Source organism: Oenanthe melanoleuca, chromosome 6, assembly GCF_029582105.1.
Source record: "Oenanthe melanoleuca isolate GR-GAL-2019-014 chromosome 6, OMel1.0, whole genome shotgun sequence".
NCBI lineage: Eukaryota > Metazoa > Chordata > Aves > Passeriformes > Muscicapidae > Oenanthe > Oenanthe melanoleuca.
The window spans coordinates 20,312,130-20,456,308 of record NC_079340.1 but is presented as its reverse complement, the minus strand read 5'-3'; the positions used below and the strand labels follow the sequence as shown (position 1 = coordinate 20,456,308).

The following is a 144,179-nucleotide window of genomic DNA, read 5'->3' as shown; positions in this document are numbered from 1 at the left end:
GAAATTCCTTTTTTTTGGTAAGGTGGTGTTTTTTTCTGAGTGTTTTGGCCAGCTATGGAATAAAACATCTATAACAAAGATAAAGACTAAAATTTTAGTAAAAAACATAAAATGAAGGAATCTATTCTCAAATTAGTGAATGAATTTAAAGTATTTCTTACATGAAGAACTGGAAGAAGATGTTTCTGTCAGAGTACTGGACTAACCATCACCTGTTTAATTGTTCTGCATGTGAAGAACATTGCTGGGTGAGCTTGGTCTGAGTACAAAGCAGATTATACTACACTTCAGCAATTCACCACCATGCAAACTGTCTTGTTAACTATTCTGAGTTCTGTGGGCTGCTTCAGACCCTGGATAATCTGTAGGCAAACTGGAAAGCAGTTGACTTTCAAAATTCATTTTTTGCTCCTTCTTTTCTTTTTTTTTGCCTTCCAGTTTGAACCATGAAGAGTCTGAGAAGATATAATCTATGGTTCATATATGTTTTGAGGCTGTCTCATCATACAGGACATAAAATCTCATGTTTATCAGAAGAAAAAGCACAAGCTTTTTTTAAAAGGTTGGAAAACACTATTTTTACTCTTAAAAATTTAGGTCAGATGTCACCTACATCTTTCCAGGTAATTAGCAATGAGAAATAGCATTGAAAAAATAAGTAGGTAGGAGGTATTTCAGAGCATGCCTCTGAGGGATAGCAATAATTTAATAAGGGATAACTAGCATAGTACAGCACAGGGAAAATTCTACCCAACTAGCTTTGTGGATATTATAGTGGAACTTGCAATTTTTAACAGCAGATGACATTACTGATTTATATTTTTAGAAAGCCTTTGATGAAGTTCCTAATGACAAACTTCTACTAACTATAGAATTCTACAGTCAGATAGTGAGACTCAGTTAATATCTAATTAGAACAAATTAAAAAACCCAACTAGGTGATCCAGCTGACTGGACACAGTTCTTGTTCCATTGAAGTCAATCTTCAAGGTTTTTTTACTTTTCTTATTTTAAACAAACACAGATTAACAAAGGAAGGGCATTTATTTCACCTAAATTCAATCTCCTTGAAACAGGTTGACTGAGCTTGTTGTCTATAATTCCTCTTTGGGTATTTAAGAACTGAATGCTCTGGCAGCTCTTCTTTTGCTCTGATAGTTACAAGGGAATTCTGGTGACTAACAGAGGGAAAAAAAACTTTTGCATGTCTAAATTAAATCTGCTAATGAATGCAGGATTGAAAGCCCTTTAGCAGTCACTGAGTCCAATGAGTATCAATAATAAGGATTCCTTCTGATTTTGGATTAAATTTACCTGTATAACTGTCTTCAAAGTGGAAGATGCAGATAATACAGTCATACAAAGGAGCTGGTGTGCTGCAGAATGCAATTTAATTTGTGTTATTTAGGTCACCAAACAGTATATTCTCCATCTATTGTAGGAGAACATATTCCACTAGTATTGGGGTATATCTGAATATAAAGGAAGCAAGTGCACTAACTCTATTGTTACACAAACAATTAAATTTGCATTTTAAAGATGGATGCTCCTAGAAAGAAAATGTACCATTTGTAGGTGAGAGTAAATTGCTTGCAAAAAAAGCTAAAGGCTGTGGCTTATTTATTTCAAATTTTTGAAAATCCAGAATTACAGAATCTGTAGGGAAATACCAGAAAAGGCGATTTCCAAATATATGAACCAGTCTAATGTCAAACAATCAGAACTTCATCATGCTGATTACTTCTAACTGAAGAAGTTCTCCCATATACAGCTAAGTAAATAAATAATCAGAACTTTGAGAGAAATTTTCTATCACTGGGTGTACTTTCAGAATATATTGAATGAAAAGCACCTAATAACAGGATGTTATTGACTAGTTTACACTTTTTCCATCCATCATTTAATATTCAAATCCAGTCTATTCAATGTGTGATCATATACTTCACAATTTCAATGTAATAAAAAATATGACAAAGGCCCCCAAAATACTTGTTTTCCATGAGGTCACTAAATGAGGAAAGAAAAACCACAACTACCTGTTTTGAGGACAGGTATAATATCCACTATTACTCAGTCTTAATATCCAGATACTCAGTGATTTGGGCAGTTAAATTTCTGCTGCTACCTGCCATCATGTGCTGAGCACCTTTCAACTCTCAGTGAAGCCAGTGAGAGATGAAGAAACCCTGTAGCACACGAGGTCAATTCCCACTGAGCCATCAGCTGAGGCCTGACACTTTACAAACATTCATGGACTTACAGGCTGTAGCTGCTCTGACTTCACCATAAGTTTTGCCTGAGTTAAGCATAAACAGGCTGAACTTCTGTGTCTGATTCCTGTGTTTCTTTTTAAGCATAAGTCACACTGAAATACAAAAAATAAATAAATACTGTCCAGTTATACCCTGAAACTATCTTGTTTTAACAAATCTGCAGGACTGAGTTCTAACAAAGAAGCATTTGCATGAAAGTCCATGGCAGTGCACACAGATTTACACAGAAAGAGGATTTTTACATACTTAGTTAGCAAACTAATCACATGCTGCTACTTGTATCAAAATGCATCTGCAAGTTAATGAGATCCAGCATATGATTATACAGCACCCCAAGACTGCTGGCAGTCTGCAAATTGAATCAAGACAGAGGTTTTGCCCCAAGGGAGTCTACAGTGTGACTTTAGGTAGGACACAGGATAGCAAAAAGACAGGCAAGAAAACTGGGAAGAAGAATGATAAGTGTTCCATAGTGCCATGGTGTGCATGTCATAATGATTGATCCAGATATTTTAAATATAATTATTTCCTTTGTCCTCTGTCACTGTAATTTTACCCATCTTCTTTGACACTTGGTGTGCAGACACTCATGAATTGGAAGGGTATTTTCTGTACATGCTCAAGCATGTGGAGCCAATTGTCTTCAGGCTCACTGTTTTTTGATGCACAGTTGTTTTTCCTCCAGAATTGGAGCTTTTTTCAGTTTTTTCAGTTTTTTTCTGTTACTGTTATTACAATCCCATTCAACTTATCATGTACAGAAAATGGAAAGCCACACACAAACTATACCTGCACTTAATTAAGTGCAAAACATGGAATTGATCCAGGAAAAATGACCATGAAAATGTTCATAACATGACATCTGCTTAATTTGAAATACTAGACATTTCTATTTTCCTTTTACATATTTCCCTCCTTTAAAATATCTGTAACTTTTTCCTTACAAACTTGCTCTTTCTTTGCATAAGATTATGCATTTTTCTTTTAAACTTTTTAATATTCCAAATCTGCCTTTTTTTTTGTTCAGTTGCTAAATCACGCACAAAACCATTGTGTTTAAAGTGCATTATTCAAGGATATGACAAAAGTTAGTCAGAAATCTCTTTGTATTTGTAGCCTTGTGTAGAAGGCTAAAAAGTACTCACCCTCATTCTATTTTTCTCAAGTCCAACTTTTATTTCTGTGTTTGAAATTGGTGGGATGACTGACAGATCAAATAAGCAATTACAAGCAAAAAATGGCATCAATTGTGCTTATTTTGGAGAACAATTTTCTCATTGTTGTCTAACCAGGAAAAGAAAGGGATAGATATTCTTTGAGATAGCTTAAAAATGAAAGGCAGACAAAAAAGATAGTAGATCAATAGAGAAATCAGAGACATTAACCAACAGATAATACGAGACCTTTGAGTGCTGAAAAGCTTCCAAAAATCCATTTTCAGGCAATGTACATAAAGACATAGATAAGGCAAAAATAAAAGATTGAAAAATATAAAATTGGAGATATTGTTAATTGTGAATGTATTTTGCAAAACAAAGGGAAAGACCCAGAAAATATTTCAAGCAAAATTCATAAAAAAACTTATCTAAGAAAGGGAAAAGGGAAGGAATGCTTATTAATGAACTGGATGTTACTGTCTTCAGACTTCAGTCAGGAAGATCACAAAATCATAGTTCTTAAGAATTAAATTTCTGACTGTGACTGACCTGCAATCCATCTGGAGTCCAGAACAAACAGGACAATGACACAATGACTTTTTCATTGCTCTGCTTTCCTCACATTTTTTTCTCCCTGAATACATATTCTGGATGAGCATGAACCCATTCCTCAAACTGAGGAATAAAAAGGGAGTGCACAGTGGAAGCAGGGACATATGACTTGGGAATAGTGCTGGAATATGGTTTGTATGTGTAGGGATAGAATAAGGAAAGATAAGGCAAAGACATAATGGGACTGGGAAAGGGATGTGAAGAATAACAAGGGAATCTGTAAGAACCTAGGTCAGAAAAGAACAGAGCTAACCTGCCAACCATTCCAGGAAAACTGCCTGGAGAGTACCACAGCTGCTTCCTGGCCCTTTTGTGCAGGGGAGGTTCCCACAGACAGTAGTGGGAGCACAGACAGTGTGCCCTGAACTTACCTGAACAAGCAGGTGAGCTGTCGTGGGTGTCTGCACTGGCAGTGAAGTGCTGCTGAAACCAGCAGTTTCATCATTAACCTGGATGTAACACATATTATACATTCTGTTATGAAAAAAATATGTAGCCACAATGAATAATCCATTTTGGAGAATACTTTCATGTGAATTTAAAATTGTGGCTATGACTAACTTGTCTCTTCAATTGTTGAATAGAGGCAATGGAGTTTAGCCAAAATTACTGGGTGAAGAAGTGATGACAAAGTAATAACAATTGCTTACAGATTACTTTTAAAAGAGTGAAAGCCTCTATTTTTATGGCAAAAGTTCTTCCTCCAAAATGTTGATCCAGCTCAACAACAAAAGTCTACTTAGGCATTGAACTATGAATAACAGGTAGGTAATTTGCAGTAATTTGACTGAAAATACAAAGTACACCACACAAAAATAGGTCTTTGCTGTATTATTTTTGTCAGACTACCATTTTGAAATGCCTGGTTTAATTCACAGATGAAATTGGGTTATTTGCAGAAAATAGACAATTTATGCATATCTGTATATTCATGGACAAATACATGCTAAAGATGTGCAGCATCTTATAGCATAAATTTATAAATTATGGAATCAAGTCTGGTTGCCACACAGCAGGAAATACAGGTAATTTCACAGTCTCCAACTTCTACTAAATCAAATGTTTCTTTTAAATTCTGTATTGGTACATATTTGCATCATGAGTGGCAAAACTTGTCAGTTCTGAGGCTTTTCTTTGCAGTCATACTTTGGATCCTCAGTTAACAAACTAATTTTTCTAAAGTTGTTGGGTTTTCCTGAAGACATGGAACATACAGCCACAAAATATTTGAATCCTTCAGGACTTTGAAGTGGGGGGAGGGCAGGAAAATAACAGCTCTGTTGAGCTTTGCCAATGAGACCTTGACTTGATTGTACAAAGGGATAATGAGGGAAGTCCAGAATAGCACATGCCATTCCTTCCAATTTATTAGAATAATTTCTCCTGCTGTAAAATGAAATACCATTCCATAAGTATTACATACAATATAGCATAGAATTAATTTAATACAGAAGTAATACCTGAATTATTTAATTATCAATACAGTAGTCAGTGGAGCAGCAATACAGTCTATATGCTAAAACTCTATCAATAAAATTAAAAATTAGAGGTGGGTGAGCTGGGAATATACCTCACCTACAGCTCTCCTAACACTTCCTGTCATTTCAAGTTGAAAATAACCAAATGAATTTTCACAGGCAATTAGTTGCTAGAAATACCTGTGGAAGCAAGTATACTCCCAGTGTCTCCAAGTAATTTAGACCAGCAGGTGTTGAGGAAGTAATACATCAACAGCACACAAAAAAATTTCCATGGTACAGCTAGTAAGGCTAAAAGAAGTTAATTTCAGGAGGATAAAACAGCCTAATTTTTCTGTCTCATATTTAGCAAAGAAGCAGCCAAGTACAAAACCTACCCACACAAAAGCCATGCCACTCCTCAGACACAAACTCTTCTCAACCAAAATTCATTTCATGATGCAGCACCCAGTGTGGTTACACCACAGGAGTAACCCATTAACATGCTTTATTGCAAGGCATGTAAGTCATTCAACTATTCAGTTAATGATTCTGAATTCTGACTGATTCTTCTCTTCCTTAAATGAAAAATAAGTAAAAAACATAGAAATTTTATCTGAAAATAATAAGGTAGTGTGATATATGTAGGTTTGCCTACAGGAAACTTAGATAAGGACTGTTGTGATCTTGTGGCAGGTGCAATATCAGATTCATGAAAACAAGTCAAGTTGCTTTCTTTTATACTAAATATTTTTAAAATATACAAAGGAAGTATTTCATAGTGCATCTACAAGATATCTGTAATTTGGGGTGACTGAAGCCAATTGAAGTTCAGAACTTTGCCCAGACATCTTTTCATATCTCATATTAAAGCATAGAGATTTTTTACAATCTAGATTACCTCCAGGTATTTTAACCTTGAATTTTTATCCTTAATTTATTAAACTGATTTTTACTTTACAAGCTAAAAAAAAAAAAAAAAAAAAAAAAAGCAAACAAAGTCTCATATTTCCATCCCTTCATCCCCAAAGAAAACATGAAGGCAAACTTTGCTGTGTTGTTTCATTATGTCATCAAGAACAGTAACCTGAGAATTTGTTTACCAAATACTTTTTCCTTTTAGCATTTATACAAACTAAAATGCATCAGAATGGAGGAAATTAGCTCTAAAGAGAGAAATACAACAGGAAAGTACAAGAGTTTTATTCTGTGGAGAATGGATTGCTATGGCAACAGGATTTAACTGTGCTTAATAAAGCATGGTACATATACAAAATTAAACAAGAATCCCATTCAATCTTTAAATGAGGAATAGCTTCTGATACTTTCTTCTAAACTTACTCCATTTACAGTTTTAAGCAATTTTTCTCCAAACAGAAATTTATGATTGGCTTCTGCAGAATAAATCTAACACATAACAAATATCACTTGATCTTTGCTTAGACTATACATTAAAACTCTGTTTCAAGAACCATAGAATATGTATGAGATTTATTCTTACTTAGAACTGCTAAACATCTTCTGAAGTACAATCAGAAAGTTCATATCAACATACTGCTGAGGATTTGCCTCTGCCCTGTAAGCACAGTTAAGTATTTGATTTCTTGGGCCACAGATATATAAATCCAAAATAATATGATTTAGGGGGGGAAAAGCAGGAGAATGGACCCTCTTAGGATTTAGTAATCCTGCTCTTTTCCTCTCTGTGTTTCTGATGGTGAAACTTTTGTCAGCTCAAACACACTGGAAGAACAGGCTTTATAGAAGATAAAAATATTTCAACCAAATAAGGAACATTTTTGAGAAGTGCCTGGATGGGATCCTGTGCCTTGTGCCCTAGGATGAGCCTGCCTGAGCAGGAGGGTTGGACCAGATCACCCACAGTGGTCCCTTCCAACCTGACCCATTCTGTGATTCCATGAACAGCTCAAGAATTTCATCAGCTTCAATAACTGTTAAAAAGATTTCTGAAAATTTTTTGCCATTGTGGGACTCATTTAGGGATGCATTTTACATAGAAATTATTTCTTTAAATTCTGTATTTTGTTATATGAAACATCTCTTATTTAGCAGTGTTACAGAACTCACTGGGTTTGGTAGAAATTTCTTGATATCTGATATCTGTGGTTGTTGGATTGGACCCCTAAAAATGCATCTTCAAAGGGACAAGATTAGTCAGGTTCTGGCATTGCTGTGAAGACAAATACAATTTTAAATTAAATTTAAATATATTTAAAAAAATTTAAATATACCATGACACACAAATAATAGCAAATTAGAGGTGACCAAACATCATTAAATTGGCTGTAACAAGATTACTTTTCTGTCAGAATCTGTCAGGCTCATCTTTTTTTTCAAGTACAAACATGCTCTGAACTGATAGCATCCTAAAAACCAACACAGATTCCTCACAATGCAATGACGGGAATTCTAGAACAGGCTAAGAATGAAAAGGTGAAAAGAACAAAGTTTTGAAGTTCACCCTTCTCAAACTTACAGCTGAAATTTTAGTAATAAGGCTCTAAGATATCTTTAGGAACCTCAGTTACAAAAGTACAAAGTCATAAGGTTTTGTTGCTTGGGGTTTCTTTTATAATTATAGAATCCACAAAGCTATGAATATCAGAAAATTATTTTAGGGGACCTGGAGACATAGGCTGAGAATTTGATATTTAAACATTAGAATCCTATTTCTATATAATTTAATATAATCACTTATCAGCCTCAAAAACATTCCCACATCAAAGTATGATAGACACAATTAATTCATTTAATTCAAGCATTAAACTATTATGAATAATTAAAATGATTAATTTCAATAAATATCTCATCACTCAATCTGTATTATTTCCGCTATTACCCTTAATACCAAAAAGATGTGCTGATAGACTACTTGATTTGTAAGTCTTAGATTTAATCACAATTTATAATCTGTTTGAATTTTTATATGTGCACTATTCTAAGTGTATTGCTAAAAAGTTTCTAAAAACTTATTTAGCACATAAATTTTCTGTAATTCTTGAGGGAAACCTCCCATTGTTTAGAGTGCAATGTAAATAAATCCAGGAATGCTGAGCTAGTTTTGGTTGAGAACAGAACATGGGATAGGAAACCATTTTTCCTGAATATTACTGAGTTTTACTAAAGTAATAAATGTGGTTTTAAGCAATTATTTCTTAAAATTAGAGGATTTTCTTCCCCACCATTGTAGTCAGATTTATCCTGTACCACTGAAATAGAAAAGTAACAGTGTAAGTTTTATCCAAGCTGGTAAAATTGAAAAAATCCCTTGAATTTGTTTAGTGATCTTTATTTTCAAGAACTTGTAGCAGTATATAGGAATGTGTGGAATGCTAAAACTTAAAATTGGAAGTTTAAGGGAGTAATGAAATGTATTTGGAAATAGAGCAAAAATTTTAAGATTCTTCCAGATCTTCCTCTCTGTTTAGTATTCAATTTGAGCATTACATAAGCCTTGTCAACCTTTCTGCCTTAACTTTCTGTCTATTCTGGACACAATGCTTTGAATATTTTCTGAATATCAAGCAAGAGAACACTTTCTTTATAGCTGTGTTGTAAAACTAATTGTTCCCACAGGTTATCCCATTCATCAAAATAAGATAAACTGTCTAGATATACTTTATCAGGAGAGTCTAGGGACCAGTCAGTCAAATTAGAAAACCACTCTGGTTTTAAATTACAATAATCTAGAAGAATTGCTGTTTTGGCATAATTACATTTTCTATTCTTTATCAAGTTCCTCTAAACTATAGAAGAATGTGGATGAAATGGAAGAACTGACTAACTAAACTGTTTTTAAAAACTCTCCTAAAATATTTTTACAAATATTAATTGAATAACATTCCTACAGATTTAATATTATTATGTGACATTGGTATATATAGAGGTCCTAGCCAAGTGTGTAGGTCAGTGCACTGAAAACCATCTGAAAGACTACTGTGAGTGTTCCATCAGACTATTTTCCTTACTAAACCTCTTGGGATTAAGAAATGTATGCAGTGAAATCTCAGAGTTACAATTTTATGCTACATGATTCATAGTAAAACGACACTGCAATTCCCTAAAAAGACAGATCAATACTCCAATGCACTGAAAGAGTAAGTTAATGTTAATAAGCAACACAGCATTGTTTAATAACATCAGGCCTGCAGGTCAGGCTTGTGCAAAAATATTGGCCATTACATGTCAGCTACTGAGCAACTGTGTTCATCATAAAGAATTGAATTCCATCTGAAATACTACTTTAGTGCTTTACCTTCTTTCCCTTGAGAAAGATAGAGTAAACTAATTACAATATGCTGCATTTGAGTATGAAGTTATATCCCTCTTAATTCATTTTTATGTGAAAGGAAACTGTTCCTGACGATTTATTTTCTAAGCTATTCCAAGCATTTGGTTTTACTGTAATTTAGAAAATTAGCTATCTGTACCAGTAAATTCCATGGAATTATTTCAAGGAAATGAAGTTTTCAGTAGTTACTACTACTAGTACTTATTTTACTGAATTATCTGGCAGTTGACCAAAGGGCAGTAGAGGGTGATTAAAAGTGGAAAATAAATAACCACATAATGTATATGGTTAAACAATTACCTGGTAAATCTTAAATATCTCCAAGGATAGTGTATTTGCAGTCTCTCTTGACAACACTCCAGATCTTAAACATTGTGATTTTATTATTTTTTAATATTCAAGTGGAATTTCCCTTGTAGTTTGCAATTGCTGCCTCTGGTCCTTTCAATTCCTAGAAGTGATATAGGGTGGACAGTGAGCTCAGCACCTTTCAGTTTTTAGGGGTTTTTTTTTCTGCCTTCATGGTCCTGTGAATTTGTAGGTGTTTATTTTTCATTCTTTTTCTTCTTTGAACAGCAAAATGCTTTTGTGAGACAAAGAGTAACTTTCATCCAGTTGAGTGGATTTGACTTTCTACTATGCAAATATGCAGTGGTAAGCCCTGGCACTGAGTGATGAACCAGGGGAATACCCACATTGCTAGAAATTATTTCAGTCACCCATTGCTTTAGAATTCAAATGCCTATTTCACATGCCAAAATTTCCCTCAGGTTCTCTGTTACTTCAGACTTAAACCAAAAATACTCTCCCCTCCTTCCTTGTGATTGCATCAGAAAGGGAACAGGAACTTCAGCTTTATCTCTGAGAATAATGATGAAATTCAGGTAGACACAAGTGTGCAGGTATTAAAGAATGAGAAGATTCTCAATCTCCTTGTCAAGTTCTATTGTAGTTTCTGGAACTTTGCCAGACAACATTTTGTTGCAGAAAAGCAATTCAAAATGTATGAAAAACTGTTCTGTCCATGCCTACCTTCACACTCAATCTCTGTTTAAGTGCAAAAAGACATCTAAAAGAAATCTAAATCTATTGCAAATCAAAGCAGCAAAGTTGCCAAAACAAGTCTAAAAATAAATCAGCTTTCAAGGTGAGTCTGTAATAAAGTTCTTTATAAAAAAGTATGTATACAGACAGATGTAAAAACAGCAGATATTTATAAATCACTTTTCCTGGTATTTATTCTTATTTTGATCTTTCATGGTTTATTGATGCTTCATAGAAATCCATTGTTATAAATGAAATTAGAATATATTATAACTGTTTTCAACTACATAATGTAAATGTATCCCAAATCCAGATGTAATATCCAGATGTGACTGCCAAACAAATTTGACTTTTACAAAAACAGTGGGGAAAAAAAGAAGGTATTTCAAGAGAACAAGAAAAACCTGCAAAGCCTGTAAGCATCTTCAACTAATCTGAGAATAATTACACAAGATTTACTCAAACAAAATCAAAATTGCTTCAGTCTTTCATAAATGAGTCAAAATAGGGCAAAACTTTACCAAGTCTCTTCCTTATGTGTCATAGAATTACACTTCAATTCCAAAAAAGAAATTTGAGCAAAAGGAGATGCAAAGAATTCTATTCCATTCTTTTCTTTTCATCTTCTGGCATTTCATTACCTTGGAAGTCAAATGAATTTTATGGCTGATATTGTCAGAACTCTTTAAGGGTCTGTTAGTCCCTTGTTATCATCTTAAACATTGTTGGATTTTTCTGTCCAAGGAGTTATGAAACCCCAGAGGGCTGGGCTGAAATGATTACCAGGCATTTATGTATCTCTCTAAAGACAAACAAAATGTGCCTGAGGATGTGGTTGAATGGAAACCTCTTGCAGTGACAGGAAAATGGCAACCTAAAAGCAACCTAATTGCAACCTAATAAACTCTACTTTACCCAAATTATCAGGATCCTATTCTTCCATTTTTTGATTATCTGAAATAAAATTAATTGCAAAACTACTTCTATACTAAATTGATAGCATTTTCTGTCATTACCACTCAAATGCATTCAGAACTGTAAAAGGAAAAATGGAATAGTTACAACGGCTGTAAAAGGAACCATGGATCAAAGTTTTCCTCTCTTTTTAAATCAGACACCTTTTATTTATTTTAGAGCCATATACCTCTTACTGTGCCCTAAAAAAATAAGAATGAGTGTTCAGCTAAGGAACTGGACTGTGAAACCAATATATATAACTGTTCTGTCAGAAGAGTTTCAAAAAAAGGCTGGGAAAAAAAAAGCTATTTTCTTTTTAACAGGAATACCTGCAGATTTGATGATTTTGCACAAACTCAGTTTAGTGGAAAAAACCATCAAAACCAAACATTTCTTTTATAAGAGCAAAACATCAACCATTTTTTGATTAGGACTTCTCATCCCTTTGGGATTTTTTTTGTACAAAACAAATTCAAAAACTCTAGCTCAAGGAAAATACTTCAACAAATCATTATGCTTTTGTCCACATAGAAATTTGTAATAAATTTTAATAAGAATTCTCAATTCCTTTTGTTCTATATTCCACAAAGAAAATTTTAAATTAATAAAATAAAAATTTGATTTTCTTTTGGCTCTAGTTAGTGACTATCTCAGTAGTAACTTTGAGAATGACCTTGAGAAACTCTTTAATCTTACTCAGCTCTGCCTGGGAAAATAATTTTTCCTCGTGAGTGCTACAGATTGTAAATTAATTGAATTTCTGAGATGTTCTGATGTAACAGTGGTATCAGCACAGCATACAAGAAATCATTGGAGAATAATTCTTCAAGAATCCTGGTCCCACCATTTTTTCAATAGAGCCATGTCATCATAGGTCTCAAGCACAATACAACTGGAGCACATTCTCCTTTCTGGCTTTCTGCCAGCAGTGGATTTCACCCTTGGTGAATTTTACTGCTTTTTTCATGCTAATAAATCCATAAGAGAGCAGCACTCTAAAAGAAAGGAAAAGCCCACAATTTCTGCACCTTAATAGTGTATTCACTTGCAAATTACTGAGATGATGTTTGAGGAAGGTAAGAAAGGAGGATTATTGTCATCAGTCATCACCTGACACCTGCATCCTGTGACACAGTTTCACATAAACATCCCCATAATCAATCCTGTAACTTTTAGAACTTCAAAAAAACTCAAACCAAAACATAAAAACATCCCTCCAGGTTTAAATACTTGGAATGAAAATGCACCACGTTAGCTTTCCCAAAGTTCCCAGGTAAAATCTGAGTATTTCCACTTTCAGATTCTTATATATTTATCAGACAGATTAAAGAGTTATTTGCCATCAGAAATTCACTCTCCATGAAAATATCAACAAATACATTAAATTGCTTCTCAGGATTTTGTAGGGATTTTTAAAATAAAATAACTAGATAGAGCTTCTTATCTTTCATTCCCTGTCAGGTTTTTTAACATTAAATCATTATTGTGTCTCTTACAGGAACATTTTAAAATTTTTGAATATCTGTTTTAAAGCATAGAGAGCATAGATATAATGGTCTCATTAATGCAGTGTAATACAGCATCACTTATTTCACATATTTGCCTACAATGAAATAAAGAACTGTGTTTGCTTCAGCATTATTTTGGCAGATCTTATATTTCTGGCTGTGTTCTACAGTGCCTAAATTGTTTTGGCTTCAGTACTTTCTCAGGAATAGATCACAATCAGTAAGTAATTTACATTATTCCTCATGTTAAAAAAAATGGTGGGGGGCACACTGAGGTGTGAGCAAACACATCCTGGTGGGAAGAACATCAACCTGGAGATTCCCATTTCTGCTCCCATGTAACCTTGGCAATCCATCTTTAGGCTGAGATCCTTAACATTACTTAGATGCTTTATCCAAGAAAAGACATGTTAATGGGATTTTGTTACTTAAATACTTCTGAGATGAGGGTTCTGAATTTTAGGGTTGCAATTCAAATTCAGTTATGGGAGACTCCATCCCTTGGACCCAGCCCAGCCACACACAGCCTGATTCATCCTCTGAAAAAGTTTGTTCTTCCACTGCCTACAAGATTTCCACATTCCTAACACCACCACAACACACACAAACCTTCACACACTGCTAAATTAAATTCATAGAATGTATCAGTTTTTCAGATGTTGTATCAGAGATTTATTGCTCCACTTCTGCACATTATCAAAGGATGGTTACAGTGATAAGAGATTGTATTAATAAATCAGAGTGATGCCATCAAGAATTTACTAGAGAAAGGCATTTTATATTTTATTTAGTCTAAATTAGAGTATTTTTTAAAAGTTGCTCTATGAAAACTTTTTAGATATTTTCAATACAATAACACAGTAAAAAGGGGTTTAAAAATTTTGATCTCAAAGAATATCTCATTGCTTAGGAATTTTCCAGAGTAAAATTTTTTGTTATAAAAACATTCCATCATTTATACTTATTTAGCAGGAATCTTATTTAAATTTGGCAGTATTTATTTCAATCAGATATTTTATTCCTTTGCATCACACAGACAGGAGAGTTTCCTTGAATTGATTCCAGATAGAGCTTCAAAGTCCTTAATTTCCAATCTTACCACCACATTTGTGGTTTTTCTTGGAAGCTTTCTAATATTATAATGTGTAATATTCTAATATTATAATATTTTTCTCAAAGTAGGAGTTCCAGAAGGGATCCTAGTATTCCAAGAACTCTGTTGTCCTGTCTGTACAGAAGCAGTAACCATCTTTCCACTGCATTTTGTTATTATTCTGCTTCTAGGCCTTAAGTGACATTGGCCCTTTTCATTTCCCATCAGTACAATGGTCAACTAGTTTTTTGCCCTGGCTCCAAAGAATTTTCAAAATCACAGATTTCCAGCAGGCCATCTCCCATGTCATAGGTGGAGCCAACATTCCTGGTTTGCAGATGGTTTAACATTTGGACATAAGAAAGTCATGCTATTTCTTTTCATGATTGACTAAGAAATATCACAGTTGGGGTTTTTGTACTACAGTAAAGATACCTATTATAATTATTAAGCAGACACTCTTGATTTAAATCTAAGACCTATAAGGAAACGAAAAATTACCTTGCTTACTTGTTTTGTTTTCTGAAGCAATATAAAATATGCAATTAAACAGAATCAAAGATTTTGCCACAAAGGGAGGATTTTGTGCATATTATACAGTGGTTGAATTAATGTCAAAACTATCTGCTGAGCAATTCCCTTTTTTTTTTTTTTTTTTGTAATTTATAATAAAGCCCAGTGACATTACATCCTTCAAAAGCCTGAGCAGTTTTAACAAATTGTAATAGGAACACTAAATCAATTCAATTCAATTTATTTAAACAAGATGAAAACCCTGAGGAGACTTTCATGCATTCATTCAAATGACAACCTCCAATACTAGGACCTGAAAATAAACAGTAGAATAAAACCCACACCCAAAACCAACAACAAGTGAAATTAGTTTAAAAAATATATCCAATATGTGTTTTATGTCCATTGTTTTTTATGTCCATTGTGGTATATCTAAGACTTTATAGAAATGATAAATCAAATGCACTGATACCACTAAGTTACTAGTTAAATAAATTATAATTAGGATATCTCAGAAACTTGCAGTCTTACCTGCAAGTGTGCAAACATGCATGTTTCTATAAATGAGTCTATGAGTAAATGCAAAGTAACACAGGTAAAATCCTCAGAGCAGCATAATCAGTTCAGTCTATTCACGAGTCCTTGTGGAAATCACAAAGGTAAAAACCAGAATAAATCAAACAGAAATGTGGAACATTGTTTGAATCTTAAGTAAAATGACAAAAATTACACTGTACATGATCACTGAAATGAATTTGTGGCAATGAAAAACAGGAAACTAACCCTATATATCTTTCACATGAACATCACCTCTTACTAATGTAGAGAAATAATCATTTCTTGTTCAACAGTAATTGATAAAGTAATTAAATAAGTGCATTAAAAGCTGAAAAATATGTCTATTACAAAAAAAAACAAAAAAAAAACGAGAAAAATCCCTAAACCCTTTAAAATAATCCTAACATGTAAATGGCATATTTTGCAAAAAATATTTCAGAATTCAAACTCAAGATGGAATTAGAACAACTTGTTAAAATCCATTTTTTAAGGCAATCAATTGCACAAGGTTCAAAGTACATTTTACTTCAACTGGAAGGTCTGTGACAGATGGTCCACTATGATTGCAAAGTCATCTGCATAAAAGCAACTCTGGAATCTACAAGGAATCACAAGGGCCACTAATGTGTCTGAAGAGAAAAGAGTATCACAGTACATCCTCTGGGGCACCTTGTTAATTATTACAGGGTCACATTTCTGTGTAATATTTTGTTCTTTACTCTAGAGTTAATTTACAGTCAGTTTGGTGTATGGTTCTGAAAGCCCAAGGCCAAAAAAGAAATTACACTAAAAACTTGTGAAGGACGATTTGAGAGTTGTCATTAGTGGAAATTAGTTTGCTGTAATTGGTGGATAACTAGAGACCAAGAGCTAGTTCCAATCAACAGCAGATCATGTGAACCTGAGGGCTACAGGCTGCAGAAAAAGGGGAAAAAAATCCCATTCATTTTAAAGGCAGTTGTGCCATTCATTCCTGGGCTAAATTTGGTCTGTGCTTTGAAATATGAAATTTAAACCATTTTACATCATTCACACCTTTAATTTTAGGTCCTGTGTTCCATGCTTTCAATCTACAACTTTATTTTTTTAATATAAAACACATAGCAGTTGGATCACTTGGAGAATGGTTGCAGTTTTCCACTTGGAGAGCAGGCAGTATCTGCTCATATCCTAATGACAAGAGGATGAGCAGGAATAACAAGCTCCAAATATACTCCAAACTCTTTGGGAACATCAGAGCTGACTGATTTCACATTGTGTTGTAACCATGGAAAACAGTGTGTCTCTCCAAATAATGTGCACCTTCGTGCCTTCAAGCTGTACCATACAAAAGGATGGACATCCTATTTATGGTGTTTACTACATCAGAAAAAGGAAAAACATGTACAGGATGAAAGAAGGGAAAAGTTTAGAATTTTTAGGGAGTGACCTAAAAGGAAAATAGGCATTAAAAACAAACACCAACTGCATCATTATCCTAGGAGTTAGCAATAAAAGAAGTGTTTGTTTTCTCTTCCTGAAGTCATGGGGAGTTGTAGACTTTGCCCCTGTACACGAGAGAATTACATTTTTAGCACTCAGCTGGGACCTTGACTGAAACTCTTTCTTTTCCAGCCTCCTCAAGACAGGCAATAATTTTATTGTGAAAGTTCAGAGAAGCCATATCAGGACAGAATATAACCACAATTTGCAAATAAAATCTTTCTGAATATCAAATAGGAGACTAAACCTTCCTTATTGAACTGAAATGAATGGAACCTCATCACTTACTTCACTAGGAGGAGTATCAGTCATGCAAATCTCTTTCTACTAACAAGTAACTTAATTTTTCATCCAATTAGGTCACACAATCCAATTTGTAAGACATCAAAAGATACATATGGTCCTCTTTTAACCCCCTCTTACTCAATTTTCTGACTTTCAGCCATAAATGATTTTTCAAAAACAAGGTTGCTGCACACAAGAGACAATACCCAACAGAGAGTTATTCTTGATTCACTGTTGCCTTTCACCAAAACTTAATTCATTTAGCCTACTTCTTTTATTACCATATTGTCCAAATCAAATTGCACAAACATGGATTTTTGTAAAATAGAAAAAAGAGAACCTGAATTTAGTTGTAAAATGATGAATATCACTCATGCTCTTCACTGATATTCACTGCACTTTCTTTCTCAGTTATTATTTCTGGGTTACTGTCTGCAAGACAGCACTGAACTAATAACCAGACTAGAATCATTCACACAGATCCAAATGCAAAAGGCAGACCTTGAAATATTTTTCTTTTCATACATAAACTGAGTTAGAAGTGATATTGTGTCAAGTTGCTTTGAACCAGTTGAATCTGACCCCCTCTGTTGTCAAGATGACATTTGAATTGATGAAAGTGCACTTTAGAGTGGAATGGAGAGCCAAATTGGAAGGTTGTCAACTGAAAAGTATGAAGAATATTAGCTACTCATATTAAAGTTTAAATTAACTCTAAGTAATAAAGTGAGCTGGACTGTTCTTTTTATCATGATCAAGAACATTTAAGAGTATTCCTCTAGTCTATTATTGTATTTCAGAAAACACTATAAAAATAGAAAGAAAAAAGGAACAATTTATTCTTTACTGCTCTTCTCTGACAAAAATAAAGAGCTGGTGCCTTTTAGAAGCAACTTATTCTGTGCAAGTTCTCCTGGATTTTGAGAGCTATTAATACCAGTTATTTCCTTCATTTTTCTCAAAGGTTTTGGCAAAACCTGGAGTTCCTGCATAGCAATACCATTTGCAGCTTATGGCTTGACAGGTTAAGAGCTTTGAAAAAGGCCAAAGTTATCTTTTATGTTATTTATAATATTATTAGGTGTATTTTTAGCCAGACATTTTTTGCTTAGTGTTTTTTTTTTTCTGCAGGATTAGAAGCAGTGACTAAAATGTACTATGATGAGAACACTTAAAGGTCATTGCTAAACACAATCTACCACATCTAAAAGAAAATTGTAACTGTCATGTTATGGATAATTTAAAAAGAACATCTAGTAAACTAAAATGAAAGACATTCTCCCTTATTATTTCTTTAAAAAGTGACTATGTGAATAGTTTTTAGAGTTATCAAGTGTACTGCCTGATAAATGTTTTAATGAGGAAGATGAATACAGAAAATACTACATGATGCTTAAATGTGGCCAAAGCCATAGACATATATGAAGCAGTTTATTGTTTATACTGGAAAAAGAAAATTTCATTTGATCCCTCTTGTACTTGTTGAATAATATGCATTGTGCATGTGCTATGGAGGTGGAAAATACCAGGGAACTTCCCTTGACAGAAGTTTCCATTGGAAGACTGTATATGGTTTAGAAATTGAGATGCTGTCTATATGAAAAAGTTATGCAAGGACTTCCAGGCAATAATAGCAATCACTGTTAAAATATAGAAGATGGCTGCTAATAATGAAGAAATACACAATTCTCACTGGTAGCTGAGGGCAAAAATAAGTGCTTTTAAAGAGTTAATCCTATTTTTAAAATAAATTAGCTGTCCCTTAAGAAATTGCTGAAAACAAAGTTTGAAAAGCTCATAGATACATTCAGAAATCTCAGAATAAACTTAGGATGTGGCTGACTTGCATTGGAAAGCTTTCATGCCTACAAATTCTTGCTTATTAAAATAGTAGCAGACATGAAGGGTTAAGCAGAAGGAAAATGATCTACTGAAATACAGCAGGGATCTAACCTAGATGGAAAATGTGTGCATTCCCTCTGGGCTCCTTCCATGCCCTAGGGAAGCCAAGCTAATACTATCCCAAGACCAAAGATGCCATTCCCCAGAGGTGGAGCACAGTACAAAAGCATATTCCTGCAGACTCAAATCTCAAAAACCTCTCTTCTTCCTTCTCTTTGATCCACGAACATTGAAAAGCCTATATTGCACAGCCTGTGACCCCAAAACTTGTAAGGACTACTTCCTGGTACCCATCAGTGTTACCTCAACATTATTCTGCTGTATTGGCAGATTCAGTCTTTGCACAGCACTTACTCTTACTAAGCAAATTTTCTGCCCTTGTGAATACTGAGGGAATCTCAGACATTAACACAGCCATCAACTCCTTGCTATAAATCAGAAACTTCAGCAGCAAAGGTACCCAGACCAGAGAGGTGAGAGCACTGCCCCAGGGCTCCTGTCCCCAGCCTGGCTTGCTGTCCCCAGCAGGCTCCTGAGTGCTGGGCACAGCCAGGCAGCCCAAACGAGCCTGGTGGCCACACCAAGGCAGGGACACCTGCCCTCCCTTCCCCTGCAGTGGAAGCAGAGGATCCTGCTCTGCACAGCTACAGGTACCTGCCTGCCCCCACCTCTTCACAGCCCAGGAAGACCTGCTGCAAAAACACCTTTGGCACCGGATTTTTGCAGCAACTCTGCTGCAAAGAGCTCCTCTCTACACAGCTCCTCCATTCTCAACAAAACCTTTCATTTCAATCTCCCTCTGTGAATCACAGCTACATGAAATAACACTCCTTTCATCCTGGTCCAGAAGCAGGGTCCCCAAACAGAGCAGTGAAAATGGTATTTCAGCTGAGAAAAGGATTGATAGAGGACAGGTCTCAACAAACATCATTAAGTATATTAGTAAGTATACCCTCTGCTTAAGTAACTGAAGGAAAACTAAGTGAAACTAGTTTATTGAGATACAGTTAGGAATCTCCATTTACACAAAAATTTTGCTGTGCTATATAACAAAGCAAGCATCTGCCAAAGTATAACTTTTATTAATAATGTATTAAAAATTTAATGCTAAGGAAGCACATCTACCAATTTCTTTAAGTCAACTGATATAAGTTACAAATGGGATATAAGACATGACAAGCCTATCAGATAGGGCAGATTAATTTTGTAGCATCTCAGAAACTTGGAGTTATGTTTGAAATGTTTTTGAGTGTGACTGTTGACAGATGTGATCCAGGGGATGAAGTATAATTTTAAAAAAGTGTGCAGAGCTCCTTCAACCATACTGAGGTTTTGCTGAAGTGCTTCAAATAATTTTTCATAGTTTATAAAAAAGAGAAGTAGATGAACGACTGGATTGAGAATCTGTTGTTTACAAAGGTGTAGTGCATTACCTTTCTGCTTCTCTCTGAAAGGTGTCCATGAAATGGTTATAACAGAGGTAGATTTTAATGTTAAAATAATGAAGATGAACTTTTGTAGGTTTTGAAAAACTTAGTGTATTTCAACACAGTCTAAATTTTTTCATCTCAGTTCCTGATCTATATTGTCTTCATGTCTCTATGACCAGAGATGTGTAGCCCTTCAAAGCTCTGTCTCTAAAAGTGAGTGGAGAGCTTGTAGGACCACCTTGCAACCTCAAGTATGTGCCTTCAAGTCACCAAAAGAAATTACAGCAGGAGTGATAACATCTTTTCTCTTCATGATAACCATTCCTTTGTTTCCTGCCACTGCAGATCACATGGATTTTTCTACTAGCACTAAAGGCATGCTACAGCCATTCCTACAGACACCACACCCACTGCATACACAAAGTATTTGCATCCCAGTGATTCCCAGCATCACTTTTAATGATTGCATTAAGATCAAACCTTGCCTTGTCAAGCCCCTGACTGATTCCTGTCTTTGTCTGAAAGGCCAGGGCTGGGGCAGGAATGTGGCCAGACAAAGGCCACGTGAACCTTGGCAGCTGAAGGTCTCTGTTCCTGACTGACATTTATCCCCACCAAACCCTTATTGGCTCATACAGCAAAGGTCACTCATTTCTGATCTTTTCATTAATTTTTACTTTTTTTTCTTCATAATCCCTACCCTTCTTTTTCTAGCAGGACAAATTTGTGACAGGTAAAGCATATTGAGCTCTGGCCTCACAGCAAGTTTGTCTAAACAGCACTAGATCTAATCAAGACCCAAAGGAGATCTCCTGAAAGAAATTCTGCACCTTGCAAGAAAAGCTGATGTCTGTCCAAAAGATGCCAGAGACCATAACAAAGTATTAACCAATTAAAATTAGGCCAGTGGGTTACTCGGATTGTTATATAAAAGCAAAACAAAAATCAATTCAAAACATTAACGGGTTATTCTGTGCCATTTGAATATTATAAATTGTGATAAAAGTAATTAAACTTACATCCTAGTTTCAGGTAGATACCTACTTAGTTCTTTCTATTCAATCTGCTTTAAAGGATTGCTGAGATTCATTAAAATTTTGTTAAAAGGCTACAGATTTCTAATGCAGAGAATGTGAGAAAAGCTTATAAGCAGTCTGAAATGCAGTGAGCTTGCACATTGCAGAACAAGGGTGTTGATCTAGGTTGTTAAATTCATTAACAACCTGAATGTTTTGGGAGTTTACTGAATATTTTTCTTCAAGCTCATTGTACAAGCTCTGCATTTCCTTCTGTTCTGTGCTTACTATAAATTTTTAATAGTTCCAGTAAAATGCCCAGAACACAATTAGGCACCCTTCTGCTTTGCCATCTAATCTGACAATTTTGAGAGCAGCTCTTAACCCAGGTATTACATTGACATGCCTGAAGTTATACAGTGTGAACACACACTTCAGTATTTGCTTTTTGTGATGTACATTGGAAGCAAGGGCTGTAAACAGGCACACAGAATGTGCTATTTGTTCTTAGTTGCCAGTTAAAATAAAAAAATTTAAAAATCATGCAGCAAAAACCCAGCATGTGAGCTAGATTACACTATAAACATAAAAGTTACCACCCAACCAGTGTCCAAACCTGTCCAGCCCTACTGCTCCTGTTTGCTGAACAGATATTCTACCAGACCGCAGCCAATCACACAAATTACAAAAAAATACTTAATAGAGAAAGAGGAATACTTGTACAAGATTCATTACATTCATAAATACATTTTATTTGCCTCAGTTACTCAGACTGGGCAATCAGTATCTGGAGACAGTTCATGTTAACTAGGAAATAAAGTTATTTTGCAACAGGATTGTGCATTGCCTAATTTCACGTGAAGTATGAAATTAATTTTTTTATGGTATATGGAAATTATTATTTAGTACCAGTGCAATGTGATATATAAAAAAAAAATCCTCAAACACCATATAATGGTATGGTATACCTACATTTACAGATGTAAAATGCCTTTAAAATGTAGTAGCACACAGAATATAATAAAATATGAAGAGAAAGAAATACAAATGAATCTGCCATACCAATCACACCTCTAGCAAAATGTATTACTCATGGAGGATGTTAAAATTATGAATTATTAAAAGCTACCCAAAATACATTCACAAAATGCCCAGTATGATTGAGGTGATTACTCAAGGTACAAAAAAAATCTTAGAAATAAATACATTCAGACACTACACTTGAAGAAACCTACCTGACCTATGCAGATTGCTGGCATGAGTGAACCATGCAACAACATTTTAAAGAATTAAAAATAGCATTAAATTTATTCTATCCAAACATGTTGTTGAAAGTATTATTGAATGAGCGAGTAGAACATCAGAGTGTAAAATCTAGAAACAGATTAGTTGGGACATTTGATGAATTACATATTGCTTTTAGTCACATAAGACTCCTGCACCATTGTCAAAAGTGATTTTCACCCAAGCAGTCTGTGTCCCAGTCAAATAAAAGAGAAGACAGGAGTATCTGCTAAAGAAGGAAAGCACTATTAAAAAAAGAAACCATACACCACAAAAAACACTTTGACATTGTGGTGGAAGAGGAAAGAAAACACTCAGTAAGCTCAGGAAAATCTAATGTAACCATGAACAGACCAACAGGAAAAAACAGATGCCAACTGCTCTGTCAAGCTGGGACTGTTTTTCTAGAGTAGTCAAAGAGGTATCTTTAAATAAATGAATGAAAAAATAAATAAATAGTGAAAGCTCATCCAGTTCACATCCCTTTGGATGGCTATTGTTTCTGTCAGGAAAATTCAGCAAAGCATCATTAACAATATCATCTGAACACTTTAAGTGAGAAAAGGTGTTTCTTAATTAAAAAAGAAAAAAAAATATTAGAAAATTGTTGTGGTGTTGGAGGTTTGTTCTGATTTTCTAGGATCCCAAGCAGACCTCTAGAAATTTAGAACTGTCTGCACCAGATGGAACAATTTGCACAATACATCAGGTAAATGCAGTGCTTTTAAAAATCTTTTTATTATTTAAATGTGTACTACCTTCCCTTATCGCCTCCCCTTGAATAATTTTCCTATTTATAGATAATTTCCTGGATAGATTGAAATTAGTCTTTTTTAAGATAATTTTTCTTACTTCTCTGAAAATGCAGGACTTTCCAATACATAAAATTACTGTCAGAGAAACACACATCGTTATGAGCACAGGCTCATTCTCAAAAAATATTGTATTATCAATTTACAGATTATTAAGAGTTAGGCATTGGATATAATTTGACTAACTACACCCTTAAATGTGTTTTTTGCTCCTGAATGTGTACTGAGTTGCTGTGAAGGGAAATAACCTCACCAGGATTCAGCCCAGTCTGCAGGTGCTGGCTCTGAACTGGAAACCAATAGTGTCAAACTTTGCAGCAATGCAAAGTGGAAAATCACAGGAGAAAGGCATTATATTCTCCACCTTACAAACATCAAGGTTGTTAGAGCTATATAGAGTTCAGGTTTTCAGAAATAATACAAGATTTTATGCTAGAGCAAAGAAGATAAACAGTTCGTTATTTTAGAAGATACAAAATAGCTTCAGAATATATTTCATATACCCACAAGATGAGAAATGCACCATTTGTGTCCTAATAATAATGGGTTTATTTAGTATATTTCTACTGTGATGTTTTTTTCTCATATAACTAACTTAAAGTCATTTCAGAGCAAATGTTTCTAGCCTAGAATGATAATATTCTGTAAATATTTTTTAAATGTTTGGCCTTTGTTTGTTTTGTTTGTTTGCTGGTGCTCTTATTTCTTGCAGATTACAAGAAAAAAGTTAATAGCTGTTGAAAAAAAATGACTACAGCTCCTTCTGAAAGGTACATGGTGCATTATCCACTTTCATCTTAGGGTATTGACCATTTATCTGCTATTTAGTGCTTTGTTGAACTGAATTTAAGTGTAATTTAGTCATTTTGATTTCTGATTGGCACTGGTGGAGAAAATGATAGGTTTCAAAACATAAGTAGAACAGTTACCCACACAGTTTTCTGCAAATTACTGCAGGAAAGATTAGTGTTTCATTTTCCTACTTTTCATAGAGGTTTCATGAAAAAAAACAACCTCCTAACACTTTTTTTTTTTTTTTTTATGTTGTTATATTTATACACATTTAATTGCATCAGTTCTTGGCTTTTGTAAATGAATGCTAATGAAGTAGTGTAGGAAAAATAAATTATATTAAACCACAAGATGGTGAGAAAGCAATTTATAGAGCTGCACAAATGTACCTAAATCTGTGCTTCAGCCAGAGAGAACTTGCAAAGATTCCTGCTGAGTAGCAGAATAAATTTTACAAGATAGAAAGTTTGTTGTGTCTGAAAAAATCATAGAATCATTGCCATTTTAGGAAAGAAAGTGCCATAAGGTGATAGAGGAGCAGCAGCAGACTGTGAAATACTGTTTAGCTGAGACATTCATCCACACCTTCTCCAAATTCCTGCACATTAATGACTCACAACTACAGGCTGGGAAATTAGGACCAATATGTTTCATTATGATTAAAAATGAACATGAGAAGTAGAATTAACATCAAAAATGGTGGGACAGTACCTGATAGGTACTGATAAGGTTTTTTTAGGCAACCTTAGTTCTCCTGTCACTCTTACCAGTGAAAATCTCCCTCCCCAAAACCCAGCACCACATCATAAAAGCCCCCAATATTGGAAAAACCAAATGATAGCAATGAACCAAACAAAATCACCCAAGGAAAAAACAAACAAACAAAACCAAACAAAACACCCAAACCCTTAAACTCCTTGTGACTGAAATAATACATTTGCTCAAAAGCAAATATACTGACACATTTTGTTTTACAATATTTGTTCAAATCCTTTCAAAAACCTTTAACAGTTGTTAGCTTTATTATTTGCAAAATCCTGCCAGAGCTGAAACATTAACTTGAGCAAAGTCATCTCAGAAATACATGGAAATTTGGGGAGAAGAGGTTAAATTCGTATAAGTTTCAGAAATCTATTTATTTCTGAGAAAATAAAGGTCATCAGAAATGAAGACCAAGATGCCTAAACAAAGCTTGCAGTTTGCTAAAATGACCATTTCTCTAGAATAAGATCCATGCACACAAACAAGTAAAAAGCAACCAGGTGTGTCTCAGGTGGCATCTCTGTGTCTTGCAGACAATTAAGCATGCAGATCATGGAATCAACCTGCTACACACTCAAGAATGTTTACATGAACAAATCTCCTTATTCATTACTCTTAAGCCAAAGAAATGCTTTTGACCCATGAAAACAATCTGGGAAATGCCTTTTAATAACAAAACAGTGACTGCCAAAGCTTTACCATGGCAAAAAGCAGAAAATAAACTTAAGAAGAGAGGAATTTTAAAGAGCTGGCCTCAAACATACAACATCAAGCAGCCTGAGAAGAGAAAGTGTCACTGCTCCAGTGGAATTTCCTCTTTAGTCTCTGCCAGCTGCACAGGCACAGGCTTTGCAGGGGAAGTGGGAAATGCACAAAACTGTGAAGGCATCAAGAACCTCACAGTGACATTCTGCACAGTTGGACAGGCAATTATCATACCTGACCTTCCTCATCCAGGGCAGGGCAAGGGGACAACATCAAGATTGATTTGTGTAACACTCTGCTCTCATTAACTTTAAGGGACTAGTGAAGATATGGGTGCCTGAATATCTTGTAGGAGCTGGGCATAGGCCAAGCTACAGTTTGAGCATTGAAATAAGTAAAGTAACACATTAGCACTTGCTAGTACAGTTCTCCTTGCTAATGCTAAGTTTCTTCTGCTCTACTTTTTCCCTTCTGGTTTTTCTTAAAGTTTCATTTTGGGTAGAACCAATTATGGAATAAGAAGGTAAGCACATCCTGAAAAGATAATAAAGTATGACTGAAGTCAGCTCTGAAGTGAATGCTTCAAATCAACATCACCAGGTGAGCTAACAGGTAACAGTAACCAGTGCAAAAGAACAAAATGTTCTGAGTGGCTTATGAATTTTGGGTTGTTCTTGGTTAGTGCAATTTTACAAGACCGAGGATCAAAGCAACTCATGGAAAGTAGCAAATAGCATGAAATAGGTCATAGCAGTCTAACACTATTATGCAGTAACAGGTGTAGGGACTGCCTAACTGTAACTTGAATTTCAAATGTTATCAGCTTCCAAGGTTTTGCTATGGCAACCTAGCTCCTCTCTTTCCTGAGTACATTCCATCCTCTGTTTCCAACCTTTCACCTTCACTTGAATTGTCCTTCTTCAAAAACTCACTTTTCCCATGAAACTCAGGTGTTTTAAAATAGATTTCTTCCAGGTCAAGAATAGATCTTCCATTTCACCACATCCTTTCCATAATAGTTGTCAAATGCTCAGCCACTTAGGGCTCTGTATCTGTCATGTAGTGCAAGAGACAGATGGTATGAAAATGAAAGCACAGCAGAGGTGAACAGCCATACTAACACCAATTAGCCATGGCATAGCATAGCAAGTAGTTGAATTTTAACATTTATTCCACTTCTGACCTCTGCTAAACCTTCTTCAGGAATTATAAATAGGGCTATGTGTTGTACACCATCTTCTGTACAAGAAATCAAGGCTTTTCTTGATCCTTGCTTCACCCTAGTAGGAAACACACTCTCTATTACAATAGCATTTGGCACAAAGTAAATGACACAATGTAATTTCATCTATAAATGTACTCTCTATAAGGCCTTTACTTTTTTAACCCTCTTTCCACCAACATGTTTATGCTTATTTTGTTTATATTACACTGCCCTTTGTTTTCTTCAAAAGCAGAAACTTGCTGCTATGGCAACAGTACTTTTGGTCATAACCTGAAAAGAGAAAATTTGCAATCAGGAACTGAAGGAAAAAGAGCCCTCAAATGTAAAAGATTTCACCCACATTCCACTAGCAGTTTTTAGCATTAAGATTAGATTGCATTTTTCAGCTACAGGGCTCTGCACAGGTGTGTGTGCAGCTCTCCTTAGCAGTGGGCCAGTGGCACGTTTGCAGTGAGCTGAGCAGAGGGAAGGAATCCAGCAGAAGTGAAACACTGACTGACTCCCTTTACACTCAGAGTGAAACAGGCACCTCTAAACACATTTTAGCTGAAAAGTAGCTGGGATGAGTTACTCCTGAGCTGCCTATCTTTTCCTCTGGTGAAGAAACATTGAGTATGTAACTTATAAAAACCTACGGTAAGGCAACCCAAGCATCCCTCAGAATCCATTCCTCAGTAATCACCATAATTCACAAAGAATTTCTGATGCTGTCAGAAATAACATATTTTTAAAGTTAAATAATTATTCTGATCTCTCAGTGTGCACAGTAGGTTTCACCCTCATATTTCTAGTTAACTCTCCCTATGCTATTTTTACCAAATATTTTTAAAGCAGTTTTGTATCTGCTTAGAGCAAGTGAATTGGAATGCCAACTAAAAACTTTTGTTTTGTAGATCACAATTTGTCTTACTCCAAAAGAATCAAAATCCACATTAAACTGATTATCTTCATGCATTCTTCTGGTGAATGATTAACATACATTTTAGACATTATTAAGCTGGAATCCATTAAGATTGACTTTACAGAAATTTGTATTTCAATGAAATATAATTTTTTTCCCTCAGTATTCACAGCCTATGACTTTTCATGGTCATGGTCTTTTGAATGTCAAGAAAAAAGACTGCAAGAAATTACAGAGATAAGAATTAAAACAATGGTTCAACAGAAAACTTTCTGGTGAGCAAGCTACTGTGTACACACAAGAGTCTGAGGGTAAGTGAGGGAGACAGGGCAAGGTCATCTGAGTTAACATAAAGTAGAATCTGATTTTGAAGTACCCATCATTCTTACAAAATAGCAATGAATATAGGGCACCTGCTGGGTACACAAAAAAAAAATTGTATGTAAAGACTGAAAAGTGTTTTAAACAGTTAAATTGGTACTTTAACTAAAAGAGACAAGATGATGTCTAATAATGAAAAATTAGTATCAAATTGCTGTAGACTTTAAAGTAAAACAGAAATTTTAATACTTAATGACTTTTCTGAGTAACACTGCATATGATGTCTATGATGATGCTTGTGTCAATTCATCTCCCCTCACTCAAGGACAGTCTTGGCACATACAGTGTGTGTAAGAATAAGACATTGTGTGTCTGTGTGTACACACATATACGTGCTTATAAAGAGAAATAAGGAAGCAAACAACCTCTTTCCTCTACACTGACGCCTTATAAATTGTAGAAATATTCACTTATAGGGCATTGTTCTTCTACACACTCTGTACTATATACATTTAACCACTACTGGCTAGTGAGAGAGTGAAAAACACCCCATATTAAACCACAAAGGTTCAAAAATGAAATTAAATTGGCCAAGTATTTTAGTGCTTGGATAAAAGTGCAAGGGTGAGAGTGGAAGCTTGCATGCAAGAATAAATCTGTGAACAGTGAGTCCTTTAAGGCAGAAACCATTGCATAGTGAAACTACTACGAGACACTAAAGTAAGCACAATGAAGGAAAGGGCTCACATACACCACTTATCTGAAATTAAGATCTGATAGAGGTGAGGTATCCTGTCAGTCAAACAGCTAATACCAACCCAAATGTATGAAAATGTGGAAAAACATTCAGAAGGAAACCTCAAGGGAGCATTTCGTGTCTAATACAATGGCACCTGGGTCCTACATAATTTTTAGGTCCTATGAAGACCAATGATGCCCAGCAATCATAATCATGTTTGCATTGCAGACAGGGAATCATTCAGAATCTTCCTCAAGACAGAACTGGAGAACCATGCAAAATAAGACTAAGTCAGCAATAGTAAAAGGACTTGCTTACAGTTTGAAGAGCAACTATGAGAAAGTCTCACACTTACTGTCTTTTTCTTCTAAACAAATTATGCCCCTTTCTTTCCTAAAGGCAGAAACACAGAGTACTTTGGCTACCCCACGGCTAGCAGGGTAGAAGATGAGAGGTTTGTCACTTTACAGTTCTGAGACTCTTCAGTCCTGATAGTCAAAGGGAAGAATGACATCCTAGTTGCTCAATTTTAAAGATAAATCCCTGCTGCAAAATTTAAAAAAATTAAAAATCCACCAAATGGGTAACCTGGCATTAAAACTTGACATTAAAACCGAGACTCATAGCTCATCTGTCAGAAAACTTCAGTCTGTAGCCAGAAGACTTGAGTTTGTCCCCAGGTAGGTCATGAGTCATTTGAGAGCTTTCTACCTCACATACACTCAGGATCAGAAAAAAACACCAACAGAGCAGAGTTGCATAACTCTCATACTAAATGAAGCAAATACAGACTGATTCTGTTTCATTTTTCTGACTTCTCTTGATATGAGTGAATGTAGAGAAGGAATCAAACAGGGCTAGTGAGGAGAGCTTTGGAGAACTGAGGTTTTCCATTCTGAAGAAGAAAAGGCTAAAGGAGAATACAGATGTTGCTTTCCAGTATGTTAAGGAGAGGTGCAGGTAGAAGTGCAACAAACTCCCCTCAGAGATGCACAGTGAAAGGACAGGAGGCAATATCTATCTATCTATCTATCTATCTATCTATCTATCTATCTATCTATCATCTATCTATCTATCTATCTATCTATCTATCTATCTATCTATCTATCTATCTATCTATCTATCTTTAAGCATTCTAAGGTTTCCAAGAAAAGTTGCAGAATTCCCAGTTCCTGGAGATATTCTAAATTCAACCAGACAAGTGGCTGTGCAATGTAACCTGATCTATAATTCAGCCCTGCTTTGTTCTGGGGTGGGTCTAGGTGACCTTCAGTATATGACACAACCCAAGTTTTTGCATAATTCTAAGTTATAGCAGATTTAGACTTCACTACTAATATCATCAAGTGTAAAAATACCCACTAGGAGCTGAAGAGGTGCATGGAAACTGTTTCCTGACTGAAAAATGCATTTTGAATATTTCTGCCAATTCACACTCTCTTACACCAAGTACCTTACTTATCAACTGTGTAATATGTGGAATCTCTATCCAGATGATTGTCTTTAAAATGCAGTCTATTTAATGACTAATACAGGGAGAACATTGTAGCTGTACTGTCTCCCAAGAGGGACAATATGATTTCTGGAAACTTCCCAGGAGTGCATTTTCTGAGAGAAGGTGTGGACTGCTTCCATTTGATATTTATAGCAGTGCAGGCTTTAGATCAGTGGGTGATAGCACCATTTATAATATCTGAAAAATTCCAGCTAGCCCTGATCAGATGCTTTTTATGTTTTCTTCCCTACTATTTTTGATATAGGTAGTGAAAGTACCAGTACTACATAAGAGGAGAAAAATAATAACTGCAAAATAAGAAGAGATTATGAGCCTGCTCCTATTACCACAAGCACAGAGTGGGAAAATAAATGAGCTGAATTTAGCCCTGGGAAATGTGGGAAATGTGGTGGACAATTGGCCCTAAAATTCTACAGAAAATGCAAGACAACACTTACTACCATGAGCTTGTAGGCCAAATTCAGCAGGTCAGTGGTCAGCAGAAATTTGCTGTACAGCTCCTGGCAGTACTCTTGATTAAATATCATTAGATGTATTAGTCATTATGTGAACAGGTAGCAGTGTCACTTAACTTCTGGAAGTAATAGTAAATACAATAGAAGATGGAAAACAGAAAAAAAAGAAAAATAAAGAACACTGGCAGAGATGCATGACATGGATGAAGCCACTGCATAAAACAAATTGGCAGCAGTTCTTTTTTGAATTTTGGAGAGTTGTAAGAAAGTCCAGACTTCTGAAAAGGTTGAGGCACAGCTAAGCAGAGCACTCAGAACTAAATATAAAATATTACAAAATCCAGACCTCTTTAAAAACAATAAAAATTGGGTCTATCATCTTTAAAGGGACATAAGGAGCTTCAGAGCCTCATTCACAACAGCAGGAGGCAAGTCTATCATCATGGCCCAAGCAGCCACTGCACCAGAGCAAGCAAGAAAGGCAGTTCCCACAAAGTGAGCTAGTGCTGCTGAGTTAACATAGTATTTGTTTGGAAAATGAGTTATCAACCCTGCACAGCATCCCTGCAAATCTTTGTGAAAAAGTTTATTCGGATGCAGATAATTTTCTATAATTTTGGCAAATTAAAGAAAAGTCTGACTTAATAATAATTCATAACTACTCAGGCTATTTTTTCTCATGTTCTTGAGTACCATGGATGTAAATTTTTATTTAAATGGGCCTCTTAATTTATAAATTTGCATGCAAAGCAGTAGAATTCCAATAATTGGGCTGAACTTCTCAGCAGCATGCAATCCAATGCTCCTTTAAACTTATTACTAGTCTCTTTAAAGTTGAAATCTCTGTAAGCAGAAATAAAATGTGAGATATTAAAGGAGCATTTTCCCTCTATTTATAATTATAGCCAATAAGATTTAAATTCTTAATATTGCAAATGCTTATTTATGTATTTCAAAATAACTTAGAAGCAGTTCTCACATCTTGTAAGAGCTGGATGGAGAGATGGAGACTTTAGACAGCTTTTAAGATGCTGTTTGTTGCATAGAGGAGGTTACAGTAGTTGTGGGTCATGGGTGGGGCTATAGCTGATGGCTATAGGCAAGACATGCATTTTGAAGCTCTGTTTTATTTATGTTATAAAGCATTATAATTTTTTTTGCTGTGCTACTACATGCATCACAAGATAACAGCTCTAGAAATGGTCTCAATTTCCTTCAGAAAAGAGACCAGACCAGCCTGGAACCCCCAACACATCGAGCAAAGGCAACCTGCACTGTAGCAGGGATTCTAAGAAAATATTTATTTTGTACTTTGGTTTTGGAGCCATCCACTTGGTGTTCTGGCATTCAGAGCAACCTGTAAAATTGAAATTATCATTTTATTTCAGACAATGTGATTATCTGACTCGTCCTTCCTATTTACAAATAAGTTTAAAAAGTCACATTGTGGCCAGTAGCACTAAGAACTCTAGAATTACTCTACTGTAGACTGACTCTAACGATGTCAGCAAGTGATCTTCAGGAAATTTTGGCTACATCGTTGCCCCTTCTGTTTTTTCTCTACTGTGGTAATATTCTAGGGTTTTTATTAAAAATAATCACATTTTTAAGGTTAATCATTTGGCTTTCTTCCCAATTTAAGTATGTGAAATATAAACACCATATTTTTCTTAGATTTTCTTTCTCAAGGCTGAACGTACATTTGGTACCTTAGACAGGGGGACAACACAGTTAAATAGGGATTCAAGTCCATTGTTTTCCCTACTATTATTTGAGGACATTCATTATAAAGGTATGTCACATTAATGAACAGTGTGGTTCACACCACCTGCATAGAAACATTATCAGCAACAGCAGCCCTGCAGGTCTCAAAATTTCTTGTCACTTTGGAATGTAGAATCAAATTAGCAAAGCTGTGCTCAAAGGATGAGATTCTGTAAGCTTTTAAACATCTCAGACAGAAATTCGATTAAGATTAATTCAAGCCAAGCAAGCAATTTTAGAGGCGTTGGAAGCAATTTCCTTTCACATCATGGTTGTGTGCTGCTGACATGAATGCCTGGAGAAAAATGTGCTAAGTTACCAGAAACAAGATCTTACCATGGAGCAGTAACTATGTATGTCCTTGTAAGTTTAGCTTTAAAATATTAATACTATGGTAACAAAACTTGCAAAGAAACACACAAAATATTCTTCATAAATCATAAATAAATTTACTCTAGTGTCAGGGCATTTCAAATACCACAATCAAATTTTCAAGCTGGTTTGTGTCATCAGCTTCTAAAGGTGAGACTCTTCAAAAGCATTTGCTGGATGAATACGATTTAATCTAATGCCATTTAAGAAAAATGATAGCAGTGCTCATCAAATTATTAGTGCACTGGTAAAGCATTTTGAATCTAAATCCTTCACCACTTCCATTTATTTTATGATGTTGAAAAGGTTATCCTTCAAAAATTGTCAACCAATTCATATAAAAGATTTAATGTTTGAAGGATAGATAAGACGAAAACATGTCATTATATCTTTGAAAGAAGATTGATTCTAACAATGGTAAAATTATCATTTTTCAGAAGATGGAAAAAGAATACATGCTTTTCACTTCAGTCTCAATTCAACATAGGCAGCCTAAAGCTGTGTAATTATTTCTAAGACATTAAAAAATTCAAGGAAAAAGAGACTGAATTTTTTTCCTGTTAAAATAATCTTGTGAATTTAAACCTAAGAATACTTTTTAGCCATTTTCCTTTTGTACATACACCCCCATCTCTTTGGATTTTGTTTGGTTTTGGCTTTTTTCAATAGAGAGGCAGAATTCCACATGTCTAACTTAAAGTTGTTCCATTTCCTTAGTCACCATTCAAAGAGTTTTTTAAAGTGGTGGGTGGAACAAAATAAAAGATGAATAATAAAAACCCAGCTTAACAGCCTGACAGTCATTCCCATATAGACATTTCCATTCTTATGCAAAAGAGATCCTGCTTTCAAGCAAGGATAAGTGACCATGCAAAGAAGAAATATATTGTTATAACTACCCTAGGCAGAAAACTAACTGTTCAGACAGAGCCTGGAACGTCAGAGATTTACCCCCACACAAAATCAAACAGTTTCCTTCTATCAGAAGAGAAAAATTGAGAAGATGAGAGTAACAAGCTTTGGATGTGAGCATAGCTGAAACAGGAGGATGTGAGTTACTGATTCATTTGAAAGACAAGTCCAGGCAGCAGCTAAAATGGGCAGCCTTATATACTGGTGACCAACAAATTTATGGGCACAAGGAAAGCAGAAGCAGAGGGATTGAGTCCCAGGAAAACTTGAATGAGTCAATTTATTGTTTGTATTCCCCTGAATTCTCCTCCATCTTTATTTGATAAATGCTGTTTGGTTGAATCCGATTTTCTTTCTAATTTATGGGGTTTTTTACACTGATTCAATATCCCACAATGTTACATCTTCTTAAGCACTGTTAGGAGTGATTGCCAACTCACCTGTTCCAGGCTCTCTCCTGTGAGAGTTTTTTTCTTTCATTACTACAGAACAAAGTAAAATAATAAGGAAAAATATAAGCAGGAGAAACAGAAAAGTAAAACCATTAAGTAGAAAAGTTTTTATTTATAATATACCACATTAAACTTATCATATCTTATTAAACTTTGTGAATCATAAGATGCCATAACAGTGCTTTGTAAGGAAGTAAAGACATAAAAATAGATCAGATTGCCTCAACCTATTTCCTTTCAGTAAAAGTGTCTAAGACCAGAAGCATCCCTAGAACTTGCATGGATTCAAAATAAAGGCTTTGAAATTAGACAGGCATCCAAATAAATGCACGTTTAGTTTAACTTGAATATCCTCTCTAAGGAGTCTATTTTTGCATAAATGTCAGATTTGATGTAACCAAAACCTTAAAATTTTAATATTATTTTCTGGTTTAATTTTTCCAAAGCTTTCATATAGACTCAGTGGTGTGGAAAAGGGACTAATACAAGATTTTGATGTGTCTTTGCCTGTCAAAACAACAGAACAACTCCATGTATGTTCCATGTATGGAACAGTTGAAACTGTTGATCGAGATGCAAAGTCATCTATGAGAAAAATGATCTGTGATATGTGGCAGAAATCTGTTTCTATTTGGAAACATGATGAGAAATCAACATGAACATCACTTTCCTAATCACACAAAATTGCCAGGTTGATTTTCAAGTCATTATCCCTGTAATCAGATAAAAAGTTTTCGACACCAAATTGTTTCTATTTGTGGTCCCTTGATCATGGGATGTCCAAACAATTCTAACAATATATTCTGTTTAGAATAAATGCTTGTGCCATCTGCACTGTAAATGAATGGGAAAAATGGTTTAGAGCACTACCCATCTCAAGCTTCCACTGACTGACTGTATTCCTCCAAGAACTTGGCTTTGCTATAAACACAGGGAAGAATTCCTCAGAAGTCCGTTCACTAACTCATTTGTATTTGAGGCACAGACTTTGCTCACCACTGAGATAAGCAGTTTCTACTTTAATACAGGGAAAATATGCTCTCCAGCATAAAATGATGCAGACAAAGTGTACAAAGAGGATTGCTTCATATATTTTGAAATTGAAAATAAAATCTCCCAATTGCTCATGTTCCTGAACACTTCTGTTAAACAATGCCACCAGTAGATTCTAATCCTAGCTTGGATGACCCAAATATTTCTTCAGTAGTCTGTGTAAATTCTTTGCTTTTATGTGAAAAGTTATAGAAGAGGTAGTAAGAAAAATTCTTGGAAAGATCAGGTTTGTTTATAAACCATATTTGACTTCGTCAGTGAATGTATTACTAATTACAGAGGGAAAAAAAACAAAGGAAAAACATCACAAAACCCAATTCTCATTCTGCTCTTGTCTCAGAGGCAGGAAGAAATGGCTATTTAACACATACAACTAAATTTAAGCCCTGTGTAAGCATAAACTTCTCTATCCATAGTGGCTTTCATTGTACTAACTGCTCTGAGTGAATAACACAGATAAAAGGGCTCATTGAATACATGAAAAAAAAATGAATCCACCTAAATATATAAAAATCAGATAAAATTTATTAAATTATAAATATGAGTTTAAAAGTAGTTTCAGTATGTCAAGTGTATTTATAGACATTGCAGACTTACACTATCAGCTGCTCCTCTCAGCTGCAAGAACAAGCTAGAGATGTGGTAGTGGTGGTACCTGGTGATCAAGTAGCAAAGACACAGACCAGCCTGAGGAGCAAGCAGCTGAAAAACTGTTTCAAATACCTTTTTTCCTGACTTTGGTCAGCCAGAAAGAAATGGGTTTGGCTAACATGCCATTTTTATCTCAGCCTCTTTCCTGGGTACCAATAGTCTCTTATCCCTGGCCTTTTAGAATTTTCCAGGTCTGTTTAGTACTATGAACTTCCTCCTGTAGATGTGTTCTAGAAACCACACTTGTTAGCCTCTCTGGTTGTGGTCACTCAAATAAAAACCCACTCTTGCAGCAAATAAACAGTTCCCTGCCACATCAAAGCAGCAGAAGCCCCAATGCATATGTCAGAACTGCTCTTGCTTTCTTCCTTCATAACAGTCTATAGACACAGATAAACTTAAAAAGAGTATGTGTAGGTGAGAGAACTGTATTGTGAATTGCAGAGATCATGAAAGAGACATGCAAGAATTCCATTCTGCAGATCAAAGCTTGCTCCTATTGATTGTTCTTTACAAGTCAGAAATAAAAATCTAACATTCAGCTTTATTTTGAGCATAGCCTAAAATCAGATGACAACTGATTTCTGCCATTAGAAATGAAACTTCATGAAAGCAAGAGGTCTCCCAGCAGTTAGGATGCTCAAATATAGTTCTGAGTTCAAATATGTTTTAACCCATTAGATATTAGGTTGATGGGGAACTGTGAAGTATTATAACATTGTCAAACTTACTGTTCTAACTTTTTTAGAAGAGCCATGGGAATATACAGAAAAAAGTCAAGAATCACATTTTGCAGATAATTTAATATACTGTGGTACAGAATGATAAGTATATAGAGAATATTCAGTGATAGGCAGAACATGAAACATTCTGTGGAGCTGTGTTCTTATATGTCAGACAAAACCACAACTGTTTAGGATCATCCTGCTTATGTTAAGCTTAGAATATGGAACACTAACAAAAATGTTAGAGGCACATGTGAAGCACTTACAAAAACTGCAATGTGAGAAAATCTCCAGCCACATACAAACCATAAATGTGTTACTGAAAATTGCAGCATTTGTCTTTCCAGCTTTCATTATCAAAGCTGTGATTTTCTCAGCATGTTCCCTGGCAAACTGCACTGCTTTGAAACTAATAAAGTCAGTAACACTCTGCTATCCCTGGTATTACAGGAAGAATACTAAAAATACTAACAGAGTAAACTCAGACACATCCATCCATGGACAAGGGATTTCTGCCATTACATTTGCCATTTCTAGGGAGAAGGCTTAATCTTTAGTAGCTATGAACAATACAGATTTTATACCTGCAAATTTCAAAAAATCAAAATATCTCTAATAAAACATGTTTAGAAATGTTCCCATCTACTTCAGCTGCCAGTAGAAGTATTTACAGATTTTTAGTACAAAATATTTACCAAGGATATGGAATTTGTCATGTGTTGAGAAAATAAATTGTCTTCACTGTACCACATACCAACTTATTTAACTGCAAAGGGGATAATTTGTAACTGCTTTTTATATACAATATTTCCAAATGTTGAGAGTATCTGCTGATATAATTTGTGTGCTATTACTTTTAGAATAAAATTTCTGTTTATGAATAAAGCATTATTTGAGTATTCAAAGTTACAGACAAATACATTATATTTATTATTGCCCAAGCATTTCAGGAACAAGCATTCATAAATCATGTCATACAATGTCCAAGTTGCAACAAGTCTCTCCTAGCTGCTCTTGAAAGGAATAATAATATGAGCATGCCATATTAAATATTCTCTTTACAAGGACAATGGATTTCTCTTCCCCTGTAAAACAGTACTTTTATTAGTAACAGAACATGCAAGTTGTACCAGTGCACATATTTACTAATTCATCCAGCCTCTGCAAAATCCAGCTTAATCTCCAAACAGGAAACAGAGTTGGACTAAAAAATTTCCAAGAAAATATTAAAACACTTCCAGAACTTGACAAACTCCATTATTTAAATTAGTGTTTTGTACAAACTTGCCTATCTCATTTTCTATCTGACAAACAGATTTTATAATGCTTCCAAATACAGTGGTCTAATAATAAAATCAATTCTAATAGAATGATTATTTTAATTTTAATATGATACTTACAGTGTATTACAGAAAAGTGACCAAAGAAATTGATCCATTAGACCATAAATCTTTGTTGAAACCTTTGTTGAATCTCTGTATAAACACCTACAGAAACATTTCCTGAAATATTTTTTTGATTGCTTGAAACTAGAGGAACATCCTAGGCAAATGTATAGGAGTGGCTGAGTGAGTGATGAGGGGTTTTTATGGAGAACTAAATTCACTCAGAGCGGTACAGCTGGGAAGTTCATCTCCTTACCCAAGAAGTGATCACAGCTCTGCTTTGTCCAGAAGCTTCCAGTGGAGTGGGTCTTCAGCCCCACAGCTGTAGTTTGTCACTGCTGCCACATGCCACATTTCCCATACCCATATTTCCTTGCCCAGAACCTGGCAGAGGCTCAGCCCTTCTGGCAGCACTCAGAGGTGCATTGAACATTTATTTACCTGAGCACTCAATGTTCCTGTCCCCTCCCCTCATTCTGGCCTCAGTGGAATTTCTTCACTCAGGACACCATGGCACTGAGAGCTGTGACCTCTGGTGCTGTGCATATATTCTCAGCATGAATACAAATGTATAAATCACCTTTAAAATTGCTGGTTTTTGTAAGCCTTCAACCCACCAGGTTTGCCTAAGATTTGTGCTCTTCATACACAATTCACTGCACTGGGCCATGTACTCATGATTGTAACAATATAATTGAAAACTGGTTAGTTAAATTGAAAAACTAAACATCCTCCCTTCTCTTTGTTAAGCAAAGTACAGATAAAAGAATGAATTCTCCTATGGATAAAGTAAAGTATATTCTACAACAATTTCAAATTATGTTTGGTAGGGTGATCATCAGCCCCTAAACCAGAAAGATTTTCTAAATATTTCTAGAGTCTTAAACTGAGGAACAGATGAAAATAAAGCCCCTGTTTCTTTTAAGTTGTGAAAGCCAACCTTAAATGTATTTTAATGGAGGTGTATTTTTACAAAATATCTTCCTTTGTTCTTTTTTGTGACAATTTTATTGATGTTTTATTCAATCTGCATTTATGAATAAGGGTTATGATTCTTTTAAATGGTATTTGACTAACACTTTTACATTGTCATGATAAGAAATAGTTATTATTCTTTTTTATAGAAGAATTACAATGTACTGCTAATTAGCATTATAATTCTCCTTAAAAAGGAACCTTACAATGGAAATTAACCTCTGAAAATACAGGAAAGGACAATCTTCAAGGCTGCATGTCAGAACAAACTTTTCTAAATCTAAATTTTTCTTTGAAAAAAGCAACAATGGCTTAATAATAATTGCAAAAAGAAAAATAACAAAATAGTACCTAAATAGGTGCAGAAAAGCCACCTTTTCTGAGCATCCTAACAACTCAAGCCAGAACATTTTTGAAATTTTAAAAGAAAGCAGATCTTCCAGATTCATGTTTCTGATCTAGTTGGAGTTTGATGAGCTGATAGGAAACAAAGTGCTGAAAGCTTTAATGCCATCAATTTGTCTAGAAGAAAAATTTTAAAAGCTAAATGAAATAACTGTTCTTACTAATGTATTTGCTAAATCTTTTAGACTCATAACAGTTGAATACTGTGATTATTTATCTTTTTTCATTATTCCAATTTCTGCTGTAGTTATTTTCACTGTAGGAATTGCTGCACACTCAGGTTTGCATATTTCTATAAGTGTTTTTCTCTTTGAGTGTTTATGTGAACTTTCTTCTTTTAATTCAAGTACAGACACTGACAAAATGTATCTACTTACATGCTAAAAATCAAAATACTCATCACATAATTTCTATTCTGTTCTAAAGCTTAGTATTTTTCATACACCAAATTTCGAACAGTGGTATGTGAGCCAGACCTGCCTGCAGAAGGCAGGAAAACAGCTGCATGACTGAAAACAATTGCAAAAAAAAAAAAAAAAAAAAAAAAAAAAAAAAGACCAAGTACTGTTAGCTTGCCAAATTCATTGTTTTTGTTAACCTGAATGCTTCAGCAGAAGGCTGTGGGAAAATCTGTAGCCAGTCTCAAATGTAAAAAGAAATGACCATCTATTTTGTAATTTGTCTCCTGCATGCAACTTGAACTAAAAAAGAACTGTTCTGCAATCATAACTATTCACTGCAACAACTTAATTTCCTTCCTATTTACATGGGAGCAAAAGCAATCCTCTGAACACTGTCCTCTCTCCAGTATGACTCCACAGACCCCAAGTGTAAAGGACTCCAAACCCTCTCCTCAGGGAGTTGGTAAATATCATCTCTATGAGAAGAGAATATTTCTTCATTTCTTTTGTTCATTCTAAACATTCAGTGGTGATATTCAGCTCTCCTGCAATGATTATCATCTCCCACATCATCAGAAATATGCTTCAGGACCCCTCAAACTGAAAAACCTTCATTTTTTGAGCTTCAAATAGAAGAGAAAATGACAGCACACCTAAAGGTCTTGAACTTCTTTCAAACTAGTTTTTGGAGAGGTTACAGGCAGGAAATCAGACATCTGCACTACCCTAAAGGTTTTCTCCATTTGATTCTCCGGAATTACTTTAAATCAGCTTTTCAAAAGAAACTTTGCCCAGAAAATAATACTTTTGTCAGTTCAAACTGGTATGACATGATTCCTTGTCAAATTTTCAGTACAAAATAATTGGGTTTACAGCTTCTCTCTGCTGCCTCTACTTTAACAATGATTCATTTTTCATTTCCAGCCATGGAAGAACAGTTTAAAAATTCTGTGTGTTTTTTTTTTTTTTTTTTTTTAATAGAGTATGTTGCTTTATACTGAATTTTCTTTATCTGCACAACAGTGATAACAATTTCTACTCAAATGTTCCTCACTCACCAAGAAGCTTTCAAGGCAATGAAGTTGTGCTGGCCATGGGTGTTGTGGGTTCTACCACTCTCAGCAAGGAAATGTCACTACTCCCAATTTAGAGAACCAGCAACAGCTGGAAATAGTAATTATGGTGAAAGCAAGATGAGTTTTCCATTATAAACTGTTTCCTTCTCATGGTTAACCAGCACTAATAAAGAAATAAACACGTACAAGAATGAAGTTTGGCCTGTCTGTGACAGAATGAGAAAACACCCACTGAATTCATTGAAGTTGACATTTCAGCTAGGACATGATTAGACACTGATGACCAAGAAATCACAGTAGTGTTAATTTATACAAGATAAATGTACAATGCACCTTAAAAGTTACCCAAAGTCCAGGTTTTAACCTGCCCAGTCATTTCAGCTATGCAAAATAAAACCATCAGCATAATTTTTACCACCAAAACATAAGGTTTTTTTTCTTCTACCTTACTTTGACCATCAGGTTTCCCTCATGCTAATTTTCTTTTTGTTTCCCTACCCCATAAATATTCCAAACTATTTTTCTGCTCTTTATTATGTTTCACATGTTCCAGATATTATTTTTTTTAGAGAATATGATATATAAGTACACACAAGTAACAAAATTCCACAAGAAGTTACAATTCTGAATTGCTAAAACCTTTCTCTTCACACATGAACTCTTTACACATAAGACTCATCAAAGCTGATTGACCTCAGCTCTTTGACACAAATAACTCTAGGTGCCCAAAAAGAGGAGGAAGTATAACCCCAACCAGTGACATGGGGGAGAAGGAAACAACAATTCCTCGAACAGATGAAAAGTAACTTGGGCAAAGAATGAAGAAATAATTTCTTGATAAGGTCCCAATTATGTCTTTAATTTCAAAAGCTTTTGTGTAACAATTTTTAAAATAATTTCTATTTCACCCAACACCTCTGTGAATAAATTTTTTCATAAAGGAAGTCAGAAACAAAAGAGACAATGTTTTACAAACGCCTTAAAATAATGAAAAAGTTTTCATAAAGTCTGCATTAAAAACCAGATCTAACTTCAGTAAGTTCTAGGTTATTGTGTGGCATCACATGCAGTTCCTTCTTCCATTTGTTGGGTGCAACTGGCAATTCACATCTCTTCTGGTAATTATATGCCACATAAATATTTAATGCCACAATAATTATGCAAACCCTATTTGTCTGATAGAGGCTGTCATGTACATTTTCCTGCTCTCTGGGGTAATTTGAACAACCCAGCATGCCTTGATCAGCAGAGGAAATACATGCATTTTGTATGTGTCCATGATATAATTCCTCTCAAAAATTACAGATTTAAATTATCACATCTAGTCAGGGTTCTAAACAAAGCAGAAATTCATGCCAGTATTTTTTTATATATAAATGTACTCTCTGAGCAGTCAAACACTGCTCTTGGAAGTATATATTTGAATATTTTACAAGTTTTGCAGTTGGTACATCATATGTGAAGTAAATGAATTCCCATGGAAGGACTTCATTATTTCCTTAATTTCTACTGGGAGTCACAGAGGTGCCCTTTTCTTTGTCTTTCACAAACAATTAACCTTTTGCCATGTATGCAATTGGCTGAGAGCAATCCTAAGTGGCTCAGAAAATAATTTACAGCAGAAACTGTACAAAGTTAATTAGTATTAGTCTAAGGTTATTCATATATTATCAACCCAAGAAAATGGTCATCATGACCCTCATGGAACTTTAAGCAATAGCTTAAAAAAAAATTTAAGCAATAACTGAGTCTTCTCAACATCAGCTGCAGAGCACAAATGCTAATCAGCCTCAAGTATAGACACATGGTCTTTTAACCATGGCCATTTTAAATCTGGATGTTAAAACTTCTGAAACTATGCTATTACTCACTTCTTACGTTAAACAAAACAGAAACAAACAAATGACCAAAACCGGAAATACTTTATTTTCATTTTATCTGAGAATGATTTTCCTAACTTCTTTCAGAGATCACTTCATTCAGATTTTACAGATTGATTCTGCCTAAAGATTAAGCCCCTTTAGAATTATGAGCATTTACTTTTAAAGAGAGAATCAAGGCATAAAGAATGCAGTCTCAGTTTTAATTTTGGTAAACCAGAAAGGGTGCTCTTTGTGTGTTTCTTATACTACCTGAAGTGCACATTATTTGATTTCCAAGTATCTGCACTGCTAGCCATGTATGTGAGAGACTGGAGTGTTATAGGTGAGTGACTCAAAGCATTCCCCTGTTGTGAAGGTACCAGTGGGCTTTCTTGGAGATGGGTTCAGACTGAGGAGTTGAGTTTTGGGTATTTGTGTTAACAGCTAGTCCACACTTCCTTTTGGCACTATGGCAAGTGTGTCCACCAGCAGCCAGTCTATTACATGGAATCACTTTCAACCATTGTATGCCTTAGGCACTCAGTTAAATTTAACTGACAGTCTCACTGACTTACATTCCCTTTTTGGGGACATTGACAGTGGTCAGACTAGGAATGGCAAATATGGCAACACACACACACACACAACTTCTTCCAAGGCACAAGAAGAAGCAGTTTATTGAAAGGCCACCACACTTATATAGGATAGATTGTGCAATGCAGAATAGAAAAGTCTCGTTGGTCCAAGGCAACACCTCTTTGAAAACATGCTTTCTGCAAAACATCACGTAGCACAAACATGGCTCTGTCATCAACAACAGGTGTTAATCTATGTTATTCATTCTTCCTTTTCTTGCTTGACTGTGAGAAAGTCTCCAGCCTGGAAAAAATCCAATTTTCCCTGAGCCTTCAGCAGTGTCCACAGGGACATACCTTTGTAAGTTTCTAATTAAAGGTCACTCAGACATCCTAAAATACAGTTCAATGGCCAACAATCTTCCTGGGCTCCACAGTGTCCCCACATGGGTATTTACTGCCAGCTCCATTTCGTTGGCTCCTGCACATGGCACAGCTTTGCTGCTGAGTACAGACAACAGATGGTCTCCAAAGAGCCATGGGCAGGCCAGGTCCAGACAGGGATTCCATCATCCTACACCACCCACACTGCTGAATGCTGTAAATGAATGCCCTGGCACTGCAGGGCAGGAAGGACAACACTACAATCCTTGCATCTAAGGGCAGGGAGGAGCAGGGGAAGAAAAAAAACACCTTCTGCATAGACTGCTCCTGCCATGGCATGTGTGGCAGCAGAGTGTGAGGAGCACAGAGAGCCATTTCCTCTTGGTGCCAAACACCAGGGACCCATCTGGCTCCTGCACTGCTCAGCCAGCAGTGCCTGCCATTGCCATTGCCATTGCCATGGGCCAGCACAGCCCACAGAGACATGGCCACCTCACAGGGCTGAACCCTGGGAGCAGAAGAAGTTTAGGGACTGGTTTTAGCTGGTATAAGGTTCCAGATAAGGAAAACATTTGAACTAGCTACAGAACACTGAGTCAATGGCGCCTTGGGTGCAAGTCATTACCAGAGTTTAACAGCAACATTGGATACCAGACTGAAAAGAGTTTTGTCCTTGGAATAGTGAATTACTCAGCAAAGGTCTCCAGCCCATTCTGGACATCAGTGGGAATGAGCCAAATAGTCCCTTTTGGCTTTATAATCCATCAGTCTGCAAAGTCTAGTTGAATTTTAGCATGTGAAGAAGTGAATTGGGTAGCTGGTCAAAAGAGCTCCACTTTGCAGATGACTTAAAGTTATCTTGTGGAAAATTTCTCATTGCTGATCTGAGAGCCTCTTAGATTCTTTCTGCAACTCACTTCATATCTCAAAACCATATTACAGCTTAAATAATCTCTACTATAAACATTGTCAAGCTGAGTCAGTATCTCTGTGGTTGCTGGAAAGTAAAAAAGCCTGATCCCTGATTAAAGAAAAACTCAAAAGATCTGCCATATTAAATCATTGCTTCAGAGAAGAATCTCTTTTTAAAAACAGTGAACCCTCAGAGATATCCTTCTTGATTCTCCTCAGTTTTTAAAGACTGAGTATAATAAGGTTTTTTTGTACTTTTTCCAGTTTTAAACTTAAGAGGAAAATGTGATTTTGAAAGTTAAACTTGGATTCTAGTATAAAGACTTACATTTCACTCAAGTTCAAAAACTAAATTAACAAAAAAGACAATATAAAGGAATGAAAATCAAATATAAAATAAATCCTTAAAAAATTGAGAAACACAGAAGATCAGCAGAATACAGATCACATGAAATGAGAATGGTGGTTTGGAAAGTTGAAAAAAGAAGATGAAATTAAATCTTTCTTATACTTGGGGAGACTGGAGATATTTGCATCTGGAATAATTAGGGTTTTTTTCTTCTTTTTCTTTTTTTTTTTTTTTTTTTTCCTAGAAAACTTCTAATTTGTTCTTGACTTCTAGAAGAATATGAACATTGTAGCAACAAATGTCAATGGTTTAACAATTTGACTCAGTTTAATGAAACTGCAATGTAGCAACCTGCTCTTAACTTGGTAAAATTAGTTATTTTTCCAGTTTCAGACAGTAGTTTCTTTTGTGAAGCTAAATAAAAATGTGAAAATGTGCTGGTATACCAATGGCAGAGGACTGGCCAGTTGCAAAAGTTCTATTCATAAGCAACAGGATGAACTAAAGAATATCTATTCAGATTTCAGAAAACTTAATTCAGGGAACAGTTAACAATCCACTGTGAGCATAAGAAGCCCCACAGCTGAGGGTGGTTTTGGCTCCAGTCCTGCAGCTTTAATCCCACCAATTACAGTCTGTGCTTGGGCCACCAATCTCCTTGCATGTGTTGTAGCTCAGCTCTGTGAAAGAAATGGGATATGCCCATACATTCTAAGATGAAGTATCATCCATAGTTTCTGGGGTTTATTGATTTATATAGATGCCAAGTTTGATACCTACCTGGTTTTTTCTTCTGTTCTTCTGAGCAATTCATCAGTGCAGATCATATGTAGCTGTGCTATTATCCACCTAGAAATTTAGGGGAAGTTAAGCTTCCTTAAGTTTTCATGTTTGCTTTTAACACCCCATCAAAAATTTATTTTACCTCCAAGCAAACATATGTTAAGCATAAATGTCTATTTTACATAGTAGTACAAGGGGAAAGTATTATTTATTGATAGTAAAAAAAAATCTCTTGAGGAAATAACCACATATTATTTCCTGGCAAAATCATGGTGGTAGTGGTCTGTCTGGATTACACTGCTAATACTCAGGAAATCCTTGTGAAGCTAATATAAATATTTTAAAATATTTATTAAAAAACTCAAGCACACTGCAGATTGCTTTGTTCCACCACATTCCATCTTTCAATCCATTCACATCCAGTTGAATCAGATGGAAGGAAGATATGTGGCAGGCTTCCTAAATTACCTGTCAGAATGAGGGAAGAAGACATTAGAGAAAGAGCAGGAGACATGACAAGACATGGCTGGGGGTGCACTATAGTCCTTGGAAAAGGATTGAGGCCAAACTACTGAAGTAACAAACTGGATTAAACATCTCTTTATGTCACAGAAACTCAACCTCCTTATTTGCTTAAGTCAGGGGACAAAAATAACAACAGAGAGGAGTTTTTTGAGAGGAAGTCAGCTACAACATAGTGGGAATCACAGAATTTACAGCATAAATGGAGATACTGCTAAATTGATAAAATGTTAAGGGTAATGTAAGAATAAAATTTTCTTCTGCTTAATTTTAGGCATCTTTCAGAACAGATTTCATAATTTGTGTTTTCTTTCATCAAAGCAATGTGCAATGTGGTTTATGCATGCACATAGGGAACACCATGTTCAGCAAAATGCAGAGAAAGTAGATGACTGAAGAAAAGTTAGTGCAAAAAAATGAAATGGAAGTGTAGGTTGTACTAAGTATATCTTCAGATAGTCGACTCTGAAAGGAATCTATAGTTTTGCTAGAGTTTTGTAGAAGGAACTTGAAATTTCTACTTCAGCATGCCTAAGGAAACTTTCATTAAAATTGACCTTCTGCTGGGTTATAAGTTCCCAACCACAGTTTTCTGTGGATTCATTAAAATTTGCTAGTTTTACAAATTCTACAATGTTAACTAAATTAAGTATTGTAAAGACTACACTATTATTAAGGTTTTACTACTATTTGAAATCTGTGAACTCACAAATTTCCTATTTGTGGCAAAAAATTGCAACTAATTTTTCTTTCTTTTGTTGTAGTTCTTTCTTTTTTTTCTAGCTGCTCTAACATACAAGCATTTTTTTTACTCCCTAAGGCCCTAGGCTCATAACTTAAATTTAGCATGTAATAGAAATGGAATGCATTACAACATTTTTTAAAGTAATATAAATATCTGAATGACTAAGCAAAACAAAGCTCCAAGGTTTTCATTCATAACAATGCACACATCTAGGAACATCATGCAGAAAGTTATATACAGCATGTCAGGAGCCATTTAAGCAAGCAAATTCTTCCTGGCTCTCTATTTAATGTAAGACAGTTGCCAAGCAGGTCCCATTTTCTGAATTACTGTGAGAGAGCAAACACCTTGGTCCAACTCCTTCAAAGAACTGGAGCATGAATACTTGATGCCTGACAGTATTTGTACCTCTCTGGTATTCTCTTTCCATCCATCATTATCATCAGTTCATTGCCTCCCCTCAAATGTGAGAGTACATCCTTGTCTATCTGCCAAGAAAAAGTCACTCTACAATGTATTCAAAGTGATTTATGAGCTGAAAGCAAAACAGAGGCACTGAATAACCAAACACAGATACATGCAGCAGTATCATTTAATCAATTACATTACCCACTCTTATGATACACTTGTGAATTATGTTCTTTTTGCATGTATAATTAGAAGGCAGAACAGATGGTGAAAGCTTAGTTTAAAGGCCTTAGATAAAGGTTTAAAATAACCATTGCTGCCAAGTGATCATTCACTGTAACAGGATATATTTTTTGTTAAGCTATGTTTTTGCCATGGTCTAATACACTAGATGGTAATGAGACTGTAAAAACATTACTCTCCAGGGTCTTACTCTAGCAGAGCTCATTGTAATGGAATGTGAACATGGAGTGGAAGATTGGGGGTGGCTCTAAGGTACATTGCCATCCCTCATTTAAGTGTACTCTAAGGAATGATGACTGAACAATCATGAGGATCATCTCTGAGAAGCCAGTGCTACTGTGAGAGGAAGGAAAATTATATTCTACTATGTAAGTATTAATGCTTTAGGCATGTTCTCATATATGGGCATTTATATATGGATTAAATGCTCCATCAGCATGGAGCAAAGGAAAGTACTGAAAAAGAGAATTATGCCCAATTCACTAAAGACTCATCAACCCATGCTCATATAACCCTGCTTTTTTTTTTTTTTTCCTCTCAGCACTGTACAGCACAACCTACATTATGTATTGCATTCATGCTCCCTGAAGGTCTTAGTTTTCTTATTTGTTTGTATCCAAAAGCATGTGTAAAAGAGGTTTGGTGGTAGCTTAAAATATAACAGCTCTTTCTCCCTGGCTTCATTTGGAAGCAAACCTGTGCTTCTGTGTGTTTGCCTTTTTGTGTTTGTGTGTAGTCCACTCAAAGCAGGTTAAAGAAAGATACTTTCTTTCTGGGGAATAAGTAGGGCCAAGAACCCATGTAAAATAGCTGTAGAATAGGCATTTTCTCATGTAAAGAATGCCTAGGGCAGCTCCTGACAGCTTGACACAGTCTAGCAGCATCACAGAGAGACAGTCTTTGCACAACTTTTAGATTCCCACAGCAGTGCAGCACTGAAGAACACACACCAGACCTTGCTGGAGCAGGAAATACGAAAAGGTAGTAAATTAGGCAGTGATTCAGCCACTGCCTTGCTTCTAGGTCAGCCTGGTGATATGTGACCCTGTAAAAGATGCAACCACACCCTTGGAAAGTTCAGTCATCATTGCAGATGTTGAGTATTTGATCAATGTGTTGGTCAAAGAGAAAGGTGGATGTGAAATGTGCTGATTTTCAGGAAGTATTAGCTACCAAGTCAAAAAATAAACAGAGGTTTTTCTATGCTTACTTAAATCCCCATGGTATATCTGCAAAAATAATACTTTTTCTTTCAAGTCTTTTTTAAAGTCTTACAAAACAATGAAAACCAACACAACACGCCCGAGTGAATCCTCTTTTAAAATAAAGCCCATTACATCTTTGCCTCAATTATAGAACTGAGAAAGCTGAATATTTGAAATCATACTTGCCATTTTTACTATTGTACAAATCAAGAAAGTTTATTTTACTAGTTATTTAAATATTTACAAAGAGATGTTCTCATCTATTTATACACTTGGCAGTGATTTGCTTTTTGCTATTTTGTACTGTACCAAAGAAAAAGCAAACAACAAAACAACCAAAGCAAAAACCAGCAGATGCTGATCCTTTCATTTTGTTATTTTTAGGATTATACTGATGACACACATACTCATTTAAACGATCTTCAGTATATCTAAGCACAGTATATGAAATTACCAATAAATAACCAGTCCTACTAATTATTTGCTTCGCTGAAAGGACAGTGTGGTGGTTGATCATTAATGGCCCAGAAGCTTTATAGGTTATAAAGAAGCAGGATCTTTCCAGCTGGTAACCTCTCCTGTCCCCCTAAAAAACCCACCTAGTGTTCAAAGTCTAGGACGTATCTTTGTGCTATACTCCCAACATGCTTCTCACAGTATTTCTCATTTCATAGCTATGCTGAAATTACAGATGTACCAGGTGTTCTTGAAAAATAATATTCTTTTTATAAAGGTTTTTAACAATAACAAACATTAGGTAGAAGGAAACAGAGAGAGTTGACATGTAGAATTCCTCTGATAGCTGTTGAGTCCATGGTTACATTACACTACTGTTGCAGTCCAGCTCTGGAGTGACTTTTTGGAGCAAACTTCCTGATTATTCCTACTCTCCATATTTCCACTTGCAGGGGTGCACTCCAGAAAGCTGGCTAATAAATCCCACTTATTAATGCATATTGAGTCTGAGGGACCCAAGCAGGCATAGGAATAATTTTCAAGTGTATCAAGTATGGAAGAAAAGAAACAGAAAACAACTGGAAGGCACTTGTGAACTCCAACTGAAAACACTGTTTTACCATACTGAGACATCTCTCTATGTTAGAACAACAACCTACTTCATTCTTAAAGCCAGAAGCCATGGTATTTCATGTGACAACTAGAATGCCAAATAGCTCATAATCATTTAAATTTAACTACTTGCTGTAATAACACACAGTTTGTATATGTATGTATACTCTCACCACAATAGCACAGTCTCCCCAGAATATCTTGGTAAACAGGAATTCATGTTCTGAAGTAACTGCTGTTCTGTTTCTTTTTTTTTAGCTGAAAATTATATACCTCTAGTAATATTTATGCTACATTCTTAGCTTTAAAAGTTTTAGAAACAAAAAGTAATCAACCTGCCATCCTTCACATTTAAAATATCCAACACTTTATTAGTAACATGATCTTCTGAAAAAAAAATTTATAAATTTTAAATAAAAATCAAGCGAGGTAGCCAGCACTCTTGACTTTACTGTTTGCTGTTGGTATGGTACCAAGAAACAGAAACTGCTGTACTCCTTTTTAATAAAATGTCCCTTTGTCAACCTTAGAGAATCAGGTTTTATGCATACAATAAATAATGCAGCATTTTCAAGTGCAGAATGTAACTAATATGAAACCTACAGAAAATCCTCCTCCATAACTAAAGGTAAATTGCATAAGGCTTATCACTTCCTTTGATCCCATTTTAACTGCTTCATTTGTCTTTGCAAAGGAGGGTTCTTAGGAGTCTTAGATCTACTTTTACTTTGCAATGTGACAATTTAATCTTGAAAAAGATTGAGAAAATAGAAGGACTTGTGATCACATTGGTGGAGACATTGCAATCTGCACCTTACCTAAATCTCACCCTACACTGCAAGAGAGCTCCCACTCTATCCTGCCTGTTGAAGGTTTGCAAAATAGGCAGGTTGACTGCTTGCTGATTTGAGATCTGGGGAATCATGGCCATTGCTTTTGACTCTTTTCAGCCTAACTTCACACTTTTATTTTATTTAGCTTTACAGCAACTTCCCTTCTTCAGGCCTTATTTATTAAGGCATTATTTTAATTTTTTTATTTCTCCCACTCTTCTATGTCCTTTCCCCACTGTTGTCTAACATATAAAGACAGTCTTTCATCTTGGCCTGTCAATTGTCAGCACCTCCACTCTCTTCCCAGAAGGAGTAATTTTTTACTAATTCTACAATTACCTCACTATGCACATCCCTGTAGCTCCTTGAATTTGGCTCTCATCTGTTTTCTCATACTTTCCTCCTTCATTTTAAGAATTGTCAAACAAAATTTCTGACATATTCTACAAATTCCCAGCAATGGAGTTGGATTTGGCACCTCCACAGCATCACCAACACCTACGATTCAACACACACTGCTATGTAAAAACCTAAGAAGGTCCCAGATTTACAGAGTGCAACTTCTATTAAGTAGTATTAAAAAAAAACCCTGGTCATATATATACACTTTACTTTTTGTTTCCTCAGGATGAAGTGTTGCCTTAATAATTTAGAAACTTTATTGCTGATAACGTTTTTATAACTTTTACATTTTTGTCAGATGTGGTGAATGCTATTTTGTTTTTATTTGCTGTTGGGACAATCACACAATAAAAAGTCTCCTACATTTTTATAAGCTTTCAATTAGTTGTCTTTTGTATCCAAAAGCTGTATTTTCTTTATATATACCTAGACTTATTTCAGAATTATGTGACTGAGCAAACATAAATATTTCAAAATATTTCCAATTTTTTATGCATTTCTTTGTGTTCTTTCAGTCATTACTGCACCATGGGACTCAAATGAGGAGATTTAAAGTACTGGGTTTTTTCCTACACTGTCTATACTAGTCTCATTTGGCTGTAATTTGGAGACCAGTGGTCAGTTTCTGATCTTAGGCTGTTGTGGGATTTTAAATTTCTTTCAAAACATAAAGCTTAGCTCTGATGTCTCTCAGAGCATTCCATTCTTGGCCCAGTACTGCTTCTAATCTTCATGCTGGCACTTAGAGGACAAAGTCTTTGGCAGCATTTGCATGTCCCTGAATGGATGCTGATACTCCACTTATCTTTCCTCAACACCTTCTGTCCCTCAGGCATTTTTATTGTTCTTAGATCATTTGTCCAATCTCCACTACCAGACATGTAATATTTTCCATCTAAATTCAACCAAGAAACATGAAAGCAGGTTATTTCTACTGGCAAAGGTTGTTAAGCTGTTATTTTTCTCTTTGCTACATAAGCAATCCAGTCCAAATATGAAAAGGAGAAGAGAGCTGCTAGTCTGGTTATTAATATTTAAAGCTTAGGTCCATTCTGTTAACTGATCTTTCTTTCTGCTAAGATAGACTGCTCTTTTATTATCTTGATATTGATACCTTGGGCTCTGCTTTTACTTCTTGCAGCAAGATAGCTGTGAACCTGTCCATATTTTGAAATCTACTTTTTTTTTGACAAATTTGAGCTCATAAAAAAAGTATTGTTGCCTGTGTCTTCTCTGGAACATTTTAAACTATTCAAAGAACAGCAAAGAATAAAAAGCTAAGGAGCTGTTCTAAAGCAATGCAGTGACCAACAATGAATGTTCTTGCAGAGAAGAATTACAGAAGCCCAAAGCTTCTTGATTTCCCTTTACTTTGGATCATTCCACAGTGGAGAAACATCAGTGCTGTGGTAACCACAGGAGGACTTATATTCCCTTGCAAAGAAACACTGCATTTTAAGATACTTAAACAAACAGAACCTGGAAGCTATCACTAGCACAAATGTTATTTTGACTTGTTTAACAACAGATTATGATAATTTCTTTCTCACAATGTGGAGAAAAAGAAAAGATTTAAACTGAAGTAGAAATCCTGACATTTTTAACAAGTTTCCTGACTTTTTAGGTATATGGCCAAACATGCACTTCTGCATACTTAACACTTCACTAAATATGTGAAAACCTCTTTGAGCCTTCCATGAGCTGACAAGGAATGAAAGGAGAAATTTCTGCAGTACAGTACATTACATATGGATGCATTTCCCAGTGCCATTCCCAGACTTTTACCTCTGCCTCTGAGCTGTCACACTTGGTTGTAGGGGGAAAAAAAAATTGCATTGTCTAATTGCTTAAAATGTATTGAACAAACAAATGTGAAAACAGAATAATCTAAATCAGGAAAAAAAAAAATTTGATTTTACAAGGGCTTGATTTTACAAGTTTGGATTAGATCTTGTAAGGGCTCTCATGCCTCTTAGAACTCAAAAATTAGTGCCTATTTTCCATTTTTATATCAGTGCAGCACATTAAAAATTAAAAATAGCATCAACACAAGATTATGACTATATTTTTAAAGGTGCAAAAGTCTTCTTTCTCATTCATACATGTGAATATACATTTTTCATGCACATGATTTCCATCCCACAAGCCAGAAAATACAGCCAATTCCAGCAATGTCACAATTTGCAGTGTCATCACCATCATGAAAATTCAAGTGCAGAAACCTCTACTGTAGAGAAGTTTATTCATCTATGCTCATGCTGCTTTAAAGCATCTCATAACTGCTGAGGATGATTGCAGCATCCTGTCAGTGACTGGCTTCAGCAAAAGCCATCTGGATGGGACATGGCACAATCATTTCCTCCACCATCTCAAAACATACTTGCAGCTGAGCTTTTCCTCTTTTTGAGATAAGAAAGTAGTTGAATGCTTCTAACATAATAGATTGTCAAAGTCCAATTTATTTATTCCATACAGTATCTGAACATATTGCATACCACATAAGCTCCACAGTTTACATTTACCAACAGATGTTTTTCTTTCTGGAGCAGATGGTATATTGAGTGTGCTGTGATATAATTCACATTTGCATTATCAGTCATGAATGCTAATGCATTCCATAAACTGAGGTTTGTGTTTTGATAAGATATTTTTAATAACCATAGCATCTCTGTATAAATCAATTCGTTTGATAATACAATCAACAAAACCAAATTTATTTTTCAGTTGCACAAAAATATAAGATTTTTCTCATTCAAAGGTAAGATTTAGGAAAAAAAACCCTAAGAACAAAAAGAAAGGGGCCAGAAAGATAATAAATTTTTATGATCCTTCTCTTATTCTGGTTTTGGTTGCTAAATATTAAACTTCAGTTAAATAATTCTTACTTTTGCAAAAATTCCAAATTATCTAAGCTGAAAGCTAATGTTGAGTAATACATTCTTATCAACAAAACTGGATAAACTTACTTTATGAAGTCCTCACAGGCATTAATAAAGTGAAATAACTGTGAGTTGAATAACATGTTGGCAGATAATGTCAGTAACTTCATTGCTCTTGGGCATGATGATGGTCCTGCTAAATTAAAAAAAAAAAAAAAAATCCATATTATTTTGGATTTTATTCTCAATTTACATGATTTTTCCCATTATTTTCTAGAATGTCACTAACAAGTATCTGGAATGCCCTGCCATGTAACTTCCTAAAAGGAAGGAACAGATAATATGAGTAGGTCCCAACAGTTTCTCTTTTTACAGTATCCAAGGTATATTTTCACATAAATTAATTCTTTATTTGTTTACTTTCTCACCATGATTGCAGGTTTATCTTGATTCAAACAAATCCTATTTTCAGATTGCTATTTTCTTCCATGAGTTCCATCCCACACAGACATTGCAGGCACAAAGCAGTCCTTTCACTGGCACAAACAAGCCCAGCCTCCCCAAAGGGCAAGAGTTCTCATCAGTTTAAATTCAGCCCAGTGGGGCTGAAATGGGTCTTGAGATTCAGAAGCCCAAAGCCTGGTTTGTGCTGGGTGAGAGCAAAAACCTCACCAGTGTAAATCAGACATTGTGTTGCTGTTGGGTGTCAACATTTTTTCTCACACAGTTTGCTTGGTTTTGCACAGAAATGCCTAAAATGTTTAATTGAAGATTTAGGGGCCAAGAAAGTGTTGTCCAAATTAGGAAAAAAAAACCCAGAACAAAGAAAAGGCATAGCAGTGAAAAGACCTCTGCTTGGATGAGGCACTGTAATTGGTAATAATGTTTTCTTAGTTAGCCATGTATGAGGATCAAAAGCTAAAATGTGACCTGTCTGTTTTACCACCAGAAATCCACACCACAGCAAGAAAATGAATCACACACATAAAAAGCTAAGAATTTTAGGCTTAAAATTCTGTTGCCTTAGAGAACCCTGTGGCATACTATGATTGATATATCAGCATAATTTGAGATTGTTGTCTCTGTCTGCTTTTAGATGAATTATTTGCAGTAAAATTCAACTAGCACTCAACATCATATGCCTGTTTCTGTGATCTTTTTGAAGAGCTAAAAAGGGAAAATGAACAGTTGTCCTGCTGCAATAAGAGTAACTGTCAATCTTTGCTTCTTTTAAAAGGAATTGCTGAGATTACAGATTCTGCAAGCTGGATACTTTTCAAGATACTATTCCCCTTTCCCAACAGCAAGGAATCATTATCCACAGTAATAGATTTTCACAACTAGACCATTGAGATAGATGTTTTCATACTACAAGTCATTGGTTTTTCTTGAACTCTATTCATTTAAAGTAATACACTTCAGCTCTCAGGTGAGCCTCCATTATTGTTTCACAAATATTATGACCTTATCTGAAAACTTGTAACTCATAAGAGTTCATAATTATTCTTTTTTGTTATTATTTCTCATTTGTCTGTGGTTAATTTGTTCTACCTTGTGCATAAAAGTTTTGATTTCAGAGATTTTTAGGTACCCACCTTATTTGGCATGAGAAGTATTTGCTTCTAGGGGGATTTAATACAACTCACTGATGTTCTTGTTTTGACTTCTTAGGGACTGGAATAATTGCAATATTAAGTTTGTCACTGTTGGCTCTGATAATCTTCATATCTGTTCATCCCTCCCTTACATTAGAAGAGTGTTTATTCTCTGCTCAACCCTTCTTTTTAAAAGCTTGTGATTCTTGATTTGCTGTTAATTTCGTATGATCATTAAACTTCAGTTCAAATGTTTCTTGGAGGCTTTTTTTTGTCTTTTGAAAGCTCTAATGTATAGTGATTTGTCATCTAGTGTAGACTGTCTTAGCAACCATCTGTCACTGAATTTCAAAGTGGAGTGGCCCACCCATCTACAGTTTCCTTCTCACTTGGGTGTTTTTGAAAATCTTTCCCTGTATACACACGTGTACCAGTGGGGCTTGCAGCACATTTTAAACATATATAGCTCATTAGGTCCCTTTATTTGTCCTTCAGATCTGTGTCCTTGTCCCTAAAGAAATCAAATCTAACTGGGGTTAAGGAGTGAGATTAACAGGAGAAAAACACTCATTTTCCTTCTGTGATTCTGATATCATGTCTGAAAGGACACTGATATTTATGGTATTTGGCTTCTTTTTCAGTGTTGGTATTATGAAGGATTCAAATTAAATCATCAATCATTTGTCAAGAGCCCTGCAACAGCTACAGCCCTGCAAGCAGCCTGTCAGGGTTTCCAAAACAACCACTTCCCACTCTTGTAACGCCAACACAAAATATACTTTCTAGCAGCCTTTAACACATTTAAAAGCACACTGTAAAAGGACAAAAGGCAGAGAATTGTGTCTCTGATATGTTAGTTTAGTTTAAAACACAGAAAGCCAATTCATCTATCATAATACAGTTTAAAGCAGAACCAAAGGATTTCAGGATCACCAGAAGCAGCAGATCCCAGCTATCCTCCAAACACATTTTGATCTTTTGCACGTCAGAGGAGTGCAAAGGTAAAATTTCCCCACCATTATATGTTGAAGTGTGGGATTTATAGAGTAGATTTATGGAAACCACAGACCAAGTGGTCTTTCAATCCATCCTTAGGCTACTAAAAATGGAACCCTTTCAGACCTGTATCATCAGCAACAGTTTCCAACTGCAGAAACACTCCTACCTTGTCACACAATTGCATAACCTCCTCAAGCTCCATTTTTGATCTGCCCAGCTGTGAAGAAAATTCCAAACCATCTCCCTTTTAGTGGCTAGAAAAATACAAAGATCATTATTTTCTTTTCAAAGTTCTGGGATAAGATTTTTTTATTATTAGCTTTTTTCCCCTAAGTGTTGCAGCCACAAGTTTCTGGAATATAATCTGCACATCCCCAGCAAAGGAAACATTATTTTTTTAGAAATAGAGACCTTTCTTGCTATTTACTATTATATATTAACGCATAGCTTCCTTAAGAGGAAAAGACACTGAAGCTGACAGAAGACTTAGAATAATTTGGACATAATATGTGTATATATAGCAACAAACACATGAAGTTATGCTACTCCTGCTAGAAAGGCTTAATTTATTTAATAAAAATGCATCTGAGTTGGTTTCATATAAATATTGTTCCCTTGAAACTCATAATGGTGGGAAATGGTCAGGAGAGCTTTGCCATTTCCAAAAATCCCTTTGAGTGAGCATGTTGATTTTGACAGGAATGAAACACAAAAGCAAATATACCATTTAGTATTTAGTATTATTTTTTGCTGCATAGTCATGAAGGAACTGGAATCAAATGTCTGCAGCCATAAAAAAAAAAGGTGGCTTGGTTTTCAATAGGTGTGTTTATGTACTAAAACACAAAACTGGGAGACTTTGTACTTACCCAGCACGTGTTCTCTCCCCATGGTCAGTCACCACATGCAGATAGGATTGATTCTCAGGTTTCCCTGAGGCACCTGGACTTCTGGGATGTGCAGTCCAGCATCACCCCCCAACATGTGGAGTTTCTGTCTCTCCAGTAGTATTTGACAACAGTATTTGTTTATTTGGAAAAATAGTGTTAGATTTTGGGGGTTGCCTATAGTACACATTTATTGTAGGAGGCATTAAACAGCTTTCTAAGTTAAGTATTCTGAAGGGGTTTGAACAACAATGGAGGGGGAAAGCCTTCTCCAGTTATTGTTTGACATTGTGCAAGGTGACATGTCTGGTTGGCTTTAGCAGAGGCCCTTAGCTGAGGGTGGCACAACACAAATTTTCACAGTATTTCACATATTAGCTGGTGCTATCAAGGATGTCCTACAGTACTCCTAAGGAGCCTCTTCAGCTAAAACAAGTTACATTTGATGCATCCTGATTAAAGTGAAAGACACTTTGTGCATCTGCACAGCAGGGCTAAAACACTGCTTGGTCTTCCTCTTAAGGAAGGTTTCCAGAGCTCTCTGTCATAATTTGCTTGTGTGACTTCAATTAACCTCTTAGACCCAGGACCTGATTAATTTAACTGCAGCTGCCAAAGAGAACTATATAATAGGAAGTAATAGCTGTTCAGAAAGTGAAAGAATATATTTCATACCAAGGAATAAGATGGTCTTACCTGAGAAAGCCAAACAATTCTGCCCAAAAACTGTACAAAAGACATTTCATTTGGAGATAACAACATTTGCAAATCACTGTGTTTGGGGTTTTTAACATTCTGGAGTTATTTATGCAAAGTAGCAGCAATTCTCAGGTGTCCATACCAGTTATTTTGTAGAAAGTCCATGTGGCTTCAGTTGTATGAGTATTTAGGTTGCCCAGATTTGCAAGTGTAGATAGAAATAGCTTTTACTTCAGTACATTAGTCTTTTAGACATTAACTGCATTATTACACACCAAACTAAATACATCTCATTGCCTTTGCCTTAAGAGATTATTTGATAAATCATATATTACTTCAAACCATGAAAAAAAAATTAACAGTGGCTTTCCTTTTACTTTTCTCTATTTTCCCCCAGAGACAGAATTACTTATTAATTCTTAGAGAGTTAGTCTGTAGCTGCTTATTAAACCAGGGATCCTTCTTTACTCACTACTTGCCAAATTGCCTTGGTGTAGAAGCAGGGGAGGAGGGACAGACATTTTTAAAAACAGCCTCCAGGGACTTTAAAACTGAATTAGTTTGACATTATTTGTTTCTGATGAACAAAATACCAATAATTTATCACTTTATTTTCCTCTAGGTGAATTTAAAAAACAGTCTATTAATCATTCTAGCAATTTAGGAGATATTAAGTGCACTGATCTGAAATTCTCTCTTCTCTTCCTCCTATTACAAACGTTGGTGTGTTCTTGTTTCATGTGCTTGCCCTTTCCAGCCCTGAGGCCTCCCCTGTCCTTGATGGGTTCAGATTTGCTACCATGGACTCCAACAGCTCCATCACACTGGAGGGACTTCCCACTAGGACATGGATCCAGATATGCTCTGCTGATAAAGGCTTTATTTCCTTTGACCTCTTCCATCCCAGCTCTCCTATGACTCTTATCTTTTCTAGTTACAGTCTCAGCTGACTGTTTTGGCAGGTGCTATCAGGGATGATCCTGCACAGTGACTGGGGCAGCAGCTTCTCCAGCGAGGATGTGCACAAGAGAAATCATCTTCTTCATGGTCAAACCATCCTGGTCATCCAAGCTGTCCTTCTCCTTACCACAGCCCCTCATTTAGCAGGTCCATATTAACTATAATAGTTGATTCCATGAGCAATCTGTAAGATGTATTCTAAATAAAGTTCAGAAAAACTGAGGGAAATAACAGAATAGAATGGTATGCTGATTTCTTCTATTCTTGGAGGAGCTGACAGAACTTGTGTTGGTATCTTTTCCCTCCCAGGTGGCATAATTATAAGTGATGCATAGGCACCCAAGATGTGAGTTATTTATTTATGTGGAATTCAGAATGCTTGATACTTTGTCTGAGTCCTGAAGTCTGCAGAAACAGCACAACTAGAATGTATAATTTCTGATAAATGTTGGCCAAGTAGAAAGAATATTCAGACAAGGCACCATAACTTTTGTTTTCTTCCATTAGGACTGAAAAATGTCACTACTACTCAAGTGCCAGCATCCTGATGCAAAACAGAGAAGATACTTCATACAATAGCACAATAAAGCAGGAAGCAGTGTCAGTGCTTTATAGTTAGAGCAGTTTAGGAAGTAGCATTGTATTTTCAGCTCAGTCAGCAAAACTGCACTTAAATAGGGTGGTTGTATTGATACAGGCAAGAAGCAAATTTCTGCCATTAACACATTTTTCTACCATCCTGACTGAGGTTTTGGACTAGTTTACAACACAGTCCTCTAAAAGTCTATTCCCCTGTGGAAAGTAATAAGTAACAAATAAAGCATATTTTTTATAGTAACAAAGACTGTTTGAATATGGAAGCCTTTACTGTTAGTAATAACTGTTGTGCACAGCCCTGTCATTGCCATTGTTTCCTCATCATGTCAAGAGGTGTAGTCAGCATCAACAGAAGAAAAAAATTCCAGATTTTTAAGGAAGAAAATTATTTGACCAATCCTGGTACTCTTAATTACCTTTATTTTCAGATGATGAATGATCAGTAAATAGCTTCATTTCCTAAAGCACTAAATGCCTCTGTTTATTAGAAGATAAATGTATTACAAGTCATTCATTGTCAATATGGTCACAAGAGCTACCAGGACATTTTCTGAAACCAAAATATCTCAGAGGGCTTTTATCAGAGAGCCTCTCACATCCTAGATGAATTTCTGACTGAAGAGAAGGAATACAACTCTAAAGAAGCCAATAGCCCAACAGCTCAAGTAAAATCCCATTCCAATGCATTCACACTTACTAATAAATAAATTTCCAACTAATAAATAAATTTCCATCTATCTAAATTGAGCAGAGATAATTAAAATCTTTTGTCTTGGAGCAGTTACCAGCCTGACAGTTAAAACTATTGTTTTCATGCAGGTTATGATTCAAATTCCTGATTGAGGACCATTACTTCACATAACCTGAGTCCTCTTTATTCCAAATCAGTACAGATAGTATTTTTCTACACAATTGAAGTTTGCTACTGAGTTATTCCTTTCAAAATCCCTTCCAATGAAGTGTTTTTAAATTCTCACTGAATTATCAACTTGTTTATAGTTTTTGTAGAATGGTGCCCTACCTGGGAAAATATTACAACTGAAGCCTCAAGTTGCTGAGACTGCAAAGTAGTTACTGCCTAGGTCATTAAGCCTTACATACAGAGCAGTTTTATACACACATTCAGCAAAACACGTAAGAAATTCAGTTAAAGACCAGCACACATTTCAGTAATGTTTTGACTCAGCTCAAATGTTTTGAATTATTTATGTATTGTTGTAGCTGACTATTTTAAAAAACAAGCACTGTTCATACTAATGTTAAATTCCTATCATAAGCAAAAATCTCACCAGTTCCATGTTTTCCCCCCAAAACAAGCTCTGTCTTATCACAACCACACAGAAACTTCAAAACCAGAAAAGACTGGAAAAGATTGTGAAAAACTTATACTCTTATCTTCTAGGAACATTAGCATGTACAAATGGCTTCTAATACTTATTTAATTTTTTGTTGTCATAGAAACATTTATTATATATGTATATATAACTAAATCAGACTGCAAGGTGGGCAGAAACACCATTGCAGTCAACAGATGAATTTACACTGGCAAATATTTTTAAGCATTTCTTTCCCATGGTTCGACATAATCCAAGCCAAGATGTGCAAAGATTTCTTCTTCACTTCCAGCTTTGAGAAAGATCCTCTGTGAAAAAAATTAAAAAGAAAGTCAATAAGGGTGTTAGAAAGAAATTTCAATTGATGTTTTTTGCTGTTGAAAAGGAGTTAATTTTTGACAGTTCTACTCATTGTATCCTCTATAGAATACACTGTCTTCATCAGTGTGCCTACCCTGAAATGCAAAAGCAAGTTTAAAAAGAATTTTAATGCTGCTTGGTGTTTTCACTTTTAATGAAGAGCTTACATCTTTGTTTTGATTTACTTTTTCAAGACCCTCAAATCCAACTTGCATTTCCCTTCCACGAGGGTCAAGAGTAGAACTTCCTTCATAAAATCATAAATGTTTTTAAATTAATATACTAATGTTCTATATAAGTGCATTCAAACTGATTTAATGGTGACAATAATTGTGCATAGCCAAGGGTTAAAAGCATCAGTTGAAAGCCAAGCTTTCTTTTTATTTACATACGCTCCTTCTGAATGTTTTACAGTAAAATGCAGTTTTGTTTTTTCATGCTTGCACTTCTGATAATACAGGAGATTATTTTTACACAGAAACACTCATGAGCCTACCTCCTGTACAATGGCTGATATAATAAAGTGCATAGTCTTATGAATTCCCTTCATCACTGAAGTGCAATAATAATTTTTAAAGCTGATAAATTAAGTGAATATTAAAACAGTGAAAACCTCACCATTTAGCAAGAAAGAATAGTTATATTTCAGCAATTCCTGAATAATTTGAAGTCCAAATCAGTGTTCAACTCTGAATAATCAAACAACAGTGTTGTGAAAACTTCAGGTCTGTTACCAGAGATTCACAACCGAGAGCTGAGGGATTAAAGTTGTCTCTGCAACAGCAAAGGTTGCTTATAAAGCATAGAAAAATAACATCCCTTTTTTTCTAGGAAGTTCAAATGTGAGATTCTGGAATAAAAGGAACTTACAAATAACACTGAACAGCAGAAATACTGAACTTTTTCTCGCAGACAGGAGAAGAAAAAAAAGGGTAGAAAATATAAATTGAACAGAATAAAAGAAAGAAAGAAGACATCAACAACTGCCCATTGAATAACAATATTGGGGTACATTTTGTTCCTCAAGTGTCTCCTGGGATGGTAGGATTTTAGGGATTTTTTTGCCATTTCTTTTTTTTTTCTTTTAGTATTACTAAGAAAAAGAGGGCAATCCATACACCTACATTACTGCAGGAAAAAAAAATAATAAAAGTAAAACAAGAAAAAAAAAATCTTACACTTGTAGACAGATGTTACAGACACTCTTTAATAGAAGCTCTTCATATCTCTGGGACCCCAAATTGTATTCCATTTCTTTTGTTCTGTCACTTTATGTTTTCCTGCAAGCTAAATTCATTTCATTTGCTTGACAGGGAAAATTTCTAATACAAAGTATTTGATGCTGAATACCATTCTCAGTAGCTACAAGCAGTGTTTCTAAATGAATCTCTGGCTGATATCTGCCAACTGCTTTAGCAATGTAAGTGTTATTGATGTTAATCATAACCTATGATTTTTCTTCTATGCCAATCTATGCAGAGCTTATACAGTGGTGCAAATTTGATTACTGCATTCACTACCATTCTTTCTTGCTTTTTTCTTTTTGCTCAAGAGAAGTAATGAACTGCTTGACTAGTCGTGATTTTATTTCATCTTCTTACTAATATTCTGCAGATCCAAAATATGCCCCATCAACATCAATCAAATTTACAAAAAAAACAGTGCTCTGGAGCTTCTTCACTCTTCTCTTATACCATTTAATCAATTCTGTCATTTCAATAGATGTAAATACTACATTTGTGGTTGTAAACATGACCATTAGCTACACCTAATGCAGAGCAATTGCCATCCAAATGTTTTCTTATTTTTCATTTTGGCATTAATGATCAATAATACTTTTGATGAAAGAGAGAGTGAAGGCACAAAACTAGCACAGCTTTATGATATCCTAACTATCATGGCCAAAGTTCATGTATGTTATACTTCTCCTGCCACTTGGTTCCATATCACATTTTAATAGGATGAATCCAGCAAAACAAAACCATTACTTAATAAAGTAGAATTATAGTTCTAGTTATCTACAGCATTAGCCAACAGCACAGCCTTCTTGAAAGGCACACATTTAATTGTTTTCCAAGCAGACTGATATCCTACTGTTTATTATAACTGTGTTGCCCAATACAAAAATAAATAATCTATTACACTTGACTAATATTATGGATAAGTCTTAGCCAGTCACTATAGCATTTCATTACTATTTAACCCACCTCAAGATGAACTTAGAAAATTAGTTTGAAGTACAAAAATAGAAGTCAGTACCACATATTATAATTGATGAAATAGGATTTGATGGTTCTGAATCAGCAGAATGTGCTGCAGAGTGGAGTTCTCCAGGTTTGTATGTACGTGTGAAATTCACTGTTCTGAAGATGAGACATGTGGTGGAAATTTGATTAATTTCTTTCTTTAAATCCTTCTAATCCTTGGTATTAGCAGAAGAACAAGAATTAAGTATCAAGTTTCCTAATTGATTACTGGCATAACTCTGCTTTATAAACTATTTGAACATTTGTTCTTGAATAAGTCACAGCCAAACTGTGCCCTTAAAGACAAAGAAATTTCTTCCCATATTCCCTTTTTCCTACTCTTTTCAGAGCCCTTTACAGCTGTAACTCAGAAAGAATGCAGTCTTACTCTAGCAGATTTCATTATCCTTTTGAAAATTATAACATTGTGGATGAGACACATCTCTTCCTTTTGCAAAAGACCCTGAAGGACCATAAACACTAAGATCTGTCTGGACTCCTGATGTACTATTACATGAAATAAATTGGGGAGGGAAGAAAGGGCACGGAGATTATTGCCAACAGTATCTTGTTAACAGTTTACAAAATGCTCTTTGATACAACTTTGCTTCTGGACAAGCACCCAGAATGTCATTAACATACACATTTATTCTAACCTTTCCTTTGTCTCCAGGATTATGTTGAATGCTTTAAAATGGCAAAAATCTTACACGAGATGTTTAGGGATTTTAAATTGAATTTTTGTCTTCTATCACTGTTTTTCTTATTGTCTAACATGTGACACATTCACATCAGTTTAATTACCTTAATATTTCCTTTTCTTTTAAAAATTATTAAGGTGGAGATATAATGACAATGTGATACCTAACTTTGTAGTTCTACCAGTATATTGAATGATAAATACCCAACAGTCTGAGCTCCCATCACTTTGTGTCTCAAATTATCACCGTGGCCGTAAGCAAGACAATGATAAATGAGTAACAGAAAAGAAGAGGACAGACTGTCATTTGCAAACTTGGAACTTAATTGTTCATTGTGCTTGGACAGAGTCCATTCTAAAAACAAGATTTATGGGTAAAGTCAGTTGTAGATGAATGATGATAGCAACAGGACTTGCTTAATCAGCCATGGTCAAATATACCACAATGCACCTTAAATTTCTTACACATGTATTTGTCACTTTAGAGACATCTTCACAAGTCATCACTTAGTCAAGCCAATTGAAGAGTTTTAATTAAAGATAATTGTGGCAAAAGAAAAGATGATGCTGCTTAGACTCCTTGCAACAGCTTCTTTAGATATGAAAGGCCATGGCATTCAGTGAAGCAGTGCACCATAACATCAGACCCACAATTGACAGAACATATCTCAATGGTTTAGCAGTCTAAATGTACAAAGCTATTAAATTGGTCACACTCCCTTTTTCTCTGATCCCTTTTGTTCAAACAGCATTTCTATCCTTGTAAAAATAATTTTAGAAGGGGCTTACAGAAAGAGTTGTGAAGGCAGAAACATAAGTAATCCATCACATCTTCCACATGATTGCCAGAGGGAATGTTCTGTGTGTTTACCTGACCTGAGTGTTACCCCACCTGTCCTCTGCCCCTGGGCCAGTTCTCCAGTTCAGGTGTTGATACACCACCAGGGCACACAGGTCACACCAGCTCTGCTGAAACTTTAGGAAGACGTTGTGTTTACTAAATCAGCCTTTTATAATGTATACCTGACATGGGTATACATTTCAGTATTTTGTTACTTTTGGATTATTTTGACCTAAACTCCTTCATACCAAGCCAAAAAGATTCAGCCTCTCTGAGCACTGCATCAAGGAAGTCTGTACAGCCACATATCCACAAAACAATGCACTGCAGTAATTTTGTTTCAACATTTCTTACAACTCTTAGATTGACTGCAATTACCTTCTGTACTCAGTGGTCCTATTTTATCGAGTTCAGTGAAAGGTTCTGACAATAAATGGGTAGAATACTAAATTAATTCTCATCTGTGAAAATGTTGAAAGAGCCATATACTGAAATAAAACCAACAAGTGCAAACAACCAACTGTTTTATGGGAGAATTTCTGTGAATACTATAGCAACCACTGTTAAAATATTTTTAAACAAGTAGCTGTAGTACATACAATTTTTTCTTGATATATGAATATTAAATGTAATATGTGACAATAGCCCCAAGCAACTATTTCTAATCCACAAAATACTGATGAGAAAAGAAATATAAAGACATATGGAATCTTGAAGTAGTCACATTTTAATTTATTGTATGATCAGAATTGCAATAAAATTTTGGGACTTATTCTTTAAAAACAGAAATGAGGCCTGTCTGAAACGTAAGAAAAGAAAGAAAGAAATAAAAAACAAAGAGACCAGAAAGCAAAAAATATCTTGTTCCATCAAATGCTCAAATTTTGGAAAGCTGGAAATGTGCAGGCACCCATCTGGTGCTTTATACCTTTATAATTGCATTTGTTTGCTACTTTGGAGAGTTCAAGGTGCCTGTGACTGACAGTACACAAATCCAGTGAGAAGAAAAGGAATATCTCAGTGCAAAATTAAAGATGTCCTAAAGGCTTTTCCATTTGACTACAGTGAGCTGCATAGATTTTTGGTGAACCTTAGCTAACAAGCCTTAGGAAGTCATAAAAGTTCAATGCTGTTTTCCACTGGGAAGCCTGAGCTCCTCACGAGCCTGAATACCTCCATTAGGTCACAATAAGAAGTAAACTTGGAAACACAGAGGTCATAAAAAAGTCATCCCCTAGAAAGGGAAGCATAATTTTCATACAAAAACTTGAGTTCCAAAGCCAACCATTGAAAGTGTTAAATGCTGATGTCTAAATATCCTTGGATGTGGCATCTACAAGGACCACTGTCAAAGCAACTGAGTCAGGAAAGCCCAGGAGAAGAGAAGACAGGCAGAACATATGTTTGTTTTAGCTTCACACCTACATCTTCTCCCAGAAAGGTCAATCAGAAGAGAGGTAATCAGATTATACAGACTGATTGATGAAAAATTATCCAAATTCACTCCATGGCACAACTAATTGGACATTCTATTTATTGACAATTAAGTTATTGCGAGTTCCAGAATAAACACTTTGAGCTGTGTATATCCTTGATCCCCATCGAATTCAATTAGGCTTATCCTGGAATCATAAATACGTAGATGCTACTAACATTTTCTAAAAATAAGCAAAAAAAAAAAAAAAAAAAAAAAAAAAAAAAAAAAAAAAAAAAAAAAGCCAAAAAATGCAGGCGAGAAGGACAGAATGGAGGATGTCAGTAACAGGGTAGAAAAAGGCTAAAACTAAACCTGGATGGATGAATTATGGAATGATTGACTTGGCATGACCTCCTCACGGGCCTCCTATGCTAACAGTTCTTACCATACCAAACATTCTGATGAGCTCCTGCAGTTCAGCACTTCCATATGGAGAATGAGTCCAACACTTCTAACAAAACAGGGAGGTAAAACTGAAGAAAGTAGTGAAGAGAAAATTTCAGTGGAATTTGAGTTCAGACATTTCTGAATTGATTTTTTTGGGGTAGATGCAAACACAGACTAAAATATCTAATATAATGACTCAGAACATTTTACTCAAGCCAAGATTTATAAAACCACATGAATTCACTCCAACCACCATCCAGTAAGAAAACAAACAAGGATAGCTAGAATAGAGCAACAGTCTAGATAAACATATTATTTAGGGTCTTAGTTAAGACTTGCAGCAGGTTGAATAAAAAACTTAAACTCTTTTTGTTTCATCTGAATGGATAAGTGGATTAGTGGGTTTCTGAGAGGAAGGTGCAGGCAGTGCCTGGAAAGTGACTCAGCAAAGGAGAGGCTGCAAGGAAGGAAGCAAAAGGATGTTGACTAACTGGTGCAGATAGGAGATCTAAAAGGTATAAGTCACAAGGTCTTAGGAAACCTATAAGAAAATGCATAACTCTTTATAGCAATAGCTAGGAACTGTTTTAAAGGAAAATAAGCATTTTTGCTGACATAATCATGTGTTTTAGTCTATATTTGAGTTTTCTAACCTAAAGACAAATATCATTACTTGCTTTGTATTAATTTAATTGATTATTATATGACTTACAATAATACAATTAATGTGAATGAAAGCTATTCTCTCCCAAGAATATTTCTTTAAAATCTTCCCTAAATACCTATCTCCATGCTATTTTCTGCTCTTACCATGTGGAACTTGAGTCACTGAGCATCACCTTAAGCAGGAGAGTGGGCTATATTTTATATGCTTTATGTCAGAAAGGAGCACATACGGTAAAAGAAAAATTTTTGCTAAAACTACTAAGAGGAATGCAGAGCCACCATCAACACTTAAAAATTATTGACATTACCATCAGAATTTAGTGATATCAATGTTAAGCCACAGGGACTATGATTCCATTTCTTTTTAGCAGAGAAAGGTGCATGTCCTTGATCTACCCATAACCAGGTGCAGCCCATGCACCAGGATTTCCCTCTGTCATTCAGGTCTGTCATGCTGTGCCAGGCAGCCTTACCCTCAGCATCACAACCAGCTCCACTCCTCCATCCCCTGCCATGACCAAGGGGAAAGCAGGCTCTGCAAGCACAGAGCAGGAATCCAGCAATTTTCTCTTCCTTCTCTGTGCTACTGTTAACTTTACCAGAATGAATGTTGTACATCTTTGGTGGAAAACATAAATCTGCTCTGAGCTTCAGCATAGCAAATAGCTTTGCAATTTTACACCACTTACAGACCCAGAATTTTGTAAAGCAACTGTAGAGAAAGCTTTTTGGGAGATCCATAAATTCCTGCAGTGCACTGACTGAAAGGAGGCTGAGTGCCTTCAATCGACAATCAAAGTATGGGAATACAATATAACACTGATCTGTAAAACAGTGGCTACTTCTCTGAAATCTCCAGCTGATCATCAGGTAGACAAAGTGCTAACGAGGTCACTGTGTTCAGTAAACTTCAGAGCAAACAAAATGATTTTATGGAGAGGGTGGGGAGGAAACAGGATGAAAAAAAGGCTAAGTAAATAATTTCCATATAAAAATGAATGCAATCCTGTCATGTAAGAGCTTCCAAATAATTGTACTCAATGCTTGTGTCTCATAGTATGAAAGCTGCCAGAAAGTACCATGGAAAAATGAAACTTCTTCATGGTACTGATACTCATCCTGCTATCCAGCCTGAGAGGGATAGCAGCTCATTCCACCAGGACTCTGTCAGACACCATTCTCAACATGAAACATTGCTTGATGAAGAAAACATCACAGAATCAAGCCCCAAGGAACTGTGTAGTAATTAGCCACCAGAATTTAGCTTCATTATGGTCAGCACACATTGTTCATACTTTGTGGGTAGTTATAACATCTGACAATCTGACTTCTAGTCCTTTCCCAAACAACATGTTTTTGCAGGTGTTTTTCCTTCTACCCTTTTCCCAATCTTTTTCATTTGGTTTTTTGAAGAGTTTTGGTTTTAAGACTGGCTATTGGTGATTTTTGCTTTGCTTGTAATTAGACATTTTGCTAAATATTTAAGCAATGTTTATGAATGAGACTATCAGCAGCACAAACAAATTTATAATTATAGAACACAAATGCTGAAGTTCTAATTGTGCTAGAAATGTGAAGTATGTCAACAAATTCAATAATAATATCCCACATTTGCAGACACTGTGCATTTTTCATTTGACAGTCTCATAACAGTTTTCAGTAGCAATAACCTGAAGTTTCTCTGACAATATATTATCTCCATATGTAATTTTAATGTTTAACTAGTATTTTCTCCAGTAATATTCACATCAGTATGCCTGCCTTAAAATAAAAACTAATCTGTTCCTAAGCCAGCTACAAACAAGATGATAAATAAATCAGAGACAAAAAAATTACTTTTGAAATGACAGCATAACAAACCACGATTGAAAAAGCAGTATTGCAAGCATTACCCATTGACTTGATACCCTCAGGCAAAGTCACATGTAATGGTACTGATGCAAAATAATGCAGTGGAATTTATTCTAATAATTCTGGGCATGAATAATTTTTTACTTTAATAGAAGCCATAATCATAAATTCTCATTTCACTTTACCACTGGACATGTCCTGTGCTTTTAATCAGAAATACCAGACTGGAATGTTTCTCTTAAATTCGTCTCTAGCTCTCGTTACAGGTTTATTGATATTCAATTCTGAACAGTAACAAGTGAATTAATCAAGTAAAATAGAATAATCAGGCTAATATTAGAATATTCTAGGCACTTACTCAACTATATCATAACACAGTGTAACAGAATATCTTCATGCTTTCTATGTGCAATCTATTTACTCCAAGTAGTTTTGATGAAGCAGAAAGAAAAAGACTAGTGCTGAAGTACTGACAGTTTGAAAAAAAAAAAAAATTAAAAAACATTATCTGTTAAATTAGCAGAACTTACTAAAATTTGGTTTGTAAACAAGACCATGTTGTACATAAAATGGAACTACTGTCTGTTTAAAATGACACATCTGTGGTTACTTGTTGCAAAACACTACAATGTTATGCATCCAATCTCCCATTACAATTTTCAAAATTAAAAACATTCCACAGTGCATTGCCATCCCGACTAAAATGTTTTCAGTTTGGGGCACACAAAGTGAAAGGAAACTTGGAACTTCCTATCTGATAACACAGGCAAAAATTTTAACATGTTAAGTAGCACACTGTTGCAAACAAAACAGATCAAAACTTATTGTCCCTGCAGTTCTCTGACAATCTTTGTACTACCACAAAGTCCTCAAAAATATTCACAGGGATTATTTCCTTTTTCAGTTTAGCTATAGTCATGTTTCACTTTAGGTCTGTGCTATTTACAGCAGCTCTGTCAAATACTGTTGGGATTTTTGTATTTTACCTTATAAAGCTTTGTAAGAGTGAATGAAATTAGAAATGTGCAGAATCCTGGATTTCATGAAACCCAGTTGTGAGTAATTCATAGGGGATTATTATAAACAGAAGAACCTTATTGGGATTGCAAAATCAAAGACCTGCAATTTAAGAAATCCCAGAATGTGGTTGATTGAATTTTGACCTTAATTCAATTTTCCTATGTTTATGCATAGAGATTTTATTTCTTCAAAGAAATGCTGCTTACTTCAAATCCTATAAGATACTTAGGCTTTGTTCACTAGGCAGGAAATGTACTGTGCTACAGGGCTAACAAATATTTGCTGACAGCACTGACACAATCTTGAGCTGCAGACCAATGTGGGATCAATCAGTCTGAGGAAACTGAGTTTTTATAATCTGTGTCTGTTCTAGCTCCCTGTCTTTGCTACTCCCCTATGCTAAGTTGTTGATGTCTGCTCTCAGATTTTTAATGTAACTCAGCTCCTCTCACACCACATCTGGAGTTAAGTGAGATGTGCATAGTTTACTCAGTTATTTGGGCAACAGAACATTTACCTACTTCCTGTTGCCAGCTTAGAGAATTAGCCTGATGAATTTAATTTATTTTTCAGTCCATCAAACTTCCACTTACATCTCTTCCCCGTCATTTAATTTTTGTGCCCCTTTCCAGTTGTCTCTTCAACAAACCTAGATTCCTTCCCACAGTGGAGCTGCTGATTAAATTTATCCATTCCATTCCCCATTGCTTTTTCCAAATTTGTACATCCACCATCCCTTTCTGATTCCCACATCCTATGCCATTTTCCTCTCTGACCCTCAGCTGCTTCCTTTTCCAGCTTCCTCTCTACCTAACTTCTTCTCAAATTAATTATTTTTTTCTTTTGACAGGAAATATGAGACTCAGTAACCTACCCCACATTTGATAACTTACCCCAGCATACTGATTGAATAATTGGATTAAAACAATTGAAAATTATTGGTTCTGTACTGCCCTAGAAATTAAAATGACTAAAAAAGAATAGTCAAAATATTCAGGACCTGCACTTATGCATTTTGAGAGATGTCTTTTCATTAGCAATACAGGTTTCACTGAATTGCTCAAAAAACACACTGAGCATAGAAAATGACAATTAGGTACTTTTATCTTTGTGTTAGATGTGCAGCTTAGTATTGCAAAGAGATTAGGTTCAGCTAAATATACATATTAATTACATGAAAACTTTGTAAAAATGACCAATCATATGCTGTATGAAAAACATTTAAAATGCTAAGAGAATGCTGAGAAGAAGCACCCTTTGTAAGAAAATGTATAATTATTTTTTAAATTACCAAGAGATAAGAAAATTAGATTATTTTAATTCTTCATTTTTAAAAATAGACCAGGTGCAAAAAGAAAAAATCACCCAAATCACATATGTAATTTCCACTTTCCTGTGTGAGAATTGAAACACAAATGAAAGTACCTGCATCTGTTTACAATGACTCAGAGTTTAATTGTAGTAATTTTCGCATCACAGAATTGATTAGGTTGGAAAAGACCTCTGAGACCATCAAGTCCAACCTATGACCCAACACCACCTTGTCAACCACATCATGGCATGAGTGCCACATCCAGTCTTTCCTCAGAACACCTCCAGGGATGGTGATTCCATCACGTCCCTGTGCAGCTCATTCCAATGCCCAATTACCCTTTCCATGAAGAAATTCTTCCTGATGTCCAATCTGAACCTCCTCTGATGTAGCTTTAGACTGTGTCCTCTTGTCCTGTCACTTTGCCTGGGAAAAGAGGCCAAGCCTCACATGGCCACAACTTCCTTTCAGGTAGTTGTAGAGAGCACAGTGGAAATCAATATTATAAATTTTGGATCTTTATGTTTACTGTAGCTTTAATCCAGTCATTGTTGCAGATGTCTAAAGCAAACTTTGCAGCTGCAGCATGTTTAATTCATCAAGATGTTCTCAAGGCTGATTATATCACTATTACAACTTTATAATTTTAGAGCAGCATCTGCCAAATAATATAACTTCCAGTTTTTACAGAACTATAAAAAAATTCTCTTTAACTGTGCAAGTAAACTTCTGCAAGCATCTTTTTCAATGAAAGATAGTGAGGAGTAGATTTTCTTAGATGATACCAAACAATGGGCTCAGAGACTGTAACTGTTGAATATGCAATCAAACATTGTGAATTGCACACAATTTTATGTAATGAAATGAGGTCATAAAATCATGGACAGCTCTTTCTGGTGATACAGGTTTTTGAGAAGGAATGTGTTGGGCAGTGGAAGGAAAGAATACCTGCTTGAAAAACAAAGCTGGCTTTTTATGAGGAGACACATTTACAAAGTTCTGGCAGCGCAGGTGACGCCCAGCCAGCTGCAGCCAGTCTGGCTTCCCCAGAGCACTTTCTGTTCCCTGAGCCAAGCCACCACAGGAACATATGAACATTGCTTTTTGCAGCAGCATGGTCACTGGCAGGTGAGCCATGTGTCAAAATAAAGGCCACAAGGCAGATGCAGACTCAGCCAGAGAAAAATCTGAACATTATGAGGGAGGCTAGAAGCTCAAGGATGTTGCCAGGCTTGGCTGGATGCATTGCCTGCTGCAAACACAGAGGTTGGCTGGGAAGCAGCTACTTGGGCAAAAAATGAGCAGTAGCAGAACTCAGACACTCTGAAACCAGCTCACCAGAGCATTACTGTCATAAAATAGTCATTTACTGGGTCTGTAATCATACCTTCATTTGGCTTTACAGATACATGCTAAGGCAGGCAGGACAAGCCCTGCCTGAAGAGTCAGTCAAGTATTTTGTAGACAAAAATTCACTCTGCAAGTGGCAGAGTGGTAAAAGGCTGTGCAATCCTGATGGTGACAATTGAGTGCATGTGAGCTTCACAGTGTGAAAGAAAACCCAGGATAAATTTCCCCTTTCATGCTTATTATGGTTTCCCAAGAAAAAGTAAACTTTCTCTTAAAAAAACTGGGATCACAGAATCTTACTATATTCAGTGCAACTGCACAGCACATAATGGCTTGCAAAGCTGGGTCCCGTTATGGAGTTTTCAGAGCATCTCTGGAGTTTGTTTTCAGAACAGTTATATAAACCACCTCTCTTGTTATTCAACAACTAAATAACATTTCATGCCATTCAAATTCACACAAGGTTTTTTAAATGCAAAATTGTCATCAATCATCAATCAGTCATCTGTATAGTGTCATATTTTTTTCAATATTTCTCTAATGGAAAACATTAAGGGACCTATTTCCCATCTTAAATTTACATAGGACATAAAATTAATAACTACTTTCTGCCTCAATGACTCTTCAAAATAACACTGAGCTCATGATCCTTCTCTTACAAAAAAAATCAACCTACAACGTCAGTGCAAGAACATTCATATGCTAATAATTCAATTAATCTATTTTACCCTAAGAACTCAATTTATTCTTCAACCAAAAAAAAAAAGCATTTTTAAAATGCTAATTATTTACAGCACTTCATTTTGCTTCCATGAACTGCATAAAGTAATAATTGGACTTGAAAGGGGTTTTCTGGAATATTGTGAAAATATATGGGTTTATACAAGCTAAAAATCAGAATTTACAAGAAAAATTCAATTCTCTGATCTCACACCTGGCTTGAGAATTTCCATAAGTGGTGTATAAAATGCAGAAGACAGACACTTTCTACATGGCCACAATCCAGCCATAAAACTGTTCCACATGCCATCCTTAGAAATCTGACAAGAAACAGGAAAAGAGAAAAGTACCTGCAGCAGCTTAAGGCATGCAGGCCACCCCATCCCACTGCTCATTCAGATCAATTCTCCCATGCTCCCTTCCATTCCCAAAAGATAGCAATTTGAGGAAATACATCACTCAGAATTTCTAGCATGGAACTGTTGAAGTTAGTTCCTGTTTTATGTAGAGCTGGCTCTGAGTAGCTGCAGAACAGCAAACAGCATCAAGAAAAATAAATATACTCTGAATGAAAGGAAAGAGCAATAGGGAGCCCCACTGCAGCTGAAACTGTGAGACATAGAGTGAGGAAGTTTTAAATCTCACTCTTTACTGTAACTCCAAGAAATAGTTCACAAATAGTTACCAAAATGTACAAACAAAAAGATGTTTCTTTTCCTATGGATTCTTAAGTATCTGGAAATGGTGCTAATTTTTAATTAATTAAGATAAGGAAGTTTAGTTAGCAAGCAATAGTGAAAAATGTTGATAAATCCTGCATTTTAAAAAGTCATATTCATGCACAATGTAAGTGGTAGGGCTGGGTTTTGCAGAGAACAGTAGATTTTTCAGAAGCATCATCTGTAGTTAAGTTTGGAATGTCCTCACAGCAAGCTATACTGAGAAAGATGATATATGGATTTGGCTGGCTGAGAACCACTAAAATGTAGCTTCCCAGGATTCCCAGAGAACAGAGAGTTCTAGGGAACAGTATTTCTACCTAACACATATATAGCCACACAAAAATAATATCACATTGACTTTTGAACAGATCTAATCAGCAAAACACTAATGAATTTCACTTTGTTGGAATTTTCCTACTCACTCATCCTAGGTATTCCATAAAAATGATGTAATTATCAAAATATTGCCCTGAAAAGAAGCCACAATCCAATAAAATCTAGTTTACCAGGCACTTAAAAAAAATCTAAGCCTATTTGAGCTCCTGCCAGCTTGTACATCCTCTCAATAACCTGCCTGACAGGCTACTGGGACCCTGAGCTCAAATAAGTAATTTCAAGTATTTCAGAGCCAGAGTCTCCAGGGCTCATTGGCTCCATGGGACTGGAGCTGCCAGCCAAGTGTTTGCAGCCCCAAGAGCTGTCTGAGCTCTGGAGGTTTGGAACAGGCTCATCCATGGATTTTTTCCAAAGCAGAGATTCAGAAAGAAATGCCTTTAGCAGAAAGTGCTAACATCTTGACTTTCTGTCTGACTAAGTGACCAAGCAAATTTTGAATAATCAAAATTCTCCATTAGACCTTTGTTCACTCTTCTAGTTATAAAGACAAAACACGGGGCGATAAAAATTCTTCATTAAACTGAAATAGCTTATTCTTCAGTGGCTAACTACTTACTATTACTGCAGGTTTCCATCATGAGAACTAGGTTTTACTGCTGGATTTACTACAAGGAAGGCTAAATGATCTTAAAACTGCAGAGAAAATTTGGCTACAGAATGACACAAGTTGCAAGCTAAAAGTGAAATCTCTGGACCATCCTCCTTCCTTAGCCTCTATTACTACAACAACAACTCAAGCTCACACAACCATGACTTCCTGCTAGATGTCACAATTCCTTCTTGTGCTGCCTTCTCACAAGCCAAATTATTATTAGAAGAGGGATCAGAAAACATCCAGAGCACAGAGAACACGACAGCCTGAAAGTTGTTTGGCTGTGCTCTGATGTCACACGTCTGACCTGGTACGTGACCTTTGGCTGCCTGCAAGCTTGTCATTCTACCAGCCATTGCAAAATCCCAGTGACAGAGAGTCCAGCTTCATTCAGATACTCTCCACAGGGCCATTCTGCATGAAAACATACTCCAGCTAACAGCACCAGAGCTGGTAAAGCCACCAATAACCTCTGCAGTTCCTCAATCTTATTCCAGATTGCTGATGTGGAAAAAGGGCATTAATACAAGTACAGCTCCTTAAAGAATAGAAATCCTGTAGTTTGCCAGCTATTTTAAAAATTACCTTCAAGATAATAAAACATAAGGAGAAAGTAAATCACACATTTCTTGCCTTTTCCTAGAAACATTTGATAATTACTAATCTAAAAGACAGGTGTTTAAAAATAAAACAGGCTTTTGAGCTATATCTTTTTTAGTTAGATCCACTAGATCTCTCTGTATTTCACCCAGGTAAAAAGCTGTCAGGATGTTGCCAAAACTTGTCAACAATGCCCTAGTATGCACACCCCTAGTCCAGAGACAATGCACATTGTACCCAAACATTTTTTGTTGTGGGTTAAGTGATAATTGCCTCCTAATCCAACACTGAGGGGTGTCAAAACAACTGCTGATGTCCTGGTTTACAAACTAAGGACCTTAATTTTTCTAAGGAAGAGCCTGATGCTCAGCTGACCTGATTTACGCTTCACACAGAAAAATGAATTTTTTTTTTTTTAAACCATTTCTACTTTTCTTAGTAAGCATATTCATTCATGAATAAGGGAAGTTTTAAAATGGGAATCTTATTTGCCTGTTCATAAAAACATCATGCCATTTGTAGCAGCAATAATACCATAAGACATGGGGAATGTACAACTTCTCTTTCTTCCTCGTGGCTGATCAATGAACTCCATCCTGTAAGAGTGGGGATCTTAGTAAGGTTTGATCTCCAGCTGCTGTAAATCACAGGAGCTACATACCTCAGCCTGGTACATACAAGGCTGATTTCCATACCTTTAGTACACAATTCTACAGACACACAGATTTGGACACACACTCATCTTTTTATGTAAAAGAGGCCGACAGATAATTGGTAGCAAATTTTCAATTTTTTTGTCACAATTTTCCTATTAAGAGAAGATCTACAAAATGCCCTTCTTATTCCAGAACTGAAAAAAAATCATTAGTTTGATAATTGCACACTGTCTTCCAAAACCAACAAATATATGAAAAATGAGATTCACACTAGAAAGAAAAAAAAATAAAAAATAAAAAATAATAAAAAAAAAAATAAATAAAAAAAATCAAGGCTGAGGAATAATTTCACAGTGTAACTTTGTAACGAGTCCCTGGAGAAAATTTCTCTTCCTTTTGTTCCCATCTGCAAAGCTATGTAATTGATTCCTAACTGCTGTGTTAATGCTCCCAATTCCTGGCAGAATCCCTTTGGAAATACATTAAAGTAAGCAGGACTCTCTCCTGCTGCAACCCTTTGAACACTGGAATCTGGGATTTTGAGACATGCATCACATTTCAAGCAGTGGGCCACAGTGCAACCATCTGTGCCAAGGGGTTGATAAATATTAATACAGAAGTATAAAGTATCCTGAATTATATATTGAAATGTAGAGCAAACCAGGAAATTATTTTCTTTTGTAATGAATGACATTCTCTTACAAGTACAGTTACATTCCACCAAATAGAAATTAAGTAAGAGCAAATAATATTTGCTATAACATGGTTTATTAACTTCTTATAATGACTTGAAAAAATTTAAATTATGACAGGCAAGTGTTTTTAAGGGAAAGGACTTGGTCTTCTGCAGGATCAAGAAATAGTTTGACTTCTCCTGATCTTCCCATCTCTTTTGCTTTACACATGCACAGATTAATAAAAGAAAAAGAATGAAGCAAAAAGGCTTTGGTCCAGCTCCCAAATTGTACCCCAGTCAATACCCCAGGAGGTGTCTGCCTGGACAAAGCCAGCACCACAAGATAACCTCCCTTCAGCAGACAAGGAGAGAAATATGGAAAAGATGTGCTTCAGCTTTCACATATGGTGCCTAATTAACCTCAATTAAGGTTGTGTTGAGGGATCTTGAGCAGCTTGCACAAGGGATATCTGCTTCCTGATTTTTTTAGCTTTAAGAAAGAAAGATTTCCTCTCACAAAGAGAAATATACTTATGAAATACAAATGTTCATGTTCCATACCAATTTCATGAGACAGTATAGATAAAATACCCATGTTTTTATTGTTCCCATGAGACAAATAATTTTAAAAGAAAAGCACTAGGACTTCAATAAAGAAGATTCTCTTCTCTTCATAGTTTAATGTAAAAGATAACCAACAAAACAATCCCAAGCATTTTACAATTTGTGCATATGTTCCCTTGTATAAAATTAATAATTATTTTTATCACTTAAATTTTAAGCTTACTACTCTGATGACCCTAAAAATGAATCAACCTTGGCAGCCACACAATCTACTGCAAACTTCTCCTCTTCCACTATGGGCCATCAAATTTCACAGACAGATACCATTGCTGTATTCTGCACATTTCTGATCTTGTTACACACTGGGGGGCAGTATGGGAAGTTTTGGTTCAAACTGCCATTTGTGGGAAAAAGTTAATACAAAATTGTAAACTTAAAAATAGTTTTAAAATATATCTGAATTTAACACATTAGATTATAAATATTAGTATACTTGCTAGAGAGTCATCTCCTTGCTTCTTGTTAGAATAACACCACTTGAAAAAAGAGACCGTGTTAAGCAGACTAGAAATTCAGTGCTGCCTGGTCTGAAATTCTTCTTATTGAATATCTGCCTTAGAAGTTTCATTCTTTTGGAAAAACTCAGCTAATGTAATTTAGCTATTTCTGAGACTGTAGCAAAAACAAGAACAGTATTCTGCTGTGTCAACATATTAACACAACTTCTTGTGCTTGAAATCTGCAGTGCATCTGTGGTTCACAGCAAAAGAAAAAACCCCAAAATCTGAAAGCAAACCAGCTGTGTTTGGGATTAAATGAGAAATAGCAGACCTAGATATTGGGGGGCAAGGGGGATGATGACAGATAGACTTTTGAAAGAAAAGTCCCTCTCTGAAAGAGACAGCTGACCCTATCCTGTGCCTCATTTGATATATGGAACTCATAGATTAAGGATTTTGTGGTCAAGACAGTTGAAAATTTCCCTGAAGATTTTGTCTGGGTGTTTTGGGTTTCACTCAGTTTGGTTTTTGTTTTCCTTGTGTTCCTTCTTTGCCTTTGTCAAGAATTACTTATGAAAAGGAATAAGGAAAATTCTGAGTTTTGCTTCTCAGACCTCTCTTTAGGTCCATTTCTTCAGCTTTGGGCAGTACAACTGAGGAATTGAGGAAATGTAGGTTGAGGCTCAGACATGCAGAAGGTCTGGAAATTAAGTTACAGTTCAGGGAACCACAATATGGGTATACATGTCTCTATATTTTTCAAATTTCCAGGGCAAATAGTCAACAGGAGAAACTTAAGACTGGACACTGCAAAGGCAGGGCACTTGAAATCAATGGATGTTTATGACCTGAAATCTTTCTCTGCCTCAGCTCTTTACCTGAAAATTTGGGATGACAAGAGAACAAGTTTATCTTCCCAGAGGACACTGTGAAGATAAATTCATCATTTATCTGTGAATCATCCTAGCTAATCCAGTCAAAAACACAAGGAAACTCACTTTTTTTTTCCCCAGACAGATTCTAATGATATGCTGGTTATAAAGCCTAAACATAATAAAAAAAAAAATAATACTGATTGACGCTGTTCATGAAAGGACAGGGATCCTGAAAGCCTCAGAGTTCTGAGTAAAAGCAGCAGATATAATGATACATACTTGTACACCAAGCAGGCAAATTTTGCTGCATACAAAAAATAACACTGGCATTCCTCAAATTCTTTGGTTTTCCCTAATGCCATTTTCTGTTTCACCAAAAAAGCTGTTGAACAGAGCACATACTAACATGCAGATAATGACACCAACCATATTATCCTGAGGAAAAAAGTTTATATTTTGAATACTTTCAAAGACAGGCAGAAATATACTGACATCATCTCTGGGTTTGTGAAGAAACATCCTCTTTAGACACATGACAGCATATTTATCTACTATTGATTTCATGTTTTCCTCTGAAGCATCTAGTATTGACAATAGCTGGCAATTTAGTCAGGATATCTGACTAAATGGATAATTAGCCTGATAATTTCCCCAGGTTTCCATGTGAACTGAGGATGCTATAGCAGCATCTGGACCTGATGAGCACAGTGGAGAGAGCTGAAATGGAGTGATGGCTTCTAAGATGCACTTCCTTCACCTCAGAAAGAAGCAATGAGACAATACTGCATGTAAGTAGGGGTGCTAAAAGCAGTCTGCATTCTATAAAGGAATATATAGGAAAGATTAATGTAAAATCTTGACATGGCACTTTTGCCTTTCCCTATAATGACATCAATAAACATCTTCAGTATTGATTTTTGCTTATTATTTAAATGGCCTAATACAAATACAGACATTAAGCCAGATAAATGCAGAGATCAGTACAACTGCAGCCAAGAGCCTTTATACCAGAAGTTATACCAATTACTCCCCAGGCTGCCAAGCCTGACTAAACAGAATTCCACACAAATTTCTGAATGCAGGGCTTTAAAAGCAGGATGATCCCTAATCCCTACTTAATGTCATACCCTGCAAAAACTTGCTCAAGCCTTCTAACTGAGCCCACTCAATATCCCCTTTTCCTTTGCAATGTCATAGCAATGAGAGTTGAAAGTGTGCTGGGAACACAGAAATTATCTCCCCTGAAATGGGACAGTGAAGTACCTCTTTCAAATACTCAGATGGGCTGTTCTCAGGTTTGGGAAGGCTGCACAGTTTCTATCAAACACAAATGTCTAATTCATGTTTCTTGTTACATTTCAAGAATTACCTCACAATTACAAAAAATAAAATATATTTCCAGACTTTTGTTCAGATTTATTCAGATTGTTCCAATGAAACTAAATCACAGGAAGGTGGAACTGTTTAACCACCAGATAATCAACCTAAAATATTCTATATACTTGAATATAAAAAATTAACTGGAAATGCACCATTATTTGGAAATAAAAACACATTAGCTTTATCTCTGAGAATAAACAGTACCTTTCTCCTGTCATATAATGCATGGTTATCCAGTATCATCTTCCTTTCATGAGCAGCATACCTCCTCAAATCACGTCCAAATTGCTGTCAAAGACACAAATATCAAACATGTGCACAAATATCAAATGTATGCACAAGCCAAAATTGTCATCCTTTGCACCTTCTAACACCAAACCAAATAATAAACTAAGGAATAAAAATTACCTCTATTAAAGGAATGTAGTCTGATAAAATCAATCATCTGCAAGGAAATGTTTTGATAGTGAATCGTCCATCATTTCAGTCGTTTACTCTGAAAATTGGGCACTGTACAAGAAAGCAAAACCTGTGATGGACTCCCACAGACTGTAGGTGAATTAGCTCAACAGGGAACAGGAGCTCAGTGAGGCAGAGAAAAATGAAGTCATTGCCTACTCATCCAAAGGGCCCCACACTGAGTGTTTTTTGTGTAGACACCTACCTACAGAGTTGAGAAGGGTTTTTAAGTTGCCAAACACTTCCAGGATAAGAAAGGACCCCAAAGCCTGAAGAACTTAATCCAAAGTCCAAATAAATACATTTTGTTATCTCAAAAAAGTGACTGAAGTAATTCATAAGTTCAGCAGGAGAACACATCAATTTCAACATTTTGCCTGGTCGAAACCATCCTGCTTCCAATTAACCTGAGCAGAAGAGTGGCAAGGCACCAGCACTGCTTCCAGCACATCAAAAAGATAATTCAGAGCTGGCTCAGAAGCTCTCCATTGTAGCATGTAAACACTTCCCTAAAAATGAACATCAGAAGGCAAACATGTAGGACAGATCTAAAAAATATTCTGTCTGGAGAGAGATTAATAATTTGAGTTTTGTATTTGCATTAGGTAAAATTTTTTATTTTGAAAACAGTGCACTATTTTATATTATGCCAGCTAACTAGTATCTATTGTGAAAGTAGCCATCATTTTAAGTTTTCTTATTAAAACATAAATCAAAACATATTTTATTCTAGTTCAAAAGTAATGTCTAATTTTAAAATTTTTCCATTTTTTTACAATTTAAAAGTCAATTAAAATGCAACTAAAACAAAACATTTGATCTAATCCAAAAAGAAAGATGTCAAATCGTTTTCAATTTCCTACAAAACAAATTAAGTTCCAATTCAGAACATCTCTTCCTCAAATGTTTAATTTCCTGTAAAATTATGTGGCGCTTTCCAAATCATCTCTCTACTCAGTAACCATCTAAATTTGTTAACAGCATTGTGATGTAAAGAGACAACACAACTGACCAAAAACTTAGCTCTCCAGTTCATAAGCCTAAACACTAAGCTTCGAGGAAAATAGATCTTAACTCTCCTAGAGACACATCCATACATGTTAGTGATGGGTTCATCAGCCCAAACCCATGATGAGGGGTGGATAACAGCATGAAATGTGATGTGTGGACATCAGGAATATTTTTTTTTTTTAATCCATGAACTCTGAATAGTCCTGCAACAACAAAAAACGTGTTTGCAATGCTAAGACAACATAAACTGTTGTGGTTACTTACCCTGGAGCCTGTCCAGCCTAACAGAGCATATGCATATTGCTCAAAGGGGGTTATGACCAGATCCACACGGATTGCCTTCCAGTCTTTGACTTCTGCCATTCCCAATTTTTTTGACGTGTTGCAAGTGCTGTTGTCTACTCTTGGCTGATATAATTTTAAAATTGCAAAACACTTCTGAAAATGATCCATGGCATCAACTTTTCTGCTTGGCAGCTGTTCCTTCACAAACGTTGATTCAATGATATCACAATAAAGGAGTAAGCCCTAAAGAGAAGATATTGGTCACATTGAATTGCTGAACTGATTTTACTGTAGTTCCAGAGTTTCTAGACAGTTGTCTTCAAAAATGCATGCGAAATGTAATTTCAGTAAACAAGGAACTGTGCCAGGCCAAATCTAGGCTAAGGAGAGACATGAATCAGCTTCATATTTTGGAAACACATTTGAGGGAAATTTGCACTGGTAGATATCTGACAGTAGTGAGGTCCTGCCCTGTACAAAAGAGATAGTATTTGCAATTCTTTCCCTCCCTCCTTTTCTCCTAAGCCTTTTTCTAGTTAATGTCAACAGAAATTTCTGAGTTAGGATTGATGTGTTCCCATGTGTCAGACATCTAGAAAAAAAAAGATTAGTCCAGAGCAGAGTCTGGGTGACAGATTCCCAAGTGGAAGATTCCATTTGGGCTCTATCTGTTGCATGAGATTTCCTTGCAAGAAGGTCTGGAGTCTCCAGAGAGACATAAGATCCTTGCCCATGTCTTGCTCAGAGGGAATGCCCATTTCTTCAAGTCCTTGGATCACTTTTTTGTTTCTGCTTTTAAATCACCCAAATGTTTACACATTCTCCTTCCTCTGGACTAGGGTTGTTTTTAATAGTGATGTTGAACTGAGGGTGTCTAGAAGTGGTGTTATGGCTGTCAGTTGTTAACTACAGTGGTGTTGTAGTTTAGGAATGGTATTCCCCCATTTAATAGCCCAGCTAAAATCACTGCTCTTACTTCCCCCTCCTCTGCCCCACCTGAAAACACAAAAGGCAAAGATCATGGGCTGAGATAAGAACAATTTCTTATCAAGGTGAGAAAACAAACAGTAACAGCAGCAATTTATAACAAAACGTATAAGACAAAGAAACTATTTACCTTTAAAATACCAGATCATTTCAACTTCCACTTTCTCCCATTGGAAGGAACATCCTTCTAGGAAGAGAAAAAGTCCCTTTCCCCCATCCCAGGCAATGATAGAAAGTGATGTTGAATAACATTAGTGTCTGGCCACGCCCCTTCCCTCTGATCTGGGCCAAAACCAGGACAAAAGGTGTCCAGATAGGACAACTTAATGTCCCAGCTAACAATGAACTGATTTTTGGAAGAATAGCTCAGTGTTAAAAAACAGATTTTGATTATTTCTTTATTTAGTGTAAGTGTGGTGACTTTATATGACAACATCTTAAATCCCTTGGAGAATACTTTGCAGTAATAAAATAACTTTTGTCACTCAAAGCTATAATTCTGGCCCCCAAAAAAACCAAAACATAACAAGAACACTTAACAAGATATGACTTCCAGGAAGATACACTGATTAGTATTATTCCATTTTTAGCCTCCAGCTTTTTGTTGATGATAGCTCCAAATTAACAATCCCATTATTTTACTGGAAATCAGTTACAGCTTTTTTACAGGTCAATGACCCAGCCTTTTTAGTAACTATTTTATTTGAATTGGCATTCTTTCACTTGTTCGGAATTTTTCCTGATTATGAAGATTTATAATAAACTGATAGAAGAAAACTCCTTATGTATATTCTTCTCTTGGATTACTAGTTTCCAAGTCTGCTGATTTGCAAAAGCTTAAATTTAGCAGGTGCTCTGTAACATCTATCTTTAAAACAGCAATTTTTTCTTCATTTTACCCCAATGTCACTAGGCACTGACACTGCTTTTTCCAAATATAGACTCAAAACAGCTGTTGAATGTTAATGCATAAGTGCTTATTTTCCTGCTCTTTTTTGATGAAACTATGTTCCCTTCAGGTTAATTTTGTTCTTTTAATGATAATAAAAATATTTTTAAAATCATTAATCATGGACTATTAATTGATGACTTCATGCTTTGATTAAGCACCAATATTCTCCCCATTTTCTGTAAAGATCTGTTAACTACTTAGCAGTACTTTCTCATCTTCTGTTTCATTTTACTTTTTGCTCTTGGAAATTTGGAACACTACATAGCATCTACCAGAAGTCAGGGTATCACCATTAAGTAAGAGCCAAAGCCTAGATCATGTGTATTGGGATAGTGCTTCCATTTAACCTAGCATAATTAGACAGTGGACATCACCATCACCCCATAAAGTAAAGGTGAAGTGGCATTTAGGTAGATTTGGAAAAAGCACTGCCTGAAGGGGCAGTCAGCCATGAAGATTCTGGCCACTGCTAGCTGCAGAGCTGCAGCCTTCTCATTACTCTGTGTCAGGCAATCTGCAGTTCTTTGCACATTTCAGATTGATCTATACACCATAAAGTGCTCTAGGTCTTGTTTACACAATCAAGTTTGAAAGTGTGGGCATTTTAATTTCTCAAATTTATAGCACCATCAAAACTAAATGTATTTTTTAGGACAGTTATGTTAAGGCCCTCAACAGTTTTCCATTTTTGGAATGACTGTACACTTCTACTTAAATATGCTGAGTGCTGGCACATCAATAGCATTGATATTGGAGTAAATCCATGTTCAAACTAAGGAAAAGTATGACTTCTTAGAAAAATATTAAATCAATCACTGAAAAATCAATCAAATATGGTCACTAGCGTTCTCAGTAATTTCTAATTAAATGGAATCTTTTCTATATTTAGGGTTACATGCTGTCATTTTTCATAATTGTTGCTAGCGGGATTAATTCTGTTAAAGCTAAGTAGGATCATTTTATATCATCTGAAAATGTATGTTCTTCTGAAATGTATGTGTTGTTGCTCTAAATTTTCTTCTGAGATAGTTTATAAAGTGAAACTGGATTTCTTTTTTCTTTTCAGTGAAATTCCTATATCTAATCCAAAAAAGGATGTAGCATCCTATTAGTACCTGTAGTTAATTTGGAAAAATCTCAGCCTAGATGAGGCAGATGGATTTCTAAAAAGTGGAAGAGCTAAAGGAACTGATGCCTGGGAGAAGTCAGGCCTTTTAGGGTAAGAAGTTATTAGCAAATGGCATCAAAGGTTTGATCAGCAATGCAAAACTTGGCAGCTCCTGCATAATCATAATCATAATCATGCCTTAGTGCCTTTTTCATCTTGAAGTTTCCTGCATGTTGGAATGATCTATTTCTGAGCATGTCTGGAGCAGCCTGGCTTTGGCAGCAATGGACAGATCAGCACTGAAATCCATGAATGAGTTATTTACCTCTCTATGCCATGAGCATTTGCACTGCTGAGCAAGATAAATGGACAGACAGACAGACAGGGACTTACATGTACCTACTCACCCACAAGCAGCTGTACAATACCCCAGAAAGATCACACATTTTAAGAAATGCCTCTATTGCCTGGATCTTCACTTAGAACACAGCAAGAAATGGAACCTTCTGCCTACTCCATACAATAACTTCACAAGCTGGATAATCAGATTTAGCCCTACACTCTCTTTAAAGATATTTAAGCCAAGATCTCTCATGTTCAGGGCTCTCTCTAACCACGTTGCAACAGTCTATTTTAGGTAAGAATTTCCTTGTCTGAGTCAGAATGAAACAAAAAAAATTCATAATGCATTGTGAAAAAAGCAGAGACAAAGGAGCTCTGGGTTCTTATGCACTCTTTCATCTGAAACAAAAGGTTCTTTCCTCTGGCTTCTTAATAATTTCTGTGTCTTGTGTGAGAAACAGGTTTCTTTGCTGGCAAAATCCAGCTGCCACTTAACAATGTAGTAAGAGCATCTCTTCCATTGTTGAAAATATGTATATAACAGGAACAGTGCTAAATATAGCTGTATGGTTTTCAGCAAAAAATGAAAGCATTTTTTCACAGTAAGTGAATGAAGCTACATCGACACAGATGGCTCAGCCTGTTTGCCCACAGACTTTCAAGCTCTAACCCACAGAAGTAATTTCTTTCTTACTTTATGAGGCTTTTTGGAACCATAAAGACCATAACCTGTGTACTGCATCACAGCTTTTCCATTTTGCTACTTTACTTTGAAGAGTTTGTGTTCTCTGCTCCTCAGCCCGTTTATCCCTGGTGATGCTGCATCAAAGAGCTTGATGCTGCTGATTTAGCCACTTCATTTTCAGCAGCTTTCAATGGAGGGAGCTTGTAACACTAAACTTTTCACGTAAGAAAAAGACCCTTTAAACTATTTAAAGCTGTGGTTCATAATTTAGAAGTCAAACATTGTAGAATCCTTCACTCAGAGCTGCCAAAAGGAAGACAACATTCTGAACTCCATGATGTGCATCGATTAATTTGGGCTTAGAAGCAGTAGCACAAAAGTGGCAAGCTGTGAAGCAGACTACTGCAAAAAAAGTTTAAAAGTGCTTTATTTGGTTTTTTTTTCTGTCCTCCTCTCTCTCTTAGAAATCAAAGGTAATAAAAAGGCAATAGGCCTATAAATCTCTCTTTCTTTTTTGCGTTTTGATTTTGCTGGTAGCTTATTTTTCAGTAGTGCCAGTAAAAGCCTGTATTTTGCAAATGCCACAGTAGGGAGGTTGTGTAACTAGCAGTACAAACCATGAAAAATCTGGAGGACAAACAGAACACAGGAAATCATTTTCCATATCTTTAAACTATACCCAGCTTCTTTGAGCTTGGTTTCTATGGCCATTATGCTTCTGACATGTTCTTCATCCTGGGATTTCTAGAGGTATCCCAATCTTTTTATCAAACTCTTGGCCACCCTTGACCTTCCATACTCCACCTGCACTCCTTTCTGCCAAATAGTCCCCTTAACAAGGAAATCAGTAAGAACAATTCATTTTCAATTTCCTTCCTTTCAATTCCTTTTAATGAAAGCAGCTCAAAGTGAACTGAAAAACTTTAGTGCTTGTCAGACTTCTCAGATCACAGCCATTTTTCTCAGTAATATAAGTGGAAAAGAAGAAATGAAAGGCTGCACTCAGGGCATGCTCCAGCCTTGGTCTGTTGTCACTTTTCCCTTCTGCTCTATTATAATGAACATGACTTTGGGAGGACCCATACGTGGTTTCCCAGAGATTCAAGTGTACATAAGAAGGGTAAAAGACACCTTCCAAGGAGAAAGGCAACTTTTCTCACAGTAAAGGGGATATAATAACCTTGGAAGGACCTATACATTAATAATAAAATTATAAAAATAGAGTATTTCCTCAGCACTCATTAATTGCCATGGCTTCATTACTTTTGAGTAGTCTAAATAGTACCTGCCATCAATCTACTTCAACACATACAGCTTCCACAGAGTAATGAGAAAAATCTAAAAAATTAATAATAGTTTCTTAACACTTCAAAGACCAAAAATCAACTGGAAGAAGAGGAATTCAGCTAATGTTGCATTTTACCAGGAAAAAAACAAGTTTGAGGCCCTTCCATCAAAGCCAACTGAAAGATTTTGACTACCTTGAGACAGAAAACTTCATACAGTCACATAAGCTTTTGAGTAGTTGGATGTTTTGAATCTTTCATGAGTTACCCATTAACATATAACACATTATATGCTAATTATAGTGTGCAGCTCAAGAATCAATTCAAAAGCATTCTCTGCAGTCTGTCTGCACTGAAAGCTGACTTGACTTAGCAGTGAGGCACTTGTTTCACCTCGGGGTGCTGGCCTTTTACTTGTTGAAATATGCTGCATTTCTCTGAACAGTGCTGGCAGTAAATGTTGAAAAATATCTCACCTGGCTAGAAAAACAGAAGAAAAACAAAAGTTTGTTTTTCCCAACATACTATATTTTTCTGACCCAGGATTATTTTGGCTACCTGCACCTGTTATAACTGAGACTCTTCCAACTTGAAAACTGCTGGAAACTGAAGAGCTGAATAGAAAAAAAAAAAAAAAAAGAAAAACAAAACCAACCACAACAAAACAACCCAAAATCCATCCCTTATATGAACAACTCCTCTATGAAATGACACAATTGTCTAGCAGCTTGGGTTGGAAGGGACCTTCCAAGATGTGTGCATTCTGCCAAACACAGACATCATGGAAAACTATGCCAATTGTTCAGTATTTCAATGGAAGCTGAGAGAATTGCTAATTAATGGACTGAAATGAAGCCAGAATTCCAGAAGTTTGGTACCTAAGCTTTCAGTCTTGCTCACCTCATACCATGAGGTCATCCAAATCCACCATGCTCAAAGCTGGATCTCCCTGGAGCAGCTTCCCTAGGAAAACCTACTCCCACCACCAGGAGAAAGCAAACAAATAGACTTTTTTTTCAAAGTATAAGAACAATTTTCTCTGATACTCAAAACTCTGTCTAGCTTGATTTCTCACCTCTGAGTAGCTTCATACTCTTAGGGTAAGATATTACAGAATGTGTGTGCACTTCTGATGTAACCTTCAACTTTAGGCTTTGGGGCTAGAGGATGCACCTAGATCATCATGGTTAGTAACCAAATAGAGCAATATCCTGCTCCAAAAGATTGCAGAGTAAAAAGGAGTCTAACATACTTTAAGCAGTATATAGGCTTAATTCAGTAGTTAGAACATGTCTCTTTTGGCCAAGTGTTCTTTAGTTCATACCTGCTTTTTCCATAAGTCAATAACTTTATGCAGAAGTTCATCATCTTCTCTTGGTCCTGGATTGGTGATCAAAAAATCTATGTCATGTCCAATATTCTTACCCCTAGAAAAAATAAATAACAAGAACATTAAAAGAGTTAAGTTCCTGTTGAATTTTGCTCTGTTTCCAAAGAGAGTATTTTTGCTGCATTTTAAAAAAAGTTTGTAGAATAAAAGTGATAGTGATGCTGCTTAAAACATAATCAAAATGCAATATTTTATTTCTATTAGGGGTCTGTTACTGTTTTTTATAAAATAATAATTACAACTTTTTGATCTATGTCCTCTGCTTTTCAAGTAGATACTACAGATCCATTTGCAAATGTTAAATATCTCTCTTTCTTCCCCTTTAAGTCCCAGAAAGAAAGACTTCAGTCATCTTTGGATTTTAAAAAAAAGCATAATCAAAATACCATGTTACATAATATGAATCCAGTGCAGTAACAGACAAACTTGGCAGTCAAACTACCACAGATTAAAATATTCTTCTTTGCTTTTGATGGACATTTTAATGTACAAAACTGTGACTATGAACATTTTTATTGTTTCTTTTAAAAGCAGACATAAATCCTCTGACTATTTTGCATTTCTTTTAAATATAACAATGCTTTTTACAGACATTGAGATTTATTCTTTTTTTTGGGGACCGTTCGTCCTTAATGTGACTAAATCTCATTACACAAACTAAGAATTTCGTAATTAAATCAATGTGCACAAAATTTAATTGCAAATGCTCTTAATGAAAAATTATGTCATAACCTCTTGTTTTTCTCTGTTTAAGAATTCAGCTTGCCTTTCATCTACTTTCTGAAGGTGTTAAACCTAAATCTGATTAAGACAAAGCTATCATTGGAAAACAGGCAAAAGCATGTTATTGAAATGTTTCCCTTCAGAATTATAAAGTGTTTGAGAACACATGAAAATTTATCTCACAGTGCAGCTCATCTGAGTATTGCAGAACCAATACAAGGTTTTGATTTTGGTCTCGGTAATCCAACAGGAGCTACATACACATTTACAGAGTGCAATCAGTCCAGCCTAAGGAGAAACGAGAGAGGAAAAATTTCTGCAATGAGAATAATTCTCCTTTATGGAGTTGGTGGACTAAGCACTCAAAATCTGGAGTAGTGACACTCATGTGTAGCTCACCTCCAAATGTTGTTCATGTGTTTATGGGAAAAGTCTGCTCTTGCTGATGTTCACAAGGGCACGTGATGTTGTAGCTCAGGAGGGTTTCAGTCAACACTGTGTCAAGCACTCAGAGAACTTGTGAACTGCTATCCAAGCAATGAAAACTGTGTGACCCAAAAAAACCTTTTTTTTTTTTTTTAATTTCATTAAATAATTTATTCTCTTAAAATAATGCCTAAAACTGAATCTGGTTTCTTTAACTTGGAAATTTGTAGGAACAGAAATGATAGGCAGACTTGTCAGCTGCCATTTGTGTGACAGGAAATCATCTAAGTGATGGATAGTTGAACAGCATTAGCACAAAGTTGTAAGGAGATGAAAGTCTGGGGTTTGCATTTGACAAGCAGTCTAACTCACTATAATGCAACTATTGTGCTGTGTCTGCAGCAAAGTGGAAATTGCTTAAACAGGTGGAAATTATTTCAAAAGAGGTTTCAAACAAAGCATCAGTCTAGGCTTAGAAACTGAACAGCAATTCAAACTCAAGAAGTTAGAAAATATTTAGTATTCCATGTAACACTTGTTATTTTGTAGGATGCCATTCATTATCTTTAAAATTACAATAATAATGCAAAGCTCTTACATAGCACTTTTTGCTAACGTCTCAAAATATTTTTTCACAGGGAAGGAATTTACTATTCCTATCTTACAGATGCAGAGTGGCATAAGAATATTTGCTTTAAATTATTTTTAAATAAATCAAAGGAAGAAGTTGGAAGCTGATGGAATTGGGAGCTGATTCCAAATGCTTCCTCAACATGGACACATTTTAGATTAATATTATCTACAAAATCCTGCGACAATTAAGCCATAAAATCACAGGAAATCCAAGGTACTTCATTGGCCCTCTATTTCCCAAGACAGAGAGCATTTATTGAAATGTTTTCAGGGGTCTCTTTTTTTTGGTAAAATTAGAGAATTTAAATCTCATATTAGCACACAATATTAGTTATCTTCACAGTCAAATTTCACATCCTTTTTGACTAATTCACAACGGATAAATTTCTGACTGAAATTGTTAAGCTGTTACTGGAACATTTAGTTTAATTGCCACTAATACTCTTTACCAAATAATGTATTTCAGCCTAGAAAAATGTATTCTTTTCCTTAAAATAGAAAATCAAAGTAGTAAATTAAAAAGATGTATAACATACATTGCTCACAGCTTGTAAATCATGCACAAAGGTGCAGTAAGGAATACATGGATTCAGATCACCATTGTATTGAAGCTGAAGGTGGCCAATAATTTCAGCAGAGTAGGATTTTCACATATACATATGTATTTGTGTGTGCATACATACAAACATACACTGATGGGTACTCAAAGTTACATAAAGGGTAAGTTATTTGTCATTCACTGGCTGTTAAATAGAAAACACAGAATCAGAGCTTGGTACAGGGAGCAGGGTCTTAAGAGTTTTCCTCACTAGAAAGGCACCCTAGTCGGCACTCTACATTGCCCTTCCTCTGGACCTACAAATCTCCCATTTAATATCTCAGGGTGGCCTGAGATAAACCCACCTGAGCTCCTGTTCTTAGAACACAAATGAAAGATGGGAGATGCAGGGATTTGATTCTGGCAAATGACAATTTACATTCTCTAATCACAAAGACTTAATATAAAGTGAGAATACTTTTTTTAAAATAAAAAGAGCTGCCATGACATTTTAGTAAAAATAATATACACCCCCTTAACATCTATGAGAATTGCACAGAACTTGTCTATTTTCTAGATCTCCTATGAGATGACAGTGATAATCTGTCTAGTTTCTACATTCTACCTGTATAAGCAGGATCTGGAAAATTATTTGCTTACACCTGAAATTGCTGAAGTCCTGGTGAACCAGGAGCATAGATGTACCCCAGGAGCAAAGTAATTACAAACAGAGCTGGGGAATTCAGGTTTCTGAAGCTTTGAACAGGAAAATATTCGAGTTTTGGATTTCCTATTCAGATCCACTTACATCTTTTTCTTCTCTTCAAATTTAAACCTAAATCTTTGCTGAGATGGAGCTATAAGAAAACCAGCACCTTAAAGAATGAAAATTGCAACTTGCCTTTTGTTCTAATAATTTATTCAAGCCTGAAGACAATAAAAGACAGTGCAATATTAATTATCTGTATTCAATTCTTGGCTGACTAAGCTTGTATAAAGCTGGTAAATGTTTCTTAGCAGTCAATTAACTACCTTTAAGGTTGTTGGAATTATCTTTCTTGCTGTTATTAGATTCCAAATCATCAGATATAACTATCATTATTACAAAAACTTAAAGATATGAATGTATGGCAAAGGATAATCATATTATCTTAATCTACAATGTCAGCCTGCATGACTAGCCATTTAATATTTGTATGTGTGCAGAATATTTTTGGGATACTGGAATAATACATAATGGTTAAGACATATCAATGACAATTCTGATAAAATTATTTCAGCTGAGGGAAGATGGACTGACATTTCCCTACTACTCACAAAATGTCACTATTGAATGAGAACAATTACTTCTGACTTTAAAACCTTAAACACTATACTAGATTTGTCTTTGGGTTATTTAGGCTATTTGGTAAGGAGTTCCTGTGATGTTTTGCTTAACAGACTATATTTTCCTCATTTCAGAGATTCACACTTTATTCAGAGTGAGATTATAATAGTTTTTGCAAATCCTTCTCAATCTCTTACTTCACTTCTGTGTGAAAACAGTTCTCCAGTTAAGCAATTTACCTTAGATTTGTCCTTGTCAGCTAAAAAACAATTTTCCTGACTTTGAAATAAAAATGGAAAGGCAACTAGGAATTTTGGACCAGCAATCCAATTTATTACAAATGCTTTCCAGGGCAGTCTAAAATACTGTTTCTTTACAGCTGCCATACTGTGCAATTCAATTGATTCTCAAAACCATCTTAGGAAAGGCACTTCAACAGTCTCTTTGTGAAAGACGTCACTTAATATTCAGAAGAAGAAAAATATTTTCAATAGCTGTTCTGAAAGACCATCAGAGATGACTGGTGTCCCACTGGTTCTGCAGTCTCAGAATCTGGACTGGAAACCAGCTGAACAACTGCTATTTTTATCTCTCACAAAACACAGATGGAAAATTTCCAAAAAATTTTTTGTAGTTTGTTGTTGTTTTGGAGATTTTTGGTTGGGTTTCAGGGTTTCTTGTGTTGTAACTGTCCCAGCATAGCCACAACTACATTTACTAAGCAAATACTATCTATTCCTTAATCAGAGAAAATTCTTGTTGGCATGATAGACTTAAAAGTGTTGAACAAATTCCCATGTGTGTTAAATCCTTCCATGTTTACACAAGCATTCTGAACTTTACACATGAAAACACTGCCACAGACAGTCAGTAATGTCAATTGTTTGCAGGAAGTTAAGCATATATATTCTTAAGAAGCTGGTAGACTGACAACTAACAAGTGCTTATTTCCAATGTCTGATCAACTATGATAAATACTAAAGAAGCATAAATTTTGGGGGGGTTCCTGGAATTCAGCATATTCATTGCATATAATTAATTACATTATAAAGCTTCAAATCAGACACTCATTTAACAGCAAAAAACAGTACAATAAAGTGGGTGCAAATAATGGTGAACATAAACAGATTTGGCAAACACATTTCAAGTTTCTTTCTGTGTGACTGAACTTTTATTCCTGTCAAAATTGTGGAAAAATAATAATTGTGGAGGAAGACATGAACTCTCAAATACTGGGTGTTGGCTAGTGTTTCAAGCTAATCTGTTTGATGAAACTGGATTGTATTTACTAAAACAATATATTAATGGTAATACTCAGATGATAACCAATATTTTAGCCATTACATTTGCAGCCTATACACTGAACAAGAAAAAGCCCATAACTCTGAAATATGTTATGGAGAGTGATGGCTATCAGGAAAGACAATGAAAAAAAATTGAACCATCAGGAATTGCTATCAAGAATATAGCAAATATTCACCATAAAACTGGAAAGATTTTTTACTTATCTCTTTCTTGAGCATTTTATTGTACAGCTGTGTTTTGATAGGGAAAGTTAAGAAAATCAGTAAAAGTAATCCCAGACCAGTACTATGTGGAGTGGGCCTTAGACAGCACATGGAGAGTCTGCACAGAATATCAGAGGATTTCCCTCTCCCTTCCTTAGAGAGAGCTCAGATTAAAAGCAATCCAGATGAAAATCATTTGTATAGCAAGTTGGATACTACCTAAGATGCCAAAAGTTAATGCAAATTAATGACAAGCCCTTTTTTTGTTGAAAGAAATATGGGAATTCATTATATGTTAAATTAAGCATCATCTTCTCTGCATTCTTCTTTTGGGAAATGGAGGGAGAACAGCTTCTAGACAGACATCCCCAAGTGATCTGAAAATACTTGAGGATATTTGAAGATTTTCTTGAATATAGATGAGAAATACGTGTAAACATCTGAGAAGAACAGTTCAGCAATTGCTGAAGTGATGATTATGTGGCAATGGAAAAGGAATTAAATGTTGCAGAAGGTTACACATAGCTGAAGAAATGAAGATACTGTGATATAGCACAATGATCTTTTGTCTGAGCAGTGAAGAGAACACTTGAGTAAGTAGCAGAATCACTTATTTTAGAAATGGCAAACAAATAATTTATAAATACCATAAAACACATTTTCCTGAAGGGGAACTCTAGTAGTCTTAGTGTTCATGCACAGTAAAACATGTAGTTACAGCTGAAATGGAACATGCACACATATGTACACATGGTGCAAACATTTCTTTCTGTCTGTTCTGATATCAATGCCATATTTTTACTCTAGGAAGGCATCCTCTGTGCTGGGTCTCATATAACTCCCACTGTAACAGCAGCATAGAATTATTGCTTGACATCAGTTGAGTTTGACCAAATAGAAGTGGCACATGAATTCTGTCTAATAATTGCAGTCCTGATTAATTTGTTTCTACAACCTATCTCTAACCAACACGTGCCTTTCAGGAAAAGGAACAGACATTTATATTCCAAATCCCAGGTAGTCTGCATGCCTGTGGATTTGCTTATTAAGCAGTCTTTGCCAAGAAGTCAAAGAGGGTATATAGAACTTCTTACAGCCAGATATTAAAATAATTCTGAGTTACTGTCAGTCAAACTATGAAGAGCTATATATTTTCTTTATATAATCCCCTTATAAAGAGAAAAAACATTCTTTAAGCTTGAAGTACTGGACTGTGACATTGTTACAACTGTTACAGAGAAAGTAAAATCCTGGCTGTTTGACAGAAGAAGAATTCTACCAATTGCAAAATAGTTACAGAATATTTCTTGGCTCTGACTCTACAGATTTTCAAAAGTTTGTTACATAGTGCCACATCCTCAGATATAAATTACTAAGCTTTATTTACTCTGAGTTTTAATAAAATAGAAACGCAATGGTCTACCAAGTAGAAAAATAAGTACAATTCCCTGAATATTTTGCCTAAAGAGAATTTACTGAATTCAGAATTTAATCACAAGTCTATTATTCCAGTACGTTTTTTTCCCCTGACCTTTTTTCAGATCTGAAATCTGGACCCAGAGTAAGTGGCTTTATTGACCCAGAAGGACATTAACCTTGGATACTTATACAACTAGTACACTGGCAGGAAATGAGCAGAGTCAGAACTGTGCAAGGGTTTCTGAAACACTGATTTCATGCTGAAGGAAGGGAAGAAGTTATTACGTTTGCAACATGGTTGTTTCATTTTCAACAGGAACTGGGTAATAGTTAAGAGAAGTTAGAAAGTTATTTTGTTTGTGACAGAAAGTGTTTCCCAAATTACAATAAAATGCTGTAACATTTATTTGAAGTTATTTCCTCAGAAACTCTCTGTTACATATTCTGACAAATAAAGGTTCTGACAAATTCTGACTGTAGAGAGCATTAACAGCCCAAGTAGCAGCATTATACTGTACCAGCCCATTGCCAGCACAAATGATCAGCTAAGCCCTGTACACCACATGTAAGCTCTTCTTCAAATCACTTCCAGCTTTAGCTCAGGAGTTTTCCTTAATATTCAGGTCAGCTCCACATTTCCAAAACAACATTCAGATTCAACAATGTCAATGCCATGGTGGTTCACATACATATAGAGTAGGTAGCAAGAAAATAAATGCTCACTGAAGTGCAAAAGCAGCTCAAGCAAAGTTAACAATCCAAAAACACTGACACAGAGAAAGCAGAGACAGCAGAATACAAAATGTGAGTGCTGGCAAGCCTGACTCACACTGTGCAGTGACCACTTTGTCAGCCAAGGCAGAGGGAAAGAGGGAATACTCAGTCAGAATAAACCAGGGGCTCTCAAACATGCCAAAATTTAGCACCAGCCTCATTTGTTCTCTGTGCCTGATCTCCACCTTAAACATGACAGACCTAAGATCAATGAGGATGCCTAAAGCAAGATGCCATTTCATAGTTCATCAAATTAGACAGAAGGCTCATCTTTACTATTTATCACATTAAGCCATATTATGCTTCCTTAAGTTTGGAGTTTTAAGAGTCATAGATTACTCCAATTCCAGAATTAAAATTTGGGAAAGCATTCCAGTGCAGGACAGGGTAGTAAATAGGAAAACAAAGTGTAGAGATTACCAGGTTACTTTCTGCAAAAACTAATGACAAGTACTAGATGACAATTTTAAGCATGGTTATTAAAAATAGTAACCAAGGAGTCTGCTCCCTATCTTAGCACTGCAAGTATCTATGACAGTAATTTGTTATACTCCTGGTCCAGTGAATGCCAACACAGTCAGAACATGTTTTTAGAAATAAATTAACATGCCTGAAGTAATGAGGAAAACAATAAACCAGGATCTGATCAGGGCTCTGTAGAAGGTAGTTATGGGTTGGGCTTCTTCAGATAATTTCTGCTCTCCTGGTTGTTATTTGAATTAGATACTAATTGCCTTTAAAGGCAGTTTGACACTAGTGGGTCCCAGTCAGTGTCAAAATTAATTCTCTTTTCTTTCTATTGCTACATAGGTGGTAAGGTACAAAAAAACTGCCTGTGGAGATGAAAAGTGCCAGTGTGAGAAGATACTTCTGCTAACATTTTATAGCTGAGTTCAAGGCCCAGCCTTTCATTCACCCTACTGCACTTGGTTTGCACCAGCTGATAAAAACTTTAAGTTGAACATTTCCAGAATTGTCAGTCCAAACTGGATGAGAGTTTTTATTCTATATCAAAGGAAATTCTGGAATTCCTGCCCCCTGAGGGCTAATTCTTCCCTGATTGTTCATTACAGCACTCTTCTAGGGTATAGTTAATATCTGTAAGATGATTTAATAGGACGCTGAATAATGTCTAAAATAGCAATAATCTAATTAAATTGACTGAAATAAATGTTGCCACTAGCAAAGACAATTAAAATTAAAACTGAAATAATTATATATTTAACTGAAAAGATACCATACAGTTATGAGAACTACCCTGATTCTTTTTCAGGGAATTTGTGGGTAAAAAAAATGCTGTCATAGCTTTGTCTGCAGAATTACTTTTCTCACTAATTTAAGAATAGAATTATTTTGGTTACACTATCTCTGAAATAAAAACATAGTGCAAACTGAGAACTGTTCCCCTGGGCAGCTATAAATCAGGCTTCTACAAAGGCTTGAATTGCCAAAGGTAGCATATAGCAGCTTCTTCACCCAGCCAAGTAATTTAACATAAACCCAGCTGAACTATGTGAGTATTTGGCAAAGATTCACAGGTATCTTCTCTGGAAAAAGTGCTTGAGGGTGGACACTTCATTAAAATGTTATTTTTCTTGCCCAGAGTAACAGTAATTCTAATTCACTGGAGGCAGAAGCCATTTTCCACGGCTGTGGAATGTATTTATTTTATTTTTGAAGTTAATCCAGCTCTGCAATGAAGCAGCATTGGGTTTCTAATCCTTTCCCTTTAGGATCAGAAACCTTACTAGACAGCATAGGGGAATACAGCTTTAATACAGAATACACAAAACAAGCATTTTTGGTTTCTCATTTATTCAGCAGGGTATTGCTGCTATTGTGCATCAATAGCTTCTGTTCACAAAATCTTTTAGGGAAAGACCTAACAATGCAGAGAATTAATTACTTAAAGGATCTTCTTGTATCAAGTCAGGAGAAAGGAGCATTACCTGCTGCAGCAGAAGGGGCTGGTTATTTCTACAAGTTTTGTTCTGAGGGTAAAAATTACTGAAGTGAAGAGAACCAGTGAAAAACCTGTGCAACAGCACTTAAATTTACTTGAAATGTAATTTCACCCTCAGTGACTACATGGCCTCAAAAGAAAGGTGGTAATGCATGGCACTCAGCTCGTCTCATTAAATGCACTTTCAAAGACCAAGGTTTGTCATGCTTTGCTTGGCTGTATCTTTTATGACCCAAAAGAAACTCAGACATTTCTCAGAATACAAGACACTCTGGTACTCCTTTTCATGTCATGATGATAAGTTTTGCTTTAAGAGATATTTAATTTAATGCAACAAAAAGAAAATATCAGAAAACAGTTATTCAACTGAAGTACTTAAATGACCAATGTAGCTAAACTTAGACCTATTCACTGACCTCAGAAATCTTTCTTAGATTATTTGCACTTAAATTATTTAATTAATTATTTGGTTTATGTATTTAAATTATTTAATGTGTTAAACGTATTCTATGCAAAACACTGAAAATATTTCCCTGCCCTGTGAAAACAATGAATGGTGAATGGTGTGTTTATATATTGCCTTCTGTGGACCTTTAGCCAAATTGTTGTTTCAAAGCACATTTGGTTTAAAATAAGGCTGTGTAAGGATTCTCTTATACATTAGCATCTATAAAAAAACATTGTCATGGAACAACATGTAAACCTGAATGGAACTCAAAATTTGAAGAACTGATTAAAAAAATTGATCACAAACAAAATCACCTATTTTTGTATGCATTATCTTGAGGATGGCCACCTGTTATTCACATGCTGAAACTACTTCTCTCCAACCTTAACCTCAAATTTGTTAAAAACAGAAAAGTAATTCCTGTGAAAAGCAGTTGCAAAATTGTATTTCAACCAAATTTACCGTACACTATTACAATAGTTCATAAAGCTGTCATCCACCAGTCTGATTCCTTCTAAGACAACAAAATAGAATAATGGCCAATGAAAGAATTTAGTCACCTGCTTGTTATTTAGAAAGTATGGCTCTCTCTAGGGACTGTAATGGTTGCACAGCCCGGATGGTGCTGCTGTCCTCTGGCTTTCATGGATGGTCAGGTTGGAAGGGACCCCAGTGGGGTCCCCCTCGAGCAGGGCAGCCCAGAGCACTCTGCTCAGAATCACATCCACATGGCTCTTGAATATTTCCTGTGAGGGAGACTCCACAGCTTCTCTGGGCACAGGCACTCACACAAGTAAGAAATTTTCCTCTATGGGAAGAACATTTTTGACTTCCTTCCATGACATTGATGCCTGAACATGACTGTCACAAATTATACCCTGATGCTGAATACTTATCAATTTTGGCTTGTACACAAGATGACTTTTTGTTGCTAACAGCTTTAGCCTCTCTGAATTCTCTATTTGGAGTAAATTCACTATTCCACCAAGCAAAACAAAACTATGCTTAAGCTTTGAATCACTTCAAGTGCTGTCTCAATTTCATATAAATAGCACAACTGTACCTGGAAGCTGTCCATGTAATTTCAAGCTTTAAAGCTTATGAAATGTACCGTACCAACCTGTCACAGTTTTATTTAAAGTCATGACATACATTGCTGAAGTTTTGCTTTTGCTGTCTTGGCAAATCCTTTAAATTACACTTAATTTCAATCAAGCATTTCAAATGACATCACAGAAACCTCCTGTTTAAACAGATTTTGCCCAGTGCCAATCAATGGCAAAACAAAAACCACTTCAACACTGTTTGAAAAAGATATACAGTCCAATAAGTATTGATGTGGATTTGGGATCTCATATATTCAGCTGAAATGTGAGGTATGCAAACGAATTTAGTCTTAAAACATCTACCTAGTTTTGCATGTATGAACTCTTCTGTCAGCACATTCTATGGAAACAAGCTTTCTTCCTCTTAAGAAACAGCCTGTAAGACATGGTACAGCATCCTTAGTTACTAGCAATTTTACAGATTTTAATTATTCTGAAACCTGCAGGAAAAAAGAACATATTCCAATATACAGTGAGTACTGAGGAATCAGACTTGACTGGAGAGAAGATTTTTTTATTATTTATAAGATGAGGCATCTCAGTCTAGACCTGCTCAGACATCCTGAAGTACCTAGTTTCTTTTGGCCTAATTAAAAGCCTTGAAGACAACTTTAGAGTTATTCAAACTGGGAGACAGGGAAATTCAACTACCTCCAAATTTGAAGAATACAGCTAAGAGATTATTGTACTCAGATGCTCAACATTTTGGTGAATAATCCGAGTATTATGCACTTTAGGAGAAAAAACCCAAAACCCAAACAAACAACCAAAACCAAAACAAAACAAACCCAACCAAATAAGCTAAACAAAAGCAACAGCTACTGAGAGAGGAAGGTAAAGAAAATTATCTCTACCTCTGTCCAAAAATAAATTAATTTAATAAATTAAAATAAATTAAGATGAAAGAGAAGATTAAGGTTTTTGAATTTCTGTCTTTGGAGGTAACAGGTGACTGGCACTTTTCAGGACAGACTCCCACAAACTGGGAGAGCACTGGACCCTTCCAGATCTGGATTATCCATTATTTACAGCTATTACTTTATCTCAAGACCAATTCAGGTGCACTGTCCACATTCTGCTGGTGTTCTGCCAGAGAAGAAATTTGGCCAGAGCTGTCTACAGATTGTATATATACTCCAAACACCTAAAGGCAGGTATGGAATCCTTGCAATGCATTCTAGATTTAAAAGTCAAAAAGCTTTCCAGTTTTTTGCTTCCATCTCAGCTGGTGCATAAGCTGCTCAGGTGCCACATTTCAAAAAGCATTAGTGCAAACCAAAACCTCCGCCAAGTGAGAGGTATGTTGCTAGAAAAAAAACCTAGTGACCTCTTCAGCATCAATAATAATGCAGCAGAAAAACCAGAAAGGTCAGCTGCATTCAAATTATTTACTGAAATAAGTAAACAAAAGTCCACATTATTAATTATGAAATGTGTATATTTTAAAAATGCTTTCATTAACCTATTTTTCACACCTTTTTTTTTTTGCAACTAGTAAAAAATTATTTTGCAACTAAGGCAGTTTCTATTTACTAGCTAAAGTTTTTTCCTGTCCAAGACAAAATTGCTTGGTTCAGAATTAATTTTCTATTTTAGCTACTCAGAATCTCATAAATATACATAAGTTTATGTTTAAGATAGAGCATTTCATGCATTTCATTTTAAAGAAGAAGGTAAAAGTTATCTTTCTACACTGATACTTTAGTAACATCATCAGCTTTATAGCAACAATTTGACCTGAAGCTTCTGGCAGTAGATTGAAAACGTGAATTCAAACCCCATCCATTTTAATTCTCTCTAGCTAATTCTCTTGGGTGTTCCAGAAGGCTCATTCCTTTAACATGTCCTTTTGTCACAGAAACTTTCATCAAAAAATCCTTTACATGCGTGTCTACTTTGGTATTTCTAAAAATCAAAATGTTCTCTTTAAACAATTTAAAAGACAATACTAATGTTCATGCAAGGAAGAAATATGCATTTTCAGAATGCTTGAATTTTATTAAATGTTCAGCCTGGGTTTCACTTACTTGGCGGTGATGGGACAATCTGTAGAATCACCCTACCATAAAAATAAAGGTTTCTATTTGCTTCCTGCTCAGCTGTACTGGAAGTTACATAAACATGACAGTTTTTCTATTAAAATTCCTTGAACTGAGAAATAGATTGCTTGCATCCACAGTGGGGGGGGGAGGGGGGGGGAAAGACAACCAGAAATAAGACATCTCTCAGAAATTCTAACATGAAATAGGATTAACACTTCTGCTTGAGCTGATAGTATAATGGCCAAGGAGTGCAGGTAATTGTTCAAGCATTTGGGCTAATGACAAAGACACGAGAAGACAAATTTTGAATTCTGGCATTTTGGAGAAATATGCGTCATTATACTTTAGTTGTGATTACTTTAAGGTATCTATTCCATCAAAGGGGATACATATAATACATTTGTGTAGTTGCCAGCAGAAAGCTGCAACATGGCAAGTTCGAGTATAGCCTTTCTACCAAGTTTTACTCAAGTACTTCTGAAAAAAATACACACAGTTTAAACTTCAAGCACTTGCATAATCTGATTAGATTTAAGAGAATTGCTCATTCATTCAAATTTTTAGAGTGAATTGTGAAATTTTTCCAGGATTGAGATGACATACAGATTTTCAAAAGCTGCACTTGCTGTAGTAGTTACAGCAAGGTAGGTAGGGAAATTTACAGATACATAATGCAAAGAAAATGAGATTGTTCCCTTCCAATAGCTAATTTGGATTGTGCAATCTACTAATTTTGTCTAAGGGAAGAGGATTTTATCCCTAATCTATGGCATACACTTAGAGAACTAGAGAAAGAAACTGAAATTCAAAACTTTTCTACTTGGTTTACATCAGTGATTTGAAAGACAGCTGTGTGGTGTGAATGTTCACTGTTCACTGTTTGCCAGCAGTTTCCTGAAGCTGAAATAGTCACACCCTTTGGGCCAAAACAGGTTATTCCATTTGAGAAAATCTTTTAAACTATGCTATCAAAGGAACACTGCATTTCCACAGAGAAAGGCTGCTAATATATCCTACAAGTATAGGCATACCAGAAAAGCCTTTTAAAGTGTGGAAAAGCCTGTCACTAAATCTAACTTCTAACTTGAGTAAATCCCTCCACTGTAAAATCTTTTTCTCCTCCTTCACAAAATTCCTTTGCTCTGCTTCAAGATGTGGTTCTCCATCATTCTAAGGAGCCCATGAAGTTGACTTAGTCGATTTAATTCTAGTATGAAAACTTCTCTGACTATTACTAACCAACTTCCCTAATCCCAAACCATGGCAAGGAAATACTCTGTTTGAGAATGTAGCTCCTTTGAGTTCTCTCTGTGCCCTTCATCCTGATCCAGATATTATAAAACTCCAGCCATATATTTTCAGAGAGCCTATCAAAGAACAAGACATGTCATATTTCTTTTATTCTTTTTCTGACTTCTTTCTGAAAACAATCCTGACTTTTTCAATCTGCACTGTTTTGGGACCTCAGGTAATGAGATATTTCAAGGGTCTCTTCAAGAGAGATACATATTTCAATATTCAAATGAAATGTGAAGATGCATTCCCTGGGTCACCATTTCTTGCCAGTTCAATTTTTCAAACAATCAGTTGAAAGTGACCCCCTATTTTGTCATGATTCAACTCAAATCAATGTCCAAGCTCCCATTGACCTTTCAGTGAGAACAGATGGGTTGTTCACATTCCATTTATAAAATAAAAAGGGTGAGGGTAAAATCTACATTGGCTAAGTGTAAGCATAGTAGCATTTATTGTAATGATACAAATGCATACTATAACAACAAGACATTTCATAAACAACACTTAAATAAGGATACTTTATCCAATATGTAACATCTCCATTGGATATCATATCAAATGATATTATCACTAAAGTAAACAAATTAGGTGCAACTGGACACATCAACCATTGCAATAGAAACAAATAATCAGGTGTGTTCCTTGTGTTTATCCACTAGACCTGTGTCTAAGTGTAAGATATGTCAAGATAAAAGGAAAACATTCTGCCATCCTAGATCAATAGCACAAAATAAACTATGCAAGGTTAAAATTACTTTACAAGGTACAAATTATTTTATGAACTAGCATGAATTTATAAGCACATACATGAGAAGAAGCAATCCACAAAGCTTTAATGGGTTTGGGTGTTTTGTTCTCCAAGATAGCCCCTAGTGATATGAAAGAACAGCTATCACAGCAAATTATTATAACCAAGTCTATCATATCAGGTTTTGCTGCTATTTAATGCTGATTTTCCATTCTTCAAAAAGATTGCCTGAAACATTTCCATCCACCTCTCCTACAGTACAGCAACAATCCATAATATATTCCACACTTCCAAACTAACTGAAAGCAACTGAAAGGACTATTTCTGACTATTATCTTTTCATTCATGCCTTTCACACACGATCTATTGTAAACCTTTCTAGTCTTTTCTTTGTTATCTGACAAGTAGAATATATCCTGTCTGACTCATATTGGAACAAAAAAAAAATTTAACCAGCAGCTACCTCCTTGTTATCATGTCACCATACCACTAGCAAGATCACATCACACTTAATTAAAATGTTGTGGCTACTCTTGCTCACAGGGATCTGCAAAATTTATCCTCTAGTTGCAAGGTCACTGATGTTTGCAGCTTTTCTCATGATTATCTGACAGGAAAACATCATTCTTAACTTGTGCTGTCAACCATCTTTACAGCAACTAACCAGTCTACAATAAATCTTGACTCCTGCTAAAGAGTCTTTCAGCAATAAGTAAACTCTGCTACAAATGACCTGTTTTCAAGCCGTGTTCCTGGGAACAAAACCATGGAAAAATATCAAAGTACAATATGTAGTGTTAAAACTGATTAAATTGAATTACAACTGATTTTTGATCTCGTGACTCTTAACATCAGGCATTTCATCCTGTCTCTGAACCACCTGGCACGTGAGCCTGCAAAACCTCTTGTGCACATGGTGAACCACAGAACACTGTTTGTCACAGTAACTGTTCACTAAAAGAATGTAAAATTTTCAGAACAACTTCATCTCTGACACAGATGCTCTGAGAGACTTATGAGTAAAGCATATCAAAAGTAGGAAATATACTCAAAAATACTGAGGCATCAGAAACTGCTCAAAGAAAGCACAGATTCAAGAAAGACTGCACACAAGACAAAATGTATTAAATCATTTCTACTTCTGGCCTGAATCACTTAGGCATAGACACTGCAGTTGATAGGTAAGAGATGCTTAAGTACCATTGTCTGAGACAAAATGAGAAATAGACACTTGTTTCCTGGTGCACCTAGATATGGCTAACAGAAAGCTGGCTAAGCATTATTAGCATTATTCTGTCTGCCTTAGCACATTAATTAAGCCTCCTAATCATAGCCAAGCCCTATTCTTAGCCTATTAATGCTACCTTACTGTTGACTTTACTGCTGGGAACTTAGTCTAAGACTGCTGCTAGAGTTTTGATTCAATTACCCTTTATACAGAGTTCTGATTTGATTTTCCTTTAGAAAGAATGTCACTTCTTCTGCCTGTCTCTTAGTGTTACAAAGACAATTGTTGTCTCTCTCTTCATTCCATTTCCACCTTGAATGGCCTTGATTTTGTAAGGCATCCTCTTCTTAGCAGGTGAACCCAAATGAAAATATTTTATAGATAACATGGAAGGAAAAGATCTATCAAACTAGGCATCTCCATCTCATCAAAGTCATGGATGCTTTGATTTGACCTCTTGTGCTTTATGTTTCTCTTTTATCTTACTACTTTATCTACAATCTCCTCTGTCTTTTTTTAATCTTGCTACTTCATCTTTTTGTGAGTATATTCCACTATCTTAATAGCCTTCCTTGTACCTAATGCTCTATAACTTTTAGAAGATTTTTACTTACCAGTTTTATGTACTATCATAAATATATTTTACTTTACAGCTATTTATTGGTGAGACAACTCGTAAGCTTAACACTCATCCATACATCCATACATCCATACTTTTCAAGTAGTATATTTTAAATATTATACTTGAACATACTTCTTGGCCTAAGTATTAAAATTGATTCATTTAAATTCACTGGCTGAGCATTTCAGAAACAAATGCATGGTGTTAGCTGAATTCATGTCAAATGTCTATAAGAGACTCTCCAATTATTGTGACTCTTCAGAGCAGTACTTCAAAAATATGATGCTTCCCCATAATATCCATGTGAAAGAAAAAAATGCAAACATTTTTTTAAAACCCTCACTAACGACTTAAAGCATTTGGTTTTGCTACAAATTCTGAGTGATAATTATAGTTGATTGTTTATTCTCTCTCTAATCACTCCATTTATTATTCACAGTGCGGATTTAGTAGAGCTGGTCAAGAAAATGAGAAAAAACAAAAGGATTTAGGTGAACAGTGAAAATAAATGAGACAGAAATGTTTTAATAAAAGTTGTCAATTCAATTTGTTGTCTAAAATCTCAAACAAAATATTGCAGTGATCTTGAAAAGGCATTGTGATGTTTCACAGAGGTTTCTGTGCCTCTGACTACCTCTTCCAGATGCATATTCCCTTGTCTTCAAATGACACCACATCAGTATGAAATTTCTATAGCTGAGGCTAGTCATGAAAGAGAAATTCTGAATAGAAAATTCATTTTGCTAAAGAAAAAAAGGCCTTTGAATTATAGCACCTACCAGAAAAAGAATTACATTTCTGCGCAGCTCTTCACTGAGAATTGAAAATTTTCACAGAAAACAAACAAAACTCATAAATATTTTGGTAGATATATTACAAGTAACCCTAAATATAAATGTATGATTCACTTCAGTCACTAATTTAGTTTCTGGATAGAGAGCTGTTCTATAACACCACAGATATGTCTTAGTCTACGATGCCTCTTCCCAAAGAGCAATACACAAACTCTCCTATTCCCTAGAACTAAGAAGAAAAAAACAAAACCAAGTAACAAACCAAACATCACTGAAAAGCCACTAAGATAAAATCACAAAAAGAATTAATCAAATCTTCACAGAATTTAGACTCTTATGCATAATGTAGCATACAATAAAATTCATAAATTAGTGGAAATTACTTATTCATATTCTTCCTTTACCATATTTTCTATGCAATATGCCCAATATCAGTAGCACAAGAGAAAACAAGTCTGGCAAACTGCTTGAGCCCTGTTGTATGCACTTCAAATCCATTGCAGCACATATAACATGACTCTGCTACAGAACAGTCCTATGGTTACCACCATTGATCTTGCACAAGTATTTAGCATAAAGAATTGCTTGTCCTTTCTACAGAGTTTGAAAATAAAGCTCTTTCAGTCTGTGAATACATCTTTGGACATGTTAATGTTAGGTACCAATTATTTGTACAGCTTCCTTTTTAATCATAAGAGCTTTTATTACCCCATGACATATCATACTAATCTATTCCCAAACTACCAGAACATTCAAAGAGCAACAGTTCAACCCTTATGCAGGAAGCAGGTTTTCCAGCTTATTAAATTATACTGATAAATCAATTTTAGTACATGCTCTGTATCATGCAACCTGCCTCCCTACCTCAGCCTCAGACTACATGTCATAATAATACCTGAGGCCATCAGACTTAGTGTGAATTTCTTTTTTGGATGACATGGTGTCCTCTTCAGATTGTCTCAGCACCAGTGCCTGTGTCAGGTACAAAAATCCCTTTCTGAAGGAAAATACATATTTATGTAATATATCTTTTATGCTCACTGAAAATTATGTTACTTGTATATTGGAAGAATTGTGTTCAAGGAAGGGCAAAGCATTTCTCCTTCCAAAACACCAGAGGAGTGTTTTTAAGATAAGTCATACCAGAATTTAGTAATTTACATGTTTAATTTCCATAATCCACTACTGCATATGCTAATTGTTCTAAAATTATGAATTAATATTTTTCAGTTACATAGCATAATAAAAACCACAATCATTTTTATTGCTAACCTTTTAAAATGGGAATGGTCAGTAGAATATGCATTATTAAGTACATTTAATTGATACAGTGGTACTATAAACAATTGTATCATACCCTTTTTATAACTTTTCAAAACATTCCCTTTCACAAAACTTGTGTAAATAGTGCAAAACCCGTTTTTACATTTTTGGAATTCTAATGGTATATAATCTTAAGGAATGGCAGTGCAGAAGCCACTGCAGCTTGGAGCTGGGAGTGCTGTAATTTGTACTGACAGCTGTCACTGCTCCTTTCCACTTAGGTGTGTCTAATGAGCCCCCCGTCAGGAGAGATTGCTTCTTGTTTCAGAGCTGGGACTTCACATCAGGAGAAAGCAAGTTAGCTGCTAGTTATAATCTGACACTCACACAAGCTACCAAAATGGCAAAACTCAGTGCTGAAATCCACTCTAGCTGATGACAACACCATTCTCTTGCATTTGAATAAGCAAAGCCACAGGAAAGGAAATATCCACAGCCCAAATCAGCCAGCCCAGCTTCCTACACATCAGATACCCAGATGGCTTTTGCTCTATCCCATGCTGAGCAGTAACCCCAGAAGGTTTTACTTTCCCCATGCTTGCCCTCATACACAGGAAAAGTTTTATCACAGTGAGTAGTCTCTGTTACATAGTGAAAGTTTTGAGACACTGAAATCCAAAAGTGAGAACAAACATCAAACAGAACTATGGAAACAGCAAACATGCTTTTGAACAAACTATGGTAGATTTCTAACAATTTGTATGACTTTTTGTGTAAGTAAAAGGCATACTATGTTGCAGACACTAAATCCATGAAAAGATTAAATTAAAACATTTTACATTTGTACAGAATGAACCAATTTATAAAACGTTGGACATTTACTGTTTCGGTATTAGATTATTTGTAAGATCTCAGAATAAATTTCTATGTGCATTGTTAACTGACTATTCTTCACACCATTTCATAAAATGCTTTTAATGTGTGACTTCTTGTCAAATAATTTTCATCACTTCTCAGTCACGCATTTTTCTTAAGACTTAAATAGATCTTTTTGAGTTCCTCTTCCTTAATTTCCATTCACTGACAAAACAAAGATGGGAATTTTTTTGTCTCATCTCTGCACATTATCACTGGCATTACACAAAAAAAAAGATTCTTCTTTTGACATTGCTTCTCTATAAATGGATTAAATGAGCTGTGAATATCAGCATTTAACCAATAAAAAAAGATCTTTATTTATTTAGAATGTATCAGATCTGCTTCATCTAAAAGTCTAATTGAAAAGGCTATTCAGGTCAGCTGTGATATTAGAAGACAACTGAATCACATTTAATGCTGCTTAAAGGATGTGAATGGGCTGAAAGAAAAATTAAACCATGGCCATTAAAATTTAATTTGACTTAGTGAAGCCATTAACATTTTGGTTTTATGCAGTGGCAAGCATTCTAAAAATATTTCCATATAATTTAGAAACCTAGAAGTGCCAAATGGCTGCCCCTTACATAGCAAAAATGATTGAATGTGACCTTACAGGGCAAATCAGTGAAGAAAAAGCAAAAGGACAAAAATTGTTCAAAAACCATTATTAGCTGTCATTCTGTTCTTCCTTCAGATATAAAGTGTCTTCTACTCTAGTAATTGCCCACTTTGTTTTTCATTTAACATTCAATTCATTTGGATATCAAATAAACATGACATGAAGATGTGGAAAGAAATAATCTATTTTTAAGACAATACCCTGTCTTACTTATAGAAGTATACCTGCAGTATGCTGCTTTGTCACCACAAGTTTGCCTTTGCAGTTTGAAAATGCCATTCCAATATCCCTTATATGTAACAGCAAATTTTTTTAATAGCACAACTCATCTTCAATGCAGTAACTTCAAAAACTTCCATCAGTTTTAAATGAAAATTTGAAATACCAGAGACTTTAACAGTCCCAAAATAATACAATCTTCAGACATTTCATATCTTGCTTTATAACATTATTTGTATTGCTCTGGCTGACATACTAGCAGCCACTATTAGACTTGATAGGAAACAGAGAACTCTTCACAGTGTGAGGGCACTTACAAAAGCATTCCAGAAGGTACAGGGTGATCATAGAAACTGTAAGACCAAGCCAGGGAGTTTTCTGGCTCTGCACACTGAGTGTAAAACTTCTGGCTTCACAAAAATCAGCCACCTCCATTCCACTTGAACTAGTTTTAGACATAAGACAGGTACATGGCTAAACAGCATCACTCTAATGATCTAGAACATCGGTGAAAGTAGGAAAGGGTCAAGTACTGTTGGGCATGTAAAAAACTTTAAATCAACAAGTTTTTGAAAGACTTTTAAAGTATATGCTTTGCTGAGTACTCAATTTTATTAAGTTCATGGATTTTTACAAAGTTCTTTTTGTCTATAGCCCTCAAATACCTTATTCATCAGTTTCTACTTCATGATTCATTGTGGCTAATAATAGATGAAATGACTGGAAAAATAATCAAAGCTCTAATGACAAAAGGAAGTATCTGAATTACTCCAATAGATTATCCTTTAAATTGACTTGGATAGCCATTAATTGGATTTTCTCCTTCCCCAACTTAATTTTTAATGGATTACAGAAAATTAAAAGCAGAAACTTGTGATGATCCTTGTCCTTTCACAATTACAGGGCTTCTAACTCCTGCCAGAGAATATTTTTACTTGCAGCATATCAATACCTCTAGTTCAAATATTTCTAATCTTAGGGAGTTTGGAAAGGCAAAGCTGTTTTACTAAGATCTGCAGCCAGGCAGATCAGAACATCTCCAGGTTAAAACTCTCATGCAAACCAGGCTTCAGTTTATCTGCAGTTTATCAGAGGAAAGGCTGTGCTCATGAATGATAGCCAAGCAGTTTCTCCAGTCTGTTGCTAGAATAATTGCTACATTATTCCAGGATCTGCTTAAATTTGAGTGTGTACAAACTAACATATCAGCTTCAATGTTCAGTGAGCAGCTTGCCTCACAGCTCCTTTATAGCAGATTTCCCTCTGGAAAATAAAATTAAATACCAGCATATAAAAACTGTATTTCTTTTAACAGCAGTAGGAAAAAAGTGAGCAGAAAATACAATTTGGACTTGATTGTGTTTTGGAGTAAAAAAAAAAAAAAAACATTAAAATTAAAAAAAGAAAAAAAACATAGAAATAACTGTACCTGAGAACAGTGTAATGCAAAGGTACACTGTAACAACAAGATGCAAGTAGAATAAACAATCTCTGCTTAGGAGTTTGCCTAAAAATTTAATACAAGAATCTTTTGCAGAATTGCAAAAAAATCTAATTCTATTAGTTTAGCCATAAGTCTAGCATTATTTTAATCCTAGATCTGAGGGGGAAGAAAATAATTTCTATAATAAGACTTCAAATACATTTACTCTGAGAACCAAAAAAAAATATTTTGTGTCATGCCAGGTATTCTAACCTCATTGCAGAACATCTACAGCCTCCAAAAGAATACTCTTATTAGGCATATCAAAAGTTCAAATAGATATTTTTATCAGGATCAGAACTTGTGATCAGATGTTCTATAATTTATCAAGAAGTTCAGCCAGAAACCACATGATGAGCTCAATTAAATAAACCACAAAGTCTTACATATATTCTAAAGCTTGGAAAACATAATATTCCTCAGACATTCAATCTCTCTCCTTTATGAGCATGTGCCAACACAGTTAGGTAAATGTGATTCCACATGCCATAGAGAAGTCTTATTTCTGAAACAAAGGCGCCACAATAACCTTGGCTATTTATCACTGCATGAACCTGCAAAATAATCTCTCAGAGTGTTTCTTTGTCTCAGCTATTTCATCTTATCTCCAAGATTGAAAGAAGAGATATCTTTAAATTATTTTCTTGGTACAGAACAGGAAAGACCAGAATCTTGTCCCGTGTCATTACTTTATGCATTCCTTTGCCTTGTAGGAAATGTCACTGCACACAGGAAAGAATTTTTTGCATTGTAATGTACAAAAGTATGGCAGTGGTGCCTGACAAACAGAGTCACCCTGTCCTTTGCTCTCTTCATTGCTTTTCTATTAACATTTCTTCTCTACAAATTTTACAGAGTATCAAATCCTCATTTCTAAAAGATAATATAAAATTCAAGCAAGGAGATAGTGATCTACACTCAGGTTCATGTTAGAACAGAATTAACAATAAGAGAGACTGGAAAAAATCTTCCCTGAAGACTGATGCAGCATGGAAAAATTAACCTCCTACAAAGATAAAAATACAATACAAGATACACTACTTCATGATGCAATGCCCAAGACACTTGAATAGTTTCTTAAGGACTGAAATATGAAAAACTACCTAAAACAAAGCCTCTCCTAATCTACTTCATTTTCTCTAAAGGCAAAGGTAGGAGAAGCCAACAAAAGTGTATCTAAGTAAGTGTTTGAGAATGTGAGAAATTAAATCATAATACTAAGAGGATCTCTAAATAATTTTCCAAAAACTAAGTGCCTAGTGATGATATAGTAACCGTGTCCTCAAAGCATAGATACAATTCTGCCGCTTCAGAGCTAACCACAACTGTGTTACATGCAACACCATAAAACTGAATCCTAATTTGTAAACAATTTGTGAATCATATGGACAGAGCACACAGACAACCACTCTGAAAATTCAGTTCTTACATATATACATATATATATAAAATATTCCTATTACTGTATGCAATTTTTATTCCGGATCCTTTTCTGAATTTAGAGGCTGTGGGTCTATGTATTGAGATATGAATAACCAGTAAAGAGACTGAAACCATAAACTACAATAGGATATAGTGCTTCCTCCAAGCATTTTTAACCTTATGACACTCTCAATTTAGATGACATCATCTAAAGAAAACCCCAAGTATCAGCAGCTGAATCAAGTTATCTAAAGCCCAGGATTTTACAGAATATCATGATAATGCCCCAGTGTATGGCAACCTCTTCTTGCAATTGCTCTGAAACCAGATATTAATATGGAACTACACAAAAAAGGGGAAAACCATGAAACTGCCATGAAACTTCCTGTGAAGTTTTTTTCTACTTGTCATTACTAATGACCCTACAACAATGCTAATATTACTATTAATGGCATTAACATACTGCTAACAGGAATAAAATTTTCTGTAACATGCAGTGATATACACAAAATGAGATAATGCCATTACTATAGAAATCTTCTTAACTCTCTTCATGGAATAAAATTACTCTTTTAATATCCACAGAAAAAATGTTGTCAGGTCCACAGTTTAACTCATTTAAAAATGATAACACACATTAGCCTGAACTACACTCCTGTTTTGGATATAGCTGGGACAAGTGCATTATTAATCAGGGATGTTGCTTATTAGAGTAAGGGATTTCTTCTCCCCATCCCAGGGCCTCTGTTCATGTAGGAAGGGAACCTTCATTCTCAGTGGGTTTTGTAAATTTTAAGGTGCTCAGAATTTGTCTTACTAACTTAAACCTCAAAATAAGAAAGGCTGAGCATTGAAAATAATACTATGACAATTCAACTGTGAATGGCAAATTCAGGATTTCTAATACCATTGTCCATGGTGTGATTTATATTACACCATCAGCATCTTTGATTTTTCCTTCTCTGCAGTCACCTGACACCTTCCCTGAGCAATGAAATACATTCCACACCATGTGGGTATGATTTATTTTATAAGTACAATTGTTCTATTTCTGTATTTCCATGCATTTCAGTGTTGCAATTTCTGTTTCAAAATGACCCAGATAAGTGTTAGAAAAGGTTGAAAAAGAAAAACTCTCCCAACATCTCAGTTGCAGCTATACCCACTGAAACCCAAGGAATGCTTTACAGGCAATTAGCCAAGTGCTCCTGTAGGAAAACAACAAGGGATAAACTTATTTAGACATCATTAATTTATTAACTTCTGCTCCTGAATTAGTTCAAATTAGAAAGATGTGAAGGGTTGCCATCATAATTCTTTTTTTTTTACAAGACTAGAAAAAGAAGCCATACAAAAGACCAGAGGGGAAAGATGAACCAATTCAAAGAAAAGTCCATGAACAAGTTGGCTGGGATTTAAAATAAAACTGAACAAAACTTATTATTTACTTTACCTTTATACTATGCTTCTCAATTCTGATTAAAATAATTATTACATCATCTGATTTCATGACATTTCAGGAATTTAAAGGAAAGTATCCAGTAACACAGTAAATACATCCATCCATGTGTGTATGTAATAGATTTGGGGGAAAGAATGTAACTTTCATCTCTATTTCATTTCTATTGAATCTCCAAAACTGTAGGTCTCTATGGAAGTTCTGCTTGCTGTAACTCATCCAGTTATCCTGCATGGTAAGGTTTATGCAGCTCATGACTTTCAACTCTCCAATCAAAAATCTGGATGGAAATAATCAACTGTTAATTTTTTCCAAGTTAGGAAACAGGAATACGAAGCAAGGCAAATCTGGATCCTGGGGAATCAGTCTATCATTCAGAGCCATCCTGAGCTATTTTTCCTCTTATGTTAGCAGTGTACAAGATGTAGTATGAGGCAAAGGTACAACTTGGCTATGTTATTGAATTATTTATATAATGATGAAAGGAACAAAAAAAAATTTGGTAATTGAAAACTGTGAGCTACTTAGCTTATACAAACTTCTTGTAGAGCATTGACACTACAGACAAAAGGCAAAAAAGAACAGATGTAGTCAATCCTATTGCAAGTCATCAATTAAAATATAGATAAGAGGAAAGAGGCATCTCAATCCATCTAGTTGTCTGAAAATCCTACACTGCAGCATTTATTTTCCACGGGCTTAGTAAAATGTAATTTAGGACTGACATATTGAATTAGATGCCTTTAAATGTCCAGGAATACATTGAACTATAAGTTTCAATATGTCTTTTGTACTATTGCATGCATTTTACTTTTCCCCTTTCTTCATATTAAATTGTTTTTCTGACTTGGACTCTCTCACTGGTTTTTCAAAACCATTACAATCATCTGCATCTACAAAACACAGGAACCTGGGACTGTCATAGAATTGCTCTCCTGTTTGAAAAAAAAACAAACAAGCCAACAAACAAACCCACAAAAAAATGTTGAAAAGGAACTCTGATACTTTCCCATGAATCTTTGGTTTTTCCAAGACACAAACACAATCTTTTGGTTTTTTTATGCACCTGCATAAAACAGCCAAGTGACCTCATTGTTTTTCACTCACCTCCTGAAACCACCAGTTATGGTAACTAAAGCATCTGGTAGAAATGAACACACAGTATTCTTGACAATCAAGCTTACTGCATCTGCTTCTGCTTTAGACACACAGCTAACAAGGTCTTCATAGTAGAGAAATCCTGGAAATTAAAGGGAAAAAGTGCTGATCACCCCACAGAAATACTAAAATCTACACAGCACTATTAAAGGTCCAAATCACAGGTGGTGTGGGTACAAGGCATCACAGACAGCCTCTTTCTTCCCTCATCTTTGTCCTTAGAGTTGATACATGTTTTTGTCATTATAATTTGTAATGTAATTTGTCAACACAGCAGTCACAATAATTTCTTAAGTCCTGAATATTTATAAATTACTCTGACTTGCCTACCAGCTCCCATCAATAGTATTTTTGGATTTACTGTTTCAAAAGGCAGTCTTCCCAATATAATGGTGTTCTACACAAGTACAGAGGTCAGAAATCTGTGCAATATCCCAGCTATCTTATTTCTGATCACAGGGCTTGTGTCTGTATGGCAGCTTGCTCCACATTTGAATATGACATGTAAAAGAGAAAGGGACAAAGAAGACTGCACATAAGAAAGCTGATCCAAGGGATTCTGAGGTGATGTAAAGCACATGAATTTAAGGGATTCTGAGGTGATACAGAGCATGCCAATTTAATGCAAAAATAAAGCAACATTATTTTAATGTCATATTACAGAATATGTTTTCCTTAATGTAACTTTCTTTGTTTCAATTAGTTCCTTTATTTAGGGAAGCAGAGCATAAACACAAGATCTGTGGGGAAGCAATGTTATTCATATGATCATGTTTAACACTTTAAAGCTAAGATGTGCTAGGATTACAGAAAAAAATGTATAAGTACTTTATGATAAGTCCAGATTTATCAGTGAAGTAGGGCTGCCTTGAGGGAGATAGATCTCCTCTGAAAAGTAGTTCTATATTTTGCCAATTTTGTAATTTTTTCACAACTTGTGCAGTAATGAGCCATTAATAGTTATGAGTGTAAGAGATTTCATTTGGTATCTGTGTAAGCAATTTAAAAATATCCATATTCCTCTGTTTTGAATGGCACAACTTTTAATTAGGAGCTCAGCGGCCCAAATATTTTCACGTAATTATTCAACAGACACACGACTGTAGCAAGAGAACAAATGCATAAATGAGCTTTGCCTTCCCTTGTGATCCTGTTATCCAGTTCTTAGAGCACTGAGATACAAGTTTTTATGACACTTTCACCTTACCTGCTTTCTGCATTTTTGACAGCTTCAGGGTCTTGTCAGCTTTTACCTCTTCCACAGTCCGCAAACCCATTCTGTACCATTTCTCAGATGTCTTCACCCCCACTCCAAAGACTGAAGTAAATTGCTAGGGTCAGTAGAAAAACACTTCAGTGTTGTTTTCTAAATGAGCAGTAAATTAATAATAAGTAGGTAACAGCAAGACTTCACAAGGAAAGCAATGGGTAGAGTCACTGAAGATAAATAGTGTGATACAAATTCAGCTTCCCTTCTTTGCATGACTACATTGAACAGAGGACTGGTTTTATACATGGACAGTTCTCATTAATGTGAAATCTAAACAAAAATACAGTAGTAGTCCCAGCACCTGTATGTAATTTACTAAAATGTACACTTTTAATTAAGGTTTGAAATAAGGGTTCTTAATAGAAATGCAAACAGCAATGTTAGGTAGCTCAATTCCTTGACACTGACCTGACAGAATAAGAGATGCCACAAGATTATCTTCATTATTTGATTGACATTACAGCTTTGTGCAATATGCACTTCCGGCTCTCAAAACAAAAATTAAAAAAAAAAACAAAAAACAAAAAACAAAAAAACCACACAAAACCAAAAACAAATAAACAAAAAAAAAAAAAAAAAAAAAAAAAAAAAAAAAAAACAAACTAGGGAAGGAAAAATAAACCAAAAAACAACCAAAACCCTCCAAACAAACAGAAAAACTGACACACAAAAAAACCCAGCCTAAAACACCCCAAAATCTACCAATCTATCAGAAATTGTTGTGTGGTCGTATTCCATCTATTACAAAGTAATTTTGTTCACTAACCTATTACCCATGAAAGGATGTAAAGCAAAAATGTCACAGTTGTAAGCATCACTCAATGGATCGATATCTCAGCTGAACACTGATATGAAAGCAAGAGCAAAAACCTCCATGCCTGTTCTTTATGTTCAGTTTGTCAATACTGTAGCTCTCCACACTTTCTTTGTGTTTTTATGGAATTAAATGAGTAGCTGTGTTAGACAATAATAACTGCTCTTTTCTATTGAATCTACAACCTCTGAATTCCCAGCATGCTAGCTTTGTGTTTTTGTGAAGATATTAATTTCTTGGAAATAATTAAGATAAAAAAGAGAAGAATTAAAATAATGGATAGGAATTTCCCTACATTTTGTATACAATGGGTGAAATTACCTACTCTTTGTCTGAATCATGGGAGCTTATAAAGGGATATGATTTTTTAAAATGCTTAGATTGTTATCTTTTAATGTTTTTGCTAGTGCTGAAATATTTTCAAAAGAGTCTATTACTGGGTTTAAAATTATTCTAGGAGATTAATTAACACTGAGACAAAGAAGTAAAGAAAAAGGATTCTATGCACCAAATTTTTAGGGGAAAATAACCAGAAATGTTTGTTTTTTTTCTTTCTGTACTAAGATCAATTGTTATTTAGGATAGTTATAGATGCTACAGATGCTGTCAGCAGTGCAGCACAAGTAGCAGGGAGCCCATTTCTTCAGTTGTGTGTGGGGCCACTGCTTCTTCTGAACTGATGAAAAGAATTATATGAATTCTTCTGTAAGGCAGCAAACTGACCCTGTCAATCCATGTCCCTACATCTAAAACATTGACCATAATCTAATTCAGTCATTTGATAACCATGGGGCCAGCAGTGAACTTTTTAGCTAGGATAAACAAAGCAGCAAGCACCAGGACTATGCTAAACAGTAAAATCTAGGAATTCACTAATATAAGATTCTTCTTAGAATCTCATAAAAAGTTGATGGAAACAACTGGTTATGACTAATTTAGACAAAATGTTGAGATGTATGCTCAGCTAATAAGAAAGCCACCCAAGTTTGTTGCAATTTTGCATATGAAAAAAAGCATAAAGCATATTTGAGATGGTTTGTCTCCTGATAGGTTTTATTCTAATCTCCAAGATATTTTCTTAAACCCTGAAGTGTAAGATTTAACAGCTGTTCCTCAATCATGCTGTAATGTAATCATGCATTAAGAAGCAAGTCTTCTTCTTAAATCCTGTTATACATGTGAATCCTCACCTCTTTTTTGAATATTGCTAAAGATGGCACCAATAACTGCCTCTGAAATCCTTCCATACCTTTATTGTAGGTCAGAGAGACTGGAAAAGTCTTTGGATAGCTGAAGCAAAAGTGAGTGATGCCAGGGAGAATTAAATAGTCCCATTTGTCTTACTTAGACAGATGGTATTTATAGAGATCAAAAATGCAGATAAAACTGGGGAAAAAAGTTTGTTCCTTTTACATGTTTCCAATGGAGAATTCAATAAATATTTCAGTAATAGGAACTGCAGTATTTACATGGTTTAGATTCCCAGCAACTATGAAGTTGTGTGACTAAGACTGTACAATCTGCCTAAGGAAGAACCAGCTGCAGTCCTCCTGCCTCATACAAAAGAATATTACAATAGATCTGAGTCATCTCCTTCACCTGGCATTTTCTTAATTCCAGAATAAAATGAAGTAGTTTTAAAGTGATAAACAGCTGAGGCAGAAATAAACTGAACACCACATTAAACTTACAGCAATGAGTAAGTTGCATAACATTACTTAAGAGCAACTATGTATATATCACATTAATTAGATATAGGAAGTTATTTCACACTATATATTATCACTGTTTCTCGATTTTACTTTCTTTTTATTCAAGATCTTTCTTTGTACTTGATATTGGTTGTTCCTTTATAATAAAATTGATGGCTTCGTCCAAGTTCTACTATAGGGAGGGAAATTTTAAATAACAGCAACAAAACTCAAATGATTTACCTTAAATGCTTTGTATCGCTCATCATTTAGCACTTCTTTAACTCTAGAACTCTCTCCTTCTTCAATAATCTCCTAAACAAAGAAAAACATTACTTACAAAAAAATAAATTTAAAAATCAATTGTAAGACCTTACCACAATTATAAGATTTAGTGAAATAATCTAAAATCAAGTTGCATCAATCTTTATCAATCAATAAAGAGAACCCCTAGCAAGCATACTGTTTTATTCCCATAGGATCAAATTCTGCAACCCTTTCAAAGACAGAAAATTACTGAAGGATGAAGGAGAAACTGGAACCACAGAATAAATTTCACAGTACTTACTTACTCATAAATTTATTCAAGGATGAAGTAGAAACTGGGACCATGGAATATATTTCACAGCACTTATTTACTCATAAAGTCACAGGCAGAAAGCAGTTATTTATCATAAGCTATCATGACTTGTCCTAAAAATTAGATTTCATTATTTGGTTGAGTTTTCTACTCTCAAAAGTAAGACCACTGTAAGAACAAATACATTTTTTCTGGAGTGTACAATTCTTTAGTCTTTCTGAAAAAAATTAAAAACAAAACTAACAAAGAAAACCACTAATATAATCCAAACAAACCATCCTATTTTCTGTGGGATCACGACTAATCCCAGCCCCCCATGGAAGGTATCAAAAGCATTTCAGAGCATTCTTAACTGGTGGAATGGGGCAAACAAGGAGCCAGAGCAAAGCACAACACTCAGCAATGACCTCTCCAAACAGCTGAGAACCCTGAGCACCTGCCTGCTGGAATAGCAGCACTCAGAGATGTCCTGCAAAGGCTAAGAACTAAAGAAAAATGCAGGGAATACTCCAAGTTCCAGTAAGAATGTGGAATTCACCCATCACCTGGATAAAAGGCTCTGCTATAACTATATATAACTTGATATAACATACCAAGATATGATGTAACATTAAAGTATTAAATATTTACCACTTCCACAAAAAGTAATATTTCCAATAAAGCATTCAAGTGAGTAAAGTGATGTTGCCAAGGGCAGAAGTCACACGAACAAAACTATTAACAGCTAACCTGTTGTATCTGAATCAGAGTGAGCCCTTAAAAATTCTGTGCAAAGCTGATGGTGCTTTATTTATTCCCTTGTATTTATTCACTTGTTACCCTCATTCCTAAGAGTGGGGGTTCCATGACAGAGCCTTGTGTTAGAACAAAAGGTTTCCAAAAATCATTTCATTGTCAGAAGCATGGATAACATATTGTTATCACAGAAAATGCAGAAGGTTGTGTACACACACATAAATCCCAGTGCTCCTCTCTGTGACCTGTAGATGTTGATCTGTAAAAGAATCAATTGGCAAATAATCCACAAGTACCTCAATGATATCTCTGACTTGGTCTCCCAAGCAGGGCAGCCCTTGTATATCTTTCATTCTGGTTACTGAAAATGGAAGAGATTTCAGCAAAGAAGCTGCCCTTAAAAATTCCAGGCAGAATATTTCATTTTCTTTGAACTCATAATTTTCAGCCATTACCTCAAAGGCATCCTGGGACAGGGAGAGATAAAGAAAAAAAAAAAGTTAAAGTTTAATAAAAGCTTAAAATATTCAGTATGCTTCTTAGAAAGGTTACTTTGTATGCTAATTCAAGAATTACTTCTTTACACTAGGGTGAAAAGATAGAATTCATTTTTTAAAAGCAGACTTATTTTCTAGCAACTTAATGTTTTCCAGGTACCATAAAAATGGTGTGTTTAGAGACAAATGTAAGAAAATATTTTGATCTGTAGCAGAGCCAAGCTTGAAAACCTTTTGTGAGATTTGCCTTCTGCATTCTGTGTGGATCTTACAAATCAGCGTCAAATAGAATCAAAATATTTAGAACTATGCCCAACCACAAGTAAACCAGCAGATCAGCAAGTACCATCTGCATTTTCAGACACAACCAAATAGAAATCTGTGGCAATACTGGAAACCACCTTCATCTTTTTGAACATGCTTCTACTTGGAACTTTAGGGAACAAACTCTCCTTTTCCTCATTTTTCAGATGTATAACCTTGCAAATGGAAACACATTTTCTTTATGGTCCTTTAGCTATCCATGGTTTGGTTTATTTAACATTGCACTCAAAAACACCTGAAGAATGTCCATATAGTTAGTTTTGGTTTTTTTTTCTAAATGACCCCTATGGTCTGCTCCCTGCATTTCATTTCTAAAATTTGCTGCTATTAATATATATATGTTTATATATATTCTGAAAGGGAAACATACCACACAGTGGTGCAGAGGAATTTTGCTGCTGTTTGTCAATGTAGAATATCAGCTTTTGAGAGAGAACCAATGCTGCAAAATAATTTTGTGAATAACCTAAGAACTTATGAAGGATTTTAGTTGATCAGCAGCTGGAAAAAAAAAAGGCCTGAGTGAAATCTTGCACAAACCACAAAAAACTTAAAGGATACAAAATTAAGTGATTTCTTCAGAAATGCTGAAGAGTGGACCATTGCTAGAAGAGACTTTCACTGTTCTGAATATTTATCTAGAACCTGGAGAAGTGGCTGTCAGTTTGCATCTGCCTGCAATCACCACTTCCCAGAGCTGTAGACCAAGTGCCTGTTCAGAAATATTTCTGGAATAGATATGAGTAAAATCAAGAGGCAATAAATGGCTTACCAGAGCAATTATTCCAATGCAAAATAGGAAGGAAAAAGATTAAGTGTCTTTTACCTGTCCTCACTGGTCATGTTTAGTCTCAAATTTCATTCCATTTGCAATGAATATACAGTTTATATAGTTTAAAGAAAAATAATTTTAGATTTTCTTTTGTGTGCTTTATTCTGGAAGACAATGGCCAGTAAAAACTCTCAGGCCTTGTGCATCCTAAATACTACATGTGAAATATCTCCAGGTGAATTTGTCCCAAGCCCTAACACTGACTGATATGAGAGCAAGCCCAGTGAAGTCAGCTCTTTATTACCTCTATGGAATAGAGAACAGCATCTCTCACCCTGCACTGAATGAATGCAGCCTCATCTAAACAACAATGAGATTTTACCTGAACTACCATCATTTAGATCACTAAACAAGAACAATTCCTTAAAACAAAACATACCTTTCAAAATGAATGTAGATTATTCACATATTGCATTTCATTGTTGGGTCAGTTCTATAAAAATAGACCATCAGACATGGTGTGTTGTTTAGCTAATAAACATTATAGTCTCATTGAAACAAAATGAAGGTTTTGCTCTCAATCTTCAAGAAAACATCTTTCCTTACCCTACAATTTGCAAAACATTCCTCTTAACAAAAAGAAAAGAAAAAAAAAAAAAAATGAGAGCCATCCCAGGACAGGGATCTTAAATGTTTTGACACTATTTCCTTAGAAAGAAGTTGGTACTATAGGTGAGCAAAACCACTTCGTTTCCCCCTTTTGTTTTCCCTGCACTATCTTAAAGTGTATAAAAGTAGCCTTGCTACAATTTCCTTTATTCTATATCACCAGTATCACCTTGATCTCCCTAAGAATCAGTTGCCTGGTGCCTGCCTCACTCTAAGAATCCTTCCCTTAGCTGCATATTTATTTACCAGCTACCCTGATTAGTAAGGGCTGTGAAAATCCATTTTCATAACATTTCATGAAAAAGCTCATGAGAAGGACAGCTGTTTAGCAACATGCCAGATCTGCAAGTTTCAACCATCATTTACATTCAACTATCCCTTGGGTATAAGGAATCAAAAAGAGGAGAGAGAATGCTCCTTTGGGGGAAAAAAAACCAAACCAAAACAAAACAAAAACCTCAATCTATTAGAAAAATAATGCACAAGCCTTAGCTTTCTAACATCTGTCTCTAAATCTCTTACAGTAGCTAATTGTTGGATTTATTCAACTGCCCTTTTTTTTTTCCACACTTAGGATCTTTATTTAGTTGACAGATTATGTTGTATGTAATTACAGACTTTTTGGTAAGACAGACACATTGTAGCTTCTATTTAGAAAGAGAACTAATGCAGCAATAGATGAAACTACCAGTTTGAGGTCATGAACATCATGGATTCATCCCAGTTTGTGCATGGAAGAAAGACACAGCAGAGACAGTACTGCAAAGCAAATGGGGAGATGTATTTTACAAGTGGGATAACAGGACTCTGCTGTTTCCTCTGCTATGGGGTTTTCTGGATTTTCTCCCATGTTCTTACACTTTTTTATTCTTTAACAGCTTCAAAGGTTTTTTCTTACTATGTAATAGAATATGCTAATTGTTGCTTCAAATGAGATTTACAGTTCAGCTCACAAAATTAAGATTACTTTTGATTTCTTTTTTCTTTCTTTATAATCTGTACACATAAATGCTCAAGAAAGCAGTGTTTGGCAAGAAATGTCTTAATGCAGTTAATACTAAAAGCATTAATCAGGGGCAGAGCTAAAAGATATAATTATTATATTCTTGTTTAAATAGTCTACACTGATAAACACAGCCAGAAAAGTGGTTTCCAAAAGCAGCTGCTCAGCAGCATGTGTTAATAATGGCAGAGACTGGCAAAGCCAGCTCCTTGATTAGAGTGCTCAAAAAGTCCTGGGATGTTTTTTCTCACTCCCAAAAGGCAGCCTCTCACATGCACATCTGGTAAGTGTTCCACACTGAATAATCAGCCATTGTGATAATTGTGTCTGCATATACCAGCACCAGCCCTGCTGTAGAGGTGTCAGTCCCTTCCCACTGGCAGGAGGGCAAGTCTCAGAAAAGCTGTGTCACCATCACTATTGGAAAATACAATCACACGAAACGTTTTACTCAGAGGCTGTTGATAATCAATGAGAAAATATAATCAGAGCATTTTTATTCTAGTTTACATTTTTCAATGTTTTCCTGCCTTTGTGAAGCTCATTAAGCTGTTTAAAATAAACAATTAAAGATTACTGAATATTCATTAGTCTCCTTGCAAAAAACCCACATTGCCTGCAAATGCTGCAACTAATTACAGATCTGTCTTTTAACATAAAACTACTTTTAACATTCTTTTTAATAAAACATTCCTTTAAAAAAAAAAGGCATCAACTAGAATTCATGTCTATTAAGTAGCATAGTTCATATTGAGTAATATGCTAGAGGGGACAAGCATATAAAATTTGAATATTATTTAAGAAAAGTCTACAATCTAATAGATCTCTTGTGAAGTCTACTTATGGTGGTATAAAAAGGAAAGCTACTGACCATTTATTCTAAATGAAGAACCTTACCTTCCCTTTATCAATCAGATCAATATTCAGATTACCTGTTTAAAAAGTATCAGTTTAAAAGGAAACTATATTTCCAGAGATTTCCCATACATGGGAATTTCATTATCTTCAGAGTACTCTGCAGGGTCTGCTCTATTTAAATATGGAACAGATCTGGGCTACATTTCAGTTCTTCTGTTATTGGAAATTTTACTTCCCTCTCTGAAATTATGGAATGTTTGTTGGTGAGACTTAAACTATGGAAAAATTTGGGGTTTAAATGAACTTCCAGATTCCAGTGGGTGAGATCCAAAAAACACACTAAGATTTTGCTCAATTATGTAAGAATAAGAAACATGACAGATGTAGAGAGGAATTCTGAATCTCATTTAATATCTGGTATTTAAGACCTTACAAGATAAAATATCATTACCAACATGAAGTTACCAGTAATCACCTTACATATGCAAAAAAGACAGATTAAAATACTATAGATGCTAAAAATTATTTATCTGAAACCAACAAAAAGTGCAAGATTCTCAACTAATATATGAGAATGCTTCTCAGAAAAAAATAATAATCAGTAACACCATGCTAATTTCTGTCTGCTGAACAGTTGACCCAATAACATTCAGCATAATTATCAGAGTACAAGTCATGCAGAAAGGCAAAACAAATTAATGGTCCCATGAGCTATTTCATACTGTCCTGCTAATTTCAACAATCAGAGCAAGACCAATGCTACTTGCAAAACAGTCTTTAATAAACTCAATTTAAGACTCTGCTAGAAAAGAAATCACAAATATTGCACCAAAAAAAGTATTTTTAATCTAATCTGTTTTGTAAAGAATTTATTACAGTTTCATGGAGAGGGCACTTGTCTTACTGCAATGCCTACACTCACAACTTTGCACTGAGACCTTGGAAAGCTGCTTCACACCTCCCTACCATTTTTAATCTTGGCATCTTCCATTCACTCTCTATTAGGACTGTGAACACTCCAGGGCTTTAAAGCTTTCACAATGTGCTTGTACTGCATCTTTCATAAAAAAAGGCCCCTATCTTACTTGAGTCTGCAAACACTGCTGCAGAACAAATTTAAAAGATATTAACACGCTGTTATACAAGTAAGTTCAATCTGCCAAAGAGCTAAATTGCAAATAGTGATTAAAAAAAAACAAAAATCTTACATGGTATGTGTTTGAAAAACTGTTATACTCAGAACAGCAATTTGAGTTAAATTGCTTTCACTCTCAATCACTCTTTTCTGCTTGTTGATTTAGGAGGCTGCAAATCCAAAGGATGGGTCCTACTTCTCATCACATCAACAACATCAGTGTTTGATGACCACACAAAACTGACCAAAGTTTTAGAATGCAGCTTTCATTCCAATAATTTTCCTCTCTATCACCACTGTAAATCTCGAGTTTGCATTGTGGTAGGAAGAGACATCTGGCATGTGAATGGCCTTTGTACAGGCTGAGAGAGAAAACAGAGAGAAAATAAGCACTTCCAGGTACTTACTTCAAGAAGAATTAAGCAATTTAGGCAAACCTCCAATATTGTCTAAAGTGACTTCCATATAAATGAAATTACCCCTTTTTGTTCAATCTGATTTTTTTGTTTCTGTATCTGGACTGAAAAGTCCAACACTTTCCCGGATCCAAAGATTTTATCATGTTATTTTGCATCAGCTAGAAAAACAAAGAAGCTGAGAAAGTAACAATAAAAGCATAATGTGCATGATCTCAGGGTCCTTGCATAAACACTATTACTAGAAATAAATATGTTATCTCCAGTTGCTCCTCATATTAACAAACAATAACAAGTTCATTTCTTGAAAAAGAGTGGGATTCATGAGTTTTTGTATTATTCCACATTATGTAAAAGAAAACCATACAAATGTGAAAAAAATCTGCTGACACAGCACAGAAATGCAGTTAGAGTGTTAATCACATAAAAATGGCCTACATAATAGACACACTGCAATAAGAAATATAAAATATAAAATGTATATTACATATATTAATATGGTAGAGAAAGCAACATAGATTTAAAGTATCATACAAATTTAAAATGCTGAAAAGTTAAATAGAGAGTTATACTCTCTGTTTTAGAAAGCACCTTTCCATTTATCTTAAAAATCTGAATACATATTTACTCCTTAGACCAACCATCAATTAATTTTTATTAGGTATACACTTTGCACACATTCACATCATAATTCAGAGGTGCAGTCTGGAGAATTTTTGCTGAAGCAAGCTATGTCATTGGGACACTACATGTTATTAAGAGTATCCATTCCATTAGTGGTTTTCTACTACACAGCTCCCAAGTTTATTATAATAACTAAAATTGAGGATCTTCTGAGGTGTGTTTTAAAATGAAATAATAATAATCATAATAACTGCTTGAGCCACTGGCATAACTGATACATTTTTCTGTACATACAAAAGAAGAAATATTTCTTTTTTATTTTCCCCTAACATAGTGGAAAAGAAACCAGGCATCTTTCCTGTGCTAAACATTCACATTCTCATTACCATGAATAACAGCCAAAGCAAAGCAACATCCAGTAGTATTAGCAATAAGCCTCAGAACCACAGAACCATTTGCCTTTAATTCTTCTATAAGAATTAAATTGTATTTTCCTCACAGAAGAATGTCTTTCTGAATTCTATTGCAGTCTGGTATTAGTATTCAAATCCAACAACCCCTCCTGGGCACAGCAGAATGACTCCTTTTATTTCAGCACAAGAAAACACAATGTAGCCTCCAAGTGTATATTTTCAGTGGGAGAGGGAAGATAGCTCCAAATAAGCCAGAGAACAATATTGTAATATTACATTCCATAATAATGCTAATATTTAAGACAAACATAAAGGAAACTTGCTAAGGTACAGACTCTGCTCAAAGGATCTGCTTTTTCTTCTGCAGCTTCACCCACCTGAGCAGCCACAGCTCACCTGTGAGCAGGGTGATGTGTTCAGGTGCATTCCTGCACCACCCAGCTCAGCAAAGCCTGTGCCAGGGGTTCTCAGCCTGCACACCCCAAGGCCACAGGGACCCAATACTGCACAAAGACCAAGTCTGAAGCATTGCATTTCTACTCCATGAACTGAAACTCCATTCCACTGTCTGCTCTTGGCATCTGACATTCTTGTTATATTGTTCACACAGCAAGCCTTACTACACAGCAGCTCATAAATTATTTGACTGGGATTTGCCCTATACTGAAATCTTGACATCTGCAACTTTTGTCCACCCTTCTGTAGCCCCTTCCATGTGTAAAACTGGCTTGTTGTAACATTCTGCAGGTTATTTTCTGCCTATTACAACAGACAGGAAACAGGAGACATTTGAACACAGAAATTGCACCTAGTATGTTAAACCAGCACTTTTTCCTCATGAGCTCTCATCAAATATCTCTGCTATTTTTTTTAATAAGTAGTCTTTCATGATGAAATATATGCAGAACAGGACTCAAGATTAGAAAGGGTCACTAATTATCAATTTCTTCAGAAATCAAGTTCCCAGAAGTTCCTCTCACAAGAAAACAGGACATACAAATCCTGCTGTCCCCACATTGCTGCTCCAATGAAATCACTACACTTTCTCAAACACAACTACTATTTATTTGAAAGGGGAACTGAATACAATATATCATGGCAAAGTCCAGTAAAAGGAAGAATCCAAGAGTTCAATGAAGAATGAATTAGCAAATAATAGCTTTGTGCCCCTTTTATGGGCATGATCAGAAAACAAGCTAACCAAAGAAAACAGAAAATCTGTAAGCAAAGGGAACAAGCCTGTCTCACAGAATAAGATTGTTATAACAAAATGCTGCCATCAACACATAACTCAGGATTGTTTGGACCCAATTTTCAGGATGTATGGTATTGACCCAGGGAAAATCTGTCATTTAATGGTTGGCTGCCCACAGCATGCACAAGTGAATTATACCAATGCTTCAGTGCATTTGCTAAGTGCTTGCACTGAAAAATCTGTTGGAATGCTTTTATTTGAGAACATGAATTACAGGATTAATACAAGGCCAACAAAAAAACAGCAAATGTAAAAATCAGGCTCCTGTGACATAAGGCAGACTAAATGGCAGCTGTCCAAGGCACAGGCCAGTTCTGGCAGTCCATAAACACCCAACACTTCAGCTACCATTGCCAGCTTTGGTGGTGAGGAATAAGAGCACCAGCCCTAAGGAGTTCTATTACAACTGTCAAGGTGCTGATTCTAGACAGACTCACACAATATAAACTTGTCCAGTTCCACCTCCAGAAACAAAACACAGCATGAACTCAGAGAAGTTACTCTCAAAATACATTGAAGATGACAAACTGACACCTTTGTCACACAAAACCCAGTGTCTATCCAGACTCAGAAATGTTTGATATATGGGGCAACAGAAGGGAATCTCAACACTCTCATCATCAAACTTACCCACTTCTAACATGTTCAGCTAAATTCATTTACCAAATACAAGCTGTACTTTGACATTAAGACTGCTGCATTGATAAACCTGGAAGTAATTTAGGGACTGCCTCTGAAACACAGGTATAACAGAAACTGCTCAATGAATGTGGTCTAAATGCTAATGACAAGTAAAACAACTTTGTGCCTTCTGGGAGCAACCATTTCACTTTGCCATTATCTGTCACATTCTTTTCAATTTTTTACCTTTAGAATATCTGAGAAAATGTTGTAATGTAGAAAATTCATCAAAGAGCCAGGTCCCACATCCTACTGTTTCCAGGAGGTGTAGAACTAAGACACTTACTTCCTATTTCTCACAGAAGTTTGGTATTTTACATAATGTTTCAGTCATACTCTGATTTGACATTTTCCCTTAGAGCAGTTTGTATTTGATATTTATAAACAGTGAAAAAGAACTGCTGCTTTCAAGAGGTTAAATGGTTCCAATCTCAGCCTTGTTTTACTAGCAGGAAGTGGGGAAATAAAGCCACTTCAAAAGAAACAGTTTTGGAATGTTGGAAATATTGGGGTTGGAAGGGGCCTCAGGAGGTCTCTAGTCCAACCTCAGGCTCAAAACAAGGTCAAAATTCAATTCCCATCACATTGCACAAAAAGGGATTTTTTTATAAATAAGCAAACAGTTTAACCTACTTGGCAACCATAAATAGTAACATATATTTGATGTAATTGCTGATTATTTCAAAGCATAACTATACGCCAGATTTAATTTTTAACTGTGCATTCCAAGATCAAGGTATTTTTTGAGTTGCTTATAGGTTTCTATTTAGTTTTTCTTCTAACCCTGTAAAGGGTTTATAGTCACAAATAACTGGTATCTCTTGCTATTCTTTTTATTTGGATCTTTCAAATAATATTTTCTTGAAATATTTGTATGTATTTACAGGAAAACAAGGTAGAATCATAAAAATTATAAATAAAAACAAAATAAATAATAAAGCTGTAGAAAAATGAGGAGGTGTTTGATGTTATAGCTGAAACATGTAACTATGTCAGATATATTTAGACTGCAGTACATTAGAGTCTGAGAAATGTTCCTTTTGAATTGTGGTTACTGAGTGTTTAGAGCCAGCCAGGAGGAACCATTAAGCTCAGTAACTCCAGAGGAATTTAGACCAGAGGACTCAGACCCTTCATACCTCTGAAATGGGCAATTTTATGAGCATTAATTAGGATATATGACAGTCTCCAAGATTTCTATTTAACTAGACAATTCAAAGGGAGTTTTGTGATGTTGAAGTCATTAAGATGCAGTCTGTTTTCATAAGTGCTCAGTTGTGAAAATCTGAAGTTTAGAACCATCCTTTGAAGAACTGAACACTTGGGCAAACCAAAAGGCAGCACAGCAACTGTGAAGAACCTTGGACTCACCTAAACCAAACTTTTGTTTTTCATACTTCCAGCTTGTCACATAAGACTCTGATGAAAGGCTAAAAGACATTTTTGGAATGTTATTCTATCATTTGTTTTAAAAATTCATGTGTTTACAAGCTATTAATGTATTTAAAGATCCACTGTGTTAAGCTTTCAGCAATACTTAGAGGATGCAATTAAGCTTGCACTCAATTTTAATTTAAGTATGGCAGATTTACAACTTTTTGAATTGTTATTATGCTGCCTGTTTACTCATGAATTTGCTGAGGGTGCCACAGAAAATACTGAGGCAAGTAATATAGTAATTATTCTAATTATGCTAGTTTTTATTTTATGGATAGAATAAATATTACCGTGAATTTCTTGTTGTAGTTATCCAAAGTTGTCTTCCTCTGGCAGGAATACTGAGACACTTTTGTTGCAATAAATGCTGGCATTTCCAATTCAGGTGTACTCAGAGGAGGAGATTGGCAATGCTCCTAGTAAGGGTAAGAAAAAAGGTGAGTTAGTTACACACAAGGCAAAAAGCTTAAAAATACAAAAAAGTACATTTTATGAGCCCAAAACACAAACCTCTGAAGAGAATGCAAGAAAATAATAAAGTTCCTGCCATTCTCCTATGAAAAACAGTTGATTTCACATTGGCTGGACTGACAGTATAGTTTATCTGGTGATTACTGGGATTTTTTATTTTCTGCAGTAACTTCTTGAAGGGAGTTTTCAATGTCACTGCCATTTAAAAAAAAAAGAAGTCTTCCTAAATTATGTGTGTCTCTACTACTCTCACTATTGAAGTAAGTTTGAGAAACTACAAAGCTTTAAGTGCAGATAAACTCTAAAATGTGGATTTTTCACAGAAAACACTCCATTATTCAATACAAGATTAGAGATATTAGACCAAACTGACTTTTTCACAGTCTGCAGCTAAATTCAGTAGTGGAGTAAAAATTTTTGTATGAATTGGAAATAAAGTTTCCTCCCCTCTTGCAGGTAAAATGATAGAAAACTTTTTCTTTTGGATTTAATTCACTAAGCTAAATGTTCCATTTTTGAGTCACTTTAGAGTGAAGAAAATATTTATAAACAGTTACAGAAAAATAATTGCCATTCTTTTTTCACCCAACAGCCAGCTGGTGATGTGGTCTCTCCCTTAGCCAATTGCCACAGGTGCTGGTACAATCCAGACATAATTTTTATACATTCATCAAAGGAAGGAAAAGGAGCCAGAAGCCAAAACTTGAATGGGCATTTCCTAATCTCCAGGCTGCCTCCATGCTCATTCACTTTTCACCTAATTTTGCTCCATGCAAAATAGACCAATGTCTTCAGGTCTATGGGCAGCCCATCCCTGAATTCTCTCAAAAGGCAGGACTCAGAGTCATATCCTCACTGACAAAAGAGAGTCCTGAGCACAAGTCCTCAACATCTGAATGCCCTGACTAGGAAGCACTCAGAAAAAGGCAAACTCAAACTGGTTTTCTGCTGCTTTATATAGCCAGTCCTTCAATTCCCTCCTTTCTTTAATGTGCCAAATCTGAAATACTTCAGACACATGAAGTACTTTCAGCAGTTCTCTGTATTTTTTGCTCTTGGTCCTTTTGTTTGAAATCTTTTGGCAGATGTGTCAAAAACCTACTGCATTTCACTATCCAAAAGCCACAGGGAAAGGGTTCAACAATAACAATAAAAAATATGAAGATACAGAAAAGAAATTTTTACACCAATAATGGAATGATGAGCCCTTTCTCCCCTGTTTCCAATCACACAGACTAAAGGCTAGCAAACCTGTAAGCACGTGTTTATCTTCATAGACACACCCCCATCTAATTTCATGCTAAATTGCCTTTGACACAAAGTAGTTAAATAACAGTATTCACACGCACACAAAAGGCATTTGCTTGCACAACTGAAGGAGCAGTGAATTTTATGGTGGTTTTCATAACATACTCTGAAAGGAACAAAGCTATTTTATGTGTAAGACCAGTCTTGGGAATAACCAAAATGGGTTTCAGTCAGGACAACAACACAACTCATCCACTTCTGCACACATTCATGAATTATATTTTAAAACTGATTTTAAATCATATAAACTATGATTGATTAGTGCTAATATACTGCTTGAAATGATAGTGCCAGCTGCAAAGACTGTGAACAAACAGAATGTTACTGAATAGAATATATAATAAGCTGTTACCTTCACTAGGACACAGACACACAAAGAACAGGAGCCCTACATGCAGCACTAGCTGGTACTGTGCAGGAGGGCAAAACTAATGCAGAAAATCCATGCACTTAAGAGTGTGATAGGCTGGACATAAACATCCTATTCCTGCCTTAGCAGAGATATTTGAGCATTTTACTTAAGCAGTAAGAATTATGCATTTAGGTAACTGGACTTGATTATGTATAACAACAGAAGAGATTTTGGATAGAAATTAACAGCAAAAACAAAAACATCTGGCAAACAATAATTACTACAGGCTGATTTGCAGGGAATATTATGGTGCCTGCATGTGAACTATAGAAATTATCTATCAGCAGCCGAACATGAGCTGAATTGATACTGCTATTTGGTGAGAAAATCAAATGGGAAAAAAACTGGTTTTACAGATTACAGGACAAACCTAAACTTCCATCAATAGCAATTATAGTGTAGAACAAGGAATCCTGGAAACTCATTACATCAAAACTAATTTCTAGTACTGGGGAGAAACAACTACAGATAAGAGAAAAATGGAAAAATATAAGTATTAATTGTTTTTTTTAGATAACACTAAAATGAATTTGTAGTACGCTGTGCAGGGGCAACCACTGAAAAATATCCAAATGTGTAGACTACTTAATCACCAGAGGTAGTCAGAGTTTCTACCCCACATCCAGGCTGCAGTGAATGTCATTTGCTACTCTTTCACAGTGACATTTTCCACATGGCATAAGCAGGAGAAACAGCCTTTACCACTTGCATCAATTTGTAAAGCAGACAGACTTGGCTGCAGAATTAATCTTGTGGGGGACTACTTTGCTCTTTGTCAAATTATTTTTTGACACACCAAGAAGTATAATGACATAGGGAAATAACAGGAAAAAATGAAGCAGCAGTGAATGAAGTGCACAGAGACAACCAGCCAGCAACCCAGGCAGCATTGACCAAATAATAAAGTCCTCTGATATCCAGCATTTTATGAAGAGAAGGCAGACAGTTTATAAGTTTCATTTTTATTTCCTGAGAAACTCTGACTGTCAGAATGAAGGATTTCTTCCATTACTTACAGCCTTTCTCTTTCACAATGAAACAGGGTGAGATGCTCCAGAAAACATTAAATATGTTTCCTGACACATGATAAGACAAAGGATCAAAAGATGGCTAATGTGGAAAAAAATCCTTTGTTCAAATAAATAAATCTCTTTTCCTTTCTAGGAAAAACAAAAGCAAAACCCTAATTAGCTAACAACTTCTAGGTTCTGACTGAGGAAAAGGCAGAAGAGATGCAGTCACAGCACAGCTCTTGAGGCTGCTGAGTCTGCAGCAGCCCTTACAGAACTCTTCCTCTCATTTTATCCCTCTGGAAGTCTCCCTCTGCCTCTTTTTCCTTCAAAGCCCAGGAAACATCAGCACTTCCTAGCACTGGGGATGCCCTTGTGTACCTATTGACATCTATGTCCTGCTATTATCAAGGGGACCCATCTGCTTGTGGTAGGAAAGGTGTCTCTGGACAAGGGCTGACCTTTGCCACAGAGATATTTTGCTTCCCTTTTAAAGCAGATATTTGGCTACCATATTTCCAAAGCTTATTAAACTAGATGATGGCTACTAAGCCTAAAAGTCAACTGTGACTCAATGAATCAATAATAATTCTGTCCATCTGAAATCTGGTCAACCAACCTTTTATTCTCTATAAATCACTGACATCAGAGCATCTCTTGGATCATTCACTACCACAGAAAGATGTACTTTAATGACAATTGTAATTAGGGTGTTAGCTAATGGTCTGTAACTCTGACTTTATTCCCCTTGTTTTGTATGGAGAAGGACATTTCTTTTTACTAATGCAGTAAAACAAATGTCCTGAATGAAGAATAACCTTCCAAATAGGCTACTGTAGGATCTGAAAGACAAAATCTTACTGCTATTGATATTAATGGGAATTCGACCACAAAACGACATGGGGATAAGATTTCACCCAAAACATTCCCTCACTGCAATCCATCCCTTTTACTTCAAAACCTTCATGATCTAGCTTGAGTTCAAGGTTTGTTAATTCACTTTCATTTCACATTTTACAAGTCTGACATAACGAACCAAATTTGTCTTCAGTGAAATTCCAATTAAATTACATTATGTATGAGTTCAGTCTAGTACTTAAAAAGAAAATTAACCTTTACTTCAATCTTTCCTCATTTCTCAAGGCAGAAAAAAGAATTAGCATGGTGACACTGCAACAAAAAATTATTTTTAAATTTACTGCACTCCTAGAATTGTTGTTTTCTCCTTGTTTGCTTTACAAAATGCTTATTACTTTAGAGAAGCTATACAATTAAGATTGGTTTTAACTATAAGCTTTAAAAATAACAGTATAGCTGTCACTGGCTTCCTTACTGTACTCTATATTTATTAGCAATCTTATTAGAAATCTTTATGTTGCAATAAAAACAGAAGCTTTTACTTGCAGAGCCAGTCTCAAAGTATAATAAGGATCACCTGACAGTGCTGATACCTTTTTCAGAAGTTTGTGCTCCACCAATATTCCAAAAGGAGTTTTATATAAAACTAAGGCTGTTGCCTTCTCATTGACTTAAAAAAAATTTGCAGGAATTATGGAGGAAGACCAAGGTGTTTCTTGCTTTGGAAAGAAAAAAAATTATGAAAACATTTTTTTCTGAGCTGTATGAATCCATAGGTCTCCTCATACTGCTGAAATTAAGAATGTACATAAAAGGTAATTTGGTTTACTTTTAATGCTGATGTGAAATTCTCAGGAAGGTTCACAGGATTTTGTTTATTGTTTTAATGCATTAGTTTTTCAGAGAACTTCTTTGCATTCCCTGTATTTATATTTTTATGGCCTGTAAGATGAAATAAAGCAGTAGCTATAAGGTTTGCTTTTGTTATGTTTCTTTTTGTATTAATTTCTTTGCTCTCTTCTCCCTCCAGCAGATTCACTGAAAAAATGTTAAAAATGTATTGCAAAAATATATCCTTGGAAGGGTTTCAAATATAAACACATATTCTGTCATGGAATCATGCTGAGTCTGAGAGCGACAGCTCCATCTGGTGTATTCACTCCCCCCTCCCCCCCAGCCCAAACTGTTATTAAACAGTAATTCTTATATGTAAAAAACTGGGAAATATTTTCTGGCAATGAAAATGCAATATGAATGAAAAAAATAATCAGGAGCTACAGTTTTTCTTGGGAAAGGATGGCATTTATGAATCATCCTTCATAATCTAAATACCAAAATGAAGAAGCAGCAAACAGCACAATGCCGCTCTTAAATATTCAGGCATTCTGTGCCTCAGAGGAGGGCACATGCTGCACACCCTGCCGTGGTCCCAGTGTGCTCACAGCTCACACAGAGCCTAATCCAGACCCTCAGGAATCAGCAGGAATCCCTCACTCTACCTCAGAGAGCTTTAATCAGATTTGGAGTTCTCTTGACACATGAATTAATTTCTTTGCCGGTGCGCACCAAGCCCATCCCCGCGAGGCTGGGGCGGTGCAGAACGAGGGAGCAGCTTCATCCAGTGCAGTGCTGGGCCTGTTCCATGGCTCAGTGGCACAGGCTGGGCACAGCACCTCCAGCATCCCCCCCAAACCCCCATCACTCACAGTCTGTGCCGAGGCATTGAGTACCACTGCTTCTCACTAGGCTCCAATCTGAGAAATCAGCAGATAATTTGTCAGGTATAGATCAAAGGAAAACATCATCACCCACTGCTTCAAGGTCAAACACCATGCACCAAATAATCAGTCTGCCATTTACAATATCCTCTGACTTACAGCTTCCATTGAAAGATAATAAAATATAATAAAACTTTTTCTTCTCCTAGCACAGTTTTACTTTATGGTGCCAAATCTGTAAACACATGTCCATAGACTACATCAGTCTTCTTTTCACAGATTCTTCAAGGGCCCAGCTGTTAGATGACCACCCTGCAACAGCAAAAGTTGTAATATTTTTGCATTGTTTTGGGGAGGCCAAGTATTCCATCAACAGCCCATTGAAATGTACTGCTCTCACTGGGATGTCTACCATGATATTGACATATTTGAGCAAATACCACAAATACCAGAACAGCATGAGTGCCTCATTGATGGATATTGCAGAGGAGTTGGGACTGTTGAGCCTCTCAAGACTCTAGGAACACCTAACAGCAGCATTCCAGTAATTAAAGGGCTGCAAGAGAGCTGGAGAGAGACTTGTAACAAGTGCACAGTGATAGGACCGGGTGAAAATAGCTTTACACCAGCAGATGGGAAATTTGAATTAGCTGGACAGAAGAAATTCTCTTCTGTGAAGGTGGTGAGGCACTGGAACAGATTGTCCAGAGAAGGTGTGGCTGCCCCAACCCTGGAAGTGTTCCAGGCCAGGTTCAATGGGACTTTGAGCAACCTGATCCTGTGGAAGGTGTCCCTGCCCATGGCAGGGCAGTGGGAGCTGGATGATCTCTAAGGTCCCTTCCAGTCCAAACCATTCTGTGATTCTGTATTACCAGTTTGTAATCTGAGATGACACAGTAACTCAGCATAACCAGACACTGATAAAGAAGATACAGAAGGTGTTTTTAATCTACCAAATCTGTGTGAATTACTATATAAATTTTATAGAAAAAAAATTAAAATTCAAAAATAATAATGCAACTATATATATTTTAGGTTTAAAAAAATAAATAAAATCACAGGCATTTATTTTGAATATCACTGCATTCACACTGCAGATGTCTTACCATGAGACGATACTTCATTTCTGAATCAACTGGTCTTCCTGCTTCCATGCAGGCTGTGAACCAGGAGATGTCCAGTAGTTCAAACCTAGAGCTGTCACCCACAGCCTGTCCTTTCAGCCAGTCCAGCACCTCCAGGTAAGAGTTGTTCTCAGCCACAATATGAGTGACAGAGTCACTGTCAAGAAGTACACAAAAAATTTTTCTTTTTTTTCACTGAATCCAACTGTACACAGATACAGAGTTATTTCTGTATTTACTTACCATCAACTTCCAGAAAATTGTAGTGTATATTGTATACTAGGATGTGGAAGCACTTAAGTTTTCATATCACCATATATTTATTCTGGTCACTGACTCTGCCTTGAGGAAAGACTATAGTCTGACAGGTCCTGTAAGTGCAGCATTTTCTTTCTTGAAGGATCATTTACCTGCCATAGACCCATAGACTCTAGCCCAACACACATTCTTTGCAATTCTGAAAATATTTAGTTTACACAAGCAGTACCATAATTAAAAGGTTGCTGACAACACCTGACAGTCTCTTCCCAATATTCCTCATCAATGAGTGCAACATTGAAAAGTCAGTTAACAATAATTATTTAAAACTTTACAGCAAGTAATATCTTTCTTTATACTTAAGTTTTTTCTGCTTGTATGAAGCCATTCATTACATATGGCATTGCCAAATATTCATGAATCAAACCTTATGAACTACATGCCCCATCTAAACACCACTTCCTTGCTGCTATGCCAGTATAACAAAACTGATGGTTTAGTGAATACAAAATTTACAGCTTGAACTGTTAATCAATACGTTATATATTGCCCAAAAATACAATAGCACAAATGTTACTGCAGTAAATTTCAGTTGTTGTATAGAACAATTGGAAAGGATTACCTGATTAAAAGGTGATCCTTTTAAAGATTAAAAAGACAGACTTCTGTACCCATCACAGTGAAATAATGGACAGGGACGAAGTTGTGTTTCAAGAAAAGATTTTGTGCACAGTTAGAATGATCTGTAAGTTTCTCTCTGGCCTGCTGATGCTTCTCAGCAAGTTTAGAAAAATACAGACTTGGGTAGGAAATTCTGAATGGTTCTGAGTTTTCCTGCTCCCTATGCATCCCACGAGGGTGTTGTCACCCACACAAAAAAGAAAGAGAAAGGAGAAAATTCTTCATTTCCATCAACTTGTAGGACTTCAGTATTTAGAAAATATATTCCAACATTAATTTCTGTCAGGCAACAGATTCCTAAACTTGTTGTGGGAAAGGCACAAACAGGCAGTGTCACTATTTGGCAATATTTTCACAGAAGGAAAGCCAGAGCTGGAACATAAATTGCCTTGATGGCAGCCACATCCATTTGAAAGTCTGTGACTTTCTGCTAGCCCATGATGGTGACAGCCTTCTGCAAATAGAGTAAATTTCCAGTAGACCTGACAGAAAGCTCAGCAACCTCTCTGTAACACCTGGAGGAGTTGAGCATCAGCCTGTTAAAGCAGAGAGGATCCCACTGGTGGAGATTGCTGATTAGCATGGACTTCAAAACATGGTGTGTGCTGTCAAAGGCAGACTGCACAACCTTTCAAAGCAAATTACCTTCCAGAAAACCAAGAAAATCCTTTGGCCTATCTCTGTGATCCTTATTGAAATGAGGAATCGCCAATTTCTTCAAGTCATGAAATCACAAATGATGAAATGGCAAATATTGGAATCGCTCCATAGAAAACTTATCAAATAACTCTCCAATGCAATAAAATACTGTATTTTGGAACTATAAGAAAAGTACTGAAGGGACTGTGCTTCAAAAATGTGTATCAGGCTACAGCACAATTTTTTTCTCTCCATATAGTGGAACTTGTAGGGCAGAGTCCATTGAAAAAGAATAAATACAAATTAATTTTTTTCTAAAATATTACAAACAGAGATTAAGTGAATCTCCATGAAATACTGTTTGGTCTACTATTATTTAACCCTAGGCCCCACTTTAATTAAACTGTCACATCTTTATACTTGAGTTAAAAAAAAAAAAAAAACAAAAAACAGTTAGAGACACAGGACTTCTGCTTCCTGTGGTTTATTTCACTTCATATAAAAAATTCATATGTTATGCATTTGTACCAAGCTGCAGAGCTGGGAACTTTGCCATCACTATGCTCACAGCAGCACTTTAGCTGCTGTGCTCCAGTTTCCTCTCATACCTGTACAGCTGTGCTATTTGCTTGGCACAGAACATAACAAATTTAGCATTTCCTCTGGCATTTTCAAAAGCAAAAATCGACACTTAAATAGCTTTGATTTATCCAGTAGCAGCTAAGCTGAAATTAAACATAACACCTGCCTCATAGAACTTACAGAAAGCCTGAAATACTGGCAATAAATACTTGTGTGTCAAAGAAGCCCAGATAAAGTATTTGCACAGTCCCCTACAGATTATTAATGTAGAATCCAGAACAGCACTCTGCATTTCTTTTTTCCTCAAGAATTCACTTAGTTTTGGATCAGATGCTAATTGCCTACTTCTGTTTAATACCTGCTTGAATCTTGCTTTACAAATTATTTCACCCTCCCTTCTTCCTCAAACTTTCAAAGTTGATGGGATTGAAAAAAAAAAAAAAAAAAGAAGTCTGTGGAAATGAGCTTTTATAGGGAGGACCCAGTTGTACACTCTCCGAGAAATGATCAATACTTGGCCTTCCTCCAGCTTTTCAGAGAACCTATATAGTGATGCAGCTTCTGGAAAACTGTATAATGACATAAGCAGCACTTATGTAAAGCTCTGTTTGGAGGAAGGCTTCCTTCAGAATGAGTTAGTTTACTGAAACCAGACAAACCTGAATCTGGAGTATGTTTTCACTCTCAAATGCCATATCTGTGGTGTTTTACTGCTAAGGTTTTTCTCCAGTGCCCTTCCAGATAGTACTAAAGCATAAGCCATAACTTTGAGACTCACACCAGTGTAAAAAAGTTAAATACTATAATACCAGGGATGATGTAGACAAATACCCCCCTCAACCCATCACAGTTTCCTTTACTATATATTTAACTTTCTTTCATTTTCAAAATTGACCATTAAGTTTAGATTAATCTTAATCTGACTTCAAAGGGGAAACAAACAATGACTGATTCAGATGAGCTAAAGATACAATTGATATGGAGACACATGAAAATTGACAGATTTACAATAAATTAGAAATGCACATTTTAAAAGTGAAAAATTAGAAATTTTGCTAAGTTTTGTGCTTTGCCTTCTCTCTGCCTAGAAGACAGTAGAAATAAACCACATACTAGGAACACCTATTGAACTCCTGATACTTATTTATAGTGCCAACTATATCCACCTAAACTTAGGCAAAAGCTTCAATCACAGGCACTTGTATGACTATATTTATTGAATTAGAATGTTCCACACAGCATTACTACATGCTATTTCAAAACATAAAAACATTTACTTACCTTAGCTCACTTTCTACTCTGAAACCTTTTCTTCTTCCCAGTTCCATCAAAAATCTCCTTCTGGTCATCCCCATCTTCCTCTGCATAATAAAAATGACAAAGCTACTGAACTTTATTTCATAGCTGCAGGAAAGTTTTGGGGAATGCAACCCTTTCTGTCTCTTCCTCAGGGAGGTTACAGCTGGAGCTTTGTACCTGTCCATGATGCAAGGTAGAAATGCTTTCACGTGGGTAAAATAGAGGTAATATGCTTTCTGCCAGGCAACAGCTGTATTTAATGTCACCACCCATTGAAGTAATTTTCTTGTTCCCCCTCTGAAATCAAAAGCAGGTGCTACACATACAGAAACATCACTCACTCTCTACCAGCTGGGACTTCAACAGAAATACTCCAGACAGGTGCAAAAATGTTTTCATGTCTTAAAACAGCCATTGCCTACAAAGACTATCCAAATAATATTGATCAGCCAAATCATCTCAAAATTTCAACCAGGTCTTCAGCTGATTGAATGGCTCAATTCCACCTTTTTGCCTTTCAGCACCCAGTGACCTCCACACAGCTACAGAGGAGATTATGGAGACCATTTACATTCCTCTTCTAGAGGAGGGGGCTCATTGCAGAACTACACCAAACTTTTTGCCAGTGTCATGTTGTATCCGGTTCTGTGTCTCCTGAATTTCTATTAGAGCAAGGTAAGCACAAAGAACCAGGTTTACAGCATCTGCATCTACTTCAGCACAAATCTACTTCAGTGGTAAATACCCCTATTCCCATGTCAAGCTGGATTTTTATTTTTAACATAGCAGAGAATTTGGATTTTACCAGTCCTTCACAACACATCAGAAATGTTATATGTTACAATTCTCATTGCTCATATTCAGGAAGGGAAGCAAGGTGGAAAAATCCCTAAGTCAGATCTATTAATTATATTTTCAGTTATTTTATCACAGGTGGATATACAAGCTGAATTTCAGGAAAATTAGTCAAAAGCTGTATCCTGCAACTATGGGCCTGAGTTTAAAACTTAATTGTAAAGGTATTGCTGAAATTTTCTGAACTCTATAGCTCTTGCTGCTTCAACTGTATTATTGCAGATATAAAGAAATATTTTTCATCAGAATAGAAACCAACCATCCAAAATTAGCATAGAGCTTTCAGCTCTGGGGTCTTCCTGAGGCCATGAAAAGAATTATATACATAGTGGAGTATATAGATTAGCCTGGATTCATTTCTTCCTTTGCCTAGGGATAACCCAGAAGCCAAAATATCTATTCCTCTTTTGGATTTATAATATTAAAATTGTAAAAATAAATCATTTCAAGCTTATTTTGAAATTATATGAGATATTTTCATAGGAACTGAAAAATGGACAAACTGACTTTAAGAGGCTTAAGCAAAAGAATAGCAGCAAGGAAGCAAAAAAAAACACAATAATAGGAACGGATCTGGCATTAATGCTGAGCTATCTGTTTTGGTTGTTCCATGCCTTTTTTCCAGACTACTAATAAGCCATTGAACTGGTCACTTCTCTGTTTATAGCTTGGTAAAACATTTTATCTCAATCCCTACAAGGAATAATATGTTGGAGAACAGATTCTTTACATATGTTAAACAAAGTTTTATTTTATGTTAAAATTAATTCAGTGCTCTAAAACATGTAAATATAATTTTCCCCAGTGTAACATCAATATGCTCAGTGCCACTAAAATCCTTCTGGCATCAATAACAAGTTGTAATTCCTTTGTGTAACTGTTATAACTCTTAAGCCAGATTTTCGAGGGTATTTAGATGCCAAAAGGCTGCAAACAGAGACCTAGTGGGATTTTCAAAATATCTAAGCAAGCTAGGCACTCAGCTCCTTTGGAAATCAATTTCTGGCTTTGAACCTAATGCAAAGAGATTTTCTCTAATAAACACAGTATAATATGAAAAAGTCTCTGCCAATGATGCAATTTTATTAAATGTACCTTCTAAAATTAACAGGATTTCCATATCCCAGATGAGTGAATTACTTATTCTCCTACAATATTATATCATAATATTTTTGACAGCACCACAGAAAGTAGAACAGGCATTAGAGAGAAAGCAAATACAACAGAGAAAAAGCAAGTCTCTTATTTATGACAAAGGAGAAGTATACTGTTATCTGAATCATGACACCACATATGATTCCTGGCCTAAAACCACAGAAACTTGCAGAAATTTTCCATCTCATTACAGTCTTATGGAGTTCAGAGTATTTCACATTCCTTGAGGGAAATCTGAACAAACTTTTATGTTCTTGCTATGGATCACTTTTGCACACTGTGAAAGGCAAAGATTAAGAATTTGACACAAATACTGATGGCCATTTAAGTAAACATTTATCATTTCTTGTGCCAGTAACAGCATCCTAAACTCCTCTGAGGTGCAGAGCACTGCTCAACTCCAAAGCAAGGTTGGAGAGAGAAAGTGCTGCAAAGTACAGCTCCTCTGAATTTCAGTTTTCACACATGTTCTCACTGCACTTCCTTGATTATTGTCAGTCTTTCAGTGCCCTGCTGTCATGTGAGCTGCATTGTAAATATTTTATAAAATAACACTTGTTCATTCATGTAGCTTTCATGA

The 144,179-nt window shown here is 35.6% G+C and overlaps 1 protein-coding gene across 1 annotated transcript; it reads right to left on the bottom strand.

Moving 5' to 3' along the window:
* Window positions 1-60,594: 60,594 nt before the first annotated feature.
* DNTT (DNA nucleotidylexotransferase) lies at window positions 60,595-141,774 on the bottom strand. The gene is made up of 11 exons (XM_056494395.1): window positions 141,572-141,774; window positions 138,113-138,287; window positions 131,520-131,645; window positions 121,442-121,612; window positions 120,074-120,145; window positions 117,263-117,386; window positions 116,005-116,137; window positions 89,854-89,956; window positions 83,149-83,412; window positions 81,619-81,702; window positions 60,595-61,831 (listed from the first exon to the last, which is right to left on the bottom strand). Exons 1-11 carry the CDS (start codon window positions 141,772-141,774, stop codon window positions 61,745-61,747), a joined length of 1,542 nt encoding a protein of 513 aa, XP_056350370.1. The 3' UTR covers window positions 60,595-61,744.
* Window positions 141,775-144,179: the final 2,405 nt, after the last annotated feature.

Excerpts from the sequence above, each read along its gene's own strand:
- DNTT (XM_056494395.1), bottom strand. The coding sequence starts at position 141,774 with ATGGACAGGTACAAAGCTCCAGCTGTAACCTCCCTGAGGAAGAGACAG. Across the intron at positions 121,613-131,519 it reads ACTACAACAAGAAATTCACG|GATGCCTTTGAGGTAATGGC; the intron begins GTAATATTTATT and ends TCCCTGTCCCAG. Across the intron at positions 83,413-89,853 it reads TTGACTTATGGAAAAAGCAG|GGCTTACTCCTTTATTGTGA; the intron begins GTATGAACTAAA and ends TCTTCTCTTTAG.